Source organism: Aplidium turbinatum, chromosome 11 (assembly GCF_918807975.1).
Source record: "Aplidium turbinatum chromosome 11, kaAplTurb1.1, whole genome shotgun sequence".
Lineage (NCBI taxonomy): Eukaryota > Metazoa > Chordata > Ascidiacea > Aplousobranchia > Polyclinidae > Aplidium > Aplidium turbinatum.
This window is the reverse complement of record NC_137482.1, coordinates 14,215,136-14,359,314: the sequence shown is the minus strand read 5'-3', so window position 1 is coordinate 14,359,314 and position 144,179 is coordinate 14,215,136. Positions and strand designations below refer to the sequence as shown.

The 144,179-nt window shown below is 37.6% G+C and overlaps 7 protein-coding genes and 2 pseudogenes across 9 annotated transcripts; 4 read left to right on the top strand and 5 right to left on the bottom strand.

The window, feature by feature from the left end:
* The first annotated feature begins 18,580 nt into the window (after nt 1–18,580).
* LOC145779468 (UBX domain-containing protein 1-like) lies at nt 18,581–23,121 on the top strand. Of its 2 annotated transcripts, none has more exons than XM_082591066.1 (7): nt 18,581–18,657; nt 19,268–19,406; nt 19,826–19,928; nt 21,384–21,503; nt 21,904–22,138; nt 22,215–22,398; nt 22,739–23,121. In XM_082591066.1, the coding sequence occupies exons 2-7, from the start codon at nt 19,283–19,285 to the stop codon at nt 22,780–22,782; spliced, it is 810 nt and encodes a 269-aa protein (XP_082447192.1). In that variant the 5' UTR covers nt 18,581–18,657; nt 19,268–19,282; the 3' UTR covers nt 22,783–23,121. The 2 variants fall into 2 exon arrangements, with proteins under 2 accessions (XP_082447192.1, XP_082447191.1); XM_082591065.1 differs by having other exon boundaries at nt 18,585–18,653; nt 19,264–19,406.
* A 2,084-nt stretch (nt 23,122–25,205) lies between these two features.
* Nucleotides 25,206–37,636, bottom strand: LOC145780234 (protein Wnt-2b-like). Its single transcript, XM_082591937.1, has 6 exons — nt 37,554–37,636; nt 32,635–32,823; nt 32,429–32,502; nt 28,268–28,389; nt 28,049–28,186; nt 25,206–26,167 (listed from the first exon to the last, which is right to left on the bottom strand). The coding sequence occupies exons 1-6, from the start codon at nt 37,634–37,636 to the stop codon at nt 25,703–25,705; spliced, it is 1,071 nt and encodes a 356-aa protein (XP_082448063.1). The 3' UTR covers nt 25,206–25,702.
* A 10,274-nt stretch (nt 37,637–47,910) lies between these two features.
* On the bottom strand, nt 47,911–59,999 carry LOC145779885 (vesicle transport protein USE1-like). Its single transcript, XM_082591557.1, has 8 exons — nt 59,780–59,999; nt 57,815–57,864; nt 55,868–55,946; nt 51,921–52,008; nt 51,549–51,616; nt 50,827–50,867; nt 49,271–49,418; nt 47,911–49,184 (listed from the first exon to the last, which is right to left on the bottom strand). Exons 1-8 carry the CDS (start codon nt 59,903–59,905, stop codon nt 49,002–49,004), a joined length of 783 nt encoding a protein of 260 aa, XP_082447683.1. The 5' UTR covers nt 59,906–59,999; the 3' UTR covers nt 47,911–49,001.
* A 10,407-nt stretch (nt 60,000–70,406) lies between these two features.
* LOC145779218 (SWI/SNF-related matrix-associated actin-dependent regulator of chromatin subfamily D member 1 pseudogene) lies at nt 70,407–73,654 on the top strand (annotated as a pseudogene).
* A 3-nt stretch (nt 73,655–73,657) lies between these two features.
* On the top strand, nt 73,658–82,274 carry LOC145779217 (chitobiosyldiphosphodolichol beta-mannosyltransferase-like). The gene is made up of 12 exons (XM_082590754.1): nt 73,658–73,912; nt 74,266–74,343; nt 74,695–74,801; nt 75,264–75,412; nt 76,264–76,353; nt 79,044–79,110; nt 79,258–79,405; nt 79,672–79,710; nt 79,969–80,028; nt 80,126–80,236; nt 81,712–81,826; nt 81,937–82,274. Exons 1-12 carry the CDS (start codon nt 73,672–73,674, stop codon nt 82,136–82,138), a joined length of 1,407 nt encoding a protein of 468 aa, XP_082446880.1. The 5' UTR covers nt 73,658–73,671; the 3' UTR covers nt 82,139–82,274.
* A 43-nt stretch (nt 82,275–82,317) lies between these two features.
* LOC145779219 (WW domain-binding protein 2-like) lies at nt 82,318–89,490 on the bottom strand. Its single transcript, XM_082590755.1, has 6 exons — nt 89,358–89,490; nt 88,157–88,265; nt 85,382–85,520; nt 83,627–83,719; nt 83,057–83,251; nt 82,318–82,727 (listed from the first exon to the last, which is right to left on the bottom strand). The coding sequence occupies exons 1-6, from the start codon at nt 89,408–89,410 to the stop codon at nt 82,627–82,629; spliced, it is 690 nt and encodes a 229-aa protein (XP_082446881.1). The 5' UTR covers nt 89,411–89,490; the 3' UTR covers nt 82,318–82,626.
* A 3,736-nt stretch (nt 89,491–93,226) lies between these two features.
* LOC145779252 (L-rhamnose mutarotase-like) lies at nt 93,227–99,781 on the bottom strand. Of its 2 annotated transcripts, none has more exons than XM_082590792.1 (2): nt 95,349–99,781; nt 93,227–94,981 (listed from the first exon to the last, which is right to left on the bottom strand). In XM_082590792.1, the coding sequence occupies exons 1-2, from the start codon at nt 95,604–95,606 to the stop codon at nt 94,850–94,852; spliced, it is 390 nt and encodes a 129-aa protein (XP_082446918.1). In that variant the 5' UTR covers nt 95,607–99,781; the 3' UTR covers nt 93,227–94,849. The 2 variants fall into 2 exon arrangements, with proteins under 2 accessions (XP_082446918.1, XP_082446919.1); XM_082590793.1 differs by having other exon boundaries at nt 93,227–94,963; nt 95,349–95,646.
* On the bottom strand, nt 95,646–122,035 carry LOC145779251 (phosphatidylserine synthase 1-like). The gene is made up of 12 exons (XM_082590791.1): nt 121,859–122,035; nt 121,332–121,426; nt 117,127–117,244; nt 116,823–116,969; nt 116,476–116,634; nt 115,525–115,676; nt 114,982–115,123; nt 114,609–114,721; nt 114,134–114,199; nt 113,580–113,679; nt 100,237–100,299; nt 95,646–100,030 (listed from the first exon to the last, which is right to left on the bottom strand). Exons 1-12 carry the CDS (start codon nt 121,940–121,942, stop codon nt 99,797–99,799), a joined length of 1,473 nt encoding a protein of 490 aa, XP_082446917.1. The 5' UTR covers nt 121,943–122,035; the 3' UTR covers nt 95,646–99,796.
* A 9,847-nt stretch (nt 122,036–131,882) lies between these two features.
* Nucleotides 131,883–131,979, top strand: LOC145780428 (U6 spliceosomal RNA; annotated as a pseudogene).
* The last annotated feature ends 12,200 nt before the right edge of the window (nt 131,980–144,179 follow it).

Below are 144,179 nucleotides of genomic sequence, written 5' to 3'. Positions count from 1 at the left end.
GCTAACTTATTAGTGTCAAGATGTCCAGATTTGAGAATGCTCATGAAAGGCTCAGTTTAACACAGACTCAGCTTCCAATCTATCTCTTTCAAGTTTTGCATTCAGGTGATGCTTTTAAAGCTTCATTTACAAAAGGGTAATGGAAAGAAATAGGTTTCATAGCGTCATGCCCGGATGACTAAGATATTTGGGCGATTTTGTTGAGGATTTCTCATTTGCTTGGCTGTATCTAAAACAGGCTAGCATAGCCTACAGTTGATCAAATACTTAATTCAACTTATCAATCAGCAATTGACTTTGAAAACATGGCTAACATTTTCACTGGGGCAAAACAAATTACCGCTTTCAAAAACATTAAAAAAAACTGCTTGTTTCACCACAACTTCATACTTTAGGCAAATGGCCAAATTTCTTTTTTATTCGGAGTCGGAACCTTTGGTACTAAATCTATGCACCTAGCCGACAAAGCACCGCGCTTACTCAACAGAGAACGGCGAAAGTGATCTCTTTAACAAAGAAAACAAGGTGATAAGAGCACAAAAAACGAAGCAACATGAAAATCGGCTGAGAGGAAATGTTATGTAAATATTTATTTAAATATCGATGTTATCTCAAAACTTTAAACTATTCTTCCTGCCGGCGAATACCACACAGCTCTTACAGACTGTAGTATATATATTTTTTTTTTCTTGAAATAAACTATTCTTATCGCAGCTTTCATGAATACGTTTTTATGCATACCTAAACAAGCAGACTTTGATCGTGAAGAGACGTTAAAAGACCGCAGATAGTCTACCGAAGTTATCCTACTAAATGACGTAATGCTATGCTACTAATCTGACGCTTGGCACACACAATTGCACATTACAAACATCTGCATTGCTAGTCAAATGGTGACTTTGCGTACCACGCTCCAGTAAACGGGCTGAAGGTTTTGTCAGAGCTGTTCAAAACAAACTTTATGACAGAAAAACACAGTTTTGCAGTACCGTATATAAATTTATTTCTAAACGGAACAAGTTGAAAATAAAAGCGAAGAATTTGCGCCGTTTGGGTTTTGTTATTGTTTGTATTGCTTTGTCCCTTTCACTTTGTTTTTGTTTGTATTTCTGGTGAGAGAGCCGTGACACATTCACGGTTTAATTAGCAGCGACGAGCTAAGACTTCAAGCCTATGTTGTAACTTGTTTGTGAACCGCAAGGTATGTGAAGATTTTTACGAGCCTTGATTCAACCAACACTGCTAGGATGGCTGCACACGTCACTCAAACTATGAACAATTGAACATGTACTGTACTGTAGCTCACTTTGTCCACTTACCACTCAGTCATAGCAAATATAGACTGTCGAATGTACAGTATTTTGGTAAAGAAATGGGGTAAAAATATTTAAAGTTTTCAAAAAAAGACTTGATGCAATAGATTGAGTTCTACTTTTAGCAGAATAATCATTGCTTACAAACCGCTATTACGGCAGCGAACTTGCGGCATCAGGCTAAAACAGGTCTACTACATTGTGAAAAAAAAGACTTTTTACGTTTCACCACAATTTGTGGATCGACAAAATCTCTTTGGCGATAAAAACAATTTCTTTCACGAAACTTGTCAGACAAGATTGTGATAACATAACAGTATTTGTAGCTTAACCACAATGCAAAAGTAGAAGCATTGCTCTCTGTGAAAAATTGTCACTTAAAAAGCTATCATCACTGCTTGTAAATCAAGTAGGTTACAGTATAAACTTCTCTGAGATGTACGCCTGTTGGCGGCTCTCAGCGCTTGAAACTTATTCAAACAAAAAATGAAAAATACTCGTGAAATAAACTCATTGGTCTAGAAACCTTCACCACTGCTTCAAACGTAACCGCAGCCTCTGCAACTGAGAATGGCGGAAGTTGTTGATTGTGAGTTGCACATTTCTTTCTGTTTTGTTTGGTCTGCGCAAGCACACGCCGATTCACTGAACAAACCAACAAGCTCAGTGCCCGAGTGGTTATCGCCTTCGGCTCTGGCACTGGTAGATGCAACATCGAAAGTCGAAACCCAAAGACATTGAACGCGGTACCGATTCTATTTTTTCTCGCATAACGCAGTGAGAATAAGTCGGGTAATAACGTGACGACATCGTAAACCGCCTAAACCGACATTATAAATCTGATATAAAATGAAAAAGGAGCTCTGTCCCGAAAAGACTATAGCAGTAGTAGAGCGACAATAAATGAAGAAACATAGCATTATTATTACCGTACTGAATTCGGATTACTAGTTGCACTTCGTAAGAGAGTTGTAAAAACCAAAGCTGGAATGAGATAGGCCTACCTAGTACCTACGTATTTACGATACACACCAACAAAACATAACCTACAGTCAACTCTGCTAAGAGCGCATTCGGATCAAGCCAAATCAGTTCTAATTACTACTCACATGTTAGATGTTACCACTGATATCAAACCGGAAAATTCTACAGAAAAAATGAATTTAAGGTTAATCAAAACGCTCTGATGCAATTATGATCTCAAATTAAAATCCATCTGTCGCAAATAGGCATTGGCTTTGAATACTTGGCGCAACATTTAAAAGCATGAAATTATTTTGTATAAACTCTACAAAATCAGAAAGTGTTTAATGCAACGCAAACTAGGCCTACTTGCTGTGTTAGCTTTTGCAAACTTTATTAAAAACTTGAACAGTATGAACACGCGTGATAGCTGATTCTGTAGGCTACGTGTCACAAATAAAAACAAATTATGAGTTTTTATCCAATGCTTGTCTACATAAAAATAAACCTTCGTCAAGGCTAGCATCAAACGTTTTGACAAACCAATCGGTTAAAAAGTACCATATAGGCTACTGTTCATTTGTTTTATTCTTGTATTTGCATGCCATCTATTTCGGGCTCCAAGGTACACAGCTTTCAAACTTTCTACACTGAAAAACTAAAGTGGCGTATTTTTGATTTTATCCATCAATTTTTATTCCCTTTCATGAGTAATTTTTCTCGGTACTCTTGAGGAATTCTTTGAAGGCCAATGGAGCAAAATAGCAATAAAAACAGCTATTGCGTGCTGTCTGTCGTCATTTACCAATTTAATGACAATGCTTTTTCTAAGATAGGAATTATGACTTGCGTCACAGAAGTTATAGGCTACCTGTCAACTCATTCAAACAAAATACCCTTTTAACGCTCAATTTACCAAGATACGCTCGTGTCTTGAAGCTGCGGTTTGCAGTCGAACAGACTTCGAGTGTTTTGAAAGACTCGGTAACCTGGACTAAAAATAAAACCTACCTTGCATAACTTTCCTACGCGATCTAGTGGTGAGAGCGCCAGTAGAAGCGGATTTGACAGTGTTCAAAAACAGACTGAGCAGGCGGCTGGGTCTTGGCAAGATACTTAATGAATGGTTATACCGTACACGAAGATATGTTTCCTTCCAGTCATGGCTTACAATGGTTCCAGTCTATTTAATTTCAATTCCCAACCAACGAACACAAGGATACGGTAAGCTATAAAAATAAAAGTGGCACGTCAAGAAAGAAATATGACCAAAAAGTTATTTCACACAGCAGCGTAGCTAGAAATAGAGAAGGGACTGAGACCAAAATTTTTGCTCTAACCCCCTCAAAATATGGATGAACATGCAAAAATACCGAAAGTCTTACTTTTAGCACTGAAAAATAGCGTTTACACCATTGAACGTATAAATAACTTTTCAACTTAGATTTCAGAGGATATTAACCAAGCTAAGCCAGTAAACTGTCCATATTTTTTGAGATTAGAAAATAGCCCCTTACCCTTAGTATCTTCTGCTGTTGTCTCTCTAGTTATCGCTGTGTAGGCCTACTCCTTTGAAGGTGTATACATTTCCTGTACACTTTTAATCCAGCGGAACCTTGTGGGGCCGCGTCCCGACGGCTACCCGTCGTCTAAATGTACGTTGGTCCGCCCGCCCGGATGGTGTTTTCGAATTGACGGCGGGGAGTTTTAAAATCACCCCTCCTCTAAGAAAAAAGTGGTACCGACCATCCACCAACACAATGACTTGTGGTGGAGGAGACAGTGGGAATCCAAATCTGACAAAGGCAAGACAGTCAGTGCTCACTGCCTGTCCAGATTCTCAAATTTCTGGACCCGGCGCCTGGAGCTTATTAATCACGTGAACCGTGCATTTGCCTACAAAGCCCATCTAAACCTATACTGCCCTTGAAATCTAAACCAAGCCATGGCTGCCCTTATAAACCTACCCACAGTAGCGTAGCCAGGAATTTTGAAAGGGGGGGGGTTTTGACCACCCAGCGGCGGGGGGTCTGGGGGGTCTCCCCCAGAAAATTTTGAAAAATTACTTTGAATTTGGTGCATTTTGAGAGCATTTTCAACAAAAATGTGGGTACGAATATTCCTGTAAAATGGTGCTGTCTGGTAGCATAGCAAAAGGATAAGATCATGTTTTCTTCGACATTTTTCGAAAATAAAGCTATGTTTCTGTGTTTTCTTGTTGCTAATTTCTGGCTGAGATGGTTGAATGTTTGGTATTGGCAAAACCCGCTCTTTTAATGCAATTTTGTTTAAAATTAGGCAATTTTTTTTTTAGACTGAAAGCATCATTCTCAATATCGTGACGTCACACGCGTGCTAAAGGGGGGGTTGTGACCTCCAAAACCCCCCCCCCCTTGGCTACGCCACTGCCTACCCATATATCGTGCGTGTGGGAAAGCGAAGAGACTTTCTCCCATATATTGAGCAGCTGCCTTACCGTGATAGCCTACCTACCTATTGTCACGGAACGACATCATTCAATATTGTTGGAGGTTGTGTAGAATATAGGCCTACCTGCGGAATGGCAATCCTTGTTTAGGCTACCATAGATAGGCTAGTACTGTTCCACAACACGTGGAAGCGGCGGTACTGATCTGCGCTCTGATATTGTCCCTCTCAATCGAAGGTTCTTTCCATGTCTGGAAAGCTTGGAACGGCCGGGTTCACTCGTGGAGGGGCTACGTCATAGAAAAGACCTTTAGCCTTCAAAAGCTCAATTCTCCAACAGCAGAAGCTTTGCAGTAAGTATCCGAGCGCGCAAGACCGAAAACTTCACTGTCTGCCAGTGGTTGTGTGACGTCATAGTATGCAAAATCCATTGTTCCATTATCTAATCATCTATGAACAATTGTCGTTTCATCGGCAAGCTGCGGTCCAAGAAAGAATTTAATCATCATCAATAAAAAAAACTTGAATGAATAAATTAAGTATTTATTGCATATTGTGAATGGACTCATGTCATCTATAAATTGCGTGATATCATTGACAGCACTGGATCTGTATTTTCATCTTTCAATGTTTTGGAATATCACCCACTGCTTTGTCTTGATGTGCTGTTCTTGCCCATTCGGATCAACTGTAGTTTTTAACAGTATCACGACAATTCAAAGCAGACAATTCAAAGCCGACAATTCAAAGCGGATGATTCAACGACGAGATTTTAAAGCAGGGTCTCTAAAGAAAAAATCTCTGTTCTTCAGAGATCCCTGGGTTAAGGTTAGTGTTATTGTCTTTATCGTAAATAAATGATCGGCTTTGAATTGATCGCTTTGAATTGACCGCTTTGAATTATCGGCTTTAAATTGACGCATAACCGCTTTTAACACATCGATCAACTGGATGCAACCCTTAAAATCGTCGGCTGCGTAGCCGAGTGGTGAGAACGTCTGAGCGACGTTCGAAAGGACGTGAGTTCGACACCGCTCCAGAGCACGTGGCTGTGTCTCGGCAAAGACACTAAATGGCAAGTCAAACTTAGGGGAGTAGCTGACTCGAAGACTATATGTCACTTCGCTGCTTCCTGTCGTCTGTTGTATCGCATCTGTGATGGCAGTGTACTGCATGTTATCGCAATGGGCGCAAATAAATAAAAACACGATTATTATTATTATAAATTTCATCCACTATTCCATACTTTTTCTGGTAACGCAGCTTAGCCATGTCCATACTATGATCGCTAGTCCCCCTCCCCCCGACCCAGCAGGGCGAATCTGCTAAACGTCTGGTCAGTGCACATCCGTGCTGTTTGGTTCAAAGTCTGCACTTCTCAAGTACGGTAGGTAAAGTATAGGCTACAATATATTCCCACCTGCCTTTCGATTTACACCAATTCATTGAGCCTTCGCTCCAGATTTTATTTTATTGTCATCTTCCACAAGAAATTAAATTTTCCTTGCAGCTTAGCTTCTCTTCCTCGTGGGAGACCCCAAAGTTTATCCGCTCTGCCTACGGGCAGACCGGGAATAGAAGTCAAACGTACCTGTGTTACGGTCACGTGACAGAGACACAGGCGTGCCCGGCTATAAAATTACTGTCGGTACCAGTCATCCCACACGACGGGCCGCCCAGCTCGTCGTGGGCCGACCTTTTTTGCGTTTGCGGAAAGTTAAGCTTGTCTTCCTGGCCCGATCCACCATTCTAAATTTTGCGGACGAGTCGCATGAAATTTTGGATCCCCACTTTTTTCCACAGGTAGGCTACCGTACCTAGACTAGGGCTGCCATATGTCCTCTTTTAGGAGGATTTGTTCTCTTTTTTCATAAAAAATAAATTGTCCTCCGAGGACACTTGAAAATGTTCAAATGTCCTCTTTTTTGCATTGCTATCATTTTCAACAAGGCTTTATTTTTATGTGACCTTGGCGAAAGCTAAATAAGGTTAAGCAACGTTACCAAAAAGGAAAAATATGTTTTCTGCCAGCTGTAGCAGAAGTAGGCTATCCTTGTTTAAAAAAAGTGTTTATTGACTTTGAGGTTGACAATACATTGCTTGCTGTGGATATGGTGGATGCATTTATTTCTGTGGCAAACGAAGGCAGTGCTACTCGATGAGGCGATGACCATGTCAGATGTATTTTTATTGTTTGACTCTTGTGTTGCCTATTTGGATGAATAGACCACTACTATAATGTCATTTTCCGGGTTAACATCCTTTGATTGGATGCTTAATGCTTGTTGCTTATGCTGTCTTACACCAAAGAATAAGATAACACTTTTCAGCGGTGTGTGGAAGTATCCATCAAAGAAAAATGTTGGCATTGATGATGTTAAACTGTTCGATCTATACCAAAGCTAGTGCAAAGGCGTCTTAAACCTGATAGCTAGCTTGCATTAGCTTTGTTTAAATGATGGCAGATTAGAAAATGGACAAAATGGTTCAAATATTGCAGAACTATAGATTTTTTTAATGAATTATTAAAAATCGAGCAATTCTTTATCTGCAATAAACTATGGCTCAAAATGCAAATGTAAAATGCATGTTTTCTGTTGAGAAAATCGAATGAACAGCAAAATGTTCATTGACTGCATCTGACAAATAAATATGTTATTTTTTTTATTTATCATTTTTTGCTACATAAGCCTATAATCATCTAAGACAGTGGTTCTTAACCTTTTTGTTTTGGCGGATCCCTTTTGGTGCCCTCGAAGCGGTCGCGGGCCCCTAAAAAATTTATAGCATATTGCGTCTCCTTTTTTATAAGTTTTGAAACGACACACCATGACCTACTAGAACACGGCCAAATCTGTCGCTATTACAGGAAATTTCTAAGAGTCTGAATTTTTACAATCATAGCTATGACAAACTTGATGTCATCCACCCATTTCCAAAAGTAAGTAAAATAAGCAATATTTGCACCTAGACATATTTTCGGCTTGTTTAACCGAAAATTAGGTATGTACGATTGTACGTTAAGCACAGTTTATAGCCTACAATAATACTTAATGTAACATGTAAAACTTTCCAACTGCACCCTGGAGGCAGTATCGTTTGGTGTGTCGCTTTTGGTACAATTGATTGTTCCATTAAAAATATCAACGCTTTTTTGTGGATTCTATGTTGTAAGCTATTCGTTTGATGCAACAATTTAAATTTTAGTTCGTTTTGTTTTTCGCTAAGTTTAATTTTGGAAGTAAAATATGGCTATTGGCGAAAGATCCTGCTATACGAAAAGCCTAACGACTGTATGATTGATGAGACTACCTTCAGGATGCAGTTGGAAAGTCTTACATATTTTACATTATTGTTGTATAAATTGTGCTTAATATACAAATCTAATCTCCGGCAAAACAAGCCAAAAATGTGTCTAGATGGAAATATTGTTCATTTTACATAGGGGAGACCGGGGAGGGTTGTTACAATTTTCAGTAAATGTAAGATTTCTCTTTCAATATTTGCACAAAGTTGCTGAAAATTTTATATAATCTTGCCACATGACCAGTTGTCATAAATACAACTTAAAAATTTAAAAAAGTTGTGTTTACAGGAAAATATTTGCATTAATATATCAATGAGTCAGTTGTCACAAGTCACCCCAGTATCGGGGTGACTTGTTATACAGACAGGGTAAAATGTTACAATTTCAAATAGGCTGTTCTATTAACTAATTTTTCTTATTAACATACCTAAAACTGATGGAATACGTTGACACAGCATTCTTGAATTTATTGAACATCCAAATTTAATTAAAAAAATCATAAACAAACAGATAACATCATCATTGACAATGCATTGTCACCAGGATTGCAAACACATTATCTCCATTCAACCATTCCTGGTATTTGGCCTCAATAAGGCACCCTTTATTAGTTTTTGGCATGTTTAGTTCAGTTCAGTTTATTTTTTGTTTTGTTGGCAAAAAAGAAAGACACAAAAAGCAAAAACACAAAAACACAGTAAACACAAAGCACAAATACAGCAACAACAGATATTAGTAGAACTTAAAAATGTAATCAACTATTCTAAATAATCCAAAATTTGTTATCTGAGTACCAAATTAAGTACTTTTTTCCAGTTGGGATGAGCATTGAGCAAGCATTACACTGTGTAACAACTCACCCCAATAGTAGTTGGCTAAACAAGATCAACATATGTCAAACATGTGACACTTTCAGCTTTAAAATATTTGTAATGAATCAAAGGTATTGCACTTCAAGTTAAATATCACTCATAGTTTTGTAGCAATAACATTTTCTTTGACAAAGCAAAAATTTACTTTTCATACCCTAAACAGTTTTTCATCAATAATTTTCTACTGCAGCCTTCAAAATGGCTGAAGCTTCGTTTGCGCATGGAAACTAAAAACCTGAAAAAAAACTTAAATCCAGCGGTTATGTAAACTAATTTAAAAATTAAAAGGACTGCAATAACCCTCCCTTGTAACCAGGCGCGGATCTAGGAGTTCTTTTTGCGGGGGCCAGAAAATTTGAAAATGAATTAAAAAGTAAGAAAAATATGAAAGAGATATGAACAATCAGTGGCGTAGCCAGGAATTCGAGGGGTTTTGTCGGCTGGCGGCGAAGCCCGACGGCGTGTTCGCCAAAGGCGACACCTAGCGGCGGGTGGTCTGGAGACCTCTCCCAGAAAGTTTTGACAAATTACTTTGAATTTGGTGCATTCTGAGAGCATTTTCAACAAAAATATGGGTATAAATATTCCTGTAAAATGGTGCTTTGTCCGGTGGCATAGCAAAAGGATAAGATCATGTTTTCTTCGGCATTTTTTCGGTAATTAAAGCTAAATCTCTATGTTTTCTTGTTGCCAACTCCTGGCTGAGATGTTTGAATGTTTGGTATTGGCAAAACTCGCTCTTTTAATGCAGTTTCGTTTAAAATTAGGCAAACTTTGTTTTAGAGACATAGAGACTGAAAGCATCATTCTCGATATCGTGACGTCACACTCGTGCCAAAGGGGGGTTGTAACCCCCCCTCCCCTTGGTTACGCCACTGTGAACAATGATACTACGACATATAGGCTACGATATGCTATAAAATAGACATTAAAACAGCCATGTTTATCAATAAATTTTGCTGGAATAAAAATTGCTAAGCATGCAAAGTAAACTTGAAATCTGGTTTAAAACCCTGTATGCTTGGATATTTGTATGTTTGCAGACATATAGCCTACGGTAATTGATTGAAATTGTATGATGAAGACTAAAAACTATAAAACAATTCAGGTTTCAGATTGTTTCAACTGATATCATTTGGCTCAGCGTTGGTTTCAGCTGACCCAGGTCCAACAAATATTGCTATTAAAATGTACAAAAAATAATTCCCCCCCCCCCGGGATAAGTTAAATCCGCATTGGGACTAATATCAGCTGTTTAGAAGCATATCAAAATCAAACCATTCAACAATTTCTCACAAAATTTCGGGGGGTGGGGGGGCGGGCCCCTTGGGCTTCCCCCCATAGATCCACGCCTGCTTGTAACAGATCTCTCCGGTCTCCCTTACTTCTGTAAGTGGGAAACTGACAGACTTGTCATTCATGGCTATAATTGTAACAATTAAGACTCTTAAAAATTTTCCCAAATTGCAACATGTTTGGCCATGTTCTAGTAGGCCGTGGACACACTTAGAAGAATCTGCTGAGCTAGCGACGCACTTATGACGATTGATGACATTGACGAAGTTATGTTATGAGCTATAAGCTATCTTGGCAGTTGGCATACAGGATCAAAAATCTGTATTCTCTATGCTGATTTAATGCTTTTCTGCAAATTTTATTTTAATTAGAAATTAAAATTGTGGAAGCCCTGATAAATGAGCTAATAAGATTTCAGATTGGATTCAATCAGCGCTTCCACTTTGGTGGAAATTACCACAATTGTGGAAATTTCATCATGCTTGTGGTAAAAATGTGGTAATGAAAAATTTGTGGTAATTTAGTAGTAATATGGAAATTTTGTATGAAAAAATTGCCAAAATGTGGAAATTATAAATTTTGAAAATTTGGCATAAAATACTATCAATAAATAAGAGCATTAAACTGTTGTCTTCCGAAATCGAACAGATATGCAAAAAACTACTTAGCCTAAACCGCAATAGCATGCGACTAACATGTTCGGCTGTTTTTCAGTTTGATTTTGGATTGCGTCCTGACTTTTGACTTTGAACGTAGGGTGACCATGTGATCCTAGTCAAGATGTCTTTCAGATTCTAGCTACGATGTCAAATACAGTAGCCTACTTTGCTAGTCAAGACTCAAGATGTCTTTCAGATTCTAGCTACGATGTCAAATACAGTAGCCTACTTTGCTTACTTATTTCGGACGTTTTAATAACTGTTAATAACCAGTACTGTTAATAAACTGGGTACCGGTAGTTGTTTTATTAGACCTACTAGCCTAGGCTATAAAGTTTTTTGCCAGTACTGTCAGTGTCACTATATAGTGTAAATATAGCCAAATAATAGTGTTGCCAGATAAGGAATTCTGCCTTTATTTTAGAAAAGTTTAAAGCTGTTGAAAACAAAAACTTGTATTTTGGAATTTTTTTTTTTAGTTCTGGATAAAGATCAAAACCCCAACCTTATTCCTAAGTGTAACCCTTACCTTAACCCTTCCTAACTTTAATTCTAACTCTGGCAACACCTGATTGTAACCATGGCAACATGTGGGTAAAAATAGCCACTTTGTTAATGTAAAAGTAAGTCAAAATACGGTTGAAATCGGTAAGAAAGTCACAGTAAAAAATGTGGTAATTTGAGGCAAATGTGGTAATACAGGTGGTCTTCTAGCTTTGTAAAAGTGGAAGCACTGGATTCAATGGAAAGCAACACTGCAACAGAGATAATGAAAGAGAAAACTAGGCCCAGTATGGATGCCACTAAAAACAAAATTCCTGCTCACTATATAGGAACCACCAATCTAAGTGAAAAATTTGCTATTCCATAGTCTTCGAAATTTAGGTTTCGAAGCAATTGCTTGGGGTTTTTGGCTTGTATGGTAGGCTACATATCAGTGGTGGACCCAGGAGGAGTCGATGGACCCCTAAAACATAAAAAAGTAACTACATTTACAGTCATTCTGCAAGGTTTGATTAATGTAAACCTACACACCATTGTATTTTTAAATCACCCCAGATAGATCTGCCACATATATTACGTAGAGAGACATGGAAACAAACCAAAAAAACTTATATATCATACTGTATATACCGGTAAGCTACAGCAGGGGTCTGGAACCTATAGCTCGCGAGCCATATATGGCCCATTTGAAGACAGCATCTGGCTCGCAAAAAATCCAATCTACTAAAGTGTAAACCGGAAAAGTTTTGTCTTAACTTTTCATTACAATTTAAAGCTGAAAATACGCTCCAAATGCACCAAATTAATTGTAATTTTTCTTTTATTTTGGTGGGGGAGACCCCCAAACCCCCCGCTGTTTTTCTCCTCTTGCAAAGACGTGTTCCCACTTTCAAAACTTCATCAGTGCCTCCACGTGTTAATTGTATTAAGTGTTAAAGCATTACAGTATAACCTATGGCTCTTACGGAAATATATATTTCCAAAAATGTAGCTTTAATGGCTCTCTTACTCAAAAAGGTTCCTGACCACTGGGCTACAGTATAGCCTACAGTAGCTTAGATTTTTGGAAGTTCGACATTGTACTGCAAACATCAGTCCATCAACTTATTGACTGCAGAATCTTTGGGTTTAAGACCCTGAACTGTTGTGACTTACTGTAAACAACACCAAACAGTCTCCAGCAAAAAATATTAAAAAAAATTTAAAACATTATCTCAAAAAGCAAGGCCTACTATTGTTGGTTTCAATTTTTCATTACATATCCTAAACTTCAAAAAATGTTGTCATATTTACTACCCCTTAATTATGTAAAGGAAAGAACAAATATTAGTGGTAACAAATACCCCTTAATTATGTAGTTTAGGTGCAGACAGTTAGGTGGATGCCAAATAGGTACGTGCACTGTGGTGTCATGTAGGTGCTATTTGGTGTGTCAAACCACACTCATAATCATTTATCAGAAATGCAATTGTTGTATCATATTGTTTGTTTTAAGTATAAAATCTATCCCAGTGAGTAACCTAGTTGTTGCAAGCTAACAAAATATCACCAATGCCAGCTGAGTATGATAGGCTAATCTTATACAATATAACGTTCTAGGTATAGTTAGCAAATGGGTGTTTTTTTAATACTTTTTCGATTTGAAAAGCATTTCAAATGCCCCCCTTTAAGAAAATTTTGCTCACGCCACTGTCTGCAGTACAGTATTACCATCAAGCACCTAATGAAATAGACTTTACTGGGAATAGCACTTCAATGACCAAGCACCGCACCTAAATATCTTGATGCCATAGTGTGCTCTTTTATTTAGCAGGCACTTAACTGTCTCCACAAATTATTAAAGAGGTTTGGTATCAGGATATTGACCAAAATTTGTGCTAAAAGCTCTCCCTGTCTATGCATTCCCAGATCCAAAATGTGATCAAAAACAAGGACTACCACGCTAAATCTTAGTCTTAATTACTCAGTTTGCTACATAATGAAGGTAAATATGACAAAGTTTATTGAAGTTTCTGTGATATAAATTTGAAATTAACAATAATAATCTGCTTTTTGAATTTTTCATTTAGTAAAGTGTTCTACTTGTTAATAGATCGATTTGAGAATGATTGTCCTCAAAGATTTGTTTCATATTGTTCTTTAGATAAAATTTGTTGTTGACTTGTTTCTTTTGAGTGAAAGATTGGTTTGTTTTCAAATGTCACTTTTTTAAGTAAGGTATGATATTTTATTAAATAGGCTACCTCCAAATTGTGATTAATGTGCTGAAAAAATAGAATGTATGTAGCCTACTATTAATTACACCATATAACACAGTTTCACAAAATTTTTAGTTGCAGAAAAAATTTTATGTACTGTATTGTGTTGTGTTACTTCAAACTAATCACCAAAATAGCAAACAAAATCTGAAGTGTCCTTACTTTTGATAAAATGTCACTTTTTCTGATTGTTAGTTTTACTCAAAGATGTTCTGTATTAACCAGCGTAATTTTCTATTAAACGTGTAAGCATGCAAACACAAAGAAATATTATGCACATATAAGCCATATATGCATCATCCAAAGATGAAGACACTTCAAAAGTGATCACATTTGTGTGACTTGTGTCTAAAAGCTGAGAAATCTTCTCGTATTACGGACCACGGACCATACGTGCTCCCTCCCTTCATGTTGCAAATCCAAATCCACCGCCCTTGATATTTTCTTTCCATATAAGATGAAACCTTTCACCATCTTTTCTGCTTCCACCAATCACCCATACAAGGGTCAACACAATCAAGATGGGAGTGCAGGAAATCCATTTTTATGGACATGAAACACACCATTTTTCATATTCTTTTATCACATTGTTTCCAAAAGTTGATAATTATTGCTACGTTTAGCCTATTACCAAAATTCTGAATTTATGTCTGTATTAGGTATGTTGAATTCGTCATGAGAGACTTTTTCTATATCTTGAGACACTACCGTGTCTTATGCAGCTTTTTTGCTCGAGGGTTTGAGAAGTGACAACTCAGCTACTGAGTGCTATGCGAAACAGGTGCAGTAGAACATATAAGTCAACCATATAAGAAACAACGGTCTTCTGTATGGTTTCGGGGTTCTCTCCAAACTCTTGAAATGGCAAATTCTAGTATCAAATGTCGTTTTCCCTTAGTCAGCCATCTAAATTGGACCGATGTGTTCTACAGATCACATAAGGTGCACACTGCACAGCTTTTAACTTGGTCAATTTGGTCACTAATTTCCATACCAAAATACATTTCATAAGTATAAAAGCTTTGCTTCTAGCTTTGTTTCATTGCACATTTCGCTTGTTAGTCTAATATGATTACTGACATAGATAGACAACAAACATAGACGCCTAACCCGTGGGGGCCCGGCCCCCACGCATATTTCTGCGTGGGGGCAACTTTTATGCTGTATTGATACATAAAACAATAGATAAACTAGCGATCGGCAGCAGGAAAACATTTTTTAAATGCAAACCGCAACAGCTTCGCGATAAATCACCACCAGAACGAGCAGCGATGCTACAATCCCACACCAGACAACAAAATCTGTCATTTTACATTGATTTAACGTCTGCAGACGCACCCAAAAACAACACAATTGCTATGTAGACACGGAGCGTGCGTTTAGCTTTATGCACTTGCAAACAGACTGGATGTCGCTTTCGAAAGTCGAAACCTCTGCAGTGAATCGCTCGCTGTGAAAATGAACTTGAAGTCTCGGCCCGAGGTAACCACTAACATTAACCAACGCAACAAGGGCTGGTACAAACCACATTGCGCACACACGGCCGTTGCCATAGAAACCCGATCAAAGGCGGGAGTATGTGCATCTTTTGTTTCATTTACAACACGAAAACCGGCGTTTTACAGCGAATTGAAAGCAGGTTAGTCATAAGTTGCGACATTGTAGTGAAAAGGGAGAAATGTCAAGTGGAAAACTTAATCAAACGTCTCTCTGTAACTATTTTCAAGGGCTGTTTACGGATGTCAGCAACTCCTAAATTTATTCAAGGTGACGTGTTGTTGAATTGATGTAAACATGAATGATTTTACTTTTAACAGGTATATTTTCAAGCGTATGATCAAGTTAGTATTTGCATTCCATTTTCAAAACATTGTCATTCCATTAGTACAGTAGGCTATACCTTTTAGTAAACCTTTTCCTCTCGTGTTTCATGCTAATAAATCTAGTTCGTTGCTGAACTTTATGTTGTGCTTAGCTTAAAAGAGTCGCAGTCCATCAACCCCTAACAGACGAATGGCATGTGTTTGCTTAAACGAAGTGATCGAGTTTTGTTTATAATAATTAACGATAGGGCAAACATAGCGATAACTCCGAGTGTGGCAATAAAAGCAATCCTAGTGTGACGGCATAATCACGTCATCGATCTGCGTGACATTTTGCTGAATTTACGTTGCTGCTGATGAAACACGCTTTCGCCCCCACGGTCAAAAAAATAGTTAGGCGCCTATGACAACAAACATAGAAAAAAGTTTCAAAACAATCAGTAGAAACAGACAAAACAATTCATTATTTTTGCATTTAATTGATAGTGACTGTATCAATTTGATCCATTATAGGGCAATTTTGTGTCACTTTTGTGCGAGGATGGCTTGCCTCCCCAGAATCCCTCCCTGGCGTTGTCACTCCGTTTTACTAATGTATGACTTAATTCCCTTCATAATTTACATAATATTGTAACTACTGCTCGCAGACTAAATTTATTTGTTTCTTAGCAACCGAAAAACACTATTGTTGATTTCTTTCTAAACTTAACTGCTGCATTCTTAAACTGACCTACTGAAGATTTTACTATGCCTGTTATAAAGTTGTGCTGAAGAGAATTTATTATTCGAAATCGCGATACACAACAAGATAACTTGACATCAATTGGACTAGTCGTACATTTGTCTTGAATTTATAATTATTTGGCAGTGCATCCTATGGATCCGTAATTGGGCCTCTCTCTTGCATCAGCTTGCTGGGCGTGCAGTTGTTCTCTTGCGTTATATTGCCTTTTTCATTATTTTTGCATTTAATTGATAGTGACTGTATCAATTTGATCCGTTATAGGGCAATTTTGTGTCACTTTTGTGCGAGGATGGCTTGCCTCCCCAGAATCCCTCTCTGGCGTTGTCACTCCATTTTACTAATGTATGACTTAATTCCCTTCATAATTTACATAATATTGTAACTACTGCTCGCAGACTAAATTTATTTGTTTCTTAGCAACCGAAAAACACTATTGTTGATTTCTTTCTAAACTTAACTGCTGCATTCTTAAACTGACCTACTGAAGATTTTACTATGCCTGTTATAAAGTTGTGCTGAAGAGAATTTATTATTCGAAATCGCGATACACAACAAGATAACTTGACATCAATTGGACTAGTCGTACATTTGTCTTGAATTTATAATTATTTGGCAGTGCATCCTATGGATCCGTAATTGGGCCTCTCTCTTGCATCAGCTTGCTGGGCGTGCAGTTGTTCTCTTGCGTTATATTGCCTTTTTCATTATTTTTGCATTTAATTGATAGTGACTGTATCAATTTGATCCGTTATAGGGCAATTTTGTGTCACTTTTGTGCGAGGATGGCTTGCCTCCCCAGAATCCCTCCCTGGCGTTGTCACTCCATTTTACTAATGTATGACTTAATTCCCTTCATAATTTACATAATATTGTAACTACTGCTCGCAGACTAAATTTATTTGTTTCTTAGCAACCGAAAAACACTATTGTTGATTTCTTTCTAAACTTAACTGCTGCATTCTTAAACTGACCTACTGAAGATTTTACTATGCCTGTTATAAAGTTGTGCTGAAGAGAATTTATTATTCGAAATCGCGATACACAACAAGATAACTTGACATCAATTGGACTAGTCGTACATTTGTCTTGAATTTATAATCAGTAGAAAGTTTGCATTCACGTAATGATCCAATCCCCAACTTATCTGCAATTTAGGCTAGAGCAGTGGTTCTTAACCTATGGGTAATTACCCACATGTGGGTAATTTGAAGATAGCAGGTGGGTAATCAGCGGAACCAGAATATATTTTGAATTCTAGATGTAACAAACAATGTCACAGCTGTAAGTGGTAAAGTTGCTTTATTACTTACACTTTTTTGATGTTTTGAGTCCCTTCAAAACAACCAAACAAGCACAGTGATATTTTATCATTTCTAAAATTGTTTCGTCATAGTAATTTATTTTCTCATCATTTTTGACGCCAGTTTTATGTATTTTATTTTTGTGACATAATAATAATATTTTTCTTGTATAATCAGTTCAGTTACAGTTGTTTTATGAGCAAGCTTGATGGCTGCGTTGCTGTTTGAAGTAGTATAGCTATGTGTACATTTTGAGTTTATAGTGTTGAGACGAGCGAGCTATATTCTTTTGAGGATAAAAGCTTGGGAAAATTCTGGGGAAAGCATATACAAAAGTTGCGCAAAAATCAGTAACATTGTTGACTATGTAGCCTATATATATTCTACTTATCTCTGTGAATCAGCAATTTCAAGTGTTGTTGCTTTGAAATCAAAATCCCGAAACAAGCTGCTAGATCTGGAGTCAGATTTGAGTTGTGCAGTATCCAAAATCGCACCCAATATTGCATCGATTGTACACAAAAAACAAGAACAAATGTCTCACATTAAATGTTATTTTTGTTGAATAACCCTGTTCTATATTTTTAATACGGCAAAATAGATAAAATAGATTTTGGGTAATGGGACTTTGATCTGGACAGAAATGGGTAATAAGGGAAAAAAGGTTAAGAACCCCTGGGCTAGAGCTTTCTACAGAACATAGTAAGAAACAATGAATGATTGAAACATTTTAAGTTCTATATTTTCTGATTACATTGATAGTAAACAAAAACAAATTGAAATTTCTGTACTTCCTCTATTCCGCAACTATGACCAAACAAATATCATTGTAATGATACAAGCTATAATTATGAAACTAAAATGATAGCCACTATGATGTCACACTTCATCGACCTTATAAGGAATTTAGAATAAGAGCTTGGGAAACAGGGTACTGAAAGTTCAAAAACCTTAAATAAATATTTTTTAAACAACACTTGTGGAAAAAAATTGCCAGACATATGTTTTAATCAGCAATATCTTTCAAAAAATACTAAAAACTTAACACAACTAAGTTTTTGTTACATGGTGTTATTGCATGGCATTAAAAACATCGTTATCTTCACTTTCAGGTATTAATCTAGTATTACTCACAATGTCTGGTGTAGATACTTTAGTTGAAATGGGTTTTTTGAAAAACCGAGCGTAAGTCAAAATATCTTAAAGGTTTTACTTTCACTTTAATGCTTGGAATATATGGCTATTGTTTTTGTTAACAGGAGGAGAGAATATAGGTTTAATTGTCGACAGTTTTGGTGTTATATTTCAGTGTAGATTGCCATAATTATTCATGTGTTTTCTAACATTTTAGTACGGTATAATACTTAAATTTAATAATTCTTTTTGAACAGTTTTATAACAGATTTTTACTTGCTTATTCAATTTTGTCATTGTTTATTTTTTGTTTAAAATTACTGCAGATTATGCATAGCCAAATGGGAAACAATGAAAGATTGTTTTGTACAAAGTATGTTAGATTGCAGCATTGTTAGCCAAGCTATTTTCATGTCTTTTTTTAGAAACTCCAACATTAGTTTATAAATCATCATCATATGCTGTCTCCGAGCTAAAAGTTGGCTGTCATTTATTTCCAAACGTCATGTTCTTTTTGCTTTTCGGATGCTTGACAAGTTAGCCCACTGTTTTACATCTCCAAGTCTGTCTTTCCCTGAACCTCTTTCTTTCGACCAATTTATAAATACTGTGGTTTAATCTTATACATTTGTTAAAACTGCATTAATGAAATGTTATTCAGTGAGAAAGCATGGGCTATTATGGGAGATCGTGGTGTTCAAGCAGCTATGGAATGGCTGTTAGAGCATAATGAAGATCCAGACATTGATGAACCTTTCCAACCACCTAAAGGTCATGTACTAGGAGAACAAAATGATACTGCTGGTAAATTTCTGTCATCATTCTGTTTATGTTAAGTGGTGTGTTTTATGACAGGTTCTATGTGCGTAAGACTGTCAGTAATTTCTCCTTCATGTCTTTTTATATGCTTTTCACCGTTTTTCTTGTTTAACTTTTTCAAATATAATCATTCTATTTCTGCTTCTTGATATTTCCTCTTTTAAAAGCTTTTCAGGAATCCTACCAAAGCCTGGTCAGTAGGCTACATCCTTCTAACTTTTTTCTGATGTTTTCATGATTCCACACTTTTTGTTACTCTCTGAACATATTTTCTTAATTCACATCACACAACTTTCCTAAACCTCTGTGACCAATGGTTTATCGTAGACTTTATGTAGACCTATAAATAGAAGTTAGTGTATGAAATGAACACATTAACTTGCCAGGATACGTTTTTTGTAAAGGTTTAGGTGAAGCAAAGGAAACGGCTACTTCGGTTGAAGATCAAGCCAATGTTGAATCTAAAGAGGAAGAGACTCCTGAACAAAAGGCTGAAAAGCTACGATTGTAATTTTGCATGTTTTTTTTTGAAGCAAGGTGCATTAATGTGGTTACGCCACACGACAATGACTTGTATATGTGTGTGCGGAATGGCCCGTTTTGTAGAATACTATTCGAAAAATCCGATTCGGAGAATCCAATTTGGAGAAATCCCGATTCGGAGACAGCCTTTTTCGGAGAAAGCCCTTTTCGGAAATTTTTTGAAAATCCAACGACGCTTTCTGTAAATCCAACGACGCCTTCTGTTTATTTAGAGAATTTTGTATTTTATTTCACAATATTGTTTCTTTTTGCATTCCGACAAAGAAAATTGAATTGAAATTTAGCGAAAAATAAAAAGCGAATTAAGTTTATTTTTGAACTATTGAATTAAAATGTTTGCTCACATAAAATTGACATGTATCCTACATCGCCGGCTGTATGCAAACTTAGAATATATTCGAATCCTCAACTATTAGAAAATTTCAATCCCTAGTTTAACAAGTCAATACAAAAACGCGGAGATGATTCAATTGATATCAAACAACAAAACAAACAAAAAATAACAGTTCAGGCGTCCGTTTGGAAATTATGGCTGATTAATTATTATTATCAGGTAGGCTATAAAAACACCTTAATCTTAATGTTAAGCAAGATTGTTAAAACTTACTTTTAAATTGGGTGATCATACTGATCATTCATTTCTCTATTGTAAACTAATTCCTTTCAATATACATTACATATGCCGCTGTGATTTTACAATTCTCTGAAAAGGGCTTTCTCCGACAAAGGCTGTCTCCGAATAGGGATTTCTCCAAATCGGATTCTTGCAATAGTAGCAGACCCGTCTTGCTATTACACAATATTATATATATTGCCAAAACTTTGAATACTTTTCTTTGCAAAAGGTGAGCAAATTTTCAGAACATGCGCAAAATGGGTCTGCTACTATTCGGTGAGTCCGATTCGGTGAGTTCATAACCTCTAACTCCTAACCCCTAACCCTAAAACGGCAATGATAATTAGGGTACGGTACTCAATAATTTTAAAAAAAAATTGAAAAAATCACCGAATCGGACTCACCGAAACGGGCCATTCCGGCGCAAAATATTAGTGCGTCTGCTACTATGCAAAGAAAATTGCTCAAAGTTTTGGCAATATAAATAATATTGTGTAATAGCAAGACGGTCCACAGCAATTAATATTTTGCCATCTTACTTTGCACAATAGTATGCTTGAACAATAATGCAATTTGTTCACATTACATACGTAAACAAACTTCTGTACTCATCCTCAACAGCATTATTTGTATCAAACTCAAGAGGATTATTTTTATGAAACTTTTAAATTTGGATATATTGGTTCTCAACGTGTTGCAAAACTATTTTTAGCCGAAACATTATAATAATATCTTAATGTGACGAGATTATCACAAGAAAACAATTTATACAAGCTTGACCAATTGATTATATCTTTGCTTAGATTGCAGGAGAAAATCAATCAACGTCGTCGCGAAAAGCAAGAAGAAGAAAGGAAAAGAGAACTTGAAACAGAAAAAAGCAGAAGAAAAGATGGTCAAGACCTTTCTAAAATAAGATCAGAGTGAGTGATTTATTTCTGTGATATTTTCCACCTCTCTTTTACTTAAATTACTGTAGTAGTTGTTTGCGAGTTTCTGACTGTTAATCAACTTTAGTTAGTGTCTTCTTTGTCTTGGTAGTCATATGGATTATGGATACTCATTTGCTCAAGGTTTCTTCTACACTTATTCTTATTCTTTATAATCCACGATGATGTGTTGTGTGTGAGCCATATTTTAATAAACTGGGTTTAGTGAGTCCTAGTGATCACATATCTTTTTATTAGACTAAAAACTCTTTTGCTCCAATCCCGTGGTTTTAAATCCCAGTCATGACGCTCTTCAGTTACAATGCGCTTAACTTTTAAATTTTTTTGAACCCACGGAGACTTGTCAACCTTTGATAACTCATTACAATGACAGAATGCAATGGAAGGAGGCACAAAAGCAGGCTGATATACGAAGAAGAGAAAAACGAGAAGATATGATTGCCAGGCAACGGGTTAAGGAACAAATTGCGAAAGATCGCGCTGATAAAAAGGCTCAACTTGAAAAGGAGAAATTAGAAAAATCCGTCAGTGCTGCTGTAGAACAATCCACTCCTGCGTCCCCTGCAAGCACAGTTTCAAAGACAGAGCATACTCATGCGAGGCTGCAGGTAAGTCTAACGTTGTGACACCACGTGTCATTAATTCAACATTCTTAGCTGGTATCAACTTTCTGCTGTCTTACAGATTCGGTTGCCGAACGGTTCTCAAATGGTGCACAAATTTGGAGCTCAGGAACAGCTTTCCGCCGTTCGTTTGTTCATCGAGTTAAATCGGACGGATAGCAGCACGGAACCCTTCTCATTAATGACAACCTTTCCAAAAAAAGTTTTCACACCTGCCGAGCAAGATATGACATTGCAAGCTTTAGGTAAGCTGCAACAAATTCACTAGTGTCTTGTTTTTACGCATTGAGATTTGTTTCGTTTTTTAGTATATGTTGAGGCTGGAGACATGCGCCACTGAAGGAGTGGTTCTGTTTTAAGGTGGTCAACACTTCCATTTAACATTCACTCCGTACAGTTGCGCGTCCCCTACCTTGCTTCTGAGTTGTTTTGAACCTTTGAGCTTTATCTACGGCACTCGCACTGTCGAAATATGGATAAGGACGCCACAAATAGTTTGGCTAATTTACTTTGCAAAGCGTTTCCATTGCTTTTTGCGATTGATTTTTATCGATGTTTGGATGATTTTTCTTTTCTTTTTTCCAGGCCTCACTCCTTCATCTGTTTTAATTGTAACCAAACTCCATTGATGGCTGCTGCTTTACCATATGGAACGTACCATACGCCAAATGGCGCGCAGCAAAGAGAAAATTTGTCAGAGACTTCTTGTCTGGTGCGTGCTTGACTGTGGCTTGTTAGTTGACTATACAATACAGTATTTGGAATGGTCGATTACATATTTTAAGGCTTAGGCAATCAACAGCAATCCACGTTACCAACTCAAGACCTGAGTTGTATTAATGGCAGATTTGGAACTACTGGTGAATTTGGATTCCACGTCTATGGAGATTCTTATCGTGATGTCAATATGTTTTTGAGTGCCATCAACTTGAATTGTATTTTTATTTATTATTAAAATTTCAAACGTTTGTGCTGCCTATTTCCAGCTTCAATAAGATATTGGTAAAACTGTTATGTTGGCGGATTGTAATGAATGACGTAATTTTGTAATCAGGAGGAGACGCTTCCTTTTTTGTAAACATCTGATGATCAAACAATTAACTGCGTAAATCGTTTGCAATTTCTAGTAGTCTACTGTAACATGAAAGCAAATGCTCTCTTCCAAACAACTTTGCGCTTCACAACAATCAAATCACCAGAGTTTCGCGGCACACAGTTTGGGAAGCTGTGCTCCACACTGTCTACAGAAGTCAATATGGGCCTGCACTGGTTCATTAACAAAACCATGTTGATAAATTCTCAGTCTGCAAATTCAGCTCAAAAGTTGTCGTTTAACCATAATAGCACCTTTGCTAGCTGGGATGTTTCTTAATCGACGAATAAAACCTTTTAATAAGTTTATTATACTTGCAAATTTCCATCTTTGCGTGAGACTTGCATAAGATTGAGGTCGGTCAAATCATTTAGGACTGGATGTCGTCGAAGTTTCGACTGACAGGTTTTGCTGACAAGTTCCTCTATTCTTTTTTTTTGCGCTTTCAACGTTCTTGGAGCAAACTGCACATGGCAAACGTTGTACCACCTTTGCGTCAACCTTGCCATTGTAAACAAAGCTGAAAATTTTGTGTTTAACCTGATCGGGACGGAGTAGATTAGCATATTCTCTGTGGTCGTTTGGTTTGCACATCTCATATGCAGTGTCTTTGACGCTTCAACTATTGTTTAAAAATGTTACCACATGCCTGTATTGCTCCATATCCACCGCTGATTTTGGTTGGCTGGGCAATCCTTGACGAATATGGTCTGTTTGACATGAATAATCACATTTTGAGCAATACTTTTCGTTTATTTATGTAAGTTTATAGCATAATATAAATATTAAGGCAGAATAGCAAGAATGTGATCAAGAACTTTACATAGGTCTACTTGGTAGACCTAACCACGATAACTATCATCAACTAAAAAAAATAAATGCATAAATAGCAAATCAAAATATTTTATACAGATGACCCTACATGTCAAGCAACAAGATAAGAGGCTCTCGGGCTTAAGTAAGGGATTAGGTTAACCTAACCAAGGTTCGACAAAAAAAAAGATTTCTTGGGCATCGTTTTTTAAAAACAACGTTAGATGAAATTTCTCCCCATAGGTAAGCTACGGATGTTTTTGTGGAACCAGCTTATTGATAATTCCTGAACATGTTTTGACGCATATGGTTTAGCATTCTGGTGCAAGATAAGCAAACTTTCAATGTTAACAGAATTACTGGTAAACGATTAAAAAACGGTGTGTTCCAAAATGTTTTAATATAAATTGCGATTTTACAGCATTGTATGCTTTGCGGTGTTTCAGATGGTCTTTTTGTTTAAAACGAAAATACAATATTGTTGCTAGAACAACTTATGCACATATAGACTACTTTGGTTAAAATGAAGTCATCTTTCAGAAAGATTTTGTAGACACACGCCATCGCGATCTACAGAAACTTCATCATAATTTTATAGTTTAAAAGAATTGTAGGTTACTACGAATTCGGTTATAGGTCTAGAACAGAGGTGATGAACCTGCGGGCCGCATGTGGCCCGTCAAAGAATTTTGTGCGGCCCGCAAAAAGACATCTCAAAGCTGTTTTATACCTTCACTGGTACACCTTTCCTTTGCTACAGGTCGAGGCTGACAGATAAAAATCTTAGTGTGCGGTTGAGAGTTGCCACATCGTCTGTTCGACCTAATATTGAACGCTTAGTCAAGCAAAAAACTTCCCAAAAATCCCACTAAGCAGAAAAATTCAATGCTTCAATGTTATTTTTTAATATTATATGCTTCAATGCTGCATTAGATAGATTCAGCTGTATGATTCGGAAGGGCTCTTGTTTGTTGTTTGAAAAGGAAATTTTATTAACTGATTTGTTGTTTCGGAGCATAATAGGCGAAACATTTCGTCAACTTGAGCAAAAAGGATAGAGCCAAAAAAAAAAGAAATCATACTCATATAAAAGCAAACGCTTAAACTGGAAAGTTAAACTGTCTTCAGTGCAAGTACTGTTGCTCTATCCTTTTTACTCAAGTTGGTTTGTTTTTACTGCTGTATGTTTCGATTCTGCTTAAAATAATTTCAACTGTGTGGGTTTTATTACTTTCATTTTCCGTTTGTTACTTTTCATGAATAATATCTTGAGTCGCTTCTAAAACGTTTTATAGTAGGTTACGATTAAAAAGTTGTATGGCCCAATAACTAATGCGTAGTTGATAAAGTGGCCCGCGACCGCAAAAAGGTTCGTCACCCCTGGTATAGAACATGAAGACTCATCAAAAATGTTAATGACATGAAAAGCAAAGCGGTAGCCCACGTAGTAATTTAGGCTTAGTTATTTCACAAAATTGTTTGTGTCGAGATTTGAATAGGATAGGTGATCGTCTTTTGGGCTTGAAAAGGTTTGCTGACGCAGTTTAGACGACTCACTTCTTGAAGAAAACCTAGCATGGTCGCAAACAAAGAGGTGCCAAAGTGGTTCTTCCGCATGCATTCTAGTGCTTGTTTCCCTTCTTTCACGTGCAGCGAGATTCGGTAACTGTCTGCAAGCAGACTTGACAGTTCAATTTACAGCACCACTCGAAAGTACAATTGCAGGCGGTTTCTCTGATAACTTGCTTTGTTTGATATCCTCGGTCACAGCACATTACTCCGCAACCATCGGTTCCACTACTTGTGGAATTGCACACACGATCTTGTGTGCCATATGAACCGTATTTCATGTTTAAATCGCAAAAGTCTGTTCGACTACTTTGAGCGTAAACAAGGTCGTTGGAGTTGGGGTTTTTATGATTCTTCACTTTTGCGCGAAGCTTCTTACTTCTTTTGCCAGCTTTTACTAAGACAGCTCCATCAAATTTGTCCTTCAGCAAACGGCTAACCATACGCAGTGGTGGCATCGTCTTCCAGCATACAGTTTGTGTGCAGGCCCCAGACAAGCCATGGCATTTGCATACAGTTCTATTGTTTATGCGAATTGCCTAAATAAAAGAAAGGGTTATCTCACTTGGACCACGTAAATTGCGATCAATGAATAGCTTATGGTTTTTGGCAACATTGCAGTTTGACAGCCGATTTAAAATATATCCTAGTAAGCTCTATTGAAAACGTAAAGATATAAATATACAACATTTCTTTACAAGAATTGAGAAACGTTAGGCTGTTTTGTTCGGAATGACTGCTTGTGTAGCAGAAATATCAAAAATCAATCTTCTTTTTTCTGTATTTTTGCTTTCAAGCAGACTAATGTAGGCCCAATCACTTTTCCGGCTAAAAGAATAATAAAAAAAAAGGTGATAAATAACTTTAATGAAAAATGTTTTCGAAAAGCCATAGGCGATAAGCCTATTAGAAAACTAGTAAGAATATGCAACTGAATGACTAAACACTCTTAATGTATTTGACCTTTGCTTGACCTGTAATCGTAAATTCAAAAAGCCGTGACATTGACAAGTAATTTTCTCACAAAGTCTGACATGGAAACAGTTTCAGTCACCAGCTGCGCTATGGAGCTATGTAAGACATCACTTTTAAACTCGCTTATGTCGTGATTTTTTTTTGCTGTTGTCTTAACATACAAATTTATCTGTTTTATGCAAAACGTGTAGCCTATAGGCTATGAATTTTTCAATTTTATTTCAGCTCTTTGCCAATACTTGTTCAAAATAATTACAAGTGATTTACAGCATTAAAATATCTATTGCAATATCATAATCAGGTAAAATGAAAAATTTGTAATAAATATCTTTTTGTGTGCATTATTATAACGCCTCATGAACACTCACACCTTCGGATTAATGTAATTTCCGACAATGCTAAACTTTGCTATTAGTTTATTAAAACGCCGAAACGGATTTGCTCTTAACCGAGTAAGTGGATCGGTTTCCGAAGCATTTCAAAAATCGCAAAATCAACTCATGATACCACGCGATTTTATCACGAACAGTAGTGTGGTTGCTCTTCAAACTGCCAAGATCAGTTAAATTCTCAATCTCAACAAGACAATATGACGTGGGGAGAATTGACTTCTCGCGTCAAATTTTTCAGTTAAAATGGATTGCGAAGAATGCTTCAGTTGTAGCCACCTGTTAACCTTAAGTATGCTGTAATTCAATCAACTTGAGTTTGATGCCTGTGATTGACGTTTTGACAGTTTGCTTGCTAAAAATTGCACCTCGTTGGCACATTGTCAATGCTACTATCTTTTGATGAGCCGCCTTTGTTGACGGAGGGTATTTTGTGTTTGTTTTAAAATAAATTGATAAAATTGCAAACTTTGATGGTGTTTTAAAAAAAGCAAAAAAGATAATATCGGAGTTTGCTTTATTTGTTTGTTTTACATATTTTTAAAATTTTCTTTTTTACATGTGCTAGCTGAAGATGCCTACTGTATCGAAATCTTACTAAATTACACTAAGAGGTTAGATTGTTGTGCAAATACCAGCATTTGATGAATGCAAAATAGCAGGAGGACTATCAAAATAACTCGAGCAAATGGATTATTTTGTTCAGTTTTTAACATATTACTTGGAAGGAGGGTAATTTATTAAATTAGTTTCGCAGTCATCAAAAGCAAAATTGTCAGCAATTGAAGAAGACTATAAATTCCTAATCTAGCTTTGTTTACTATACTGCATAAAATAATCTGATAAGTTGAAAATCAATCAAATCCATTTAAGCAGTTCTATTAAATTAGCCTACCATAGCCCATGACGCTTTATAATTTACAAAGCAGCTTGATAAACAAAAATGATGTTCTTTTTGTGTTGCACTCTTTTAGCCTATTGCAAACCATTCTCAGTTGAAGAAAATTAAATACATTTCCAAAATGGAGGAGGTGGAATGAAAAGATGTGAACTTACTTTGCGTCCTGCTTCGTTGTTGTGCAGTTGCAACTTGTTTTTAATCACATTCTTTTGAATACCGCTATCCAAAAAAGTCCTTGAAACAGTATCTCCGAATTTAATATCGTCTGAGCAACCTCCCCAATTAAATGTTTTCTGAAAAACGAGTTGACAGTTAACACTATAGCAAAGCGTGTTAAAGTGACTCACCAATTTTGAAGTAGGTTATTTACTCACCGATTTTTTATTTTTTGCGCATGCGCATTCATCCGGGAGATCCCCTCCACTGCAAGCTCTGGTGATTTCGTATGAGACACTTGCGGCAATTATCGCATGTACAAATGCTGATTCTCGGCTGGCTGAAAGAAAACATATTGTAAGAACGACTGGTCACGGAAGATTACCGAGTCCGTTTCTCACGTAAGTGTCAAAGCGCGACGTTTAAATCAACCTACAGTAGACAATTTTTTTACGTTTTGTTGCGGTTTTTGTCATTCGGTATTTTAGTTTCGCAGAACTTAGAAATAATATGTCGACACAGTATGAAAATTAAACCCAGCATTAGACTTTTTTCCAAGTTTGTATTTCTACTGATACATGAGCACCGAGATTGTAAAGGATTCCATGTTATGCAGATAATTGCTTCGTGGAATGAACAGTCATTCACATTGCTAAGAACAAATCGAACGGTCAAGTGGAAGATGGCAACGATAAACCTAAACTCAAGCACCGGGTCAAGCTTTTTCCATGAACCATTTCACAAATAAAATACGAGAACTTGAAAAAATCTTAACCAGAAAACTGTTTTTTAACGATTTTAAGATAAAAAGAGAGCCGGTTTATCGATTACAAGTAGCCTAAATAATGAGATCAACGCTTTGAACAACTAATATCAACTTATTCTCTAGTTTTGTCTATCTCAGGTTGCGTTGCAAAGTTCCCAGAAGTAGAAAGGTCACACTCACACTAAAATCATCACGATACAATCAAAAGATATGTTTCTTAAGATAAATTGTAATTTATAAATAGCAATAAACAAACGTACTACCATTGTTTTAGCAAAAAAGAATTAAACGCCAAAGAGTCTTTACCAATAAAAAAGTAATAAAAGTGCTAACGTACCCTAGGCTTACGCAATAACAAAATAGCCTAAACTAAAGCTCAAAGTTATTTAATAGGTGGTCGAAATATTTATTAGTTGTCTGTCATCAAATTTTATATACCATGGAACTTTGACTACGTCAGACAAGCAAGATCACAAGCTGTATTTTTTTAAATGATTGTCAAGCAATTTTATTGTTAAACTTCTCCATATATTGAAACTAAAAATTAACTTTTGTGTGGAGAAAGGGTATGATTCGAACACGCTCAAAAACATTGGAATTGCTGCTGTTCTTTTTTTCGTAAAGAGCATATCTTGATGAATTGTCCATTTGAAAATGATTGATTAGGACATTAGGCAATTGATTTTAGTCATCTTTGGTAAAGCAGCAGTCATGCCCATATTTGCTTTTAAAGGCAAAGTCTTTTATGTGGTTTGGTCCCCTTTCCAAACAACAGAAAAATAAGGTTTAAACATGTAGGTTACTTTAAATTTGGGTATTTTGTACAGCACGATAATTTTTTTAATGTGCTTTGTTTGACCACACTTATGTCCAACAAGATGTTTGTATAAACTTCTTAAAATGACACCAAGTAATAATATCAAAGTGATGCATAATATTCCAGATAAGGCTGTTAAGATAATAGTTTGAGCCCGATACCACTGAGATGCCCGACAGGGGCCGCCAAACAAATACACAATACTATATTGTTCCAGGTGGAAAATAATAAAAAAAGCAGACGAAACATATCGTTTTCACGTAAAGAAAGTAAATAAAAATAATAATAAAAGAAATTATAATAAAAGAATAAATAATAATAAAAGATTAAAAAAAATAAAGATTGGTCTCCAAAACAAAAAGAATCGGAAGCAAATGCATGACGGCGAAAGAATTTATAATGTTTTATTCTTATTCCTGTCTTTCTTGAAAAGGTTACTGCTCCATTAATTTGTCCCGGATCCGTATCTAAAAGTACCTTGCGGCCCTCTTTGTCAACGATACTGGCTCCAGATCAACAGACAGCAATCCGGATTTAAAAAGAAAGCTTGAAAGCTGTGACTTGTGGAATGCAGACAAGCATGCGGTAATGCAATCTCTGTCTGCCAACATCCCAGTCTCAATTTTGAGAACATATTTACCGAGTAGTTCAGCGTGTTTGCTTCTAATTCAACAAATTTCAATTCGAATCAAAGAAAGGAGTGTAATTGTCAACAGAAGGCTTATCTTTTGAGTCCAGGCGAAAGTCATGTCAGCCTGACGTGCTTTCCTGAACAACTTATTTTGAATTAGGATGATGGATGGGACTGGGGTGGGCGGAACAGACGCCTCAATGCATTGTACGTAAAAATTGACGTCTTTCTCATCCTTGCGTCAACGAAGTGTCGGTCACGATGGGCAAACTTAGCTTTTGTTTTGCAAGCCTTATATCTACATTGCTTACAAGTTCGTTTCAACTGCTCTTTGTGAAGAAAGTAGCAAACAATTGATGGAACGACAGGAAAGGGAAACAAGAATTTGTGGGAGGAGGTCAAGTGCCGTTGCATAAACCTTAACTTCTGTTACGTCAATAATTAAAGTTGTGAATGAACGTTATCGACGTATTTTTAACTATTGCCATTTCCTGAGATCTTCCCTTGCAAATAACTAAAAATAGCAAACCTAACAGCATAATTTCAATATATTGTAGGCCTCTTTGGGCTAATAGAAAAACCATGTCAGCTATTAAAAATAGAAGGTGTTTCGTAAAACGTAAAGATTACATGCAAATGGACTACCCGTTTATTCGGGTCATTTTTCGATGGTCCGTTTTCCCATACACATTTTTCAGTTGAATTGTACCATTATTCCTTTTGAACGCAACTCCTTCTCTCTAAGAGTAGCCTATGCCTTAGTGGAGTTTTTTTGCTTTTGTGCATGTGTTTTGCAAGATGACGTTTCAAGAGAAGATAGAGGCACCTTGCTATAGTGCCATGCTAGTGCCGTTCAAACTGCTTGGCCTGCCGTTGATAGTATGAGGAAAGAAATTTTGTAAACGTTTGTAGGCGTGAGCAAAGCAGTTGATCGGTATCAATAGGCTACCACAATGAAGATTGCCCCTTTTGAAAAACAAGAGCTCGCAGTGAACCAATTGCAGCATGCCTATTGCCTAAATGCCTATGAGGCCTCGTAAATGAAGTAGGCTTCTGTGCAGTATGTTTCAATGCACACATATAGCAATGATTCTAACGAGATAGTTTATATTTTTGCTATAGCTGTTAGTTATTTTAAACCACAGTTGTTATTTAACATTATAGTTTGCAAATCTTTATTGAAAAAAGTAGAGGAGAGTTTAAAAAGCTCAGTTGTGGTGTAGCATCAGCTGACAGCCTCGAAAACAATTAGCGGTCTGCAAGTTAGATAAATTGTGGCCGTCAGCAACCGATGACGGATAATGGTTATCACATTTCGTTGCAGGTTAGAGAAATTTTACGGTTTTTCCTAGCCAGCAAAATTGGCCCTTTTTTCATCGATTCAACGTCTGCAGACGCTAAACTAATGTAAAAAGGACCTGTTTTGCCGGCTGGGTATAGACATGTGAAAGGCGATAAGTGCAGAAAGAAATCAGTGCCGTGTCAACGACAGACAAATGCTGGTGTTTGAAAATCATACAATGTTCGCATTCCTTTCCGATTAGTGGCTATTTTCTTCGCTCATCTGACACTTCAGTTTTTTTATCTTATAAATAACTTGCATGATTGCAAAAATACATCCGATCTAGATCTACTGATTTACTGCCTTGATATTTTCACTGAAAAATTAGGCGACAGGATTTCTGCACAAAATGCACAGGTTTTGGGTTGACGTCAATTGACACCTGTAGAAGCTGATGACTGAAGGAACAGCTGGACGAAAATACAACTGCTCTGCACTGCACAGCACTCCACCCAATGTTTTCAATTTTCAGCTTCACTCAATTTATTGTTCTTTAAACACTTCAACGCTATTTTGAGGGTTGTTAATCAAGTATGAATTTTAAAATGAGAACTCAAGTAGTCTTTGACGCATTATAGATTGGTGTGATCTGAATTCAAGGACAGACACAAAACCGTTACGTGGAAATATTAATACTAATGTTCAATACAGATACAGGATTGCATTTTAAATTGCTGCTTCCTCGATTTGGCAACTATAGCTTGCCGGTTAGAAGAAAATAAATAGCCTTCCGTTAAACTTTGTTTTGCATAGATATTAAATAGACTGAGTTTGTCGCATTGGAAATTCATGGCCTAATAAAAAAAAATTTGCGAGAGCTCACGTGATTTCACAATGGGCTTGAAGGCGTGGTGTCGTGAAGAGGCGACGTAAGTCGAACAGTTCCATCTACTGTGCCTACCAAAAAATTAGAAAAAATAAAATTAACAACTTATAACTTTTTTACCCATTGTCAAAGTCAGGTAGTGTTATGCGCTGACAATCAATGTTAAAAAATATTAACTTTATTTTTTGCTCACAGCAGATTACCTGAACTGATATTGACATTCACGAACTCCCGACTTTACTCCTTCGCTTATTTTGTGCATAAGAGTGGGGTGGTTGACGCAAAATTCGTGTTGTCCTTCTTTCAGAAACCGTAAAGAATCACAGTAAGTCTTCGCTACTTTGGAATTGCGGTTTTGTTGGCGCTCGTTGGTCGGAGGGACAGTGAGCAGCCTTGAAAAAAGAAGGCAAATTATATATAGTTGATGTACCTTTTATTTTTTGTCAATTAGCGTTCTACTGTAATTTCAAAGATAAACATCATGGGCTCAATGGTGATGTGTACGCAATTGCACAATGTCGGTTTATGCACATGGCTTAGAAAAGCAACGGTTTATTCGATGACAGTTTTACCGTTGTTGATATTAGAAGAAAAAAAAACATTCGCTCAAGTCATTGTAAGCCTAAACAGGATGCTTTTGTTAAGTTAATCTATTGTAATTATTCAAACAAGCAATATCTAATTTATACAAAACAATGAAAATCTTCTTTTGTAATCAACCGCGCAAACAAACTTCAAGAACATTTGCAAAAAAACCACAGCGATAATACCAATGGCGGCCGCGAAGGGTGTCTACTTATTGGTTGAATTTTTTTTTTAATTGATTGAATGTTTTTAACAAATAAAGTTTAATTAATGGTTACGCTACGTTTCAGAAAGATATAAAAACAGATTTTTGGCCTACGTCGATAATGTGTTTTTCCATGGTTTCTCACATTTTTGATACGTTGGCCTATTGTATTCGGCTGAGTGTAAAAGGTGATTGCAACATTGCAATCTTTTTTCGTATTTCAAAGATTCAAAAAAAAATTAAATAAAACTTGTTAGAATGTAAGCAGTCGTTATTTCAGGACGTAAGGCATCAAAATCTACTTCAAATAAATTACGATGAATTTGAAATTGTGCAGGAAATAAACTATGCATTTTTATAAACGAAAATTAATTACCAATCCATACTGCGGAAATAAAATAAACTAGGGTGATGAGAAAGGGCCCTTTGTTTTATTTGCAAGCTTTTTGGTAACTTAATAAATCTAAAATATCTGTCAAAAGGACCAAATATTTTTATGTATCTAATACAGAGTTAAACATGTAACATCTTTCCACATACAACAGCTTGACAACGTAAACAAGTAAAACATAAATTCTATTACGTCATGTTAAAAATATATGGAATATTCAAAGTTCAGTGTGTCTATAATAATACTTTGGATTCTTCGTTTTGTTATATTTGCTTTCCTTCAACAACATTTCGACTTTCATTTTAGCATTCGTGGGAAACCAAAATCTTTGTGCCTTATGAGACATTTACTGTTTAGTTTTACGAAAATTATTACTTTCAGGCGTCGGTAAATTTTATAACAGACATAATTCTTTAAACTATAGATCTATATAAAGATATCTGGATATGTCTGTCAGGCTTCTGAACTTCTCGCCATGAGGACAACGAAACTCAATGGCAAAAAGGGAAATTTTCCCCCAATATTGGCAATGACGGTTGTTCGAAAACGGAACATTATTAAAAATTGCAACTCCTTTCGCAATTTTTATTACAGATTTGTCATTTTTATAGTTTCTTGCTTGCAACCTACGCTCAATACCTACACGTTTCGTCAGGAAATTATTTTGAGTCATTTTTGTCCTGTCGTGCGTCAGTTTGTCGCTTCTGTATTTGACAGATTCTTTGTAGTTTGAGCACTCATTTGTTTGCTTTTCGACAAAAATTTACTGCTAGTTAAATAATCTCTGACAATAAATTCATGTTCTTTCTTTATTTGATCGCTTTTGTCGTCTGTCCATCCTTAGAACAGGCTACTTGAGGTATCAACCTTAAAACTCATATACGTCACACGTTCACAGTTCGAGTCGGCAAAGGTTTCCTTTGCTGAAGTTAAAAAAATCATCAGCATTAAACATTTTTCGATGTAAAATGGAATTGTTTTGTAAATTTTCAAGCATTTTTAACTTCTTTCTAATTCTAGTGGATGCAATAGCCTTATGTTGTTTTCTCCTTATCAAGACTAGTGATAAACTTTGGTGTAGGCTAATCTTTCTCTCCTTCCAAACTATGCAGGCTAATCCTTGTAGTTCTGCTCTGCGGGCTTTTACCAAAAGCGGTAACCTATGTATGTTTTAGCATGTCCAGTGTCCACCCAACCCTCAATTGTGTTTTCATAGCGTAGAACTTTTGTTACTTTAAATGGAAAAAAATATATTGAAAAGTGATATGCTTAGAACGGTGTTTTACATATCTGCTTACGAGCAGTAGCGTTGACATAGAGAACCATAGGGTATTTTTGGACCCTTGCCCGGGCTGATTTTAGGAGCCCGGAGCCATGTCAAGGAGCCCTGGAAGTTGAAAATATCTCCTCGTATTTGTTGGATATAATGTGCTTTTCTTAAAAGTGTCTTTTATTTGGAGCCCGAAGATCTCATTGGTACCGGGCCCAAATTATTCTCTCAACGGCCTTGCTCACGAGCCATAAGAATTAGGCCTACTGTAGCCTACAAAGTCTGTATTAATCTATACATCACAAAAAGTTTTTTTTTGTGATGAAAATTTTTATTTTTAAATTTTAGATAATTTTTTTTATAAAAAGTAAAAATTGTTCGTGTCAAGGGTCAACAGTTGTGGATCATTGTTGTTCCTTTCATATTTCTTGTCACACCTAGACAAAAATATTGACAAACACTAACTATGTTTTTGTTAAGAAATTTGTGTTACACTAATCCAATTCATCATGATAGATAAAGTTCATTGACTCCATATCGTATAGATTCAATGACTCATGTTTAAGGGTCAATGAAAAAATACTTTGATTGATTTTCAACTGAGCAGTCATTTCTGTTGGTTGACCACCTGCAAATTCTTGTGCCAACATTAATCTAACATTCCTTGACATGTCAAGTAAAGAAAGTTGTTTACAAGTGGACAAAGAGTTAACAGCACACAGGTAGGCTACGGTTTAAACAACTTACTCACAATCGCATGAAATCAATATTTTTCTCAACAAACTTCAATCTATAAACAGTGCTACCGAACAATAGTAAAGATTTGTAGTGGCCTGGCAGTAACTGTACTGTTGTTAAAATGACTTACAATTTAGTTTATTTAAGGCAGTAGCGTTGACATAGAGGTCCAGGGCTACTCTTGGACCAGAGCCCGGAATACTTATATAGGCCCGTAACTGTTTTAAGGGGCCCGGGAGCTTGAAGAAGCCATAGCTTATTTTACATGTAGATATATTGCGTTTTTAGGTGCCTTATTTTGGGGCCCATAAATATTATTGGCACCGGGCCCATATTATCACCTCAACGGCCCTGTTTTTGCAGGCAATATAGTAATTTGTAATATTCGAAAGTGGGGCCATTTAATTGTTTTTAAAACACACACATCGTACTTTTGACGACCAGTTGATAAAAACTTTATAAAATTTTAGTGAACGCAAATATTAAGTTCTTATGTTATACTCATTAAGTGCTGTATTGAGACTAGTGTAGTTGTATACATTGTAAATAAATGACGAAATTTCTCATGGTAACTTGCAGGGCCGGATTTAGCTGATGGGGGGCCCGGGGCACTTTAAGATTGGGGGGCCCCCGTGCAAAAAAATTTTTCAAGCCTTCGGCGCGAAAAACTATCTCTACGTCTACAGTAGCATCAGTCCAGTATTGCACAGCATTTTGCAGAAACTTTAAAGGTCAAAAGGAAAAAAATAACACAAAATCACATTTTTTTCCACATAGGGGGGCCCTTCAAAAGTCGGGGGGCCCGGGGCAACTGCCCCCTCTGCCCCCCCCTAAATCCGGGCCTGGTAACTTGCAAATCCTACTGAAAATTGATGTAAAAAGTAGGCCTTGATAAAGGCTATGTCAGTAACTAATAACCATTGCAACTAGAATTCGCTAAATTTCTTTATTTTGGCTGTGGGCACTCCAGTAATGCGGCTAGCCGATAGAGTAGTGTTTTAATTTGAAAGAAAGAGTTGTTCTCGTGTACTTGATGATCAAACGACAGCAAGGTATAGTCACATTTTGACGTTAAAACTTCGGAAAGAAACTTTAAAACCAAAGAAGCGTGTATTGAATGAACAAAACAATGCCTGTGACGAAGAATCACATAACTACGGTTTTGCACTTTTAAAATGTCAGTTGTTTGAATAAACAAATTTACAAAAATAAAAGTTAATATAAACTTTGTAAATTATTATACTTTCAACTTATTGAACTACAAAGATTCGCACCGATATTGGCGTGCGAGCTATAGGCTACAAGATATTGTGATATTGTTACACACAATTGTTTCGTGACTCTTTCAAAAGACGCTTTGTAATTATTATGCAGTTTCATTTGATCCATGACATGATTTATTTTCTTATGACATGTGCTTTGACGTAAATTTCATTTTTGTTCCCGATTTGTTTTCCAAGTGTTTTCAATTTGTAATAGTGATTGTTCAGGTGTTCAAATTTATAAAGTTTTCATCAACTATAGTGACCTACACAGCAGATCGTACAACTACATAACAAAATCACCTCTCACCAACCTTTCGTAAAAAGTAAAACCTACTAACTTACATGTCAGTTGCTAGCGCTAAATGTTCTATATTCATACCTACCCTCAATAAAAAGAAGGAAAATTCTCTAAAGATTTAGTTTTCATTGATCAAAGAGATGAAACAAGATAAAAACCAATTTTTCACTTTCATGTCTTAACAATTTTCGTTCCTGTTAATATTGTATTTCAGGGGTGTTTTAAGATTTCAAATAATTATGCAAACCAATGAAGGTGACAAAAAAAATAGCCTAAGCATGTGGCCGATGCAAAAACAAATAACTGATTTACTCAGAACCATCTACAGCTTAATTTGCATCTTTTGTTGCAACATGTTTCATCGACTTACCACCAAGTTGCGCTGGCAAGAAAAGCACTCCAACTCCATACAAAGTATGCCAAGACGAAAGTGGTGTATTTTCTACGATACATTGCAGATGCTCTATGTGTGGTTTAGAAATTGCAAAAAAGTGGTTTGCAAACAATTAAAGTTTTACAAAGCTTTCCTACACAAGAAGCAGAGTATTACATTTGGTATCTTGCAAAAATTAAAAGTTTAAAAAAACTGAAAAATAAATAAAACAATTATATATAGAACAAAGAAATTAAATTCTTAAGTCTTCACAGCCTTTAGAATATTGTATAACTATGTTGTGATTGTCGTTATACGTTATTTATGAAAACCGGTAGCCACTTTAACAAGACTCAATAGTCAATATTAATGTTTCCAAATAAATCTCACCAAATCAGTAACCTTACGCAAGACGTGTTAATTTTCTATGGACGAAGAAACACTGGCTGATTTTAACAATCGTAGCCTACTTATCAAGCGATATTACTTTTGCTTTACAATATCACCATGTTAATATAAAATAGGTTTAACGCAGTCACAAATTTTATAACTTGATAACGGTACATTTGGGTGAAGCCGCACCGGCACCACAATGCGCTTAGCTATCAGACAGCTATATTTGCCCCTGACGACACGACAAGATGCGCATTGCGCAGCCTATCAAAAATTTTGACAGCGAAAACGAAATCTGTCGCTCATCTTCGCTTCGTTCATGAGTTTTCCAAAAGTACAAAAGCTGTTGTTTAGTCAATTGGCTGTTGATGATGAATCAGCCTCTAGAAGCGTGTAACCGACGTTAAAAATTCACGATGAGCGACAAATAGGTCAGTGCGGGGATACGAAGCTACGTCCTACGTTGCTATGTATCTTTAATTAGTTTTTACATTCAGTTTAGGACTGTGTTTTTATTAGAAGAGATTGATTTGGTAAAAGTCTGAAACAGCTCGGAATCACGCGACACATCAGAGCACAGCGCGAACTGTGTTTGATAAATAAAATGTTTTATAGCTCAGAAGCCGTCATATCAATTGAATTTAAGTGGGTGTTAAATTGTCGTAAAGAAAAATCTTTGGTTTGGAATCTTTTTTAGATTTGGGAAATGTTTGGTTATGATTGTAGGCCACCACATCACAATAAAGAAGAATGGCATTTTTCAGACAAAGTGTTTCAGTCATTGATCTTGAGGCCGTCGATCTCACAAATCCGTCTACAGCTACTCTTAAAACTATTTAAAGTTTGTTGTGTAATATAGACAGCTCCACAAAATTATTTACTTTAATTTTTATACGTTTTATGACTTTGAAAGATTTTACTTTTGCTGAGGAACTGCCAAAACTTTCTTTGCGGCGTCTACCCTTGAAAGCACTCGTTGAACTCGATTAAAATATTTATATACTTGTAAAGCGCTGTCTTCTTTTTCTCACGTTCATTTATCTAATTAATTCAAACCCTTAGTAAATCAATATGGTAATAAACTTATTGAAATCTATCAGTTGTTAGTCCAATTTATTTGTTTATAAAAAATTCTCAATATCTATTTTTTTTAAATAAAGCAAAAATTTTAATACCTTAGTGAAAAAGATAGAATTATAGCCCGTTTTGTAACATAACTTATCGATTAATTTAATCGTATAAACACATATTGTAACAATTATTATTGACCTCCAAAAGTTTAGCAATAGATACAACTGCTTGCGTAATTATTAATGACGTTTTTACTACTCAGTTTTTTATCGTCATCTGGAAACTCTCAGCCTGACGCATAGCCTTCCTTGCTTTTGTTACGTTCCTTCTAACTACTTGGCATAGAAAGACTGACATAACGACCTTTAGTCCCGCCTTATATAGCTCACTGTTTGGCAATGCCGTAACGTAGTGGCATTACAATCGACACTTTTTTTACGGAATACATTTTTTGAAGCACTTAAGGTTAAGCTGTAGGCTAATATAATCAAGCAAAATCAAAATTCTCGAAATTACGCAATGGAAACGTTTTGGTTTAATTGCGCAAATGCTAAGTTCTTATTTTTACTGAATAAATGAAATAATGAAAATGAATAAATGAATGAGAATGGTTTTTGAGAGGTGCCGTCCCTCTGCTGATCGGAATAGGCATATGGAAAGTTTTTTAAGAATCTTCAACTGCTGTTTTCGTATCTGCATTTGACCAAGTTGAAAGATTCTTTTTATTTTTTCTTAGTTTCCTATTGTGGCAATTGCTAGATCATTCAAGAATTTACGTTTAGGCTAATCAAGATTTAGCAAACATTCCAGATAACACAGCTTTTAGCCTGTAGCAAAATAAACAAATTAAAGCAAAATTGTAACTGGCCAGATTAGTATTATTCTGTATTCCTCAATTTAGCCTACAGCTCTTATAGTTGTTGGGCCTACCTTCTAAAATTACGTTTGATAATATGATAATTATGTGATATGACTAGGCCTACTTGAGGCAACTGCAGACGGTAGACCAATGTCTAGCTTGCCCACGCCTTGGGTCGGGCGTGATTGCAACAGCACTGATGCAGGAATTTTTTATTGTGTTAGTTCGTTTTGCGTCAGACCGGTACCTTTCAAAAAAGCTTTGACGACCATTCTAAACTGGGTAATTCCAGAATGTTTTTATTGTTACCAATACCATAGCACCAATGCATAGGCAAGTTGTATGCACACTGCAAAAGTTCCTACACTGACAGGGAGACAACGCAACGACCATACGGTCCACTATTCATGTGCTACTCAAACTTGTGGTACGCGTACCGTTACGCAAGCACTTGACTGCTGTGTTTTTCACTAATGCTCAGGTTGTTTTTTTTTCACGGCATAATTTCCGTACTTCTTATGCTGTCAAAACTTGAGTTTTTCACATGGCAAAACGTGAAAATGTAGGTTACATAAATAAGAGACGATCACTTTTAGACCTAATTGATTCCAATTTTGATAAAAGTTATATTGGAAGTGCGAGTGCGAAAGTGTTAATCAGTAAAAAAATGAGTTCAAATTTGTTCAACAGTGCGATACATCTTATTTCGAACTTGGCTTTATAGCAACAAGCGAAGCTAGTATTCCGAAACCGCAATATGTCATTCGTGGAGTGCTCAGCAACGACTCAATGAAACTTCAGATTTAAACCAAGCGCTTGTATTCAAAACATGAAAGTAAGAATAAAGAATGTGTTGAAGACAAAACGAAGCAAACTAAAAACTGTGCAAAAACAGATGTACAGACACTCTCATATAAATAAAGTATAAAAGTTTTACGAACATCGGGCATCCTATGAAATTTGAAAGATCGCCAAAGGTGGCCATCCGCTAATTTGAAAGTAGCGCGCTACCCGCTACCGCTAGTCGGGCTAAAGTAGCGCGCGCTATCGCTGCGTTTGTCCTAAACTGACTCAGGAAGCCATTTGTGACGTAAAAATGACTTTGACAACGAATTATATCATTCGTTTACACTGCAATTTCAACATCGTAATATAGAAATTTATTGTTATCATTTTTCAAATACATGAGCATTTCAAAATGCCAGCTGCTCTACCCGCTTTGACTTTAGCACATCTTTATCAATGGAAAAAAAATTTTCCACCCCAGCACTGAAAGAAATGGGAGTGTTGTATTTAAGAAGAGACATTTTAAATCGATACCGGGAAAGCTCAAGAACTTGCTTCTATTGTTACTGTCTGAAAAAAGGTCTCCACAACTGACTTGCATTTCCATACCGACGTTTCATGCGATAGCACCTGCACACCAAAAAATCATTCTCGGAGTCGTGACTGGTGTTGGTGTTACTCTTGTCGGTATCAACGTGGCTTGATGTTTCCTGCAACATTCGAATTATTTTTGCCTTTGTTACGCATTGTTTTCATAAAAAGTCCCTAAAAACGAGTCATTTTTTTCACTTTAAATTGGAAAGTAGCACGTAGCGGAAGTGCGCCAGAAAAAAATGGAGCGCCCCACAGCTGCATTAACAAAAAAAACTAGCGCTCCTACTCCAACAAAACTGTAGCGCCGATACCGCCATCAAAAAGTACTGTAGCGAGCCAGTAGCGGCGCTACAAAGAAGCGTGCTACTGCTCATCTCTGAGTAGTGCTTAAGATTGCAAATACTTGAAAACCACACGTCGTTGATGACATGTCAGTGATAGACTTTTTGTGAATTTGTACATTGTACTGTAGACTTGTCAAACGAAGATTGGACAATTATTGTCAGTTTTTTTTTCGTTTGAAAATGTGACGAAAAGACGTTTTCCGGTAGGCTACGCTCAGAGATGGGCAAGATCACCAGTAGCCTATTGGTGATCTTGAAGATCAAGATCACCAAGAATAGGTGATCTTGAAGATCAAGATCACCAAACTATGTGATCTTGAAGATCAAGATCAAGATCGTGATCTTGAAGATCAAGATCACTTTCAAGATCACTTTTTGTGTAGGCTACTTGAAAAAAAATGAAATTTTTGATCAATGATGTTGCAAAAATAATTACTATAAGCAACCTGGGTAAAGGTTAAAGGTGTATAGTTGGTATTGCTAACTTTTACTTTTAACTACTCGATCGCTGGCCTAAGAATTGCAATAAGTTAGTGACTGTTGCTATTAGGCCTATCAATTGTTGACGTAGTTTGCGTAGAATCGCAACGTCAAACTCAAGACCGAGTTAATTACAGTAGTACTAAAAAAGTCGCAAAATTTGCAATTAGTTTTATACTTTTTATTTATAATAAATAAATAAAAATAAACTTTGAATTGCATCATTTTTTACCAAATTTTTGTCTGGCTTATGTGAGAGTTTTTATACGTGTTACTAAGTAGTTTTAACTTTCACTGTAATATGTCAGTGTTTATTGCACCATTTATCCATCTGGCAACCTTCATGCTGTTGTCTGCTATCAAAAAAGTTCAGAGGTTTGCGGTCAGACAAGCCGCTCCATACTCAGACCCTAAACAAGTCTTGCTTTGGTTGATTTGCTGCAATAAGCCACTTTACATGACCAAAGTCGGCTGGAGTCCAGATTTTTTAACACCGCCATTCTAGGCTTTTAAAACATCTAAAATTGGGTCAAAGAAAGCAAACATTTCTTTAAAATTCACACATGGAAATTGTGAACAAAGTTAAATCATTTTTATTATACGTCAATATAAAGTACACGGAAGTTGACTTCTTTATTATGACCAACACAATTTAATTTTTCAATTTTGAAATGGCAACACTGACCAGATTAGATGGAGACTTTAAATCGTCGTTTGTTCGACACATATCATATTAACAGTGGCTTAATGTTAATAGTTGCCACTAACTACTTTGTACAGTACTAGTTCTAAAAAATGCCACTATCTAGTAAGTAAACTTCAATTTTAAAGTGATCTTGATCTTATTGTTCTTCAAGATCAAGATCACACAAAAAAAAGTGATCTTAGATCAAGATCACCAAAAAAAAGTGATCTTCAAGATCAAGATCACGCCCATCTCTGGCTACGCTGCATTAAGAAGTTTGAGTAGTAGGCTACTATTCAATTGGCAACACCATAGGCTACAGAAATGAATAGATGAAGCATTTGTAAATAGATCAATCCTTTTTCTGCTATTCCACAAAAGGAACAAATTTTTCAGTGCTGCTTAAACACCTTTAAATTTTAGTATAGGCTACTGTAGATTTTGTAACTTATTTTGTGCGATGTCGAGTCGTTGTGCCCTTCTGATTAACTTTAATAAAAAATATCTTGCTTAAAAAAAATGTCTACGAATGCCAATTTCATAAAAGTTTCAGTTTCGGGGTTAGGTAAACCTGTGAATCCATTAACAAAATTATAGTTTTGAAATCTTTCAAAGTCTACCATATTTATTACCAGATACATGTGGTATTGTGGTAACATCTTCTGACCTTCACGTACCTTACTGTCCCAACGAACATCCAGCAGGCGGAGTTTTGTCGCGAAGCCAGTTATTTCTTCTTTAGATTTCCTTGATCATTCCCCTTCAATTGATCGCAGACTCAAGAATCTCTTCTATTCTACGCTTTGTTTTGCTTATGCTGTACGCTGTAGGCTACAATTCGGGTAAAATTCTTCAATTGTTATAAACTGTGTATTGTCTCGACATCAGGGTCTGTAGGCTACGATTCATATCATACCTTAAGGGGCTACCAGTCGGAAAACAGTGCAATGATTGGCGATGAGTTGCGTTGTGAAGGTTGGTAAGCTGGTAAGCGCAAGCTGGTAGGCTAAGTCACGCACATACACTGCGTTGCACCCTGCCAAATTAACTTATTTCCTATTTCGGTATCAAGCACGTGATAAATTTCGCGTTTGATCGCTTCTACATTTCTCTAGAGTTGGACTTTTGCTGTGGTTGGCATGTAATTATTTGTTCTGATGGTCAGGAATAAAAACAAACTGAACCCCAATGATTAACACGTTGCGTTAAAGCAAACTCTTTTACGCAACACTGTAATTTACAAATCAGGATCAAATTCTTCAATTTTTGCAGTGTTAGACGAAAACAGCACATATGCTACACTCAGTGGCTCCGAGAGAGGGGGGAAGTCGGGCCAGTTTCCCCCCTTAGCAAAACATTGTAAAGGAAAAACGAGTAGTTTTTGTTTTTTCACTTTTGAGGGGGGCCCATTTTTAGTACTAAAGTAAAGATGTACCAACTAAATAATCAACAAATTCTTAAATGAAGTACGTAGTTCCAAGTATTTCTCAATCATTGTAAATGATGCTTCTCATCAAGAACAAATCATTTTCGTGTTAAGGTAGGCGATGTTGAACTGCTTCAAGACGAAAATCTGAAGCTTGAAATGATTTCTGTATCACTGAACGGTTTCGATTGTATTGATAGTTTCAACTTGAAAACTGGTGCTGTTTTAGCTAAGCGGGAACTATTTTTGCTTGACAACTGAACCTTAACTTCAAAATCTACGTTGGCCAGGCATAGAAAGTTGTTGTTTGTTTGTTTGTTTGTTTTGTCAAGTTGTATTCAACATAAGTTATCTGGGAAAGTTAAAGGTATCATGCAGTCCAAGCACGATTAAAGAAAGTAAATCCTGTATATTTTTTGTTTATGGATCATCATCAGTCATCATCTCCGCCTGCAGCAGATTGTGCATCAACATGAGTTATTTGCTTCCAAGAGTTGCGATTTTGAGCCAGCTCGCCCAGTGTCGCCAAGTTGAGTCCGGTCCATGATTGGATGTTGTCTTGCCACCGTTTTAGTTGTCTGCCACGTTTTCTTTTTTCTTCTACTTTTCCTTCTGTGCAAACTTTGCTGAATCTGAATTGTGATCTTTTAGTGTGGCCGAACAGTTTTAAAACTTTTGATTTTATTAATGCTGCAATTGGGTGTATTTTGTCATAGTTAAAAGATCTTCTGTTTTCGTGTGGTCAAGTCGCCTTTTGGTGGTCATGCTTCTCATGATGTGATTTTGGAAGGTAGTGAGTTTTTTGTTTATGGATGTACGTTGCTTAGGCTAAATCTAGTTGGAATTCATAATGTTGCCTACAGACAGAGTTGTTCAAATGTCTTATCATTTTTGGAGTAATTGATTATCTGTAAGCTAGTAACATCTTTAAAGTTATAGCCCAGTCAGAGGAAAAATTCTGAAAAATCTAAAGAAAGCTGTCCCATCATCTTGCAAAGAAAATTGACTTCGAGAGGGTAATCAAGGCGTGGTGCAGTCAAACCCAATGCTTTACAATAGGCTACCCTTTTGCAATTGAAGCTCTAAAGACGTTTCTTAAATGCATCAAGTTGGAACCAACAAAAGCTTGATCGGAAGCTGAGTCAATGCTAAAGTAGCCTACAACTAGCAGTTTTAAATTTGTGACTGCTTTGCATTATGTGGATTACGGTCCTAAACAAGATTCACTGATGAATTTAATGAAATTAAAGGAAGATGTAATCTAAGTAGCCTAAGAGAAAGCTGAGAAGAGTAGGCTAGGCTACTACTCGCAAGCTAAAGTTGCAGTGGCAATTATAAATTAAAAAAAAAATGATTTTCTTTTCCTGAGGACAGAACGCTTTTATAACTCCACTTAACTAGCTGAATCATTCGAAGGAAATGTATTCTACCTACCGTACATTGCAAAGGGGATTCGATAGTTGTTGGAATTGACAAATGTATCAACAAACTCAAACATATCGTCGATGAGTTTGAAGTTCCATGAAAATTTCATCGTATGTCTGTTGTGCAGTTGCGGGCATGTGGGATAAATTTAAACCATTTGTAGGCTACACAACAATGACATTTTTCAAAACATTTTGGATGAGGTGGTACTTTTGACAGAAAGCCACACAGCAAAATTCAGCTGCAAACCACAACGAACCACCCCATGTTTCGAAAGGTTTTTCCAAATAGTTTTGTTATGATTTTTTTTGTGTTCCGGTAGCTACCTCCAGCGGTTGCGCTTTGAGAACGTGGTTTTAGCAATTACTGCAATTTGTAAAGAATTGTTTGCGCTCCAGTAGGCCTATGACTCAAAACCGATTGAAAAGCCTAACTATACATGTTGTGCATCAATTCAGACGTCGCAAAATTTTATCATTTGATGCTGTGATCCGTAACTTTGCATTGCAAAAAGTCCAGAAAGGGTTGAAATAAATCAGGGATGTCCAAAGTCCGGCCCGCGGGCCAACTCTGGCCCACGAGACGTTTTTGTATGGCCCGCGTCTGTTGTTGTACAATGTGTTATTTTTGGCCTGCAGACACACAAAAATCATATAAATTCAACTTGCAGTTTTCAGAAAAATTATTGTGGCTGTTGGCCCGCGAACACTTATTATCAAATCTGGCTCGCGTGGAAAAAAGTTTGGACACTCCTGAATTAAATGCTTGGTTGAACTATTTTCGTTGCTTGTAGGCCTATTGTGTGTTTACAAAGCTTTCTAGACAAAATAGTTTGCTTCAATGGCATTTTTGCTGCAAGTGAAATCCAGTGATTATTGATGATTTTTACATTGAACGAAGTTCTTTTCATGCTGAGGAAAGTAGGCTAATATCAGCTTAACACGAACATGCAACGCAAGATACAAATTAGTTGTAGGCTTATATTTGCTAAAAAATATTATGGGGCCCATTTTTCGTATTGTTTCCCGACCAGTGCTGATTTCTCTCGGAGGCCCTGGCTACACTACACTAGAATACAAATGTATCATAAATGAGATAGTGCATAATCTGCTGGTAACTTACTAGAATACCAGCAAAACCGTAAAACTTAAAGGTCAGCAAAGTCAGAAGCATCATCAAACAAATAAGACGAACGACACAACATATTCTATAAGTGAGCGAACCGGACACTCATCTGATCAGGCTGCATGAAAAGCTTCGAAGATCAATTGTCAGTGAGACTAACTGAACAGACCTATCGTGAAGTAAGCTTCTTATTGCCAAACTGAAAATAAAACTCTAAACTTTCAGTTCCGATGTAGTGTTTTTCCACTGAGTAGGCTACTCCATAAACCATAACTTTGTTTAGTTAACCCTACTGGGTGTTGACCTCACCACACCTGAATGACGATGGTAAGGAAGACTTAAATGTCACTGAATCGCCTCAGCACGGAGAGCCCGCTGCCTAGTAAATCATGGGGATGAGAAACTAAAGACGCTTTTGGCTTATCTGCAACTCTAGAAGGGTTACGTTTTTTTCTGATTTACAAAATAGCCTACTAGGCCTATACTTTTTATAGGTTATATAAGGGAACGTTCAAATATTACGTAACGCCTTCGAGGGGGAGGGGGGGGTTTATGCAAAGCGTTACGTTAGCGTCACATCGGGAGGGAGGGGGTTCAAGCAAAACGTTACGTAACGCTTTCGAGTACGGAATGGTAGTTTTTTGTGCTGAATTCGTAGTAAAAAAGCGTTACATGGGGGAGGGGGGGATTGAAAAAAGCGTTACGTTGGCGTTACATGGGGTAGGGGGGGGTCAAAAATTCGGAAAAAAAGCGTTACGTAATATTTGAACGTTCCCTAAGAGTAAAGTTGGTTTTAAAGTAATTTAAGGTGTTCAGCTGAAAGCGAGTAGCAAAGCGTAAAAAATGTCAAAAATTGGCAACTGACACTTCTAGAACTGTAGGAACAGCGGAGTTTTGCGTCCGCATTGTGCTGTTCCCACTATAGGCAGTCTGCCTCGTACGAAAGCTGGGAAACGGTAGTAGCCTATTGTAGCAACGAATTTAGAATGAAACTTTTGCCCAAACAAAATCATCGATGCCATATATGCCGGTTTGATCTTAACTATTCTTGAAACAATATCACACAAAGTACGGTTAGAAGAGCGCAAGATTCAGTAATATCAAAAATAAGAGCTGGATGAAACAAATTCAAGAAAGGGTCTGAGATTCTGTGTGGAACAGGGTTTTCCCAGAAAATGGATGGGATTGTTTATTAAACATGCATAAAAGAAGAATGTGATACGAAGCTTAAGGATGGGCTATGAGGATTGAAGATACATAGGCTACACTACAGGAAACAACAGAAATAATGATGCTCTGAACGATGTGTCGAAAAACCTTGAAGGATAAAATTAGAAATGAAAGCATCCGAGAGATGGCACTAGTGAGTTTCTTAGAAGCCACTGGTTGCGATGGTATGTCCATCTGGAACGAAAGTCTAATGACAAGACTCCAGTAATGACAAAGATTTCTGCCTTGAGGAATGAACGTCGAGGACCACAAAAAGATGGCTAAAGAAAACATCGGTGTAAAGATTCAACATCAACAAGCGGGAAATATGGCAAAGGGGATGTATAAACTGACGCACCCCCGCTAGCTGGGACAAACAACAGGTCCTATCTAATAAAGACGAAACAAATAGAGGACGATGATGATGATATGTAGCCTAGCTACATACGGAGTATATAAAGGCCAAACAAACCCCTTGCCGAGTTTATAGTGAACACTGAACTTCAAGCAGGGCTTGAACTGTAGACCTGATCAAATCAAAGGACTTGGTTCATTAGAATAGTGTATTATGAATTTCAGCAAAAAAAACAACAGCTAATCAACTTATGACAGTTTCAAACGCAGCACAAAGCCATATTGAACTGAAAAATTGCTACGTCACGTTACAATGATATTTGATCGTGACATTGGTTTTTACAGCTTCATATTGCACAATGTTTTATAATCTATAGCTTCAAAAAATACACATTACAAAGCTAAACAAGCAAAACCATCAGCAAGCTAAGTTGCGATCAACATAGCGAAAATAACCGACATTTTTAATTGGTCAAAACAACTTCTACAGTAAATCGAAGAAAGCACGATAGCAGAGAAACGTCAAAATTTAAACTCTTTGACATCTCCCCAACTTACAGTGCTTGGCTTTGAATCAAATAGCAACATTAAAGAAATAATCCAACACCGCTTTTAACACCACAATCGTGTAACGTTCTGCCACGAAGTACAGCTTTCTCACCCATTGGTTGTTCAGTGTTCACGCATAAATAAGCTATCTCGGTTTAGGAAAAAATCTTATGAAAAATATCATAAACATGAATGTTGCACAAACAACAGCCAATGCAATCCATAATGACCAATTGGTGCCTTTGCGCAAATGAGTTTCAAGGCGAGAGGATTCGTGTTTCAAATGAGTTACGTTCTCTTCCGCCTTCTTTGATGCTTGTTGCAAGATCTGGTGAGAGTTACAACATGGTTAAAGTCAATCGTTAGCGACATTATACCTCTTCAAAATGCTGTGGAAATTTCAATTCAACCTACCTTTGTGTCCTCTCTTATAATTTTTCCGGATACTGAGATGTTGTGTTTGAGATTTCGAGCCAAAGATATCATGTCCTCAGCTACGCGTTCGTGCTGCTCTTGCTGATGACGCAGCATTTCGTCGACATCACGTGACTGAGATACGACACTGTTGAATAAACAGTTAGCAGCCAGGGGCACCGAAACGATTTTTCACTGGGGGGCAGGATTATGAAAAAAGGGCACTTTTGTTACTGAAAGGCCAATTTTTTTAAAGTTTTAAGATAAGATAACTTATAGCGATAGTGCTCTTCTATCAGGTCATTATCGAGTAATGATATAAGTGTCCGGTATACAAAGAACAATCGCACGGAAGAGCATCATGCTACGTTATAATGATATAAGCTAACCTACTGTGATGCACAGAATTTTGTGTCGTAAATATTATTTTGAGGCTGAAATAAAAAATTATAATTAAGCTAAAAGCAAATACTGTAGCTGAAATTGATATATCGTATTGTAAAATGCGCAGTAGCTTACATGACCTTAAAAGGGCACTATTGCCCCCCCGCTTCCGGCGCCCCTGTTAGCAGCACAGTGACCGCCGAGATTCCAGTATTTGAGCATTAATGTAACAACGTCTTTGTCAGGAGGAAGCGTGGGTCAAGTCGTATTTTTTATGCAAATGGAACATTTTTAAAACAAAAAATTCCAGTTTTTACACAGTCCACAAAAAAGAGGTCTAGTTTTTACACTAGTTAACGACTAGTTAAGTTGTCCCATAAACCAGAGTCCAACCTAGCTTTGATTTTTTTCTATTAAGATGATAAGCTACCAAATTGTGTCAAATTGACGTGGCATGTACTCTTTACTGTATACAGTCAAATCTCGTTACTACGCCACCTGCCGAGATCAAGAGAAAGTGGCCTAGTAGCAAGAGTGGCATCGTAACGAATGAAATGATAAACGTCCATGGCCTCAAGCTCTATGACTCCCCGATCTATTGGTTGAAAATTGGCTGACGTTTTGGGTGGGAAAAACAGTTGGAGGTTGTTAAGAAGGGATTGAGAATCCACCGCTCCACCTTCACCCTGCACTGTCTTCAACGTGATGACGTGCTTTTCTTGAAATTGTCGTTTTTACAACGTCGCTCGCCATGAAGTCTGGGATGTGCATCAGCTCGGTCAGTTTCAACGCCTTCTCCTTGATCAGATCGCCGTCGACAGGCAGATTCAGTCCTTTTGCTTGCTTCAACGTACGACTGCACGCCACTTCACGTGGCAGTAAAAGTATTTTCTGTTAAATTTTGCCTGGGACGATCGAAAGTGGTATTGTAACGAGGTGGCATAGCAACGAGATTTGACTGCAGGCTATAACAACGAGTTTAGACCAGAGCAAAGAGGACAAGAATATGAATATAGCCACAACATTGACATAAAATTGAAAAAGTAAATTCCACCAGTTGGTTGAACATTGTTAGGCAAGAAAAAATAGCACACTACGTCATCAGCATTTTTTTTTAAATCAAGAGATATAAAGAGAAAATAGGCTACATAAAAACGACAAGTATCACAAACCCTCTTTGTCTTAAACCATTTGTTTCTTCTGCGCTTGTGCTCTGAAAATATACAAAATCATTGCAAATACGTTAAAACTACTCAAAAAAGAAGATTAAAAAAACAAAATACTAAGATCTTGCGAGAGTGTACGGATGTTGAAGATATCATCGAGCATTTGCATCAACACAGTCTGCAGTAGTTGGATCATATTGAACAAATGGGTAAAAAATCAACAAAACTAATGTGGAAAGAGCAGCAAGGGAAAAGGATTAAAGGAAGCATAAAAGAGACTGTAAAAAATAACCAGAGAAGAATAAATTTGAAAACAGAAGGTGGCATAGATAGAGAGTAATGAAGAAATCACTACAGACAACTGACCGACACTGATGTGTCCGGATGAATACCAAGGTTCCTTGAAGCGAAATGGAGAAATCGAATGCATACTTCACATTCAACACAAACAAAAGTGTGATTAAATTCAGTTTAAGACTCTTCATAAAACACATTTCGCAGACCCCTTGATTACCGGGTCTGCTACTATTCGGTGAGTCCGATTCGGTGAGTTCCTAACCTCTAACCCCTAACCCTAAAACGGCAATGATAATTAGGCTACGGTACCCGATAATTTAAAAAAAAAAATTGCAAAAATCCCCCCTTAAGGGATCGGACTCACCGAATCGGACTCCCCGAAACGGGCCATTGCGTGATTAACAAGCAAACAAGTTAGATATTGGAATTACTTTTGCAAACAAGTCTTTTTTCATTTGATTGTTGTATTGGGAGGCAGCAACTTGTTTGATCTGTCTTCCTAGAAAACATTATTGCAATTGAAATAATGGGATTATTCAACATGCAGTCCTGCAATTCCATTGAGTTTTTTTTTATAGCACGACAATAAAAACATATGAGCTACTTGAGCACGGTCACAATACTGTAAATACATGATGGTTGATGGATGATATGCCGTACGAACCGTCGCACTTCTTGCAAAAAGGCATAGCCAATCATTCACAATACCGGTAATAATTCTTGTAGAAAAGCAAAAATCCTGTTATTGTAGAATAAAATCAACAAAAAAGTGTATGGTAAAATGAAAATGTTATTTATCCTACCTGTGGGGGAAACAAACTGATTGGGAATAGTTTGTGTTCTTGATGGATTCAAAAGTTGATTGGCCAAAGCTTTGTCAGTAACAGATGGCTGGAAATAAAATACCGTAAGCAGAAATTAATTAAAGCCAGGACATAGGACAACTTATTATTTTTCATAACAGCTAACTGTAAGGCTGCAAACTTAAATTACCGTACCATGGCCTACTAGAACATAGCCAAACATGTTGCTATTTGGGAAAATTTCTAAGAGTCTTAATTGTTACAATCATAGCCATGACAAACCTGTCATTTTCCCAAGTACAGAAGTATGTAAAATAAGCAGTATTTGCATCTAGACATCTTTCTGGCTTGTTTTGCGGGAGATTAGATATGTATGTTAAGCACAATTTATGCAATAATTATGTAAAATGTGTAAGATTTTCCAACTGCATCCTGGAGGTCGGAATGGCCCGTTTCGGCGAGTCTGATTCGGCGAGTCCGATTCGACTAGTCCGATTCGGCGAGTTCCCTATTCGGCGAGAGCCTTTTTCGGCGAGTGCCCTATTTGGCGAGTTTTTGAAATTTTTAAAAGGAAATTATCGGGTACCGTAGCCTAATTACAATTGCCGTTTTCACATCGTTTTAACGTCGCTAAACGTTGAAATCGTGCAGAAAGGAATAAAAAGAAAATGTTTGAACTATTAAATTAAAATTCGTCATGTCAGTTCAGTTATTTTTGACCATCATATCAAAAACAATACACGTCAACATAGCAAAGGTAGAAGCGACAAAACGCGAACGTTAAAACGTGCTTGAATTTGTCATGTCAGTTCAGTTGTTTTTATTTCTGATCATGATATCAAAAACAATTCACGTCAACATAGCAAAGGTGTAGAAAAAGGTAGAAGCGACAAAACGCGAACGTTAAAACGTGCTTGTGACCGAAGTAAGTTATTGAGTTGAAAGAAATTTGGCAAGGTTGCATCACCTTCAGAAAAATTTAAGATATGAAGGAAAAATAAAACAAAGAAAATGTTACAAAAAAAATAATGTTTATGTCTATAAGTTAGTACTTTTGAATAGTTAAAATCATAGGCGCCTAACTATTTTTTTGGCCGTGGGGCGAAAGCGTGTTTCATCAGCAGCAACGTAAATTCAGCGAAATGTCACGCAGATGGATGACGTAATTATGTTGTCACACTAGGATTGCTTTTATTGCCATACTCGGAGTTATCGCTACGTTCGACCTGCCGTTAATTATTATAAACAAAGCTCGACCAAAACACATGCTATGCGTCTGCGTTGGCTAGCGGTTGATGGACTGCGACTCTTTAAGCTAAGCACAACATAAAGTTTAGCAACGAACAAGAGACGAAAAGGTTTACTAAAAGGTATACTGTAAATGGAATGAAAATACTAACTTGATCATATGCTTGAAAATATACCTGTTAAAAGCAAAATCATTCATGTTTACATCAAGTCAACAGCACGTCACCTTTAATAAATTTAAAAGTTGCTGACATCCGTAAACAGCCCTTGAAAAATATTTATAGAGAGACGTTTGATTAAGTTTTCGACTTGACATTGCTCCCTTTTCACTACAATATCGCAACTTATGGCTGACCAGCTTTCAAGTTCCAATTCGCTGTAATACGCCCGTTTTCGTGTTGCAGATGAAACAAAAGATGCGCATATTCCCCGCCTTTGATCGGGTTTCTATGGCAACGGACGTGTGTGCGCCATGCAGTTTGCGCGAGTCCGTTGTTGTGTTGATTATGCCGCTTGTGCGACTGTGCGCAATGCGGTTTGTACCAGCCCTTGTTACGTTGGTTAGTGGTAACCTCGGGCCGAGACTTCAAGTTCATTTTCACAGCAACCGATTCACTGCCGCAACAATTCTCTGCAGAGGTTTCGACTTTCGAAAGCGACAGCGAGACTGTTTGCAAGCGTCTGCAGACGTTAAATCAACGTAAATATGACAGATTTTTTTGTCTGGGGTGGGATTGTAGCATCGCTACTCGTTCTAGTGATTATTTACTGCAAAGCTGTTGCGGTTTGCATTTAAAAATGTTTTCCTGCTGCTGATCGCTAGTTCATCTATTGTTTTATGGATCAATGCCGCATAAAAAGTTGCTCCCACGCGGAAATATGCGTGGGGGCCTGGTCCCCAGGCCCACGGCTTAGGCGCCTATGGTTAAAATGATTAGTTTGGATCAACAAATGTGTGACCTACACTCCTACAGCTTAGATTGAAAGGAAATTATCGGGTAGGCTACCGTAGCCTAGTTATCCCGACCAGCAAAAATTTGTTCCAAGAACCCAGTTAGCCTAACAGTTCATTTTTAATAAAAGTAATTTGCGTTCTTCTGGTGACTATTTACTAGGTTACCTCCTGATGTTAAAGATGATAACTAGCTTTTGTATTTCCGACGTTTCGTCAGTCAGCACGACTGACTTTATCAAGGTGGCTAAAACAGGTTAACACAACCTGTTCAGCAACGCTGATGTCTTTTCAATGTTTCTTGACGCTGGCCCAATAGATAGATAAATTTACGCTGTTGGAAAGTAGCCTACTGGTTTTAGGCATTCACTGCTTTCAGTTTAACCTCTAGGTATCTTGTTGCGTGTTTTAATTCTGATTCTTGCTGCTTACTTTATTCATTTTATCAGTATGTTTTTGTGTTGTGCCATCGTTGCTGAACAGGTTGTGTTAACCTGTTTTAGCCACCTTGATAAAGTCAGTCGTGCTGACTGACGAAACGTCGGAAATACAAAAGCTAGTTATCATCTTTAACATCAGGAGGTAACCTAGTAAATAGTCACCAGAAGAACGCAAATTACTTTTATTATCAAATGCCTGGTGAACAGTCTCTCTCTGTTTTTAGTTCATTTTTACATTGTAGTAACAGAATGAAAAGGCTAACCAAGTGTGTGGCCTATCGTTTTAACGTCGCTAAACGTTGAAATCGTGTAGAAAAGGGTGCTTTTGCTGACTAGGATACGTTGAAACTGAGAAACATCCAAGCACGTTTTAACGTTCGCGTTTTGTCGCTTCTACCTTTGCTATGTGGACGTGTATTGTTTTTCATATGATGGTCAGAAATAAAAACAACTGAACTGACATGACGAATTTTAATTTAATAGTTCAAACATTTTCTTTTTATTCCTTTCTGCACGATTTCAACGTTTAGCGACGTTAAAACAATGTAAAAACGGCAATTATAATTAGGCTACGGTACCCGATAATTTCCTTTCAAAAACTCGTCGAATAGGGCACTCGCCGAAAAGGGCTCTCGCCGAATAGGGAACTCGCCGAATCGGACTAGTCGAATCGGACTCGCCGAATAGTAGCAGACCCCCTGGAGGTAGTCTCCTTATACAGTCGTTAGGTTTTTTGTTTTGCAGGATCTTTGGCCAAAAGCCATTATTATTTTACTTGCAAACTTAAACTTGGCGAAAAACAAAAAAAACTAGAATTTAAATTGGCACATCAAATGAACACCTTACAACATAGAATCCACAAAAAATCCTTGATATTTAAATGGAACATGCAATTGCACCAAGAGATACTACCTCCGTCCTCCAGAGTGCTGTTGGAAAGTCTTACATATTATTGTGTAAACTGTGCTCAACGTACATACCCACTCTCCGGTTAAACAAGCCAAACATTATGTCTAGGTGCAAATATTGCTTATTTTACTTGCTTCTGGAAATGGGAAGATGACATGTTTGTCATAGCTATCATTGTAAAAATTCAGACTCTTTGAAATTGTCCCAAATAGGCCGTGTTCTAGTAGGCCATGACCGTACCTTAAACTGCATTAGTGTTTAAGGCTTTATGACAGTCTTGATTCATGACCAGTAATAATGATACAAACACCCTCTGTGACTCTCAATAGAAATACCTTGGAACCAATTCATAGCTATGCTGTTTATCATCAAACAAATATCACAGCTTTGAAAAATACCAGATCCTTGGTTGCAATGAAGTCTTTCACAAATCCAATCTTTTTTTTGTACTCCTTTAACTTATCTTCGTCGGGCTTCCTATGATAAATGTATTCTTGAACTATATTGTGGCAATGCATACAAACAAAGGCATCCGAGAGCGAGTTATCAAATATATTATAACTGACCCAAGAAAGGGAAGTTAAACAAAGTAGTTACACGCAATGTTGTAAAATGATTTAGCAATTCTTTGTACATTTGTACAACTCTTGTTCATGTAAAATTGGGATAACTTAAATAAAATTAATTAAAACTAGGACTTACAATAACCATAGCAACACACATACGCGCCGACTTCCAGGGGAGCCGGGGGGCGGCGCCCCCCGTAAATTTATGGTTGAGGGGCAACAAAAATGGTTATTACAAGTGGTGTTTCAAAGATAAAACACTTCGCAAAAGAGATTTAGATCATTTAAACAGACTTAAAGAATGCCGAAAGCGAAATATAGCCTACGTTGCTCCTGCCCGCAAAACAGCAGCTGATCGCATGGCTTTCTCATCAGGATTGTCGGTATTTTACCCGACCCAAAAAAACCCGGGTGGGTTTTTTTGAAAAAACCCACTTAAAAAAACCCAAAAAAACCCATAAAAAAACCCAGAACATCATATTTGTCTAGTTTTTATTAGAAAATTAAAAAAATGAACAAAAACACTACAAAGGCACTTAAACAAACTTTAAATTAGGACTTAAGGATGTGATTGTGAAGTAAATTGTGAATTGAAAACCGATAAAAGAAAAGGTGTTTAACTTGGTCGCAGATATTGCTTGCATTAACAACGTCTCTTACCGCTATTATCACCTAACTAACCTGACATCATTGTTTTATGCAGCCGCTAAGGTTTAACATCGACTTCCACGATCATGGAATGTTACGTAATTAGAACGATTATATCCTACACGCAAAAATAAAAAAAATTGATTTCTTAAAGCAGCTCTTTCTGTTTTGTCTTTTGAGCTTTGCATATTGTTCAACAAGTGCATAAAGTTTAAAATTGATAGAAATCATTACATTTGAAAATTAAGTTTGAGTCACTGCAAATAATCGTATTCAAAACTTTTAATTCCACCGATGCCATTGCACACTCCGTAATCTACGTTGGCAATGATTTTTCCACAGCAAAAATGTGTTCATTTTGAAAACTGCCGAGCTTGTCCCGTGTATAAGTTGAACCTGTCTTTTTGAGATGAAAATCACTTGTGAACATCTCGACCTATAGGCTACTCGAGTATATACGGGATTTGATAAAAGACTATAAAAACTTTAGATAAAAAACATAAGAGAAAACACTTCTCCATAGTTAACGCTTTGAAGGTAAGTAATTAGCAAAACGAAGCTAATAAAACTCATAGCGGGTTTCCACTCTGCTTGAGATCATGATTTTTTTGCGTTTTATTTCGTAATATATAACTTCACTGTCTTGATTGTTGTTATTCACTCCCACGAAAAAGAAATAAATCGGCTTGTTTTCCAACTGTTCCAATTATGAGCTAACATAATCAAAATTTTTACTAGACGTAGGCTACTGCATGCGTAAAACTAATCGTTTCAACAAGCAGCAGTTCTAATAAATTCGGTTTGCGACCTAGGTGTCAATATAAACAAGACAGTAAGCTTAATCAAAGACTATTTTCATTGAGCAAAATAGCGTTATGGTTATGACGTCATCACCTTTCTCGCCCCCCAAGGTTTTTTGAAAAGTCGGCGCCTATGGCAACACAGACAACCAATTGATTGGTGATTGATTAATTACTGTACCGTAGTGTAAATATGTAGATAAAATAACTATAATCCCTTTAAAATTATTGTAGAAATTTAAAAATAATTGCGCTTTTATAGTCACAAGATATTTGTCATTCCTTTAAACATTGATTGAAAGATTGAAGCTACTATATAACTGTATTATACCTATCGCTTTGTGAAGTTTCAGACAGGAGATTTTCCAACTTGTCAACATACTGTAAAAAAATAAGTCATATAAATTCACCACAAGTTTGTTAAAATCTGAGAAGTGAAATTGGTCAAAAACTAATTGAAAACTGCACAAACAAAAAGATCAACAACTGATGACTGGAAACAGAAAAAGGACATTGTTAATATCATAAAAAGCTAAAATGTAAGAAAAAAATTATGGAGAGGCTATGATTACCATAAATGGTAGTCATAGCCTTTGTGCTCCATTTTTAGCCATAGAATTTGTATACAATGACTGCTGATACAAGCACAGTCACCAAGATTGACAGAGTAAAGTTTCTGATTGTTGTTGAAGTATTGTCTGTGAATTATTCCATCTACCACAGGCCTCGAAACAACTTTTTTTCTCCGCGGCCAAACGTGTCCGATTGAAGCAAGCTGTTTGGCGGCCAATCACAAGCACATGGCGGCCATCGGAACTTCGACACGCATCAACATACAATCTTCGAAATTAGCACATTTTTACTTCGGCAGAAACGTTGCCGAGGTTAAGGTTGATTGCAGTTTCCGCAAACATTTTAAAAGGGCAGTGGCTATTTGACCGGCGCCGGTCTTTGAATCTGAAACACTATTTGACCGGTTATGACGTCACTATACAAGGCACTTTTTTTCTTTTTCTCTTTCAAAGCAAAAGACGAGAGCACGTATATAAGCTCTAAATCCGACTATTGTATTCAACTCGTTACGTGGCGAGTGCGATACGCCGCCGCCTCCTATTCTAGAGGGACTGAGTTCGATACTATCCGGAAGCGTTCTTCTTTTTTATTTATTTTTTTTTAACTAAATTTTGACACGAAGTGCATTTTTGTAGTCAATTTTTAATTTGAGTTGTCTACAGCCCAATTTTTTATGTCTTTTCAAATGTGAGTAATAAAGTTAAGAGTTTTTTTAATTTGCTGGAACTTGAGAATTTCTCTGGGTAATTTTCCGTTTGTGGCCGTGCTAACTATAGCCTACTACATAATTTTTCATTCAGGCACGTTTTAAACCTTCAAGGTTTTGCCACTTTTTCCCGTTCATTAACGTGCTGGGAGGTCCATATCGATTTTTGTAGTTAGTATCTTTTTCGTCCCTGACGCGTTAATGACGAAAAATAAAATGATTAATGGTATGTAAATGTAATGCAACTCAAATTAAAAATTGACTACAAAAATGCACTTCGGGTGAAAATTTAGTTAAAAAAAAAAAAAAATGCTTGCGCGTGGTATCGAACTCAGTCCCTCTAGAATAGGAGGCGGCGACGTATCGCACTCGCCACGTGACGAGTTGAACCAAATAGTCGGATTTAGAAGTTAGAAACAGCGCGCTTCTCGTCTTTTGCTTGGAAAGAGAAAAAGAAAAAAAGTGATGGTATAATGACGTAATGACGGTCAAATAGTGTTTCAGATTCAAAGACCGGCGCCGGTCAAATAGCCACTGCCTTTTAAAAGGGTTAGGGTGTTTCCGCAAACAAACAAACTGAAAAGATCAAGAGAAAAAAAAAAAAAAGCCGAAGTCGCTGATTGCAGTTTCCGATTTTCCGCAGTTTCCGCAAACATTTTAAAATTTCCGGTAATGATTTTAAGAGTTTGCCGAAGTGGCTGATCGCATCGCAGTTTCCGCAAACATTATAAAAGGGTTAGGGTTGATCGAAGTTTCCGCAAACATTTTAAAATTTCTGGTAATGATTTTAAGAGTTTTTGTTTTTTTGGGGAAAATTTTAAAATGTTTGCGGAAACTGCGATCAGCAACTTCGGCTTTTTTATTTTTTTTTCTCTCAATCTTTTCAAGGTACGAACTGACGGTACGAATTGTTCATGGTACGAATTAAATTGCATCCCAATAAACATTTCCACAAATTAAAATATATTAGTACAACGTCTTTAGATTAATCTAGTAACATTGGATGCTTTAGCCTACTTGTTTAATCCGCCAATTTTCCAGTTGTCCTTGAATTGAAATCATTTCTTCACAACGAGAAAGCAGTCGAATCAGATTAATTTCACTTCTGCTTAAGGTTACACGTCCCAAATTTACTCGATTCATCTTCACATACACTCTAGTAAGATAACATTACCTATATTTCAAGATATCATATATGGAGAGCCTGTAGGTCTGATAAACTTTATCAAAACACCAACTTGCTGAAATAAAAATCAGTACACTGACAAGCAAGCATTAAACTGTTGAAACTTTGCTTTGAAAAATCGAGACTTCAGCCGAGTCTGTACATCTTAAAATCAAGCTTGTTTAAGACCGGTAAGCTATAGGCCTATAATTACTTGACTTTTTTGTTTCACATTATATCGTAATCAATGAACGTATGTTTGACTCTTGGAGTGGTAAAGAAGATTCAAATGAAGAACAGTATTTTTAATTAAACTATCCTTATGTAGCCTAGCAATTTTAAGCTGATCACAATTTTAGGGGCAACCTAGTAAAAATGTTGTGAAGCGCCGTGCAGATTTCAGAAACCAGAATGTTGTGACGATCAACGTAGAAACTATCTTTTTGTCTTGTTTTTTTTTTACTCATATAAATTGTTAAAAAAAAATCACTAGCCTTTTTTGTCTCATTTTTCTTTCTACATTTGTAAAAACCTTATTAAGGTGTTGCGACCAAGCCATAACTGATTGTCCTGCTTTGGCATCATGCACGTTATAGCGTCCCTTTTTTGTCGCTTCTACCTTTTTCTAGACCCTTGCTATGTTTGACACAGATATTGTTTTTCGTTACGATGGTCAGAAATAAAAACAAACTGAACTGATGTCCACTGCATTTTCAAGAAAACATGGATCACTAAGTAGTCAAGATTGCCAGATATTAAAGCCTAAACTTGCACATTTTTGAAAATTGGCATCTTTATACCAAATTGGTAACCTTGCCTGACCGAAGCCTCCAAAAACGCTGCTCCTCAATGAAATAACTACGAATTAGGTAAAAATCTTAAACATAATACAATTTTTACATAAAAGTTATATTATATTTAAAAAAAAAGTAGCCCAATTGGGCGCTAGCCAAAAAAGCACGCGTGACGCCTAACGCGAATTTTTGGCGCTTGAGAAATCAAAAGTAGCCCAATTGGGCGTAAAAGCGCCCAATCTGGCAACCCTACTGGTCTTTCCTCAATCCTCTTTCGCATTTCGCGGTAGGCAATTTAACGTAGTACACTGTCCGAATTCCATAACGCAATCATGCGTGACGTATATGACATTCCTGATACTCAGTGTTGCCACTCCTAGTGTTTTTCCACTAGATCTAATGTTTTTGGGTTGCATCTAGTATTCTAGTGTTTTTTTCTGCTATCTAATGTTTTTTTTAGCGATTTTGCCGCTATGTTGGTGTGCATAAGTTTGGACAGTGTTCAAAGTAGCCCTCACCTATTGTTGTTTGGCTGCATCAATGTATTTGTAGTGCTTTTCAAAGTGGACTCGAGTCTTTTGTTTAGTTACACCCAATGATGACCAAATTTGAGATATTTAGCATAAATACTTTAAAAAATACAAACAAATGACTGTGAAAAGTGTTCAAAGTAGACTAAAGTAGGTAGCGTAGCCTACCTTATAGTAGGCTTGCATTTCGTCAGCTTACATTTGATGAGTGTGGAGTTCTTAGACTACACTACCACAGAGATGATTGTGAGTAATACTGCGTTTTTGACAATATATTTGCAAAGGCCAAATTTTGGAAAATTTTGTTTGCCCCCCCAAAATGTTTTACTCCCCTACGGCTATGACTTCAGGGCTCTCACTTTCAAGGAAATTCAGTTCTATCTTGAAATTTTAAGGACTTTTAGCACTCACTAACGCCACTGGCTGTCATTTTTGTACATTGTGCATGTAAATGATCGTGTATTTATGATTCTAGTGTTTTTTTTGTGAATAGAGTGGCAACAGTGCTGGTATTTCAGTCACAATTTTCCTTATTAACTCCATTGATTGCAGTCATTAAGATTCTTCTTGCACTCAGTTCAGTTACCGCAGAAAAAATAGTATTAGCAGAAGGTGGGAATCGAATCCACGCAATCGAAATTACTACTCCTTTGCCCTAAGCCATTCGGCCACGCAGGTTGTGGGGATGCAGTTAAATTTCTTTGTATCAAAATTTTTCGATAAAGACGACCACATAATCACGTGTTGAGTCACATGACTGAAGTCAGCTGATTTGCGTGCTACTACGTTAAAGTACCTACCGCATTTCGCGGTAGACACTTTTACGTATTGCACTGCCCGAAAAGGTAACCGCAACCATGCGTGACATACGACATCGTTGACGTTGGTAGCGCTATCATGCGTGACATGACTCAACACGTGATTAACTGGTCGTCTTTATCGAAAGATTTTGATACAAAGAAATTTAACTGCATGCATCGCCACAACCAACGTTGCCTAATGGTTAGGGCAGAGGAGTAATAATTTCGATTGCATGGGTTCGATTCCCACCCTCTGCTAATACTATTTTTTCTTCTTCAACTGAACTGAGTGCAAGAAGAATCGTAGTGACTGCAAACAATGAAGTTTATGAGAAAAGTTGTGACTAAAACACCAGTAATGTCATATACGATACGCATGGTTGCGGTTGCCTCTTCGGGCAGTGCAATACGTAAAAGTGCCTACCGCATTTCGCTGCTTCATATCTATTTGTGGTACCGAGATTGCCATTTTATTCGTATTATTTACAATTGTATCTTCAATTCAATTTATTTTTTGCTGCTGGCGCAAACATGTACAAAACGGCAAAGTAAACATACGAATTTAGGGTGGCAATTGACTAGTAGACCGTATGGTCGTCTCGTTGTCTCCCTGTCGGTATGGGAACTTGTGTAACTTTTGTATTGTGTATATTGCATATTTCAAACATGTACCTATGTTCCTGTTACTGACAAATAAAACATTGATTAATTGATAGATTGAATTTGACACCAACAAAAGGGAAAAATGGCAAAACCCAAAAGTTTAAAATATGCATCGATAAAACAGTGTTACCACTATCTTAAAATTGCACAGCCACCAAACTTAGAAGCGAAATAGAAAAAAAAACTTTATTTTTTGGGAAGATAGTCCTACAATAGTCCTATCTTGTATCTACCACAGTATCTACTACACTATTCTCGCGATAGTGTGAACTCATGGTATGATTTCGTTACAGGGTGACCGGTAGAGATATTGAATAATTGTTACTTCACAGCAACTTGACACTAACGCAATTTTTACGAGTTGTGGCTAGTGAATTCACGATATGATATGCTTTGCTGAGTTATTTCTATCAATCACTATTAACATTGAAGAAGTAGTTGAATGAGTTTCGCTTTTAGCAGCATGATCGTTGCTTACTTCACAGTGTAGATTCAAACGATCTGTTATAGCCTGATGCTGCGGGTTCTTTTTGGCAATATCAAATTACACTAGCTTTTGGAACACAGTTCCCTAGTCATGTGCTATGACGAATGGTGTTGAAGTCAGTAAGTGGTTTTTTGATTAGGTAGGGTAGGTATATTAGGTATGGTATAGTAGGGTAGGTAGATTAGGTATGATTAGATTTGGTAGGGTGGCAATTGACTAGTAGACCGTATGGTTGTCTCGTTGTCTCCCTGTCGGTATGGGAACTTGTGTAACTTTGGTACTGTGTATATTGCACATTTCAAACATGTACCTATGTTCCTGTTACTGACAAATAAAACATTGATTGATTGATTGATTGAAGAAATCTACCATACTTTGAATTGAGCTACGGTAAAGAAATGATTTATTAACAAACGGTCAATTCCGTTCTAAAACAAGCAAGCTTTAAAACGCAAATCTCAAACAGGCAAACTTCAAAACGTAGTCTACACCGATAGCTCAATCCTCAGTTGGTTAGCGTGTGACTTCATGAGCGAAGAAGCTCAAGCGCCGTTAGTTCGACTTTCGGAGTGTGCGCTTGAGCTACGCATTCTCAGGACTGCTCTCCATTTAGCGGCACCTAATGGATGAAGTAATTCCCCGGCAACAATACTTCAACAATACTGTCAATCTCAGTGACCGGCCTTGAGTCAAAAGCCTCTACTACAAGTATGCAAAACTACCAGAAACCTATCAAGGCTTTGTCAGTCCGAGGATAAAGATTCAAACACAAACCAAATATCATAGGAAAAATATTTTATGAAAAGTTGTGAACAACGATAGTTCATCAGAGGTCTCTGCAATTATAAAAATTAAGGTGAAGTCACTTTCAATCGATATTTAACATATGCCCAAACTATTGAAACTTCAATGCAAATTGAATGTAAACTAGCCAGTTGCTGTGTTGCAAGAATGCTAGAGAAATCAACAAAACAAAAATCAAGAAGGTAAATAAATGAAAAGCGATATAACTCAATAAAAGCAATGCAAAATGAAAGTCCTTCCGACGTAAATTATTTTGGAGACTGAGGACATCGCCTTATAATCTGATCCTGATGAACAAGAGATACAAATAAGTTGATAGCATTTTAAAAGCTTTCCTTTTGTCAACCGTTCTCAAAATTTAATGTGGCAACGCAGTTTTTGACATGCCGCAGCCGCATAAACACTAAACAAAAAGCAAGAGCCACAAAGCACAATGCTGGCTCTTGAGTGGTTCAGGACCGGTGGTGCCACTCCTAGTGTTTTTCCACTAGATCTAGTGTTTTTTTTTGCTATCTAGTGTTTTTTTTTAGCGATTTAGCCTTATTTTGCTGTGCATAAGTTGGACAGTGTTCAAAGTAGCCCACCTATTTTTTGTTTGGCTGCATCAATGTGTTTGTAGTGCTTTTCAAAGTGGACAGCGAGTTTTTTGTCTAGTTACACCCAGTGATGACCAAATTTGAGATATTTAGCATAAATACTTTAAAAAATACACACAAATAACTGTGAAAAGTGTTCAAAGTAGGTAGCGTAACGTACGTAGGTAGGCCTACCTTATGATAGGCTTACATTTCGTCGGCTTACATTATGTAAGGCTTACATGCTAGGCTTACATTAGTCGCTTACGTTTCGGCTGTGGATTATAATGGTAGAAGACGAGGCACCAGTTTACCCTTGTTTATTACAGTATAGCCTAATCAAAGAGCAGTGATGTACCCACATACAAAAAATATTGACGCCGTAAGCGTTAACGCAAACGTTCGAAAAACCATACGCTGTATGCGTCAACGTAACTTGTAAAAAAAGTTGGCGGCGTCAGCGCATACACTAGCTTAAACTCATTTTATTTGCTAGGTGCCAAACATTCACACTGTATAAACCACTCGAAACAAACAAGTTTTATTTTGAATTTCCACGAAGAAACAAGCATCTGAAAGTGTTCATCTGACATTTTGTTGCGTTTTGGTTTCAATATGTCTTTGCCCATTAAAAACATTCTTCCAACTTAATCAAAAGTTGGAAAGTTTGATAAAAAAAAATGCAAACAACAGTTAAGACATTAAAAAGTATGCTATTAAAAAGTATGACGCTATGCGCTAAAAAACCGCGAAAACTTTACGGCGTAGCCTCAAGCGACAACTATCCAAAAAAATGTGGCCGCATGCGTAAGCGTAAACAAAAAGTCTACGCCGCAAGTCTACGGCATAGAATTTGCGGTGTATACGTACATCTCTGTCAAAGAGTGTACTCTTAATGTCATGCACTGCCAAGTTGATGAGTGTAGAGTTCTTAGACTACACTACCTCAAAGATTGTGAGTAATGTTGCGTTTTTGACAATATATTAATTTGCAAAGGTCAAATTTGGAGAAAATTTAAAAATTTTGGGCAAATTTTGTTTGCCCCCCCAAAATGTTTTACTCTCCTACGGCTATGACTTCAGGGCTTTCAAGGAAATTCAGTTATATTTTGAAATTTTAAGTATTTTTAACACTCACTGACGTCAATGGCTGTCATTTTTGTACATTATCCATGTAAATGATCGAGTATTTATGATACTAGTGTTTTTTTAGTAAATCTAGTGTTTTTTTCAGTCAAATCTAGTACTTTTCCTTGACAAGAGAGTGGCAACATTGTTCAGGACCCCAGGTAGAAGTGATGAGTGCTGCTGACGCCAGAAAGAGCTCTCCTTCTCAACAGTGCATATTAGGGTGATTCATAAATTGAAATTTTTTTTAATTCAATGGGGCACCCTCTTGTATCGTGTCAATACCTGAAAAAATAATTCTGTCAAATTTTTAGGGCACTCGAAAGCATTTAAAGGTTGCTACAGACTTTGAAAGCTGCACATAATACACAAATGGGTCATTACATGTCAACTCAACAGGGTGTGCAAGCTCGACCCTCTTAGATTTTCTTGAAATTTACACTAAAGTTTCATATTGATGTATAATGAACACAAAAAAAATTTCAGCTCATTATCTCAAGACGTTTAGAAATTACAGCCCTTCAAAGTCACCAAGATCCCTCAAAATGTGTTCGCATGTAAATTTTCCTCGATGTTTGGGTCTTTATAACTTGTAATTTAAAGCATTTACAAAGCTGAAATTTGGTATTCTGATTAAGAAGCAGCCCTAGTTTTTATATCTACCACCAAAATTGCTAATTTCCAATTACTTTTAGATATAGAACCTTTCAAAAATTGAAATTTTTTACATTTGAAAATTTTTTATCAATTTTTGATGTCCGCTATCTCCCAAACCAATAATCACAGAACTACCATTTTGCATATCATTAATCTATACTAGTTGATATAATTAACCCCCATGAGACTGACACCAAACAAATGTGAAATTATTGAAGTTTGGTGAGTGCAAAGATGAAGCCCGAACCATCTTTACACCCTCCAAACTTCAATAATTTCACATTTGTTTGGTGTCAGTCTCATGGTGGTTATATATCAACTAGTATAGATTAATGATATGCAAAATGGTAGTTCTGTGACTATTGGTTTGGGAGATAACGGACATCAAAAATTGATAAAAAACTTTCAAATGTAAAAAATTTCAATTTTTGAAAGGTTCTATATCTAACTCTACCAATTCGACAAACACTGGACACAAACATGCAAAGACAGACAAAATTATAAAGATATGGGGAAGGCCTTCATCCTGCAGTGGAATAAAAATGGCTGACAATGATGATGATATCTAAAACTAATTTGAAATTAGCAATTTTGGTGGTAGATATAAAAACTAGGGCTGCTTCTTAATCAGAATACCAAATTTCAGCTTTGTGAATGCTTTAGGTTAAAAGTTATGAAGACCCAAACATGGAGGAAAATCTACATGCGAACACATTTTGAAGGACCTTGGTGACTTTGAAGGGCTGTAATTTCTAAACGTCTTGAGATAATGAGCTGAAATTTTTTTTTTGTTCATTATACATCAATATGAAACTTTAGTGTAAATTTCAAGAAAATCTAAGACGATCGAGCTTGCACACCCTGTTGAGTTGACAGGAAATGACCCATGTGTGTATTATGTGGCAGTTAGTTTAGTAGTTTTCTTTCCACAAAGGTAAGGATTCAATTGACAATTCAAAGCAGCAGTTGAAAACTGTGTGGCATGAATTAGTAATGATGCTGATGAGCCCAGCCTCATGGGCAAAACATGTGTCTATCTCTGTCAATTATTGCTACACTCGACTGCTGAGAAACACATATCAGAAAAGTGAAGAAATTTGGTCCTTTCAACTACCGTATGTCATTGTTTCATGCGACCCCTAAGGCTAAAGTTTAAGATGGATTGCAACGATCATGGAATATTTTGTTATAGGAATAATTATGTACGCAAAAATGGGTGCAACCTAGTTCGTACCCTGAACAGTTCATACCCTGAAAAGATCAAGAGAAAAAATTAAAAAAGTCGAAGTTGCTGATCGCAGTTTAATAGCACAAAGTCGAAGTCGCTGATCGGAGTTTCCGCAAACAAACGTTAGGGTTAGCAGAAACTGCGGAAAAATATGTGCGGAAACTGCGATCATCGAGAGTTAGGGTTAGAGAGCATAAATTACTCGATGGTTAGAGTTAGGGTAAGCGGAAACTGCGGTTAACGGAAACTGTGAAAAAATGTTTGGGAAACTGTCATCAGCAAGGGTTAGGGTTAGAGCATGGATTACTCTATAGTTAGAGTTAGGGTAAAGGTTAGCGGAAACTGCGGAAAAATGTTTGCGGAAACTGCGATCAGCGACTTTCGCTTTTTTTAATTTATTCTCAATTGATCTTTTAGGGTACGAATTGAGGGTACGAACTAGGTTGCATCCCGCAAAAATCGTTTGTATGTACGTTTGATACAGCTGAGCTCTTTGCTGCCTGTGGATCTCAAAAATTAGAAAAAATACAAAATTACATAAACTAAGTGCGATAAAATTGCTGAACAAAGAAATTCCAGGTCATATAGCCCCCAAATACTCGTCTCCTAAACAAGATTATCACAGTTCTGTGTGCAAAACTGGTAACTACGATGTCAATCAGCGTGTTGGTTGTGTAACATATTTGTTGCGCTGCTCCGGCGCACTCCATTAGAGATAAATAACATAAATGTGACATGAAAAAAGATATATACCGAATGACTGCTCTTGTCCAATGTCCATTGCATTTTACCGTCTAACTTGTAACAAGTAGGCTTGGTGGCCAGGTAAATTAAAAATATTAATTTTCAAACACTGCTTTATCACCGCATACTTTAACAGAAGCGGCTATAGTTATGGTGATATAAGTATAACAGTTCCATGCAAAAATCAAAATTCACACTCTGCTCAACACTGGTGTGCAGTTATCATGAAATATCTCACCAGACAATAACTATAAAGGTGGAGATTTTTGGGAGATTTTTTCCAAGCGATTTTTCCTAGGAGGTACTTACCAAGTAAAACGTGAACTTCCTGCGTTTGCCTACAGAATCTAAGCCATAGTTAAAAGTAATCTCTAAAAATGTTTATGAAAACATCCACCCTGGTAGTCAAGATCGTCATCCTGGGGAATTTTTTGCTAATTACCTCTTAAATATGGCTAAGATTTCAGAGGCAAGCACTGGAAATTTTGTTTTACTGTCAAAAAAAGAACCTCCTGTAATCATATGGTTTGTTGAACTGTTTGCTTCTCAGAATTTTCTCAGCATCACAGGAAAAGGATACTGTATCCCAGGCCTCGAAATTTGTACTTTTTTCCGGCGGTCAAGCATGTCCTACCGGACTGGCCCTTTCAGCGGACATTTAATATCTCAACCGGACATATTTTTTGCATGTAGGTTTTGCACAAAATCACACTATCAGTATTGTTTAGTCGTGTTTGTAGAAGAAGATTTTCTGCAACAGAATAACTCTGTAATGGTTGATGGCTTAATTAACCGACCCTGAAGTGTACTGGAGCAGATTGCTTGCAAATAAATCAGTGCGTTAATGACAGTCGTGTAATGACGCAATAGACACAATTGAAAACAACAATCCAAATTTCCTTATTATAAAAGCAACTACGATCACTTATTCCGTGGTTTTCGCGTTATAGAATCGTTGTGCCAAGCGATCACTGCTGGCGCAGTGCAGAAATTCTATTTCTATCAGTATCAGCGTGAATAAGGTCGCCACATTCGCCTAAGCACGTGCGGAACCCAGCTGAGACTTGCTTCTCTGTGACGTTTCTTTTTAAAAAACGATCAATGTAACGCAATAATCCTCATTGTTAAAATTAGAATACATATTCTGCCGAAAAGTTCAGACAACTTTATTTCAAGGTAACATTGCAAGGCATTGAAATGATGTAAAAATGGCTACTTTTGCCATCCGCTCGTTAACCACGCCACTCTAATGTGATGTTTAAAGCAATTGCCTATACTATTATTGTTTCAGCTCCGTATTTGTTCGCGTTAAACAAACAATTGTAACAATTCAAATTTAAAATATATTTTGCTGCATTAGCTCTATTTTTGTCAAGAATTTTGCGGCGGTCATTTATGACCGACCAATGAGTCGGCTTCGGCAGACATTCGAGGTCATTCCGAAGGTCATGACCGCCGGATATTTCAAGGCCTGGTATCCCCTAGTGGTTTGCAGTTAAGTAAAAAAAGTTTGCTTCCAGTGAGGTTGGTTAAAACACATCTAAGGGAACGTTCAAATATTACGTAACGCTTTTTTTCCGAATTTTTGACCCCCCCCTCCCCCATGTAACGCCAACGTAACGCTTTTTTCAATCCCCCCCTCCCCCATGTAACGTTTTTTCACTACAAACTCAGCACTAAAAACTACCATTCCGTACTCGAAAGCGTTACGTAACGTTTTGCTTAAACCCCCTCCCCCCGATGTGACGCTAACGTAACGCTTTGCATAAACCCCCCCCCCTCCCCCTCGAAGGCGTTACGTAATATTTGAACGTTCCCTAAACGTATGTCAGAAGGCAGGTGTTAGTATCATTCACAAAGGAACAGGGTCTGATGATGATTAGTGTCCATTATGATGTTTATTTATGGTTCCCACAATCAAAGATCATTAATAATATGACCAATTGGCCACATTGGGCTTTTCAGATGCCATCAAGCCTGCACATGATTGTTGCTAAACTTTAAATCTTCATAATTAATGCATCCCACACACTAACCTACATTTACATATTTTTTGTTACTTAGGCATTTATAGTGGCTTGCTTCATAAACAGTGGTTTAACATTCAACTGAAATTATGAATTCAAATCAAAGAACACACTATCAAGGACAGCAGCTACCATTTTATGGACATCAAGCAAGTCGATCTGGTGTTCCACCATCTAGAACAGATGTTATTGCATCTCGAAAGCGTGCTGCTCACTCAGGATCGCTTGCAGGACAAATGGCAAATGGAACTATTGATGCTAGAAATAAACAGATAATGCTCAAGAAAAAGAAGTTGTCAGACAAGGTGCTTCCACATTCTCTTCAAGATCTGGTTCCAGAGTCGCAGGCATATATGGACCTTCTTTCATTTGAAAGAAAATTAGATTCCACTATAACGAGGAAGCGGTTAGATATTCAGGAAGCGTTAAAACGGCCACTCAAAGTTAAATGCAAACTTCGAATTTTCATTTCAAATCAATGTTTTCCTGCCAAGTCAGATGCCGAAGTAAAGGATGACAATTCAAAAGCATCTTGGGAACTCAGAGTGGAAGGAAGACTGCTGGATGACCCTGTCCATTTCAATCGATCTGAGGGATTGAAACCAAAACGTAAATTTTCTTCCTTCTTTAAAAGTCTTGTCATTGAATTAGACAAAGACTTATATGGACCTGACAATCATTTGGTTGAGTGGCATCGTACACCCAGCACTCAAGAAACAGATGGCTTTCAAGTAAAACGTCATGGTGAGAAAAATGTCCGTTGTACCATGTTGTTTATGTTAAACCATTTGCCACCGCAATTTAAAGTGGATAGTCGCCTTGGAAAACTATTAGGCATTTACACTCTTTCAAGGCCTAAAATCATGGAATCTTTGTGGCAATACATAAAGTTATTCAATCTTCAAGACAGTCATGAAAGAGAGTTTATTAATTGTGATAGCTTTCTTGAACAAATATTTGGAAAGTCTCGAGTTAGATTTGCAGAAATTCCTCAATTATTACAACCTCTGCTTCACCCACCTGATCCAATCGTCATTCATCATGTGATCAGTGTGAACCCGGCTGATGCAAAGAAGCAATCGTTGTATGACATTGATGTTGAAATAGATGATAGCTTAAAAACCCAAATGAGCTCATTTCTATTGTCAACAACCAACCAACAAGAAATTTCAGAGTTGGATAAAAGGATCCATGATACGGTTGCCACAGTCAAGCAACACCGTATTCAAAGAGAGTTTTATATGGGCTTTTCTGAAAATCCCCAAGAGTTTGTCACAGACTGGACGTCATCACAGACTCGTGACCTGAAGACTATGACAGATGCTACAGGAAGCAAAACAGAGGAGAGAGATTCAGATTTCTATTATTCTCCCTGGTCGCAGGAAGCTGTAACAAGATACTTTTACTCAAAGGTTCAGCAACGTCGCCTTGAACTTGAACAAGCCTTGAAGAGTTCCAATATTTGAACTTTTTCTCACGGTCGTGTAGAATATTTTCAATTGCTGGTTTGCTTATAAGAAGTCTCTCTATTTAACCTTGCTATAAAAAGTCAGCAATTTGTCAGAGTGATTACAGAACTGCTTTTGCAAAGAGTTACTCATGTCCTCTGTTTTGGCGACGTTTATGTTACTCAACTATCTTTTTGCTGGTCCACTTTTTTGCAATAAACAAGTGTCATACCATTCATCAATTAAATGTGTAGTGTCACATAAGGCTACCTCATAATAGAAACTCAGTTTAGTTATGACTGAACTGTTTTTTCAATACTGCATCTTACCACATGTAGACATAGTCTTAGTAGTAATCAGATTTCTAATCTTTTTTTTTTAGTTTAAAAATGCATTTTTAAACTTTTTCAGTGTAAAATAAAAAAAACAGAATACTTTTCAGAGCACATATTTGCTTAAACTGTTTTCACGGTACGTACTCATTAGATGATTGCAATTTGCTAAATAATATTATTTGAGAATTTCATAATCATATCATCGCATTTTGTTTTGTTACTGTGCAGGATTCGTATAAAAATTACAGCTGTTTTGAGGTTTTGTAGCATGTGACTTGACAAAATATGTCAAACAATTTCTCTTTTCCACAAATCTGTGTTTAAGTTATGGTAAAGGTTTTATTTTGTACTAATGGCAATGATGCCAGTATGATTGTGTCTGCAAAAAACTTTGATAACCTTTTTTTAAAAGAGTATTTGGGTTATAATGTGGCTGCACTTGTAATCTGATCATCATTAATTGTGGTGTATCAAGTGTCTTGCCAATTGCCCTCATCCAACTGAGGTGAGATCAGAACGTTGTCAACAAGCGAGAATTTATTCCATGAGAGACTTGAAAAAGTGTAATATTTATAATGAAATGACACGAAAAGATGTAATTTTAAACGCATTTTTAAATTAAGTGTCCACTTACGATCTTTCACAACATTGCAGTTCTTCAAGGTTAAACAAAATTTGAACAAAAATGAAACAAGAACATTTAGAGACGGAATGGCCCGTTTCGGTGAGTCCGATTCGGTGAGTACGATCCCTTAACGGGGGATTTTTTCAATTTTTTTTTTTTAATTATCGGGTACCGTAGCCTAATTATCATTGCCGTTTTAGGGTTAGGGTTTAGGGCTTAAGGTTAGGGGTTAGAAGTTAGAAACTCACCGAATCGGACTCACCGAATCGGACTCACCGAATCAGACTCACCAAATCGGACTCTCCGAATAGTAGCAGACCCTTTAGAGAAACTGATAAGGTGGACAATTGGTGTTATATGAAGGAGAACCTAACCAATGTTTGTTTTGGGGGTTTGGTAAAGCAAATTAATGACTTCTAATTTGCAGATGCTGTACTTTGTATCAGAATTATTTCGCTTTTACGTTTATGATCGAATATAATCTTGCTGGTGTATGTCGCACCATGGGTCTCGCGTTGACGAAAAGTGCGTTGTTTTTGCTCAGTACGCATTGTTGTTAAAGTGCTAAAATGCAAATATTCTTATGTTGTGCTGTGGGTCTAGGAATTTTGAATTTGAACTGATGTGGCAGCAATAGAAGCAAAATTTAATCACTTGTAGTCTAGTACATTATTTGTTTCTGTGAGTGGCAATGTATTTATTTCCCAATATTGACATGATAAGCCGTTTGAAAAAACTAATGTGTTTTTGCAGTTGTATTGCCTGTTTGGTGGTGATTTTTTGTGTTGACATTTTCACCATGTTTGAAACTTCGAATATGTACAACTGTACAGCATTTGTGTTAACAACTTGGTTAAAACTTATGTATGTTTGACATGCAGATTTTCCTAAATTTTGAAATGAATGAAATCGTGCTACAGTTAATCAATTATTGGGTCTTGACACCCATATTCATTTGTTTTCGCCTGCTGGTAGTGTTCCTGGTGCTGACCTTTTTTCGACGAGTTTGGGTCAGAAAGCGTAAAATTGGCAAAGTTTGTGTAGTTGTTCTGGGAGATGTTGGGAGAAGCCCCCGTATGCAATATCATTCCCTATCTCTTGCAAGTAATGGATTTCTTGTGAGCCTCGTGGGTTATTCAGGTAAGTTGATGAGGTAATACACGACTGAAACAGTTGTGATCTGCACGTTTCATTATGTTAGATGTGTGATAAAATGCTATGTGAAACACCAATTTATGAGCTATTGAGCTTGGGTTTATAAAATCTCCAATCTTATAAACTACAACAAATCTGTAACTAAATTCTCCTAAAAGTTTGTTTTACTGCATGAGTTCATTGTACAACCTTATTGTAGCTTTTAATGCAGACTTTAGGAAATATTGATATGCTGATCGTTCAATAGACCTTCCTCCACTTTGTTTATTGCCAATGTGAAAAATATTTCTAAAATATGAGGTATTGCACACTCACTAACCTAACTATTCTCTTTGCAGGATCTGTGCCTCACCACAATATTCTCGATTCTGATAAGATTCATCTGCATTTTACAAAGGAAGCACATTCACTTCACTGTAAGGATGGCATTTGGTGAAACATGGAATGTTTCTCGAAGTGGAATCTTTCTTAAAATGGAATCTTATGGAATCTTTCTCGAAGCTGTGCTGTGTTCAACGATTTCTTAACATATCTTTCAATTCAAAATGAAATAAACACCCTTTCATAGATCGCAGGGTTTAAGCCGCAAAAAGAATAAATCGTTTTGATTATATAATACCTGAGTTAACACATGTTTTTATTTGGACACTTGAGAACACTGGCGACCAGAGATGGTGGTTACTACTTACAAGTGCAGGCAGCAGGCAACAATAACAACATAGATTATCTTGATATTGATCCAATGACACTACCCTGTTATTTTACAGGGGGTCCAAAAATACTTTCGTACATGCTAAAGGTTGTGTTGCAAACTTTGTATTTATTGTGGACTTTGCTTTTTAAAGTGAATGCCAGTCAATACATTTTGTTGCAGGTAAGAACTGACTTTGTAAAAATCATCATGTATATAATACATCACAGAAGTATATGTACCATTTTAAATTTTGTATTGAATTTTTAATTCATGCTTAGGGTACACGTTTGCCTGTTACTTCGGGAGTAGAGTTTTTAATCATATATATATTATACTGTACTTTAATACTTTTAGTTCTATATATATAATATGTCTTTAATTATTTTAATGATCAATACTTTAATGACTTAATCATTAACAGCAATTTGTGGAGTGTGCCAAGATTTTGAATTTAGAAACGTTTGGTATTAATCATCTCAAATAAATATTGCATCAAGTTTTGTTTTTGCCAAAAGGTTTTGCGTTATTAATGTTTAAATAAATAGTTATATACCGTACTGTACAATGTTAATATAGTTCTATAAACCTTTTTCAGAGGGTATAATGAGTTTATCATGTCTTCCTAATTTGACGATATTTTAGAATCCTCCCTGTATTCCAAGTATGGCTGTTTGTTGGATGATGGCGAATTGGAATGGCAGTAAACTGATTGTGGATTGGCATAACTATGGTTTTTCCATACTTGCTTTGTCATTGGGAAAGGTGCATCCACTTGTTAAAATTGCTCGATGGTTGGTTATTATTTATAATTTTGTGAAGTTTGGTAGATAGTCGCTGTATCATTAATGCTTGTCTGCACTCATGTATCAGTTAGCACAATTATGACAACGCTCAATGCTCATTAGCAATGTCTCGCCAGACGTTTCTGACAATGTCTATCAACCTTGAATTGTCGCAATTCATCACTTACAATCACATAGTTACAAATGGTAGACATCTACTCGATTGTGGATAAAATTATTGGCGTCGGCCATTGCAAGGTGTAAACGAACAACTTGTCAAGATACCTGCCGAAATCCCACGTGTTTCCTTGTCAAAGATACCTGCCGAAACCCCACGCTCTTTTTCAATTTAGTTGAATTAGAAGTACCTGGTCTTGTTCTGATTGGGTCTGCTACTATTCGGTGAGTCTGATTCGGTGAGTTTCTAACCTCTAACTCCTAACCCCTAACCCTAAAACGGCAATGATAATTAGGCTACGGTACCCGATAATTTAAAAAAGGAATTAAAAAAATCCCCCGTTAAGAGATCGGACTCACCGAAACGGGCCATTCCGTTCTGATTGAACAATTGTTTTGCTCACCTATTTCTCCAAGTTTGGTTTAAATAATTGTATCATATATATTTTTCGGTTCAGTGGGCCATAGCCCCAGAGGGCTGTAGGCATGTCTCTTCAGAACAAGTTTCCTCGCTCGGTGGAGTCCACATTCGAAAACAATTTACTATGTTCTTCTTTTTCCACAAATCTCTTTTTGATGGTAGCCAAAATCAAGCTATCTTCCCTTCCTAAATTGGCCATGTTTGCGCTACTTTTTCTTTGTGCTTTTTTGCGAGTATTATAACAGATTTATGTTTTCTGAAGGTATGAGGAATTCTTTGGTCAGTTATCATTTGGCCATTTCTGTGTCACAAAAGCATTGGAAAACGATTTGATGGAAAAATGGAATATAAGGTTAGTTTAATATTGGTTTAATGTTGGTTACGAAAAAAGGTGGTTAGTTAAATATTGGTTTAATGTTGGTTACGAAAAAAGGTGGGATGGCGCAGCGAGTAAGGCGACGCTTTTCAATCATGCAATCCTAGTTTGACTCCCGGCTAATGCTGGTTGTTGAAAAATACGGCTCACCTCTACCCAGGGTGTAATAAATTGGGTGGGCGTAGTTGCTGAAGTAAAGGCGGTTGAGAAAAAGGAACAGGCCATCCTACTCTCGTTAGTGCCGAAGGTTAAGTACAGGGCTGCGATTTTTGCCTTTTTCGGTGACGAGGTCACTCGACACGCGCCATCACTATTCGACAAACGCCGTGCCTTACGGAAAATAATAAAAAGGAAAAAACTGAGAGAGGACTAAACGTCGTCAGCACTCAGCAGGGCTATGATTTTTGCCTTTTTCGGCGACGACGTCGCTCGACACGCGCCGTCACTATTCGACAAACACCGTGCCTTACGGAAAAAAAAATGAGAGAGGACTGAACGTCGTCAGGTCGAGGAACAATCGGGGGGGGGGGGGCATCACGTGATGCAATCATAAGAGTGCCGACTGACATAAATTTTCTTGCGCCAGGTAATTCAAGGCAAAGCCTAAAAGCGACGCTTCATGCGAAAAACTCCCAAGGCGTCCGCGCCGCCATTTTGAACACTGCGGGAGAATGCTTTGATCGAAGTTCTAACGCCTGGCATCAAACATTTCGCCACACACGTTTCATGCTATTCGACACAACGTTTCGTGCACACACAACGTTTCGTGCTATTCGACACAAAAGAAACCTTTTATAGATGGCTACTTTTAGATATAACTTAGGCTACTTTTAGTTGTGAACGTCCATGCCAGTTTGTATTTCGTCGTATAAGCCAATTAACAATATTGCTCTGTTAAAATGAATCTGTTGGATAGGCCTACTTGTTACGAAAGTTTTTCACATCTAGAAAACAGCCTAATTTCCAACCAGATGTTCAGAAATACAGATGAAAAAGCCGCTATTTTTATGGAAAGAAGTTCTCTACCAGAACAATTTGAACACTACTGGAAAATGCTTCGATCGAATTTCTAACGCCTGGCATCAAACATTTCGCCACATACGTTCTGTGCTTTTCGACTCAACGGGTTTCTTTTATAGATAAAATAACCAACGTAGGCAACTTTTAGTTGTGAACGTCTATGCCAGTTTGCATTTCGCCGTGTGAGCCAATTAACAAAATTGGCTCTGTGAGAGACTACTTATTGCAACAGTAGCACGTCGGCACGCTCTTCAACACCTACCAGTGATGAGCTCTCTGGTTTTCGCCATCTTCTAGAGTCCGCGGGTGCAGATTTTAACCAGGAACGCCTCATTTCGCTTTACCGCACGCTTCATCAGCGCCTAGTATCGGAAGAGCCGTTTCCTTCGATTGAAAGTTTGTGGTACAACGTCTTCACAAAGAAAATTTTTACCAGGATTTAAGTGAGCTCATGCACTTCTGCTTGAAGTACCTGTTGTGCTGTTGTAACGAATGTATCGTCGAGTCTTTCTGCTCCAGCTACGCACTGCACGACTCGCGATTAAGGCCGCTGTCTGACAAAGCTTACCAAAATCGTTGGCATGTGCGGCCCACCAAATTCACTGGCGAAACCATTGTTGCGAAAAGCACTTGACTGCCTGTTTGGATACGATTGGCATTTAACGCAAATCTTCGGTCTAAAGTCATGCAGAGGCAGCAAAATTAAGCTCTAGTGGCAAGCATGCCCTGGCATTAATGCTTGTCTTGTTACTAATGTTCGTTCCTTTCACTGTTATTAATTAATTCGTTCTTGTGTGCATTTAATTTCGTGATTCGTACGTGATTGCATTTAGTTTGTTGCATTGTTGTACGAAGAGGCTTGTCCGCCCTCTCGGCACACCTTAAATGCTGTACTAACATTACGGCGTTGTTTCTTATTATCGTAGTATTGTTCTGTTATCTTTTATCTGTAGTTCATTTTTCGCTTTATCTTCACTGTGTTTCTTGGTAACTTGCATATTTTGCTCCTAAGTGTGCTTGCGTGCGGGACTGGGTACGTACATAACTATTTACGTACTAAGCGAGACTGCGAGACTAAAAAGATGCCAAGGAAAAATCTCTATCACGCAGTAGGTTACGCTAGGGGTATAGCCTAAGGGCTTTTTTCTTTAGCAATCCTCAGTTTCGCGTTTAAAACAGTTCTCTTTCCGGAGCAAAACAAATAATATACACGTCCGGTAGGCAAACAACTTAGCGCTTGATACTCCTTTGCAATCACTCAATCAGCATGTGATTAAAAACTTACGTGACTCTGACGTACATCCACACAACTTGTGCGATAATTTGTGGCCAAACGCTTATCTGACTCTTAATTGTGACGTCATCTTACTATTCGACAAACAAACGCAGAATTTTTGGTCGTTCGACAAGAAAGAAAAAATCGCAGCCCTGGTTAAGTATTATGAGAACCTTATCCATCGATGCTTCGATTCAAGTGTGGGACTCACCTTTACCTTACCGAAAAAAAGTGCGCATTGCTGTACTGTTTTGAGTTTTAGTGATGGATAAGATCCTATTTTAGCAATTGTGTTGGTACGTGTAAGTGGTGCATTGGTGGTAAGATTTTGTGACGGTGCAAGAATAATAAATAGTGTTGTTTCGTTTAGTGCCGAAGTTCTGCACGACAAGCCAGCAAAGATTTTTAAACCTTTGGATGACAAAGAAAAACATAATGTAAGTGAAATATGTGCTATTGAATTGGTGTAGTGGTTTTCATGCGACAATACTGCTGTCTTCATCACCAAAATCTGAAATGAAGTATGAGGATATGTATTTGCATTATGCTTTAGATGAAATCACTGCACAGCACCTTGTTTTCAGCTGTACTTAAAGCTTTCTTCCCAATATCCCGAATTCAAATGCAGTAATTTATCGCCAAATGCGACCAGATTTACAAAAAATTCGGATGGGAAAGTCACACTGGTTGAAAAGCGGCCAGCCTTGGTTGTCAGTAGCACAAGTTGGACAGGCGAGTATAAAAACATAGCGCAAGTTAGATACAACATTTTAAAGCTCATGCAACGACTTATTTCACTACATTGTTTCACACTATTACCATTTACAAGTTTTATATTCCTTCAATTAATTAACGTATAAGTAAATCCCATGACCTGATTGTATTTTATCGGTTCAATCAGGAAATATGTGAGTTAATTATTATAATTAGTAATTTACTGATTGTACGGTTCGCCGTTGTAGGCTATTAGAGATTTACAGTAATTCATACTTTTTCAGAGGACGAAGACTTTTCTATCTTGTTGGAAGCCTTACAGGGTTTGTACATTATATTACTGTACAGTACAGTGTACAGCAAGTACACTGTACAAACCTGCATTCAATTGTGGGTGTGTTGGTAGAAAAAAAAGTTAACTACTTGCTGCTGATTGCGAAAAATTATAATCAGTGAAAAGATGTAATTAAGAGGAGATAATGAAAAAGTGATTCTAAGCTGCATAACTTTCAGTTGTTCAAAATATAATATCTACTTGTTCAATTTTTACCATTTTTTGCACATGTTCCCGTTATATGCAGACTACGACGGCATGGTGTCCAATGAGTCAACGCTCCCAGACATATTGTGTGCCATTACAGGTTGGTTGGTGTAAATATAAACACTTGTACTGCGTATCTTGTTTATGCACGTACTGTTATATCTTTGCAACAATTATTTGGATTGTGTGTTAAACAGGTAAAGGCCCACAAAAGTCGTACTATCAAAGTATTATTTCCGCAAGGGAATGGAAGCATGTCAGCATTGTCACTCCTTGGTTGGAGGCTGAAGACTATCCCAAACTTTTAGGTAATCTACCGTCGTTAAATATTGCTGTAAATAAATTTAGCTACACCAGATGTTATGTATCCAGGGCCATGTTAACCGCCCCGGCCGCGATTTTTTTTCCCACAAACTTTCTGTCTCATTTGCATATTTCTGTAAGTACAGTAGAACTCGGTTAATCCGGATTCGATTTGACCGGCGATTCCATCCGGATTAGGCAAAGATCCGGATTAACCGATGACGGTTCTATCAAACCTGACTCATTTGTACTTCCAGTTTCATCCGGATTAGGCGAAGATCCGGATTAACCGAGTTCTACTTTTATAGCCATTACTGGTTACCGCGCGTAACTGTTTTTACCGATTTTCGCCGTCCAGCAGGTGCAAATGTGAACATTGAACTTGAAAAAACACGTAGCCTGGAGACACACCTAGTCTAGTCAAGTTTAAAAAAGAAATTGATTCTGGTCACTCCAAAAGTAAGATTTTCCGAGTTGATTAAGAATTAACCTTAACCCATTAGCCCTAACCTTACTTTTTTTGAAAAGCTTTTGTGCACCGCAAAAATTAATGTAGGTCTAAAGAAAAAAAAATTGACTTCGATGGGCATCGAACCGATGTCCTCACGGTACCACTGAACCAAACGCGCCAACGAAAAATGTTTGCATTCACACGGTATAAATACAAACTCTATGCGAAGTAGCAAAAAGTTCGTGGGAAAAAAATTTCGCGCATAATTATATAATTGAAGTGATAAATTCCAATGTTAATCGAGATGGGTTATGAAGTAAAACTAGCTAGCCTACTGAAAAGTTACACAACACTAGGCTATACAAACTTTTAAAAAGTAAATGATTGAAATCCTTCTGTGGTCGTAAATGCAATTTTTTGGAATGGTAGGCTAACTTAAATTTTAAACCAAAACTTCTTCCCCAATCCAATTTGTATTTGATTGCATGCAACGTGTGCGTCTTGATAAAAAAATTATTGAGTCCTAAAAATCAAAATGCATAAAAAGTGATCAGACCAAGATTATGTTTATCAAATTTTTCTGGGGGCAAGTAACCCACACCCCAATTCCGTTTTACTTTTTCGGACATTAAGATTTGCATTGTTCATTTATGTTTATAAATTTTACTTTGAACTCTGGTCCTTCCCAACTTTGTTCTAGATATGCTACCGCATTGTCGGCATGGCTTATTCACTATTTTTTTCAGTAAAATCTTTAAAGTTTACTTTTTGCTAAAATGATGAATGTAAATTGTTTTCCCATATTGAAAGAGTTTGCGCCCCTAAACGCTTTCTGGTGCTATTTTTAAGAGCGATCACTAAACATAGGGGTCCACTAGTGGATTTCGGGGGCGATGGTGCTCACACGGCCCTGTATGAAATCCCTCAATCTGAAACTTGAAGCATAGTACTGCAATTCCACCGCCGTTTGTTCCGACGTGCATATTTTCAGAAAACATGAGATTTTACAGGAATGCTTCTTTTTTGCAGCTTGTGCAGATCTTGGTGTTAGCCTGCATACGTCATCAAGTGGCTTAGATCTGCCAATGAAGATTGTGGATATGTTTGGATGCGGTCTCCCCGTTGCTGCTGTTAATTTTAAATGGCAAGTAGAATGACAAAATTAGCTACATATCTTAATGTATGTTGGTTACATATCCATGAAAATGTTAAGCGTTATAAAAAATAATGAAGTTTACCGTACTGTTGTTTCAGTTTGAATGAGCTTGTTCGGCATGAAGATAACGGAATGGTCTTCAGTGACTCGAAGGAGCTCGCCCAACAGTTTGTCACGTTGTTTCAAGAATTTCCAAACGTAACTTTGCTAAATCGGCTAAGAACTAATGTACGAAAGTTTAGAAGTGTATCGTGGGATGATTCATGGAATAAAATTGCTCTTCCACTTTTTCAAATGTAACGCAGTGGGCTATTCCTGTTTAATTTTGTTCCATTGAGACTGTTATTAATCTATTCTACAAGCTCCTGTAGTCCGTGAAGATTTTCTTTCATACTTCTTCAATAAAGTATGGTACGGTACCGTACTGTATATCGAATTCTGAGTGTTGTCTGCTTTGTATGGGATACAATAACACAAAGTGAAGCAAAAGATTTTCAATGCAATAAAAAAAACTAGCCAACATTTTTCGATAATGTGAAAGAAAAGCAAATTCTGTTAGTTAGTAACAGGCGTGCGCAGAAGGAACCACTGCACAGAAGAATCAAAATACTGCTATCGTGGGACGTTCAGAAGTATTCAGTACGGCACTCCTTTATTAGAACAACCACATTGCACAATTACGTTTAACTTTATACACAACATAGTGTAGAAAAATATCAAGAGTCACCAGCATGAAAAGGATAGCGAATGAAATTACAGCTTATGTACAAACGACACACAATACAGTTTCAGAGATTCTTCTTGTTTATGTCATCGTATCTTGGAGGTGGTTGTTCAGCACTGTACTGTGGCGGAAGGCTGGTCTGAGCTGCTTCAGCAGCTTTCGGATCTACAAAAAGAACGCCACAAATCGTAAAGTCGTTCCAAAACTTTGTCTTCCCAGACCTGTCATTTGTTGAATCGCAGTAGTATCCCAATGCTATGCTATTTTTCCGTCGGAACAAAATTCGATCATGTAAGTATTGATGACATTGTGATTATATAAGGTGGCTGTTCAAATATCATCTGGCACCCTCGTGGAAGGTTTATCAGAACTATCGTAAGTCGGCAAAAACCTCAAGTAGGGGGACATATCATATTAACAGACGATAGGCTTGATAACGCCGTCAACATTCAATTACTCAGTAGTTCAAAGTCACAATATGATTGAAGTAGTACCTGTGAAACCTGGACCGTTGTTGTACATGGGTTGCTGTGGATAAGCAGGTGGGTTTGTAGGTCCTGGGTAAACAGGCGGTGCAGACGCAGCAGGAAAACAGTAAGCGTTGGAAGAGCCGGGCATGGCATAACCTTGCACATGATCGGTTGGATAAACAATCACTGTCGCCGTTTGTTGATACATCATTTGAGGAGCTGTGAATATTTTTATTTAATTTATCCAAACCTCGAAATACGCGGAACAAGAGAAGTTAAATCGTCTAGATTCTTAGAATATGAATATATAAACAGCAATAGAATGATAGTACCTTTCCTAGCAAATCAAAGAATGCTTGATTGCACAATGCAGCTTACTTTCTCTTCCACCGTGTTGTAGAGTTTAAAATTATCAGCATTACAAACCTCACAGCGAATCAACTGGCTAAATTCAGTACGGTACATCAGAAAAAACCACGGCACCGTACGCGGAAAAGCCTGAGGTAGTAGCGTCATGGAAAAGAGTGACTGGGTAAACAACTCTTCGTTGTCATGTTTTGCTTAGTGATGGAATTTAACGGTGTTCCCACTTACGTTTGGTTGCCAAGTCGACTAGTTTTTGACCAATCTCAATTGCGCCGCCGCTACTGAAGGTCATTTCAAATGAAGCGGAGCCTTCCCAACCACCTGGCAGATGACGAAATCATTAAATCTATGCTCGTCAATAAGGACTACCGAGTACCGGTACCATTTTTACAAGAATCATTAGACAATCATCTACGAAAAGTAGAGAGTAGGCTACCACACTAAATTGACAAATTCAAGTCCTTTCATATTGTTGGGCGATATTGAAAAAAACGATACGATATTTGAAAAAATACTCGATATTTCGATACTTTTTGATATTTTTGTACTAATTAAGAAGAGTTTCTCAGTCTTCGAAATTAGTGTCGGCAATTGCCGACGCAGATGCATGAATGGCGCATTAGCGTCGGCAATAAAAATGCCGAAGCCACACGAGCGCTTGTAAGGTTAGGGTTAGACATTTCTCCCAGTCGGTATGCCACAGCCATAGATTTGCTCCTTAGTCAACAACCTGATGGAGCTCAGCGAAAGAGGCGTGTGGATGGGTATCAAAGCGGCAAAACGTGGACGCTTCATTGCGAACGGCGAAGACAGTGTAGATTTACAGCCAAGCGATGAGCCTCTTGATGTGTCCGATTCCAGTGATGACACGACAACCTCATCCTCCGATACAGCATCTGATGATTCCGATTCTGACATCTATTTCTTCATCAAACAGACTTTGTGTTGCTCGCAGTATCCCAACTGTGCCGAAATTATGTTAGTGCATACCTAAATCGAGGCAATCTTCTCGCAGGGAGCGATTAATTTATTACCGGTATTTGGTTGAGCAATTTACGTTATTTTATGATAATTCAACGTCGCTAGATGTCGAATTAATGTAAAACAAACGTAAATTTCTTATTGGGCATTGTTATTACGCAATATAACCACTATAACCAGCCGGGAAAATTAAATCGATTTGTGCTGACTCGAACGTTGAATCAACCTAAAATTAACTTACTTTTCCTCCACGTGAGTTATTCAACGTGAATTACCGTAACAGCGTGCGTATTACGTTGTTCGCTTTATCGCTACTTTTGGTATTATTTCATCACAACAAATCAAACAGTGCGGTCGGGATAGACTACTCTAGCATATTTTTCGCTTCTCGTTTTCCATGTTTGGTACAATTTTCGTAATAAACGTTCACAGCAATTGCCGAGGCAATTTCTACTTTTGCCGTTTGGCTTCGGCAACGTTTTTGTAGGGGTTTGTAGTTACGAGTTATCGAACGATATTGAAATAACTATCGATATTGAAAAGATATCGTATCGAAAATTCGATATATCGCCCAACACTATTCTTTCATATCAAAATTAATAGACTTGAATTTGCCAGTTTAGTGTGGCATTTTCTTTTTTTTATTGTTTAATCACACTACGCATCTTTTTGGATCATTGGTGAAGTCAAAAGATTTTAATAAACATTTTAGAGACAAAGTTTTATTTTGGTGACATTTCGACGTCCTGACTATTTACGAACAGATATTTCAGAGAAGCAATAGCGCAAATTTTGCGCCAGCATTTAAATATTAGACAGTTTGTTAGCACAAAAACACTTGTTTTTTTATTTATTTTTTTTTTTTAAATTGGTCACATCCCCATGCAAGATTTATTTTAATATCCAATTCCACAAGTATTGCGGTCATGTGCAACTGTATTTTAAAGAGCAGGTGATTCTGCAGTTCATACGGCCATGTTATTCTTTAGTTTTATATCTCACCATTGGCTTCAGCTATTAGTTTTCCTTGAAGATAGTTAGCACCAAACATTGGTTGCTTGATCTCAAAGTCTTTGATTTGAGGGAATGGCATGCTTAGCTCATGCAGCATGTCATTCTTGTCTCCATTGACGAAAATCAACTAAATATGATACGCAATTATACCATTAAAATGATTAAATATCTCATTAGCCTTTCAATGTAGCTAGAAGAAACAATTACACACTGCTAAATGGTAAAAAATTACCGTCCACGCCCAGCATCTGATGCTCAAAGCAGAGCTTTGGAGCCGGAACCCCAGAGTTTTGCATTTAAAAAAAAAAGTCGGAACCGTCATGTAAAATTCAGGGAGCAAGTCTTTTAGGCGCTGACAGTTAGGCGTTGGTCTAATAGGCGCGCACACTGTGGCGTCTGGATATTTAAGTGCGGAGCGCTGTGGCGCCCGGTCATTTAGGTGCTATTCCTAGTAAAGTCTGTAGATTGTATTAGCTTGGCAGCTTGCCAGAAAATTATATCATGGCTTCAGTGAGTGAAGCTGCTAAAACCGGCAATGCTTTTCACACAAAATGTTACATTGAACAGAAAAATACATTGTTGTTTTATTGATTTATTATTGTTTTATTTGTTGTTAGTCCAGGTTTGCTTTGGTGAAAGCTTTATCAATAAATTATTATTGAAGCTTCCGAACATTATTGAGTTCATTTTTAGTTAACTCTTTCGCGACCACGGACGTATACACACGTCTTGGGATTTTTGCCATGATGACCAAGGAAGTATCCCTACGTCCAAGGTTAAAAGGTAGCCTATTTCAAGCAAAAAAATAATGTAAATGATGGCAGATCCATAGTCTTTGCCTGTCCTTTTTTGGCTAATTAAAAAAAAATATTTTGGCGGTGCAGTTATCAGATGAGGACTTCTTAAAGATGAGGACACAGTGGATTTTTTTTCTTTCACTCATTGGAATTGGCAGTCAAAACTGGCTAGGCAACCCCTTACTTTGGAATTTCTCGATCAAAAAGACTGTAGGCTAAATTACGTAAACTTTTTGCTTAAAATTTTCCAAATTTCTCCATAATCATTCTGCTGTACTTCCTAAAGCATTGCGCGCAGAAACGAAGTAATTTTTTTCTCATGTGCAGAATTGTTTTGGCATTCGATTAAACTACATATATTTTCATATTATTGTATCATGCTTGGGCAGTAAAAATTATAATGAAGTACACTTTTCTGCCAATTTTTAATTTTTTAAAAAATTAGAAAAAATACCTTTTGGAAAATTGCTAGTTGTACATAGAATGTTTTAAATTTTATTGCAAAGCTTTGCATCTTCGGATAGCTGAAGATGTATGCTTTCATTTGATGTCAAGATTGTGCGTCTACGTCGATCACATGACATGTTTTTACCGCGTAAATACAACAGATTTGTGTGAAAAATGTCTGGTAATTTAGATTAAATATAAATTACTTCTGTTCGGGATGGATTGGCCATGTGACGAGAACGCGTAAGACGCTCTACTAGTGTTCACACGAATACATTTCTACAGGGCATATAGGCTACACCTTGGCTACAAGTTGCAAGCATAATGGTGAGACTTCGCTCGTTATTAAACCTAGTCCGGGTTTTGACGGAAAACTAAGTTACTCTTCACTCAAGCCTACCGCCCGCTTGAGTACAGCCTACAGTACATTTTTTACTGATGTTTAGTTATTATTTGACCTAACTAAAAGTGAACTCAATCTCATACATTTTCGAAAACTTGAATAATTTCTTGATAAAGCTTTCGCCGGCGCAAACCTGGACTAACAACAAATAAATGCTGAACACGCGCATTAAAAAAAACAACATATTTTTCTGTTCAATATATATAACATTTTATGTGAAAATCATTGCCGGTTTAAGCAGCTTCACTCACGGAAGCCATAACATATTTTTCTGTTCAATATAACATTTTGTGTGAAAAGCATTTCCGGTTCAAGCAGCTTCACCCATATATTTTTCTGTGTAATATAACATTTTGTGTGAAAAGGCATTGCCAGTTTAGGCAACTTCACTCACTGAAGCCATCTACAGAGTTTACTAGGAATAGCACCTAAATGAACGGGCGCCACAGTGCTCCGCACCTAAATATCCAGACGCCACAGTGTGCGCGCCTATTAGACCAGCGCCTAAAAGACGTGGACCCAAAATTCAGCCGTAGCCAGTTGTTTGGTAGGCAGCTCCAATTAATTTCATGAGATGCTATTGGCTAATTTAACAGCAACCTATCACAAAATTGATTACAAAGTTGATTACAACCTATCACAAAGTCAATATTATTTGAAAAAATGCGTTAATGTTGCTGGAACAGTTTTATTTTTATGCCAGCTCCAAAACCCTAGCTCAAAGATAAAAGATTTTACAAATTTATTATTTGCAGACAAAGTTTCAAAGCTAGATAAAACATGAAACATATTTCTATTTTAAGTACATATCTGTCATTCATTAATTCTTTACATGATGATGATTTATTAATATGAAACAAAGTTGTCTTTTCATTTTAACACTAATTCGTTAAGAATATTTTGAACTAAACTAAAACGTTTAAAACAAATACATATATATACAGTAGAACTCGGTTAATCCGGATGCGATTTGACCGGCGATTCCATCCGGATTAGGCAAAGATCCGGATTAACCGATGACGGTTCTATCAAGACTTGTTTATTTGTACTTCCAGTTTTATCCGGTTTAGGCGAAGATCCGGATTAACCGAGTTCTACTGTATAACTGATATCTACCCTGAAGTTGGTGAGGTACACATGCCCATGCTTGGTTCCTTTCAAGTGCTCTGAAGAATGGGAAAACTTTTTGAAAGTTAAACCAACCCCTCCATTGTCTAATAGAACCCTGAAATATTTTATAATACAATCTGGTAAGCTATATATTAACTTTGAAATATTAAATTGAAAAAAATGCTTACATATTTCATCAACTAAGTGGTTTAGGATTGTGTCTGACAGGCACTTTGCAGGTTGTTGCTTCAAGCCTCCATTAAGACTATGCAACTACGATTTGCCAGAGGTGAGCATCTGTTACTTTAAAAACAGAGCAACGGAAGTATGACTGAAGGAAATGTAGCACCTATCTGCTACACTGGGGAAAAAGTAGTGTCGCTACTGAAGTTGCTACACTAACAAAAATGCAGTGCCGCTCCTGTTATTGCTATGACAATAGTAGCTACTGCGCACTGTGCAGTTATGGTTTTGCAAGACACTTAATTGTGGCTTTGGAGGAAAATATATTAGGAGCAGCTAGCTGTTTGCTGCATAGTCTATTGCTGTTTTTATGTGTAGGACGTGGGTGATGGTAAAAACTGAATACAATGGTAAAAACTGAATACGGTATCTTTTCCTTGACTTTAATAGCATAACCTATATACTTTTTACAAAAGTCATCATGCTGTATTAATCACTTTCAGAGTTGAACTGTTATAGATTACTCACAACATTCAGTTCAGTTTGTTTTTATTTCTGACCATCACATTGAAAAACAATAGCTTATATGCCAAACATAGCAAAGATCTAGAAAAGGGTAGAAGCGACAAAACGTAAACATTATGGTGCGCATGAGACCGAAACCAGATAATCCGTTTAAAATTTAGTATGGTTGCAACACAGGGATTGAAAACACCTAAGAATTGTATTGCTGTTCATTAAACTTTGTAGGGGATATACAACCTAGCTAACACAGTGGAAAGCAAAACTACAAAATCTTGTTGAAATTATTGTTGGTTCTCATATACCGGTACATATTCTTGTTGGCTGATCTACTTAGATGACATGTCAAAAAAACTATTTAACTGACAAAATAAATTAATAGGAACTAATTAAATAGGATATATAACTTATTATTAGTAAAGGCATTGCAGTTAAAACAAAATCATTGGCTATGCAACATATAATTTCTAAGAAAATTCTATCAAATGTAAGCCTACAGTACCTCTCTCCCTGATACAATGCTAATCCTGGACCAATATGTTTGTTCAAAGACATCTTAACCAAGTTTAAATGAAAAAATGTAGCAGTATAGTTTTCTGAATAGTTTGTCTTACACAATAAACCCGAAATTAATCTATCCTGTTTGAAACAGTATACTGTACTATCCATTATTATGAAAGGTACGTAGGTCTAAAGACAATGATTAAAACAACAAACAAGCTTGGTAAGGTACCTAAACCTGCCTTGCCAACGTGCAAGCATATACTAATGACTGGATGATGGTGTTAGTGTAATTACAAAATTTTCACTCAATGTTTCCTTTTCTGTTTGAAATGATATAAGAAATGACATATCCACAATGTAAAAAGATCACTAAATCTGACCAAATGGTCTTTTGCTGCTCCTGGCTAATCAGATTGAATTATTCAACACTGAGCGTACTTATTTGTTCCTCTATGTTTATGAATTATATGTATTGTGATGAAAGCTTATTGTGGACCGTACAATAATAGACTCTGATTGAAAAATCAAGTCATTTCTCTCTCTAAAATCAGACATCACAACAAAATTCAGTTCCCCTTGAAAAAGCTTTTCACTTATACTAGTGCTGCCAGATTGCATGGTAAAATAACCATAAAAGTATAAGCAATAAGCATGAATAACCATACAAATACATTGATCCAGGCGCGGATCTAGGAGTTTTTTCGGGGGGGGCCAGAAAATTTGAAAAGCAATTAAACAGAAAGAAAAAGATAAAGCAGATATGAACAATGATACTACGACAGTAGCGTAGCCAGGAATTTTGAAAGGGGGGGTTTTGACGGCCGGCGGGGGGTCTGGGGGGCAGCCCCCAGAAAATTTTGAAAAATTACTTTGAATTTGGTGCATTCTGAGAGCATTTTCAACAAAAATGTGGGTATAAATATTCTTATAAAATGGTGCTGTCTGGTGGCATAGCAAAAGGATAAGATCATGTTTTCTTCGGATTTTTCGGTAATAAACCTAAATCTCTATGTTTTCTTGTTGCTAATTCCTGGCTGAGATATTTGAATGTTTGGTATTGGCAAAACTCGCTCTTTTAATGCAGTTTCGTTTAAAATTAGGAAAACTTTGTTTAAGAGACATAGATACTGAAAGCTTCATTCTCAATATCGTGATGTCACACGCGTGCCAAGGGGGGGGGGGGGTTGTAACCCCCCCCCCTTGGCTAAGCCACTATACCACTATACTACGACATATACGATATGCCATAAAATAAAATAGACATTAAAAGAAACAGCCATTTCATCAATTGTGAATGTTTGAAAAATACATTTTGCTTGAATAAAAACTGCTAAGCATGCAAAGTAAACTTGAAATCTGGTTTAAAACCCTGTATGTAGTGTCCATGACCAATTGGATGTTTGTATGTTTGCAAGCATAGACGGCAATTGATTGAAATTATAATGAAGGCTAAAAACTATAAAACAGCCATTCAAGGTTTCAGATTGTTTCAACTGACGTCATTTGGTTCAGCATTGGTTTCAGCTGAATCAGCACCAACAAATGTTGCTATTAAAATGCATTTACAGTTGTATAACGGAATAAAGGAGTCTGATCGATGCATGATTTTAACCATAATAATAACAAAAAATTACCCCCCCCCCCCCCCCCCCCAGATAAGTTAAGTCCGCCTTGGGACTAATATCAGCTGTTTAGACGTACATCAAACGATTTGATGCGGATACATAGAATTTCAACAATAATTCCTCACAACATTTCGGGGGGGGCCCGGGCCCCCTGGGCCCCCCCCATAAATCCGCGCCTGCATTGATCAAACTATTTTTCCTTCCCACCCCGTTCATTCCTACTGTAATCATTGTGCCATGGCACAGACAAACAATAAAACACGCTAAATTTTGACTCTTAGGCTTCATCTTCAAAACTAGAATGGTTCGAAGCAAATCTATCTTGTCTTGGTTGGAAACGAAAAGATATTTCGTTTCGTAACCTATATCATCGGTACGAGTGTTTAGCACACAATATTTTATTTCAAGACAAGAGTAGCCTAATTGCTTGTTTTCGTCTCGAATTAAATTATTATCAGCCCTATTCAGAACTGACAATTGATGAACTGACTCAACAGTAGATTTATCAACAATCAATTCGTTTTTAATCCAGAAATGAAAAAACAACTTTAAAAATTAATTCTACACATAGAAAAACATCCATTAAATCCCCTGACGCAAATTGCACCGATCCGAAGTGGCAACCTTAGCAAAGCTATTTTTGGGTAACGCCTAAAACATCACATAACTAAGGCAAAAGAGAAAATTGAATTGAGTCCTGTCTTTGTCATGAGTTACCAAGGGGGGTGGGGGACTTGTATACCTGGGATTGGTATATCAGTCCCCCCCCCCCCCACCCCTCTTGGTAACTCATGACAGAGACAGGACTCAATTCAATTTTTTCTTTTGCCTTAGTTATGTGATGTTCTAGGTTTTTCCCTATTTTTGGGTTGACTTCCTCATGAACACAGAAAGATAGCCTACAACTATCCATAAGATACTTATCTTGACACTCTTCATTATTTATACTCCATTTTGTTTTCAAGTAGCTGGTCTTGCAAACTAGGCCGAGAATGGCAAGCCAAATGTAGACTACAGCAACAGGGTAGTGATCACACTAGATATAAGCATACAAACTTGTCTTCCTAAAGAGAATTGCTCACATTAGTTCCAAGCAGATTGTTGATGAAACAATTTTTAAAGATTCTTTAGGTTGGGAAAACTATGGCAAATTTTATTTCAATGAATCGAAATGTGTGGTAGCTCGTCTCCAAGAATGGCAAAACAGATTGCAATTGTCGGCAGCAGTGGCCGAGTGGTTAGCGCGTTGGGCTCGCAGTCGAGAGCCTGCATGTTCGATTCCAGCCACCCGCACAGGCTGTTGTTTCTCTGGGCAAGAAACTTTACGATAATTGCCTCTACCCAGTGATCGATTTCGAGTAATAGGTAGTACCAAATTTAAGTCATAAGTAGAGTAGACAACCGGAAACGTACATTGCCGTCGGCTGCAGCGTGGGTCAGGTGTACGTCGGAAGGCGTACACCGATGCATAGCGCTCAAGTCCGCTTTCCCGCAATGCAGGATAAAGATATGAAACACAAACAAACAATTGCTTTAAGGCTTAGCCTATGTCATCAACAAAAAAGACTGTCCAGTGTCCACCGTTCAATTTGCCATTATGAAATTGACGAGAAAAGGTGACTGACTGGCGCAAGAGAAAGAAAGATGGAGTTTGCTAGCTTGGATATTGCAAGCACGTCCAAACGGTTGTTCAAGAAAAACTTACAGCGTTTTTTTTTTTTAAAGTCCTTCGCGGTCCCAGAATATTGCTTCGCGAACCCCACTTGAGAACCACTGGTCTAAACTAAAGCGTCCTCTCTGCTGGATCATGATGCCTATAAACTATTCAACTTGCCAGAGTTCGAGAAGACTTTGTGCAGTTGACGGAGATTGCAACAACGTAAATGTACACTGTACAGTAGCCTAATAGCCTGAAAGGATGACCAAATTGCTTCTCCCACCACTGACTTTCACGTTCTTAATCTACCGCTGTGTGTTACTCGGGGACATAGTGAGAGCTCACTATATCCCCGGTGTTACTCAATGGATGATCTCTTATTCAGAAATATGTTGTCGACGACAGCACGTAACAACCACAAACAAAATTAACAAGTCCGGGTGAAACCTTAAAAAAGGGGATACATATTCTGCAATCAATCGAGTTAGTAGCCTACCTACTGATCTAAAACATCCATACTAGATTTCAAAGGCTGCAACAGATACAACTGCAAAAGTATCTGAAACAGAAAAATCATATTAACACTAGCATAAATGTTGAATGTATTGTTAGATGTCTGTCAGATGAGAGATACAAAATTGCACTCATTTGTCAAAAAAAAAACAAGATTTCAACGAGATGAACTAGTTACGAAAAATCTCATATTGCACAAGTAAAATTGGCTAATTTACAAATTCGTTCCAGCAGGAACCAGCCGGAATAAATGAAGTTGTTGGCATAAACGCAAGTCATTGTTAAAAAATTCACAAATAAATTTCGGTGATTGATGTAAATCATAGGTTTTCAAACTGTGCATCGCGAGGCCTGGATGGATTGTTTCAATTTTCCAAAGACATCGGACAATGATTCTGTTATGTATCTAAACTCAGTTGCGTTAAAGAGATGCTTGCAAATATTATTATCCCCCTACATGTGCATTCAAACTCATTATTACGAACCTGTAGCAATGATTATGATTTAACAATCACATAGCATTCTAATTCACTTCGCTGCGAGACAAATGAAGACTGGACTGGAGACACAAACAAACAAATAAAAATCACTGAAATTCAAATCGCCAGGTGCGTCGCAAGTCCAGAGAACTTTTTAAAAAGCGTTGCAACGAAAAGTTTGAGAACAAGCGAGGTAAAGAGACGAAGTTTTGCATAAATTTGAAGGGAGTAGTTTTTCTGCACCATAAACACACGATTGATACTTGAATAATAATTTGCAATCCAAATGATTGATACATTGATATAAATGATACAATCAGCCCAAGTACTTCATTGTCTATTTATGGTGGCCTCAGAACAAAAATTACTGCAATGCAGGCAGGTACAAACAATGGCTTCAAACTCAGTTGTTTCTTGGTTTAAGCATAATAACTTATGAAAACATTACACCATAAGAATAAATAATCATCCAAACAAAGATCTCTCGCTTGGTACATTTCATACATAAGTTCAGCATAATCACCAGTGGGTCAACAGTTGATGCTCATTGCTGTGTTGAAAATTTTACTTGGGATATATAACTATCTCTGAGGTTAAGGCTCTATTACGATTAATTACGTCTATCACCAGTTACTGATGGTCTAGCACTTGGTAGGTAGCTCTCTAGCGATGTTTGTTCTATAGAACACCACCCACAAACCAACTATATAAGCCATGTCACAGGTCAAAATCAAATACAGCCAATAAACACTCTACACAGCATTGGAATATGATATTAGGTCACAAATATGATCTTAAAAAAAATGTTATAAAATGTTAGTGTATTAGATTTGTTGCACTTTCGCAAAATAGTTGAGTAATGTACAGGGCAAAAATTTAGAGCATGAAATGCAAGCATCTCAAATGAATGGTCACGAAAGTACACGAGTTATATTGCGCATGATACAAAAGCGTCAAAAATATTCAAGCAAGGTGAGAAATGTTGATCAGTATGATTTTAAGCAGATTTCGTAAGACTTCATTTCGTTACTTATATATACATTTTGCATAAAGCACAAACAATCAACGGCCCATTGAACAATCACATATGTTCATCAACGTGCAATTGCATAACTGAACACCGCTACACCAATTAAGTACGAATGTAAACTCATTAAACGGCAATTGATGCAAACTTGAATAGAATGAACTTTCTGGAGAAAAAAAATTGCGTGGATTATTTATATGAAGTTGCCGCACAACCGTCGTGGAATACTTCTTCCAATGGCTCCCACCAGTTGCCACCGCTGCCGCCTTCAGAAGGAGGTGGTCCACTCCAATTTAGTGGTTTCTGACAAGGTTCGCATACCTTCGTAACAACCACTGTTAATCTGCTAGTGCAGCAAACAAAATCACAGAGAAAAGAGAAGTAAGACACTATCAAGAAAAATCATTTCGCAAAGCAACTTAACCGACTTCAAAAAATTGCAAATTGAAGATGCAGAGGATACAGAAAAAATGACCGAGTCGCTACAGGCAACCGGTCAAGGTCAACCCTGATGTTTCCTGATGAAAATTGGGAGTCTTAAGCAAATGTATTAAATTTAACGAAATTTGACAGAAATGCTAATGCACATGTAATCAATATATTATATAAGCAGCCTAGAACTCGCTTATAGTGACAGCTGAGGAAACCTTCTAAAAACTGTCACCATAGCCGAAATCTACTGCATTACCTTCCACCATCTTTTGGTTTCTTCGTCTTCAGAAATGGCTTTCATATCTTTGTCATAATCCGTTCCAATATATTCGTAATGTGAGAACAATACACCAAGGTCCTTACAGTAGTAGATAGTAAAGTTGCGTATATTACTTTGCTCAAGTCGTGAGAGCACACCGGGCCACACGCTGGCATGCAACTTCTTGTATTCCTCCAATTTTTCTTCGTTGAGGTAGATCACCCCCCCATAACGTTTAGCCTCTTGAGAAGTCATTTTATCGATAAAATTTCTAGTTTTAAACTATTCGAGAGACTGCAACAGCAAAAGTAAGTGATCAACACCCATGCAAAGTTAAGTTTACAAAAGGTGATGATATTAACATTTTAAAATGTAATGGTACTTAACTAGCAGCACACGTTTCAAAACTTCAAATGTTCTCAAAATTGTGCACAGTAATGCAAACCTTATAACCCCAACACTTACGTCCATCATCTCAAGCCGACTCTGACCGTACGCATCATTTTGACCCAGTCAATGCGCTTCTACCACATACGTGATATACTGCTAAACACATGCAAAGTAATGCAATAGAAGCTACACGTGTCCGATCCGATGTCACGTCAAGTAACAATTACTTTACGGTACTGAAGAGGAAATAAGCCGATTTCAATTGCGAATCAGGTGTAGCCACGCAAGGGTTGTAGTAACCACAACACATGACAGATGATAAAAAAATAACCGAGCAATTTAAAACAGCTACATGGCTTTATCACGGTCGTGCAAACACGAACACCGGGTCACTTTACAATAAAATCCGGCTTTGTTCAGAAATGATTTCTAACGTAAACACAATACACATGAAGGGTCAGTTGGCAGCTCGACAAGCATTGCAGATGCGATGCTTGTTTGGATGGATAGAAGCATTTGAGAGAAAAGGTAAACTAATAATTGATCAGTAAACAAATTAAATTTTGTGCTATCAAACAGACATTACCGAACTGAGAATCCGACGAATATTCTAAGCACCCTAAGAATCGTTGATTGAAAGCCACAGTTAGCAACATTGTTGCAATTAACTTCTCGATATCGGCATTATAATTCTTTTTGCAACATGAGCTTGAAACCATGAAACACCACTTATCTCGTCATTATTGACACTGATATTTATGTTGTTTGTAAGTCTCAACAAAACAAACTAAAATGAATACAGTTTGTTGACTACACTAGTAACAATACTCACTTTGTACTGTGAACAGTCAGCGATGAAACACCGAAGGGGTCAAATAAATAAAAAGAAAATACGAAATGGCTGATACAAGTCATCACAAATAATGAAGTTGTTCACGTTTCACTTCGAGAGAATATTGGCACGGATGCAAATACTGAAGAAATGTTGAAATTGTTGAGCGTGGGTGACATGTAAAAAAGTTTACACTGTGACAACTTTAAAATACAGTAACTGTATAATCAGAAAAAGAGAGAGAATCAAGTACGATAAGAATGCTGTTGCTTCGAGAACGCTGCAAGATTAAATTGGGGATTATTAGATTTTGTATCTTTTTTAATCTACGAATCCTATTGCTGGTATATACTTGCTTCACGAAACACAAATCAACATGCTCCAGAATAAGAATTTTCAGTGATCGCTGAGGCCGAAATCCTTCGATAATGTTTGCCATTTTTTACGCTGAAATAAACCTTTTTCACTATCCTGCTAAAATGGCTACACATCAATATTTACAAGAAAGGGCAACAAACATTGAACATTACAACACACAAGAAATTATAAATCACACTTAAAAATACAAAAAAAACATGCAAGGTCACAATGGCAAAGTAAAACAATACAGATTTTGAACAGTGATAAACAAACATTCATCCAATGCCATGAAAGGAATCGCTTTTAGACCCCAAAATTTCATTTTAGGTTAGTGGACAATGTCAGCAGCATGTATTGATATGAAAGTACAAAACCCTCCAGTGAGAAAAATCAACGGAAATCACATGGTGCGAACTATCAAAATGGAATTCATAACTAATGTGCATAAACCACTAGTGATAAGTAAAAAATTGAGTGGAAATTTCTGGAATTTTTCCTGTCCTGTATTTTAGGAAAGCAACTTGGCAAACAGACTGAAATATTTTCACTCTTTGCACATTGAAAGTAATTTAAAATAAAAACCAGAACAATTCAAAATTAACCGTCACTTATTCACACATCAAAAGCTATAAAAACATTGGCAAACATCACTAGACATCACAACTCTACAGCAATCGAATGGATTGTAGCACATTGAAGACCAAATCATAAAAGCAGCATGTTATGAAGTTGGGCACAGCTTATCACTCTGTGTCGCATTCTCTCTCGGTTCCCTATTTTGGGTGGAATGGGTGCGGACAATGTGCACTGTGCAGGCCTCGAAATTCACGGTGGACATGTCCGCTGTTACAGCATGTGATGTAAGCGGGAAGTACCATCTTGATCGGTCATATTTGAAATAACACGGGAACTAACCATAAAAATCGTCATTGCTTAGCACGAACAATTGTTGCGAGAATATAATTTTCCGCGCATTCTAAAAAATGTGAATACTGTATCCCTTAGCTTCCATTCAAGCAGAAAAACTTTCGATTTTTACGTTGCTTCAACGATTGACATTGAATCAGCGCAACAAAGGTGAATTCTTTGCTAAGAATCGATGGGAGTACAGGTGCTTTTACACTAATCACGCGCAACTTAGTTCAAGTCTTAGGTCACAATGCCTGGCTTTGATCTCCGAGTAAACCTAATATTGATAAATCAAGGTTGGTTACTATTACAGCAAGATGCGGCAAAATTTGTTAAAGGCATACTAAATGAAAATTTCAAACCGGAATTAAGCATTAAAATGAGTAAACTGAATATTCAAGAATACATTTCAAAAAAAATTACAGAAAAAAATTTGTTTTCAATGCGCTGGCGGTGCACGGTCGTTTGGTCGACAGACATTTGGTCGACAGGACGTTTGGTCGACAGGACGTTAGGTCGACAGAACGATTCATTTTTGGGTTGGGGTTAGGGTTAGAGTCAGGGTTATGGTTAGTTAACTAACCTTAACCCTAAAATAAATCGTTCTGTCGACCTAACGTCCTGTCGACCAAACGTCCTGTCGACCAAATGTCTGTCGACCAAACGTCCTGTCGACCAAATGACCGGGTACCGCGCTGGCAAGGCCCTAAGTCCAATGTTTCATTTATTGTCATTTTTTTCAAAATGACCAAAAAGTGCAAACACTGCTCGAGAATACGTCACTAAAGACAGCAATAAACAAAAGCCATGTTACCACATCTGATGTTTTGAGCAAACTGTCTGATGTTTTGATGTCGAAATGTGTTGTTTTGATGTACATATACATACATACATAGCCTACAGTCAAATCGCCCGCAGTAACAATTATTGCGTGATTAGCTGATTACTATAGTCTTTAGTGACGTAACTGTACAGTCGCACGCTTCGCTGCTCAGGCCAATTTCGTTTTGAAAGCTCTGACAAAAGCACGCGCGCAATGGTGGTCAGACCGCAATGGGGCAAAATTTTATTGAAAATCGTTTTATGGTAGCATGTTAAACACAAAGAACGTGGAAAATCGCCAAGTCAGGTTTTTTCTTTAGTATCCCTTTAAGTTTTGGTATTACAGTAAGAAAGCAAAGGCCCAGCGAAAACTCACTTTCGCTCATATGATACGCAAAAATAAACCCAGAGAAAAAAGCCTAGTGCAACTTTGCACAGTAGAAAATAGAAGCGTTACGGTAGTGTGGAAGTTTTTCCGACTCGTGCCCAGAGCATTGTGACGCAAGAAGCCACACGGCCTCGTTCGGTGGAAGTTAATCAGTTACGCCGCGTATTCAGCAGCTACACGACGCTTTGACTTCTCAAGCGCACGTCGTTGGTCTATTGAAAGCCTTTTAGAGTGACTTCGCTGAAATTTTAAAAAGCCTTTTAAACCGGAACTATAGTTTTCAAATGGCGAAGAATTATCAAGATAAAGTGATTAAGCATGACGATCGACGCTAAAACTGGTGTGTCCGCCGTAAGACTTAATTTCTACGCCGAGATAGCTGCTCAGACCGGACACGTTTGTCCGCCGTCAGCAAAAACGAATTTCGAGGCCTGATGCGGATATCCCATTAAATTTACTAACTACTGCTAGTCTAGTCTTAGTTATGGTTTCGTTTCACATGGCACGTTAAATTATACTGTTTAATCCAAAAGTTATACTTTATTTACTTTCGTTCAACAGAGCTGTTGTTGTTTTTTTTTCTCAATAGTCAACACCACTCATTTGATAAAGAATGTCGGAATTTTCGCCAACTTAAATACCAAAAAACAAAAAATAAAGTAGTCCGTAGCTGAAAGCACGTTGTTACAAAATTAACGTTTGGAATTTTCTCTTGATACAGTAATTTAACAAAATCGCTGCAACTTATTCGGTCACACCGTTTGGCACTCTTCGTTCGACAGTGGTTAAACTTCGCCTGGTCAAATGACTTTTATTAAACCTGTCATTATCATCATCGCCACTCTCCTCATCTCCATCACAGCTTGAGGCTCTATCCGACTCGCTTCCATTGCAAGAGGCTCTTCCGTACTTCGACAAAGGTCGAAGAGCAGCAGGAAATTCAGGGCCAGATAGCTCGCCGTCATAAACTTCAACTTCCTGCAATGACAAAATATGGACGAACACAGATCGGTAAAAGTTAATACATTCGAATGCATCACGAACCCTGAAACGCAGTGTTTCAAAAATGCGGTTTGAAATAAGTTTAGTGACATCTTTATCAACAAAAATGTCAGCGCTTAATTAATAAACTCTAGCTACAGTAGCCTACATATCTGCATATTTTTGAGGACTTTGTTACTCACTTTGTTATAACCCCATTTGTTCATCAAAATCATTATGTAAAGGGAAAGTAAGGCCATCCCAAGCTGAAATACATAATTATACACACAGTAAACTTCCATGAAAATAAACGATGACATTATTAAGATCACAAAAACGTTTTTAAGGGGACACCTCTAATGAAAAAAATATTTTGAAGAAAATTATATTTTGGACTGAAAAGATAGAGAATTTCATCAGGATTCTGAATATATGGCAGTTTTTCCACAATTCCAATTCATTTCCTGTTAAATTTTAGAACTAGTGGAGCTACCACGCGACCCAAAAGTCTAAAATATGCCAGAACGATGATATGATATGCTGAAAATATACTATAGGGTCATTCCATTATATTTCAGGTCATGAAAAAACCAATACTCTTGGAAATGTTTCATACTTTGGCAGTTAGTTCACAATCATTAACTGAGCACACCAAAAAAAAAAATTTTGAAATTGACCAAGTGGTTTAGAAGTTGTGGGGGTTTGAAATTAACCACTCGACCGGGGCATCGTGCCCCCCCAAAATTCAAATTTTGCTAATATCTCCTAATTTATAGCTAAAAAAACAACCAAAATATCTAGAATACCATTTTTGGGGGCAAGGAATCTGAATTTCCAGTCAAAATTGGTGAAAAAATGTCATTTATAGATGAAAACAACGTTTCAAAAATTTTGGGGGGGATAACTTTGGGGGGTGCTTTGGCCATGTAGCCATGACCAAACTCAAAATTTTTTTCCTGAAATTATTTACCTGTTCATGTTATGTCTTTATGATGAGTTATTTTAGTTGTTCCATGTGTTTTTTGAGAGGGACTGCAGTTTCAAACTGATACCCAGTAGGGTGGAGTGAAAAAAATTTTTTTTTTCAAATCAAAAAATCAGATTAACCAAAAGTGGCGTATGGACCTAAAATCAACTTCTAAAAAGGTTTTGGGTTTGTACCACCTACACCCAGGTGGCCCATAATTTTTAAAGGTCATCCGAGGGTTAAATTTCATGAAAATCCCATAACTTGGAAACCGGTTAAGCTAGAATGTTAGTTTTTGGCTTAAAATTTCCAGAAGGTCCATGTTTATATATGCTCTAATGCAACTTTTGTCTCTATTTTAACTACATAAGCTAATAATAATAAAAAATGACATTTTAGTTTTAGTTTAAACTAAAATGTCAATTTATTAGAGACAAAGGACATTTTAGTTTTTAAACTAAAATGTCATTTATTATTATTATCAGCTTATGTAGTTAAAATAGAGACAAAAGTTGCATTAGAGCATATATAAACATGGACCTTCTGGAAATTTTAAGCCAAAAACTAACATTCTAGCTTAACCGGTTTCCAAGTTATGGGATTTTTATGAAATTTGACCCTCGGATGACCTTTAAAAATTATGGGCCACCTGGGTGTAGGTGGCACAAACCCAAAACCTTTTCAGAAGTTGATTTTAGGTCCATACGCCACTTTGGGTTAATCTGATTTTTTGATTTGAAAAAAAAAATTTTTTTCACTCCACCCTAATACCCAGTTTGGCAAAATTCCAATTTATTTGACATGAAGTTTTGGCACTTTTGAAACAGCAAATTGCAATGTCTGTCATCTGACAGTGATTTGTTTCAATCCATATGATCAAAAAAGTTAAAAGTATTATTAAATCCCATAGGTACAGTTTAGAAATTATTGAGTGAGCATCAAGTTATAAAAAATACACCAAATTGCACATCAGTCTAGTTAAAAAGTTTTTCAAGTTTGTTCAGTTCTGAGCTAAAAGTGTAAATTCTACCATTGGATGTAGAAGGTGGAGTTAGTTTCAAAAGTGCAGAAGTGGGTGGCATCCAGCATATACGGTCTTTTCCAAACCAAACTGTTTAACAACTTCTTTCCTGCTGAATAATAAAAACATCATAGCCAGGCAGTTTTCTACTTCAATGAAAAGTTAGTTCAGAAATGATAAGGGTGCATGTGCTGGTTTGATAAGAAACGGTAGCAAAATCTTGATCAGACTAGCTGTGTGATATCAGCTGAATAATAAAACATTGGTAGTTTGACACATAAAAACAATTCTTCAAGAAATGGACCATAATATGGCTGAACCCTGCAAATATTGTGACAAAGCATCAGTTATGTTTCAATTATTTTCATTTTTTTGATATGTATGGGTTGATATTTTCTAAGTTGAATATTTTGGTTTATGCAAAACTTACATCAATCAAATTTCGTGAAAATATTATACTTAATTGCTTTGTTTGAAAAAGAAATTTGTTTTGCGATCTTTTTCTCAACGCTCCGAAATATTCCCCCAAACTTAGCGTATCAAAAATAAATTAAGAAAAACTTTAAACCTAAATAACTAAATTATCATTTGAAATGTTCATCTTGGCATATTTTTAATTGCAATTTAAATGAATTCCTTGGATCTTAAATTGGTAAAATGCATGTTTTCAGTGCGAAAATCGTTCAAGGTAAAGAGTTATTGTCAAAAAATCAAGGCGCAAAATGAAAAAAATGGCTGTGCTCAGCTTCAAAAATCCTACTAGTGGCCGAAAATTCAAAGTGCTCTATCTCAGCCCCAATTAAGATACTTCAAAAATTTTTTTTGCTATTGTCATCATTTTTTAGTATGTATGTACAAAATATGTCAAAATACGCAAAATTTGTGACTAGTGGTTACAAAATTTGAAAAAATCTGATGATTATAAATGGAATGCCCCACTGTACAATGTTAAAAAGGTATTTAGAATTTGCAAAATTTTATAAAGAATTTTGACCACCAGTCCAGGCAAGGAACAATATGGAACAACAAAATTGGAGTGTGTTTATCAAAATATAAGTCCAAATTAACATCACCCCCAAAAAAAATGTTTTTTTTTTCTTCGGCTACATGGGCAAATTTTTCCCCAAAATATATACCTCAAAAAATATTTATAATCAAATTACTCCAAAACTAGATGTTTTTCTTATATTCTGTTTGCAAATTTGGATTCCTCATCCCCCAAAATGGTATTCTACATATTTTCATCAACTTCCTAGCTTCAGTATAACAGATATTGGGGCATTTTTACTCTTTGGAGCTGAAATACTGCCACCATGCGGTTAAAATTGAAAATAGTGTAACTTTAAAACCCCTTGACCAATTTTGAAAAATTTTTTTTCGTTGAGCTCAGTGGGTTGCCATCTCTCACATATGTCAAAATCAACCAAATCGGAGAGGGTGGGTGGCATTTCCTCTAATTTTGACCTGAAATATAATGGAATGACCCAGTAGTAAAGATGTACCGATACCAATATTTTGGCCGATACCGATACCGATATTTTGGCCGATACTTTAGTTTAGTGTTACAAATAGAAGCAATTTTGGTATTTGCAAGGAATTGTATCAAATGCTAAGTTTGACCTTTTTTTTAAAGGTCCCATACTCAGATACTGAGCTTTGGGGAATGAGAAGATATAAGGTTCTCATTATACTAAGCCTTCGACACTAAGGAGAGTAGGGTGGCCAGTTCCTCTCTCTCGGCCGCCTTTACTTCAGCAACTATGCCCATCCAATTTATTACACCCTGGGTATAGGTGAGCGGTGTTTATCAACAACCAGCTGAAGCCGGGAGTCGAACCAGGTTTGCATAATTGGAAAGCCAACGCCTTATCCGTTGCACCATCCCACCGCCAAGTTTGACCTTATTTGCATATAGAACTATTAAAAAAAGCTTTGAATTGGCATAGTTTATTAAAGATTCAAAAATTCAATCTCAACCGCATTGTTGTGTCATAATAGTAGGTTTTGGTAATGAAAGGCCACCGTAATTGAGGACTGGGGTATAAGGGAAGAAACATTACATCATAATTGGGGTTTTTGAAAAATTAATATTTTAGGGTTTGCGTAAACTCTCCAAATAGGCTATCATAATTTATAATAAGATGTAAACCAAGTCATTTGTGTAGTCCAACAAAAACTATTAGACAAGTAATGTGCAATGTTGTTTGGTTGAGAAGCTTTTGCCGGGCCAAGGCTACCCAGATAGCAAAAACGTATAATTTTGCAACTTTTTTATGTTACTAAACGTTTAAAAAACCCATGTAACTTGGTTGTTTTTATAGTAAGCTGTTTCAGCAAAATGGAAATTTTCCGAAGCTGTGAGGGAGCTGAAGGAATAGTTTAAAACTTTAAATGACTCCAATTTTTTTTCTTAGGTTAATTAGCTATATCTAAAGTCTAAACAATATTGTGTCTACCCAAACTAAAAACATTTTTGGAAAAATTGCGTTTTTGACCTCATTTTTTGATTTTTGAGCCCCAGGAGGAGGCTGAAGACAATTTGTTACGAATCTCAAATTTTGTCATGAGTTTTTTTTCACTCATTGGCACCATTTCCCCACTACACCGAGAGATTTAAAAGAAAAGTTCAAAAACGAGCCACCCTACTAGCCAACCTGACATCATTGTTTTATGCGGCCGCTAATCGACTTTAACGATCATGGAATGTTACGTAATAAGAACGATTATATCCTACACGCAAAAATAAAAAATATCGATTGCTTAAATCAGCTCTTTTTGCTGTTTTGTCTCGTGAGCTTTGCGTATTGTTCAACAAGTGTATAAAGTTTAGAATTGACAAAAACTCATTACATTTGAAAATGAAGTTTGAATCACGGCAAATAAACGTATTCAAAACTTTTACTTCGGCCGACGCTGTTTCACACTCAGTTTTCTAGGTCAGCAACAGTTTTGTCACAGCAAAAATGCGTTAATTTTGAAGGCTGCCGAGCTGGAAACAGCTTGTCCAATGTATAAGTCGAACCTGGCTTTTTGCGGTGAAAATCACTTGTGAAAATCTCGAACTATACTCGAGTAGGCTATAATAAATAGCGTAATAAGTAAAATTTTGAATGTTAGGCTACAGAACAAAAATCGCCCGAGGCTAAATTTTCATGTCAAGTTAAATATTTTTGCTTCTGGAGTGCCCCATAATTAAATAAGTCACGCCATAGTTACGCTACACCACTGTCTGTACAGTATAACTCCTGTTGCAAGCAGGCTAACCACAGTTGATCTAAACTGCTTAGTGGATGAACAACGGAGAATGACTGGTATTTAAAGCGCAGATGAACAAGAAAAAAAAACAGTTCCCGAACTTTATTGAAATGCTGCATGTTGCGCCATAACATTGTTCTTTGTAATACCGCTTTGAAAGAGGATTACGACTATGAATAAACTTCATTTTGAATTGAAAAGACATGACGTAATGTCTTCCATTTTTAGTTATCACATATTTTTTCATTACGTAATGTCTTGTAGGAAGAAATTGAAAATCAGTATAATCATTCAAAATGAAAGCAATGGGACTACGAATCCTCACTAAACCAATCAATCAATAGTCTTGTTGCATCTAAGAGGACAACCTTATATGTTACTGATCTCCGGAGCTGACGTAAGCCTTAAAAGTCATGTCGACTTATTCTTGATGCCCCCCTTAACGAAAATTGTTCTTTGTAATACCGCTTTGAAGGTGGATTGCGACTGTGAACAAAAGAATAATTTTTAAACTTCATTTTGAATTGAAAAGACATGACGTAATGTCTTCCATTCTTAGTTATCAGTTATCACATATTTTTTCATTACGTAATGTCTTGTAGGAAGAAATTGAAAATCAGTATAATAATTCAAAATGAAAGCAATGGGACTACGAATCCTCACTAAACCAATCAATCAATAGTCTTGTTGCGTCTAAGAGGACAACCTTATATGTTACTGATCTCCGGAGCTGACGTAAGCCTTAAAAGTCATGTCGACTTATTCTTGATGCCCCCCTTAACGAAAATTGTTCTTTGTAATACCGCTTTGAAGGTGGATTGCGACTATGAACAAAAGAATAATTTTTAAACTTCATTTTGATTTGAAAAGACATGACGTAATGTCTTCCATTCTTAGTTATCACATATTTTTTCATTACGTAATGTCTTGTAGGAATAAATTGAAAATCAGTATAATCATTCAAAATGAAAGCAATGGAACTACGAATCTTCACTAAACCAATCAATCAATGGTGTTGTTGCATCAAAGAGAACAACCTTAGGCCTATTTTATGTTACTGATCTCCGGAGCTGACGTAAACTTTAAAAGTCATGTCGACATATTCTTGATGCCCCCCATAACGAAAATTGTTCTTTGTAATACCGCTTTGAAGGTGGACGACTATGAACAAAAGAATAAATGTTAAACTTCAATTTGTATTGAAAAGACATGACGTAATGTCTTCCAACCTTATCACATATTTTTTCATTACGTAATGTCTTATAAGAATGAATTGAAAACGAGTCTATTCACTAAAAAGGAGAGCAATGGGACCACGAATCCTCACTGAACCAATCAGTAAAAGGTCTTGTTGTGCCTACTGATCTCTGGAGCTGACGTAAACCTTAAAAATATGGACTTATTCTTGATATGGAATTTGACTACCGTACATAGCCTATATTACATATCGATTACCGGTAATGGATATTTTGTTTCAATGCACTTCAAAGTTAAGACAAGCACCTTCACGTGGTCCCCCCCGTCAGTAACATACGAAATTATACAAAATACGTATGCGAAACGAAGCTTGTCAAACAAGAGCTAATGAGACTGTTCAGCGCAGGGTGGGTAGGAAAATGCCCTTTTCAGGGCACGGCAGTGCTCGCACTGTCGAAAAGTACCGACGACCCACCGTACTGCAGCTGAACACCGAGGGCATCACGGCCAGCAAGCTCAACATCATCGAGCACCTGGCCACCAAGCATCAAGCCCTCATCATCCTCCTCCAGGAGACTCACTGTACATCTGTGGATAAGTTGGTAATAACCAACTTCACACTCGCAGGCGCAACCTGCAGCAGGAAACACGGCCTCGCCACGTTTGTCCATGACCGGCTGAGCTGGTCCTTGGTTGACCAATCCCAAGCTCAATCGGAGATCGAGTGGCTTTGTGTAGATGTAGCAGGCTACAACATCGTCAATGTCTACAAGCCCCCACCTTCGCGGATAACATCAACAGCCATCCCAGTGTTCCCCCACCCCAGCCTCTATGCTGGCGATTTTAACTGCCACCACACTGACTGGGGATACAACTCCATCAACAACGACGGAGATAGTCTGGCCGCTTGGGCAACCAACAACAACCTCGCCCTCTTACACGATCCTAAGGGCGCACCGAGCTTCCACTCCGGTCGTTGGAACACTGGCACGAACCCAGACCTGGCTTTCGCAAGTGATGACCCCGATGATCGCCAGCCGGACAGACGTGTGTTAGAGAAGTTCCCAAGGTCTCAACACCGACCCTCGCTAATCACGGCCCCCTTGCTTGCCACACCTATTCCGAGCAAGCCTGTCAAGCGATGGAACTTCAGAAAGGCCGACTGGGAATACTACAGCTTCCTTACAAACGAAGCTACGCAGTACCTCCCATCCCCACACACCATCAAAGTGGATGAAGCCTACCAGGACTTCTGTGATGCAATCATATCTGCGGCAAAAGACTCCATCCCGCGAGGTCGACGGAAAAACTACATACCTTGCTGGGATGTGGAGTGCGACAGGCTTTACCGCGACTTCCTCCGTTCCCCCCAGGGTACCGCCACCACCAACTCAGCAACAGCCCTGCTGGCAAGATTGGATTCAAAGAGGAAGAAGCGCTGGACAGAAGCCATAGACTCAATCGACTTCACGCACTCCAGCCGCACAGCTTGGAGTACACTCAACAACCTCACTGGCAGATCACGTGCCTCTCGTCGCCAATGCCCCACTTCAGCAAATGCCATCGCCTCACAACTTGTGAAAAATGGAGTGCACAGAACGAGAGACCGTGAATCAGACAAGTCCGTCCTCAAGGAAATGACGGACCTCTGGAAGGTCCCAACACCTGTCGAGGGCAACATCTCTGGTGAGTTTACCCCAGAAGAATTTGCCTCCGCCCTCCAGCACCTAAAGCCAGGCAAATCCCCGGGCCTTGACCACCTATGCCCGGAACTAATACTCCAAGCTGCCCCCTCTATGAGGTCCTGGTTAAAAGAATTCCTTTCCTGCTGCTTGCGTCACCTGCGCATCCCAAGAATCTGGAGAAGAGCCCTAGTGGTTGCAGTCCCAAAGCCGAAGAAGCCCCCAGGGGATCCGAAGAGCTACCGCCCCATCTCTCTGCTCTGTATCCCCTTCAAGATACTCGAAAGACTTATCTACGCCCGTGTCGAACCGATAATAGACCCTCAGCTCCCTCGGGAACAAGCCGGCTTTCGCCACGGAAGATCAACTGTAGACCAGGTCACCCTGATGACCCAAGACATCGAGGACAGCTTCTCGGCAAAAAAGAAGGCTGGCGCCGTGTTTGTCGATCTCACGGCTGCCTACGACACTGTATGGCACAGCGGCCTTACCTGCAAACTACTCCGTCTCCTTCCTGACAGGCACATGGTCCATATGATTATGGAACTTGTGCAAAACCGCAGCTTTACCCTTTCCACCGGTAGCGGCCGACGAAGTAGACTACGTCGACTCAGGAACGGCGTCCCACAGGGCTCTGTCCTGGCTCCCCTCCTCTTTAACACTTACATCTATGACCTGCCTGACACCATCTCCAGGAAGTATGCTTATGCAGACGATCTGGCTCTCCTGCATCCAGCCGGAGATTGGCAGTCAATGGAGAGGAACCTAAGCCAGGACATGTCAACTATATCAACATATCTCCAGAAATGGAAGCTACAGCTCAGCAAGGCAAAGACAGTGTCGGCGGCCTTCCACCTAAACAACAAGCAAAACGTGAGATCAACATTACCACCGATGACGAACACCTCCCCTACTGCGCCGAACCCACCTACCTCGGCGTAACCCTGGACAGGTCACTCACGTACCGACGACACCTGGAGTCACTGCGCAAAAAACTATCTGCGCGCGTTGCACTTTTGAGGCGGCTGGCGGGTTCCGGCTGGGGAGCTGATGCGAAAACCCTTCGCACAGCTACCTTGGCCCTTGTCCATTCTACCGCTGAGTACTGCGCACCAGTGTGGTGCCGCAGCTCTCACACCCGCCACATTGACACCGCCATCAATGACGCACTACGCACTGTGACTGGATGCCTGCGTCCCACTCCAACGGACTGCCTTCCCATCCTTGCAGGCATCCAACCTGCTGAGCTTCGCTGTAAAGGAGCCATGATTTCCCTTGCTCGTCGCGCACTGGACCCCGACCACCTCCTCCACAGTACATTCCAGCGCCTACCTGGAGGACAGCAGCGACTGAAATCAAGACACCCATTTGTGCCCGCCGCACGACAGCTTCTGAACAACGTTGAAGATCTTGGAATAAGTGCGGCACACTGGACGAACTACACATGGAACATGGGGTGGCAAAACAACACCTCCCGAATCCGTGATTTCCTACCCGACGTCGATCCCCACCCTCCGGGAATGTCCCTCGCAAGACTTGCGTGGGTCCGGCTTAACCGCCTACGAACCGGCGTCGGTCGCTTTCGTTCAGACATGTGCAAATGGGGCCTGGCTCCCTCACCGGGATGCGAGTGTGGCGCCACAGACCAGACAGTAGATCATGTCGTCCATGACTGCCCAATCCATCAACCACCACATGGAGCGCTTGGACTGAAGGCCCTGGATGACGAAACTGTCGAGTGGCTGATGACATCATGCCCAAACATATAGTCCAGAAGAACAGCTCATACGACGAAGAAGAAGAAAGTTAAAACGTATTTGTTTACCACAACCAAACCACTTGTGACAATCGAATTTGTTAATTTATTATTCGATAAAATATTTAGATGATGTCACGTCATTACGCCGATTTGAGATATAATTTCATTCATGACGTCGTGTGGATGAAAAACTTTTACAAGTTTTACACTTTGCTGAGAGTAAAAAAGAAACACATATTGGAGAAATTGAGTCTCTTTCACAACTTAAGAATCGAACAACGCAAAACTGCTGAAACAAAACGTTTTGTTTGAGTGAAAAAATCACTGCAAGCAACCAATGCCAAAAGGCACGCGCAAGAAGTCATGGGAGTGTGAGATATCAGCAATTTGAACAGGTTGTTATTTTTCTATATCAATGTGACGTTAGTTACAACTTTAAAAAATCTGTATCTTTACTCTGTGGAAAATCCGCAGCAAGCGCCTTTTTTACATGTTTAGTATCGGCCACAGTATCGGCCAAATTTTGCCGATACCGATACTCAAAAAGTGGCCGATATCACCGATACCGATATATCGGTACATCTCTACCCAGTAGCAACAGAAAAGCCCTTTCTGGTTTTATATATTTGTGGTATTTGTAGCTGTTGTTTTGGTCATGCTTCAGCAGTTACAAATTTTCTGTATCCTAGCATTTCAAAGCCAGTAGTGACAGTAAGAATAGCCTAGCTGAAAATGCACGATTTGCTTTGTATTTGCAAACCATAACTTTAAACGCGTTTTACTCAAAATGACATTTTTTTGCAGTAAATGTTTATTTAAACAAACTCATTTGTTTATTTCTTGTCCGAATTGGCTAAAAATTGGAATGCATGCTGCTACTTGCGTATTGCATCAACCTATGAGAGCTTTTTTTACATTTTTATTTCTTGACCATTTTATTGAAAAAAATGTGTATAAATATTTTCGCACACAAGTAACTTTCAAAAAAAATTTTTTTTTTTTTTAGGAAAGTGACATTTTAGAGAAAAAAGCTCTCATAGGTATTTGCATATAAGGTAGATTTAGCATTTCATAACATTTCTTGTTGCTATATGGTGCTGGTAGTGAGAAACAGTGTTTTCTATTAGCATGTCAAAAAATAATTATTCAAATATTGTCTGTGTTAGAAGGAAGCTCATTGCATCAAATTAAACTTTTATTTCATGAGACTTGCATATTCAGATGTGTCTTTTTATGCCCTTTTCAGAAATATATGGTATGTGGGGGTTCCCACAATAGTTAGCTTATCTGAGGCAAGCTTCTCAGCCATCAGCGAATATTGGGATTTCATTAGAGGTGTCCCCTTAATTGGAATTGGAATACTCAAAATCGCAAACGTATACGCAAAAACCTGTTTATATTGATTCAATGGCTACAGTAAACTACGTATAAGGAGCGGCAATGTTTATCTCACTGGCATTGTCTGTTAAACACCTGATGGAGTTAAGTCATAAAGAATTAAAGATGTAAAATATTTTTGCTAATATCGGCTGAGTTAAGATAGCATCCACACCAGACTAAGCGGTGCAGGAATGCCCCGTGGGTGAGGAATTGATTCTTGCTGTAGATAATATCAGGTAGGCCTATACAATATTAAACTCATGTTACATAACTTTACTAGTTTGTCCAGAAACTATGTACTGATGACAGTCAAAATCGCACATAACAGGTTTAAGACTGCGCAGCGTAATGAAGAGCATAGGCTGCAATACAAGATGGAATTGAAGTAATGCTACAACTTAGCCAAAGGGTATTAGATGGAGAGGGAATGCCGGAGGAGTGGAAGCATAGTACTGTTGTTCCACTGTTCAAGAGAAAAGGAGATGTGAGAAGTTGCAGTGCATATAGAGGTGTAAAACTACTAGAGCATGGAATGAAAATTGTGGAGCGAATACTAGAAAAGAGGTTGAGAACATTGGTGAAATTAAATGATATGCAGTTTGGATTTATGCCAGGAAAAGGTACAGTGGATGCTCTGTTTATATTGAGAAGAATGCAGGAGGAATACCGAGAGAAGCAGAGAAAACTATATATATGTTTCGTCGACTTAGAAAAGGCATTTGACAGAGTAGCCTACCAAGGAAAGTGATGGAGTGGGCAATGAGGAAAAGAAGTATAACGGAGGTATTAGTGAGAGCTGTGGTGTCTATGTATGAGGATGCAAGAACAAAAGTGAGAGTTGGATCAAATTATTCAAACGAGTTTTTTGTGAAGGTTGGTGTACACCAAGGATCAGTTTTGTCACCTCTGATATTTGCTATTGTGGTTGACGTTGTACCTGAAGGAGTGAGGAAGGGCTTATTGAGTGAAATTTTGTATGCAGACGACCTGGTCTTGACAAGTAATAGTATGGAGGGACTGGAGAGAAAGTTTGAGAAATGGAAAGAAGCATTTGAAACCAAGGGTATGAAGGTGAATCTTGAAAAAACAAAAGTGATGGTGAGTGGAGCAGAAGGAACAGTTGTTGAGAGCAAAGTAGATCCCTGTGGAATATGTGGCAAGAGAGTGATGAGAAATTCAATGCAATGCAAGGATTGTGGAAAGTGGGTACATGCAAGATGTGCAAATGTCAAGAGAGCCGCAACAAGATTGGCGAAGTGTTTTGTTTGTGGGAAATGCAGTAAAGGAAGGAATGAAGTGGAAAGCCATGATGATGAGTTCTGCCATGGCATCGAAACAGTGACAGACTTCTGTTATCTGAGTGATCAGATAAATGGAAGTGGTGGATGTGAAGCAGCGGTGACAACAAGGGCAAGATTGGGCTGGGCAAAGTTCAGGGAATGTGGGGAAATGTTGTATGGCAGAAAATTTTCACTAAGGATGAAAGGGAAAGTATATCGGAGCTGTGTGTGGCCTGCAATGCTATATGGTAGCGAGACATGGATATTGAGAGAGAGTGAACTGGCAATCCTGAGAAGAACGGAAAGGTCAATGGTGAGAGCAATGTGTGGGGTGAAAACGAGAAGGGAAAAAAGGACTGCAAAGAATTGTTGGATATGCTAGAGATGAGAGAGACCATAGACCAACTGGCAAGGGAAAATGGAGTAAGATGGTATGGACATGTGATAAGGAGGGAGGAAGGAAGCTTTCTTAGAAAGGCACTAGATCTAAAGGTGGATGGGAAGAGGAAACGCGGCCGTCCAAGAAGAACGTGGAAACAACAAGTGAAGGATGAATTTAAAAAAGTCGGACTGAAGGAGGAAGATGCAAGGGACAGAGTGAAATGGAGAAAAGGGATTAAAACAACTGCTGCGCGGAAACAATCGGCCACCCCCACTAGTGGGGAACAAACCGACAATGGATTATGATGAAAACATGCACATCAATCTATATTAGAAAAATTGCAAATAAAACCAAGAACATGTCTCGTCGTCGTCGTTCGTATGAAGAAAGAATATGTCTCATGCGTTATATCGCAATTCATCAGCTTGCACCACCACACTACCAGGTCTGTCAGTTCCGGTTCCAATTTATCAACACAATCCTCATTACACGTATGCGAGACTCGAGATAATAGCTTTTCTATTTTTATCTTCAACACTCACAATTTAAGCTCCTTCTTTTATCACTGTTTCAAAGAGCGAGACTAAAAAGGAGGATACTCAATATAAAAATCTACTACTTACCGTGACCACAAGCCATCCAATTACGTTGATGAACTGAGTTCTAGTAAATTCTTCAGCTCCAAACTTCAAAGAGATTATAGTCTCAACGCATGTAACAGCACTGTCAAAATTAAAAGAAAACGTGGTCCATATTGTTAACAGTTGGTTGCTCCGATTACAAACTTAAATTGGTGACATGATCTTCCAGATGTACAATTGTACATAATCAAAACTCTTAGAGCTTTCTGTGTTTCATATAGTTCAATCAGCTAGCAAGCGGTAATTCATAAAGGTAATTTTTTTATTGCTTTAAGTTTAAGGGTAGCATGTCTTTGCCATGGTTAGCTGTGGCAAAACAAAAAAGATGCCAATTGCCAAACAATCTGTGAAGTTGTTGGAGTTTTTCTGTAAGAATACAAGCAAGCAGTCCATCGACATTACACCAAAACAAATCATTCTTCAAAAATATCGCGATTACGACTGAAACGTCTGTACAGAAATACACAAATTATGTTGATTGGCTATGGTAACAATCTAAATCACTTCCCAGAATTTCGAACAATGAGAGAACTTACATGTAAACCCATGTCTGCGTGCCCACTCTCTTGCATCTTGTATCGGTGATGTAAACATAATATTGTCTATAAAAACAATGTACACTGTACAGAAAAGTTGTTACATTAAAATAAGTGCAACATTTTAATAAAATATGCGTTGATTTTGTGGCTACCCGTTTCAAAAGTACTTACAAGAGATCACAATTTTGACTAAATTTACACAAACTTTATTGCTATAGTCATAGTGCAAGGACAAGAGCAAAAGAACAAGTCCATGGAGTACTACAGTAGAATTCGCCTATAGTGACACCTGAAGGGACCGCGGAAAAAGTGTCACCATAACCGAAGTGTCACTATAGCCGAATTCTACTCAACTGTTGCGAATGCAAATGGGACTTTGCAACAGGTGTCACTATAGGCGAAGTGTCACTATAGCCAAAGTCACTATAGGCGAATTCTACTGTATGAGATTATCAAATGTCAATTACAATACCTCAGGGCTGGTGCAGAAATAGCTCCGATCAGTAGAATTCTACCCCAACAGAAAACATGCTTCGCAGGATGTCTTAAAAAGTGCTTCAAAAAGAAGGTGTTCAATTCGGACAACTAAAAAAATGATGTTGTTAGGAGAAAAAAGTGGCACTTTTCTTAACGTACAGTTTGTCGCCAGACAGTAAACCACAGCCAACTTGATGACACTACTTTCTATCACAGAACACTTGGGTGCTTGACTGCAACATTCAGGTCTTGCGTTATTCCTGTCTGGCGAGATAGGAATCGCGTCGTGTACCGCTGAATAACTAGGCTAACTTATAATGTTTACGGTATATAATTTGTGATATTATATTACAAATATAATGCTTTACCATGAAGACAACAAGAAGAATGTAAACCCCCACAACTCGCATTATGTTTGAATTAGGATCCAGCCATTTTACAGTTGACCAACGTTCAGGAGTAAATTGCATGGCTGCTCTCCGTAGTTTTCCAGATGTGGAATGTATGTCTCTGCAAATAAAGTTAAGATCGATATCATACAGTAAATACCAGGAAAAGTCTGGCTTACTGAATTGTTGTAATCTTCCACAAAAACATCTCTTGCTTTGTAAGGATTGCGAGCTGATAAATTTGACACTCATCTTCACATCGTTGTTAAAACAGTGAGAACAGTGATTTCCTTGACTCTTTCCATTCATAGTGGGAAACTTTTTTTCTCAGACTAAAAAAGGTCTGTTTGGAGGTTTACTCTTGGTAGTTTCACATGACTTTGGATGACTGTATTTTAGTGATCCAAAGCAATAAGATTTCAGACTTAAATTAGTGGGGTAACCAAATTATCCCGCCATCGCAACTCAAGTCATTAACTTATAAACTATCAAAACCAATGAATAGAAGTATGGTGTACTTACTTTATAGACTCCCATCTATACTCTCTCATTTCAAGAAAGCGACACGTTTGAATGCCCACCCAAATGCCCATACCATTACAGAGCATAACATCAAGAAATATTTGATCCCACCAACACTCTTGAAAGTTAGGAAGAAGATGCATAAAAAACAGCTGAAAACGTTGTTGTATTAAGTAGTAAAATAATTTGACATAAGCAAGTAAATCTAAAAGAACCTGGTTTCATGTGATCAAAAGTGAGAAAAACTAACTGGAAAAGGTGATCTGGTACTATGACACATCCTAAAATGGGCGATCTACCTAACACAGAAAGCAATCATTAAGAAAACAAATCAATAGTTTTTTTTTCAAGTCTAAACCTTAAACCATTTGACCAGGTTAACACTCACAATAGCATTTCAAAAAAAAATTTTTTAATATAATTTATGTTGTTGAACCGTATTTGATTGTTGCAATACAGTATATATTTTCTGTATTTGGCCTATTTAGCAATACTATGAAGAAAAAAAAGAAATGAAAAAGAATAAAGCAAAGAAATGAAGGTTTTGAACATTCAGTGACTTTTATTTATTTAATATGTAAAAAAAAATATTTTTTTTTGGCTAGTTGTGCTGATATTTCCCTGATACTGTAATATTTTTGTTTTGATTCAGTTGTACTTCTTGTGCTGATGACTCCTAGTGGAAGAAAACCGGTTCCACAACATAAATTATATATGATATATTAAAAAAAATTTTTGAAATGCTATTGTGAGTGTTAACCTGGTCAAATGGTTTAAGGTTTAGACTTGAAAAAAAAAACTATTGATTTGGTTTCATGTGTGTTTTAAGCTATCTTTAAAATAATTACGAGTTACGACTTTAAATTAAGTAGCCTAACAAGTCCAGAAACAAAAAATCACATATCACAAACACCAGTTCGATTGGATTTCTAAAGAACTTCTCATACACACCTCAGTCATCTCCCACAGTATGCTCAGCGTCCAAGCCATGGCATAGCTTCTTAACAGCAAAGCCTTCAGTCCCCATCCCATAAAATGTGCAAATGCGAATATGTCCAGACTTGCATACAACCGTTCCAAAGATACATCAGAACAATTAACTGCATATTCCTGAAAACAATGCAACACTCTTTCAAAAATCTTGTGTTATATGACACCATGAACAAGTCCAAATTGTAAAAAAAATGATAAAAAATACACAATTCATTTGCTGATAAAATCAATCTAAATTCTTACTGGCATATATAATATGGTACCTATTGGACACAAAGTGTTGCAAAATACTAGCACTCTGATACCTCGACAACATCCACTTCTCGTTTTGCATCTTTAATATCAGCATCAATCCATACCATAATTTTCCGTACTTGTTCAATATTTAAAAAAGCCAAAAATACAAGAAATAGAAAATATAGGACACTAAATCCAAAGATTATTCTCCACACCTGAAAAAAACAGACAACATCATTTATTATGATAAAAATTACTCTGCAAAAATTAAAAACGTTAATATGATTTACTTCCAAAATCATATCACATGTTTCAGCTATATAAATATTGTTTAATGCACTTTAAACAGTTAAATTAAAAAAGAAAACTTACCGCAGGGTGGGGTCTTGTGAAAGGGCCATTTGGAAAAGCTAATATGCTGATCACAGAAAAAAAGAACACAACGGCACAGCATCCATACCAAACATTTTTCTCATTTGCACTTTCATCTCTACAAAAGTGATAATATCTTCATATATTATATATACAGTATTCACAAGATCAAACAGTCAACTTTAATATCGTACATCTGTACTAGACTGCACAATGCACATATACTGTACCATTGAGTTACATTAAAGTAACACTTAAGAGCAATACAATCTAAAGTTACGCTTCTTAAAAAAAACATTGAGGTTTGCAGGCCTCGAAATTCGTTTTTGTTGACGGCGGACAAACGTGTCCGGTCTGAGCAGCTATCTTGGCAGACAAATTAAGTCTCACGGTGGACACACCAGTTTTAACATCGATCGTCATGTTTAATCGCTTTGTTTCGATAATTTTTCCCCATTTGAGTACTATAGCTACGGTTTGGAAGGCTTTTTAAAATTTCAAAGAAGTCACTCTGAAAGGCTTTCCTCAGACCAACGACATGCGCTTGAAGAGTCAAAGCGCCGTGTAGCTGCTTAATACGCCGCATAACCTGGGGTTTTTTTTCGGCCATTTATCGGTCATTGACCGATTTTTTAGCAAAATGTCCGAAAAAAATATAGTCAATTCGGTCAAAATGTCAGAAAAATATGTACACGCTCAAATCGATTTCAGTGATTGCAAAGAAGCTTCTTGCGCCACTGTACGATTTTTTGTCAATCGGAAATACAAGACGTAGACTTAGTGTTTAAACGTTGATCCAATGTCTTGTTATATGTGATAACGCAAATACAGAAGTCATTCTTCGAAATTAGCGTGGGCAATCGGCACTTGCCGACGCAGATGCGTGAATGGCATATCACCCTATTTGCATTGATTCAACGATAGTAGACGTCAAATTAGTGTAAGCATCTACTCCTTATCAAGTCTCGCGACTTTGTGTTGCTCGCAGTATCCCAATTGTGCCGAAATTATGTTAGTGTAAACGTAAATCAAGGCAATCTTTTCGCGGGGAGCTATTAATTTGTTACCAGTACCTGGTTGAGCAATTAACGTTATTTTATGATAATTCAACGTCACTAGATGTCGAATTAATGTAAAACAAACGTAAATTTCTTATTGGGTACTGTTGCTACGCAATATAACCCGCCGGGAAAATCAAATCGATTTGTGTTGCCTCGAACATTGAATCAACCCAAAATTAACTTACTTTTCCCCCGTGAGTTATATAACGTGAATTACTGTAAGTTCAGCGTGCGTATCGCGTTGCTCGCTTTATCGCTAGTTTTAGTATTATTACATCACAAGAAATCAAACAGTGCGGTCGTGATAGACTACTTAACTAGCGATACTAATCGTCATCGCATAGCACGAACAATTACTGCAAGAATATAATTTCTCGCGCATTATAGCGCGCATCTAGAAAATGTTAATATTGTATCCTTTAGCTTCCGTTCAAGCAGGAAAGCTTTCGATTTTTACTTTGCTTCAACGATGGATGACATTGAATCAGCGTAACAAAAGTGAATTCTTCGCTAAGAATCGATTTGAGTACCGTACTTTTACACTAATCACGCGCAACTTAGTTCACGTCTTACGTCACAATGTCTGGCTTTGATCAAGTAATATTGATGGCAAGGTTGGTTACAAAATTAGATTACACGAGTACGCTATTACAGCAAGATGCAAAAAAAATTGTTAACTTTTGGTATTACTGTAAGAAAGAAAAAAACCCTGGAAAATTCTAAAAGTGAGAATGAGGGCGATGAACCTACTCGCTCTTTGAGACTTTCACTCACATGACACGCAAAAATAAACCTAAAGAAACCTAGTGAAACTTTGCACAGCAGAAAATAGTAGATTTAGTGTGGGAGTCTTCCGACTCGTGTCCAGAGCATTGTGACGCAAGAAGCCACACGACCTCGTTCGGTGAAAGTTAATCAGTTATGCCCTGGGTTTTTTTTTTCGCTGAGACTTTTCGGTCATTTGTTCGAAATGACTTGAAAAAATTCGGTCATTTTTTATTTATTTCGGTCATTTTTTCTGATGAAAATATTTCCTTTGAAGTAGCTGATACAAACGAAAATTTGCACTTCATGACTAGCTACAACATTAAGTTTCGCTGAGAAACGTTGTCGTGTTTTATCTGAGAAAAGTTAGAACAGACAAACGTTACTTCCAGTCTTCGAAATTAGCATATTTTTACTTTTGCAAAAACATTGTCGAGGCCAAATGGCAAAAGTTGAAATTGCCTCGGCAATTGCATGTGAACGTTTATTACGAAAAAATTGTACCAAAACATGTAAAACGAGAAGCGAAAAATATACTATATAATGCCTACAAAACAATAACGCAGACTTTAGAGTTATTTGCATACATTATATGTAATAAAACTACATCCAATCCTTGACAAATAAACAAGCTTTGACAGACCCAACGCATACTACATAATATATATATAGTATGCGTTGGGTCTGTCTAAGCTTGTTTATCTGTCAAACCATTTTGAATAAAAAGATTCATTGTAACAGAAGAACTGTATATATATTTTTTGTATATTTATATCATATACTAACAATATACAGCCAAAATAATGGGAACAGCTGACTCGAAGACTATATGTCCCTTCGCTGCTTCCTGTCGTCTGTTGTATCGCATCTGTGATCGCAGTGTACTGTATGATATCGCAATAGGCACAAATAAAAACACGAGCATTATTATTATTATAGTTCTTCTGTTACAAGGAATCTTTTTGTCCAAAATGGTTTGAAATGCAAGGAAAAAATTGGTAGGTCTTCATGCATAATGTTGTTATTTTTAAGTTAAGAAGAGTAAAACTTTCTACCAGTTTTAGAAGTTGAATACTCAATAAGCCATTAATTTTATTTCTGATTCTAAATCTCCTTGAAAAGACCTTTCCAATGATATATCACTTGTCTATGTCGGTGGTACCCGCATCGAGCTATGCAAGATCAAAAATTGTGTTCCGCATCACTGAACACAAAGACTACTCCTAATCAACTGAGGGTTAAAGGTCAAAGGTCACAATTGATGTGGTTGGTGATTGTTGCAATGATGTAGTTATTGTATGAACAACAATGTCTGAAAACAACATTGGTTGCAGATGCATACAAGCAAAGATACGTTAACTCAAAGTTTCACATTTGAATCAGAAGCTGATTGTTCCGCTTGAATGATCACAAAAGTGGCCATGTTCAAATGGCTGCAACTTATGTTCTGGTTGACCGATTTTCAAAATATTTATTTTTTTGTGATCAGGAAAGAAAGTTCTACAAATATGGTAAGCATGAACAAAATCTGAGAGGGTGGGTGACAGGTCCTGGATCAGTTGACATGGAATGACCCTACTGTGTTATTTTTCGGCGGACAAATATGACCGATTTAGATGGTACTTTCCGCGGACATCACATGCTGTGACGGCGGACATGTCCGTGGTGTCCGCCGTGAATTTCAAGGCCTGGGTTTGGTATTTCCTGCAGTTAAATCAAGTAAACTTGATTTTCCAGTGAACCGGTATGTAATTTATAAGAGTGTTTGACATTATTGCATCAGAGCTGTCATCACAACTGTTCGTTACATGTGATCATTACCCATGCCAATACCCAATCCCATTACCCAATACCAATATGTTAATAAAATATAGCGTGCTGTCACAAAAAGCTACACTTCACCCACTCAAAACAGTCAAGTTAAGGCCTGACAGGCACTAAAATACAACACTGCTAAAATACAGTAGTAGGCCACAGTAGGCTAGTAAGTTTAAAATGATTGAAACCTAAGTACAACAAATGTTGACACAAATTTGGGGAGCAAGTCTTTCAGGCACAGACAGTTAGGTGCCAGTCAAATAGGTGCGCACACTGTGGCGTCAGGATATTTAGGTGCGGAGCACCGGAATGGCCCGTTTCGGTGAGTTCGATTCGGTGAGTCCGATCCCTATTCGATGATTTTTTTAATTTTGTTTTAATTATCGGGTTCCATTGCCTAATTATCATTGCCGTTTTAGGGTTAGGGGGTAGGATTAGGGGTTAGAGGTTAGGAACTCACCGAATAGTAGCAGACCCGCGGAGCACTGTGGCACCCATTCATTTAAGTGCTATTCCTAGTAAAGTCTGCAGATTTAGTTTTTGCCATCTAGTCAAACTCACCTTGTCATTACAGTGTAAAGCAAGATCACAATAATGACTAAAAGCAATGTTACTGTGTGTGGTTTATAGAAAAACTCCAATGTAATGTCCTCAACCTGCAAAAATAACATTGTACAAAAACATGAATATAACAGGACAAGCTTCTTAAATCAAGTAGCAGTAGCATCATTCTTAAACAAGCAAGCATAATAACATGACAGCAATAGTAAATATCAGGACTGCAAGCGTATACATAAATATAGTTTCTTAACTTGGCCTGGTATAAAAATAGTTTCTTAACTAAGGACGGTGGCCATGGAAGTCAGAAACCACCAAGGAGTGTGTAGTTTCTTAACTTTGTATTATTTTCGATTATCATGACAAAGTTTCACATCAACACAATGCTGTATTTAAATACCTGATATGTTTGTTCAATGTTTCTTTTACTATGCTATAAGCTCGATGAAAAGGAAAAAAGAGCAATAACCATAAAAACTAAAGAACAAACAATATTACAACACCTCATCATTTACTAACAAACATTATACCTGTTGTTCGTTGATGGCACGAAAGTCATAACGATAGTTGTATCTTCTATTCATGTGCCTTTTGCTATTTCTGCGAGTCTTCATACTTGTCCAAAGGGCAATGGTATGCTTAACATCAAAAGTAAAAATTTACTATATATAAAGATGTAAACAGATTAACGTCAACAAATCTGTGAACAAAATCTGCAGCAAATGTAGGTACGGTAGTTTCTATATAAGGGTTTAGGGAACCATAGCCTCTTGAGGCCTGCTGTCACTCAAGCTAAAAAAAATTGCATTTTTTTAAAACTCTCTGAGTAGCCCATCAACAACCAACAAAAGCAGAACACTATAATAATACATAAAAGCATCATACTTGTTTATCTGTTTTGAACACGTGTTTCAATAGCTGAGTGGCACTGTATTTGTGCAAACCTCTAAAAGACATTCAATTCAGATAGAGAGGTAACATTTTGAAACCATAAGCAGACATAACTCAGTAACACTACATTTAACATTACCGGTATATATAAAAACAAAAAGCAACAAACGAACGTTTTCGGCTAGTCATGCGGCCTTTTTAAGCCAATAAGGGACACGTTTTTTTTTAAAAAATACTAAAGAATCATATATACTGTACAGCACTGGCGCCGACTTACGGGGTTACGGGGTGGCCACGCCAATTGATTACCGTAACCGCTATGGCGGGGTGGCAGCCACCTCATTTAGGTTACATTACTTACTGCAAATAAATGTAATTTGAACGGAAGTTTAAATCTTTTTTTGATCATTGGTTTTCGCTTCAAGTCAACGTGAAGCAAGAGGTGAACCAATACAGTATTGCGAACAAAATGATTGTTTTGCCACAAGCATGATACTCGCGTAACATCAAGCAAGCTACGTGAAGATTACGCAACACGTGGCTACAAGTTTTTTCCTTATTGTTGTTGCGATCGTTTTATTTGTTACTTGTCATAAGTCATTGTTACATTTGTTAGGTTTACAATGGGATTTATTAATCAATATAATACGATCTTTCCATTGCCTCCCTCAAAAATCTTTTTTGAAAATTTTTAAACTGCTCATAATATCGCTATAAATCATGACAGCTATAAAATACTTGGAAATAAACTTATCTGGATGATTGATAGCTCCACTCCCTAAATGAATATCTATTTTAAAATTTCATTAAAAAAATGCAATTTTCGAAACTTTTTGAGTTTTATTTAAATAGTGCACTTAGTAAAGTAGCAGTTTTAACGTTCTGCAAATTTACACGAAGATTTTGCATTTTGAATTATTTTTCGATTTCAATTGGAGTGTACTGTCATCTACTTCATGCTTTAATTTCTACTTTGTTATCTACTTCATGCAATAATATTGCGTGTCAATGCGTGACAAACTGTGAGGCGGGAATTTATTGGTCTGACATACTGTAGGAGTTGCTTGTTACATCATAGAAAAAATTACGAAAAGTCGTCCTGTAAAAGTCTGAGGCGAGAATTTATTGGTCTGACATAGGAGTTGCTTATTACATCATAGAAAATAAAGAAGACATAAACCCAACGCTTCTGCGTCTGAAATTGCCACAGCTGGAAAGTTTTCAACAGCAAACAGATTTTTGTTTCAACTATGTCGCAACTGCTTGATCTATTTGCAAGCAATGAAACAATTTCATTAATGCTTCCAAACGTGGTCTGCGTTGTGAAAATATACTTATCGTTGCCTTCCACCACCTGCGACGCGTAATGATCATTTAGTGCACTGAGGCACATAAAAACCTACTTGCGATCTACCATGATGCAACAGCGATTGAACCACGTCCTAATTTTAAATGTTTATAAAGCTGAAGCTTCACGGTTACAACTTGACCAGTTGATTAGCAGTTGGATTGACAGAGCTGCTGTTCGCAAAAATACTTTTGCCAAATGTTAAGTGTCAGAGCAGCAACGTAACAATAAAATTCACGACATACCTCCTGTGCTTTGTTTTAAAGTTGCTTTGTAAATTGTCGAGCTACAAATCAGGTGTGAAAAGACAATTGCATCTACGAAACACGCTTAGTAAAAATCAAACAAAAACATGCAGTTTGATAGTTTTTAGGTTGCCATATTGTGCTACCGCCACCCCGTGCAAAAATAAAAGTCGGCGCCTATGCTGTACAGTATCGCAGCAAAAATATGGTCAAATCTAAACAATTGAGAAACTGCTTAACTAGCTCACACAAAATGATAACTGAAAAATTACGCAGCACAACGTGGGTGCTCCTACTGAATCCGCCTTCTGGTCATAATGACGTCACCAAACGGACGTAACTATTATTGGGAGGGTGAAAAAAAGGAAAGTGAAAAGCGGCGGAATGGAGGTGATAAGGCGGAATGAATTTGGATTTTTTGACAATTTTACTACGTTTTTACAATAAAAACATTACACCAACGTCGAATGTTCGATATAAGGCCCTAGGATGACTTAAAACTCATCAGTTTGCATCAATTCAACTAAAAATTTATCTAATTAAAGTTTAACATTAAAAATATGAAACCTTTGCCACGATGCGCTGTAGTGTTCTCATACTGCTCGGATTTTAACAATTTTTCCATCGTTGGGTAGCACGATCATACATCTACACGAATCAATTGGCTATAAATCTAAAACAAGTACTTTCTTTATCTTGTGATAACTTAAACTTCACCAACTTGTACCGATTCTCAGCAATTTAATTTTTACAATAAAATCATTAAATCTTTGCTAACTGAAAGAGCATGTCTTGCTTTATGCACCTGAAAAGTTTCAGGTCTATATCTCATCTACAAAACAAGCAATCGCCGTTCAAACTAAATTGCCCGGCAAAGCTTTTTTCCAATGCATTGTAAAGGCAAATCGATCATTATTCAGTATAAACCCCCCCCCCTGTTTGCTGTGATCGGTAAATAGTCCTTCCACTGAAAGTGCTGTAGCTTTCTCATTTCTGCTCGGATTTTAACAATTTTGCTATCGTTGGAAAGTACAATTATATCTCTGCACGAATCAATTAAACACAAGCACAAATTAAATATAAACAGACATAACTAAGCAACAACACTACATTTAACATTATAAAAACAAAAAACAACAAGCGAACGTTTTCGGCTAGTCATATAGCCCTTTTCAAGCCTATAAGAAAAATACATTATTGAAAGAAATGCTAAAGAATCATATATAGTATCACAGCAAAAATATGGTCAAATCTAAACATTTGAGAAACTGCCTCGCTCACACAAAATGATAACTGAAAATTACACAGCGCAACGGGTCAAGTATTTCAGAGGTAAAAATAATTGATTGTTCAGACAAGGACTCAGGCAGATTACGCAAGAAAGACAGAAGCACAAGAGATAGTGGCACAAAACAAAGTAATGCGAAAAGCACAAGACGAGATAATTTAATCAAAAAACTGTTAAAAGGTAAGAAGCTCAATTCAAGGTAAGGTAAGAAGCAAGGCAAGAAGATAAATTCTTAGACAATATTATTAAACCTTACATGCCAAAAAAGTACATGCTCGACTCAACCAACGATTTTCTGGACAAGCTGAAAGATTTTCAATGTGCTCCAAATCAAGTAATGGTCAGTTTTGATGTACAATCGCTATTCACTAACGTTCCTTTAAAAGAAACGATCGACATTATCGCGAATTACATATATGCAGAAGACCAGCCAAACCACCCGCTCATCAAAAAAGACATTTTTATCAAATTGATGCATTTAGCCACAGAGGGCATGTTTCTATACAAAGGTAAATTGTACAAGCAAATTGACGGAGTGGCTATGGGTTCGCCTCTGGGTCCCACTCTTGCCAATTTCTTTCTAGCCCACCTTGAAAATAAGATTTTTTCTGAAAATACTTCCCAATTCTTTCCCAAGCTTTACTTACGTTATATTGACGACATTTTTGCCATATTTGATGACGATAATTCTTGTTCACAGTTTCTTGAAGTACTCAATACGCAACATCAAAACATAAAAATTTTACTGTAGAAAAAGCCACGGAGACTATACCTTTTTTGGATGTAGAAATCAAAATAAATGGTAATGGATTTGATACTTGGGTCTGGCGTAAACCGACAAACACTAATCTTTTCCTTAATTTCAGCGCTGTTTGCCCGTCTAATTACAAATCTGCTTTGATCAAGTGCCTTATCTCGCGAGCTCGAGACATTTGCTCGAACAATGACTGTTTCAATAATGAAATTAATAAATTACGCTCATACTTTGGTGCTAATCATTATCCGACTTGGTTTTTTAATAAGGTTCTTAGAGGGTTTTTGAATTCGGTTTCCACTACGTCTCCAGTTGAGGAGCCTGATTTCAAAAACTTTCTAACAATCCCGTTTGTTGGCAAGAAATCCAAACGTTTTGCCACAAGTTTGTCCAGATTTATTGCATTGAAGTTTAACGTTAAGATTTTTCCCGTTTATAAAACATTTAAAGCTGGTTATTATTTTCAGTTAAAGTCCAAAACTCCTTTCCGCTTATGTTCTAACGTCGTGTATAAGTTCACTTGCTCGCATGATGCGAGATCGTCATACATTGGTATGACCACGCGACATTTGGTGACGAGAGTGGGAGAGCATTTAAATTTGGCTAATTTTAATAAAAACAGTGCAATTAAAGACCATATTAGAAACTGCCAATCGTGCTCAAATAATAAACCGTCATTGCAGTCTTTCAAAATTGTACGTAAGTGTTTGTCCGAATTCGAAACCAAAATTGATGAGGCATTGATCATCAAATCTTTAAACCCAGGGCTCAACAGGCAATTATTTGCTTGCGGAGCTTCTTACCTTTTAACAGTTTTTTGATTAAATTATCTCGTCTTGTGCTTTTCGCATTACTTTGTTTTGTGCCACTATCTCTTGTGCTTCTGTCTTTCTTGCGTAATCTGCCTGAGTCCTTGTCTGAACAATCAATTATTTTTACCTCTGAAATACTTGACCCGTTCAGTTCAGTTCAGTTGTTTTTTTTATTTCTGACCATCATATCAAAACAATACACGTCAACATAGCAAAGGTCAAGAAAAAGGTAGAAGCGACAAAACGCGAACGTTAAAACGTGCTTGTGATCGAAGTAAGTTATTGAGTTGAAAAAAATTTGGCACGGTCGCAACACCTTCAGAAAAATTTAAGGTAGGCCTATAAAGGAAAAAAATAAAAAATAAAAAATGTTACAAAACAAATAAACATATATAGGCCTAGGCTATAACTTTATTAGCCTAGGCCTACATAACTTTAGCTGATATATTGAAGATTTGTATGGACAGTTGCTATGAAGATCGGCCATGGTGCGTTATCAAGAGTGCTGATGGTCGTAAGGGGAACACGTCTTGATGCGTTTAGCTCATAGCAAAGAGCAAGGCAGGCAAAGAAAACCCCACAAAGAAATTCTACCACGGGCAAAGCCATTTCAAGCGCAACGCACCAGGCCTTGCACGACTCACAAAATAGATAGGCTATAACTTGACGACATGAAACAATGACAAAAAACAAATAAATCAAACTAGCAAAAAACAACATCATCATCTTGCGGAAATTCAATTATACCCAGGGAAGTTATGTCTTAAAGATATCAAGCGTGCTTTGATAAAAGTTGCGTTGATAAAGCGATAATTTTAGACCCCTGTCAGCTAAACTCGCCACTTCCACACCGATCCAACGTTGGCTAACGTTGAATTAATGCAAAAATGACAGTCATCGCCAGCTGGGATGTAGTAGTGGTATGTCCCAGTAATATGATAAATTTGGGTTACCGTATGTTTTACACGTTAAGCCATAATAAAGTGACAAAAAATATCCAATTTGGCATATTACGTTAAAAAAATAGATAAACAATCAGACAATAGCATGACGATCCAGTCCAAGATATTGAAATAAACAACTGGTTGGAGCACATGGCCACCGCTTCACCGAAAGATGGAAACTTCTGCAGACTCTGTAGAACTTCTGTGGACAAAAAACACAAGAACCAGAAGGCCAGTAGGAGTACTTACAATCTTACTATTTTGCTAATAAATCTACACACATTGGCTAATCATTGCTGGGCAATAAAAAAAATAAATAAATAAAAATTTTAGTATGTTTGGTGCATGATGTAATACTTAGATGGGATTATTTCAAGGAAGATTTAGCTTGTTTATTTTTGATTTAAAGCCTTTTACAGTTTTACATTCATTTCTTATAGTAGTTGGAAGCTTGTTCCAAACTGTTGCGCTGTGTAATTTTCAGTTATCATTTTGTGTGAGCGAGGCAGTTTCTCAAATGTTTAGATTTGACCATATTTTTGCTGTGATACTATATGATTCTTTAGCATTTCTTTCAATAATGTATTTTTCTTATAGGCTTGAAAAGGGCTAGGCTATATGACTAGCCGAAAACGTTCGCTTGTTGTTTTTTGTTTTTATAATGTTAAATGTAGTGTTGTTGCTTAGTTATGTCTGTTTATGGTTTAAAAGAGTTACCTCTCTACCCAAATTGTATTACAAATTAAATAGCCTACTTAGGCTATTAGCTTTATCTTGTGATAACTTAAACTTCACGAACTGGTACTGTGTCTCAGCAATGTAATTTTTACAATAAAATCATTAAAACTTTGCTCATTGAAAGAGTAGGCTATGTCTTGCTTTTTTAGGCACTGAAAAGTTTCAGGTTTATATCTCATCTACAAAACGAGCAATCGTCGTTCAAACTTAATCGCCCGGCGAAGCGTTTTTCCAATGCATTGTACTGGGATATTTATAACTACGGGATTGGAAGCTCTATGGAACTGAAAACACTTTTATACACCAGTAGAGTCACTGTTCTTTGCGTCGCTGTGATAAAGGTTTACATAGGTTGACCTTAAAAAATAGCAAGTAGTAAACATACAAGGAAAAGTGTAGCAATCAATGGACCGTCCGTAAATTGTAAAGTATACACTTGCCTTATCGTTTGTTTAATGTGTTTGCATTCCATTTGTGCAAGTGCAATAATGTCGTATTTCGTTTGCTGCTAAATAATTTCAAAACCGCTTATTAGTTTTAGTTCTTATGACATCTTAAATGTATTGATTTCGTAATTACTGGCTTGGTCTGTGAATAAAGTTTATCATAAAGCCTACGACAACACATTTCACTGATTGTTGAACACTCCTTGTTTACTTCTGATCCGGTTTGCAATATGCAAAATGCTAAAGAACAACAAAAAAATTTTGGATTCTTTGCATTCATTTATTTTTTATTTTTTGGATTCGTGGTTTTAAACTTTTATAAGTAGCCTAGCCTACATCAAATAAGTTAAGTTTTGATGTGAGTGTACATTTTATATTGTTATTGCGAAATTGAATTTTATAAATTCTTTAGTTGATACAAACAGTTGACCCTACTGATGTATACAGGCCCGCAACCAGCAAATATTTTCAAGGGGACATTTAATTTTTATCAAAGAACAAGCATTAAAATAAACACATCAGTGCTGTGCCCTGTGATTCATAACTGCTTACTCGTTTAAAATCAGATTTAAAAATGCCTAAGCGCAACTGAGTAGCTTATTCACCACGTGATCGCAGCTGCTTTTGATCTCCAATTATTTTATTTGTTTTTAAACGCTTTTTATAGTGATGATGGATGCTGACATTGTGTATACGCTAACGAAACAGATAATGAGGATGCCAGCCTAATTTATCGAACAAAATCGTTAGCATGGCTTCCAACCAGCGTAGCCTACTTTCGGTTTCGATAGTCTACACTCTACAGCAGGGGTCACCAACCTTTTTTGCATGCGGGCCACTTTGGAACTAAGGAGAGCTGTGGCGGGCCGCACCAATAAAATTTTAGGTATAGGTTGACTCTCATGCTAGAGAAGAACGCATTTCATACCCAGTATCCAGCATTATATGTTGTTCATATTTATGTTAGAATATCGCAGCAACAAAATTAATCGAACAACGCTACTGCCAGGCCAAGCTCCTTTTACAACACTTTTGACTTTTTTAACAATGCCTAATAAACGAGGCCACTTGTTTTGCGCACTTATAACGAGGCGAGCGGTTTCATCAGAATATTCATCGCAAGAGTGGTATTGTCACTTTGCTTCACAAAAGATATCTTGCAATTAACAATTTCAGTAAATAAGGAAATGTTTGACACATCGCAATACAGGCAACAATAGTGACCTGCAAACATATCAGTGAAAAATATGCTCCAATAACAGAAAAAAGAAACCAGGCACCATGAAACAAACCAGGCCCGTAGCCAAGGGGGGTTCTCAGGGTTCCCGAGAACCCCCCCTTGAACCGAAAAGATCCACATTTTGGAGAAGGTGTAGTGTACATATGATCACAGGATCAGCTAAAACCTTCCAGATAGTTCTAAGTAAAAGGTTTCTGGAAGATAAATGGAAGATTGAAAACATTTCGTCCCGGACGCGTTAATGACGAAAAATAAAATGATTGATTGTACAATAGCAAGGTTATAAAATTTGATCATTGCTGCGTCATAATGCCTTGTGTTGCGCTAGCGAATGTGACGTAAGTTGTTTAACTCGTATTTTCTCGGTTACAGAGTTTACGTAATAGTTAATCTTTCTTGCATTCTACCTTCTGGATAATTCTCTTGATAAAATCTTACAAATATGAATACAGTTCTCGTGATAAAAGGTAAGTTAGTTGACGTGAGAACAGGCAACGGAATTGTGGACGTGTGTTTGTTTAGTGCAGAGGTGACAAACCTGCAACCCGCGGGCCGCATGCGGCCCGTTAAAAAATTTTGTGCGGCCCGCAAAACAATTTAAACAAAAATCCCACTAAGCAAAAAAATTCAATGCTTCAATGTTGTTTTTTAATATTTTATGCTTCAATGCTGCATTAGATAGCTTCAGCTGTATGATTCGCATGGGCTTTTGTTTGTTGTTTGAAAAAGAAATTTCATTAACTAATTTGTTGTTTCGAAGCATACTGGTCGAAACATTTAGTCAACTTGAGCAAAAAAGATAGGGCCAAGAAAAGAAGAAATCATAGCCTACTCATATGAAAGCAAACGCTTCGGAAACGAAACTGTCGTCATCAGTGCAAGTACTGTTGCTCTATCCTTTTTGCTCAAGTTGATTTGTTTTTATTGTAATTTCAACTGTGTGGGTTTTATTACTTTCATCTGCCGTTTGTTACTTTTCATGAATAATATCTTGAGTCGCTTCTAAAACATTTCATAGTAAGTTATCATTAAAAAGTTGTGTGGCCCGATAGGCCTAACTCTTGTGTAATTGACAAAGTGGCCCGTAACCGCAAAAAGGCTCGTCACCCCTGGTTTAGTGGATAGTGTGGGATATACTTTATGCTGAATTACAGTGAAATTCGCTGAAGCTTACATGTATTTGTCCCATTGTCCCGTTTTTTTAAGAAAGAAATTCTATAGACCACTGCAACTGATGTTCATTACTTGAACCAACAAAAATCTTTTTGGACCACTAAACATTCCAGGTGGACCACCAGTGGCGCAAACTGTTATATTGCAAATTGTGTAGTAGCTTACATAACCTTAAAAAGGCATCTGCTCCCCTCCCACTTCCGGCACTCTTGTCAGTTCCACTGTGGATGTGCTATTGTTAATGTGAAAATTGTTTGTACCGGTATTTACTTCGTTTTTGTGATGTTGACAATTTAAAGTTTGTTTTGTTTGTTGGCATATATATTATGTACTTCCGCTTCTTATGTTTTGATTGCTTGCTTGTGGACACACCAAGAAGAAAGTGTTTTCAAAAGGTCCATATATTTGGATTTGGGAACCCCCCCTTGAAAATGTCTGGCTACGGGCCTGAACAAACTCTTGTGGAAATCATCGAAAAATCGCAACTCTGTCGTAATTCATGAAGAGTCTTCCCTCTAAAAAAGCAATGAGTTGATTTTTCATCCTTTTTGTGAGAGTCTATAAAACCTTCTTTCTTTTATTATAAACAACTGTCGCTGGCGGTGCTTATCAGCGTGGCAAGAATTTGTTAATTGATTAACAACATTTTGCAGTAGGCTACTTGCTTTATTTGCAGTAGCCTACATATGCTAAAATTGGAGCGATACAGAAATGATTAGTACGGCCCCTGCGCAAGGATGACACGCAAAATCGTGAAGCGTTCCATGTGTCTTTAAACACAAAAAACATTTTGCAGTAGGCTACTAAGCTAAATATTTTCATTATACAATCAGAAAAAGTCTTTAAATTTATATATAATATTTTGCCAATTGATTATAAATTGAGTTGGTAGGCTACACCGACCTATTTTGCCAACAAAAACTTGCATAAAGAGAACACTGCTCGAGAAACACAATAACGGTGAAACGCACACTAGTGTTTACATGACATTTGCAAACTTAAAATAAGCAACCCTATATTATGCTCACAGACAATTTTGAAAACAGACCTTTTTAATCAACCACTGGGACAGTGTGGCTAGACATCGCATTGGAATAACTTAACTGTAAGCAACCTCCACCTAGAACTATAATCTGCTTGGTCGGTCGGTGGAATCGTATGCAAAGCGAAAATATGCTTCCCGGAAAGTATTTTTTGCCTTCGTGCTCTTTAACTCCTCAAGAAAAGTATTTTTGGTTATACTTGTACGCTGATACCTTCCGTGGGCCGCAGCGATACAACGTGACGGGCCGCATGCGGCCCGCGGGCCGCCAGTTGGTGACCCCTGCTCTACAGTATGGCTGTACGTGTATAGTCCATTAGTACATTTCATACTGCATAGAACGCTTAAAAATTTTTCAAAAATTTTCGGGGGGGGGCAAATGCCCCCAATGCCCCCCCTGGTTGCGGGCTTGGATCATGTATAGCACTGAAAAGAGTTTCCAATCCCTTAGTTATAGATATACCTGGCATTGTAAAGGCGAATCGATCATTATTCACAATATTCAGTATAAGCCACCCCCTGTTTGCTGTGATTGGTAAATAGTGCTTCGACTAACCTTGCTGTAGCTTTCTCATTTCTGCTCGGATTTTAAAAATGTTGCCATCGTTGGATTTCGACCCCTGTTACGGCCAATCTCTGTACAAATCAAACGTCATATAAAACCGTTCAAGTCTACTGAATATTACGTCATGGAAATTCCTAAAGCATGTGCCAAAATTGCACCATCGTTCATAAGACCTGTTTGGGCCTGTTTAAACAGGAAATATTACATCAGCTTAAACACCTGTTAGAATGACTTCATAATTGTCTTTCATTTATTGCGTCACAGTTACTTTCTACGTGAATTTGAGATATTGATATCTATTCTGGTCATTCGTAAAATGATTGTTTGAAAGTTGGCCGCACATTTAACTGATGGCTTAGTGCTTGCTAGCTGGACAAAAGTTCCGTCTTTTATCCAATTAATCTGTATTGTAGTGACAGTTTTTTTAGAGGTGTAGGCGTTACACCTATTTTTGATAGCCTCGGGCTAATTTTACTGGAATACACTGTTTGAATAGACGTTTCGAAAGTGTGTTTATTTTTGGGTCATTGCATGCAGACGAACGGATTTGGGAATCTTACGTTACAATTTTCCCACGAAGAGATTATGGTTTACCGCTGTGACCATAAAAAATAAAAGACGAGTTCTTGTTAGCTGGTGGGCCAAGAAATTAAAGCATAAAAAATAAAAGACGAAGTTTGTAGTTGGTAGGCTAAGAAGCACTTAGAAGCAAAGAAATAATAAAAGAAGATCTTATTGGTTGGTAGTCTAAAGAAGCAAAGAAAATTAAAAACATTTCTTCTCGGTAGGCAACTGAAGAACTTTAAGCTAAAAAGTAAAGACATTTCTTCTCAGTTTGGTACAGAAGAAAAATAACTTTGACATTTATTGGCAAGAAAGAAGATTAAAGGCAATCCATCTGTGCTTGAAGATTCAAGTGGAAGAATCCAAGCAAGTTTTGTGGACGTTTGGACTTCACATACTCGTACAGCTACGGTATCGTGCATTTAAATTCTTTTTGTATTTTTACGGTCTTTGCAGTTAAGTTTTTTATAACTACTGTAATTTTGTGTGTTTGTGTAACTTAATTTTTTAATTGTTAAATTTAGCCCTAACATTTAATATGTCTACACTCGGTGGTGACAGGGACTCGACCGCCGTCGACTCGACTGAGTTTAAGCCTGATGATGTTCTTTGCGGTCGGGCAGGCCATTCTGGGGAGGGGCCCATTAACGATGAGGCTAAATCAGTTCGAGAAGCCCGGCATCTTAGACGGGATATTTTGACTCAAATTGGGAAACTTTCTGTAGCCCTAGGTTCTTTGAGTGATAAGCAGGAACTGTTAATTTTTAGATCTAAGTTATCTACTTTAGAAGAGGAATTACGGCATTTCCATGCTCTCTTGAGTAAAATTTTTAACTCTGCAATCTTAGCAGAACTTCATGATAGGGTAGATCCCGAATTTAACTCGTTAAAAAATAACTTCGAACAAAAAGAAAGTGAGTTCTCAGATAGGTTGGATGCTGACATACATCCTGAGGATAGCGCCTCAAATGTAAGCACTAGGATGTCTGAGAGCTCGTCACGGATAGTTGCACAAATTAACCTACAGCTAAGACGAGAGGAGCTCCAGATACAAGCCGAGGCCGAAGCAAGAGCTGCTGAGGCCGCCGTGAGAGCTGAGGCCGAAGCGAGAGCTGCTGAGGCCGAAGCGAGAGCTGCTGAGGCCGCCGCGAGAACTGAAGCCATACGAGTTGAGGCCGCCGCGAGAGCTGAGGCCGTACGAGCTGAGGCTGCCGCGAGAGCTCAGGCCGAAGCCAGAGCTGCTGAGTTCGCACTCAAAGACGCTCAGTTGAGGGCTGAACAACGTAAAGAGGTAGTTTTAGCTGAATATCGTTCTGAGTTGGGCTCCCGTCGTAGCTCTAGGAAGGGCTCTTCTAGGCATTCCAGAAGTGAACATCAATCGCAGTTTAATTTACCTAACCTTTTCCAGACGCCTGTTCAATCCGTAAGTGGACCTGTACAATCCACATGTTTTCCAGCTGTTTCAGGAGGTCTCGGGGCCGCGGCTAAGGATCTTCCGAAGGCTGTAGAGCCAAGGTCTGCAAATTACAACCGAACTCCTCCCCCAGAGCGTACAGGTCACGGGGCCGCCATTAGCAGTAATGCTTTGCCCCCTTCACAGTTTTCTGCGCCGCTAGTTTTTGATCGCCCAGCTACACGTAATTTGGGTGGTTGTGAGAGGCGTATCGTGTCTCCTGATTTTAACGTATGTGAGGATCGTGATCAGGCTGTGCATGTGACTGAGCCCACTCAGCCCATTAAGGGATATAGCTTGTCTTCTCCCGCTAAATCGAGTTCTCAACAGCAGGATTGCTTTTTTGAATACCAAAATAGTAGGACGTTCTTCGATAAGGCGGCCTTGATTGGTTACGATGGTAATAATATGCCATTTGTCTTCTTTAAAAATCGTGTTATGGCCTTGATGGCAGCTTCGCCCTTTAAGGGAACTCGTTTGACTTTGTTGCAAGCAGCTTGTGTTAGAACAGCTGCACAAACGATTGCTAATTTGGTTTCTGACACTCCTGGCTTGTCAGAGGAAGACAGGATAGAAATGTCGTTAGCTCGCTTGTCCCAACGTTTTGGAGTTCGTGGAGGTCTTTTCGCAGAACCAGAAATTAGAAAGTATCGCTATGGTAGCAAATTGACTTCTATCTCTTCCAGTGATTTGAAAGAGTTTAAAGATGAATTGTCGCAGTGTTTGCTTTACGCGAAAGCTTATGGTCAGCGTGATAAATTAGAAGGACGTTTTGTTTTGGATTTGGCTAAGCGACTCCCGTTTGACGCTAAGCAGCGTTATCTTGACTTTTTAGGTGATCAGTATGGTAGCACTGAGGAACCTACCTTTCAGAGTTTGTTTGATTTTGTAGTACGGGAGGAAACGCGCAAGTCGACTGATTTTAGCATTATGCTAATGGGCGATTCTGGTGAGTCGCAGCAATTTAAAAAGTTTGGCAAAGGAAAATTGCCTTCATGTCCGGTTAGGCAGACGTCGGTAAAGCCCCATGATAATGTGATTTCAGGGAGTTCGCAGTACTCGACTGCTGTTGGCGCACCGCGCGGCGGTGTGGCCAGACATAGTGACATACCGGCGTGTTTTTGTTGTTCGTCACGTGGTCAAGTTGAATATCATTTTTTGTCTAATTGTAAAGAATTTTTGCGCTTGACACCTAAAGATCGGAGAGATGTCATTGTGAAAGCTGGCAAATGCTTGAATTGTTTGCGCCAGCATATGGTTAGAGACTGTAATCATGCAAATAACTGTCGTAAGTGTGGACCTACCAACGATAGGAAACACTATTTTCTTCTGCATGATTTTTATGTGACGTCACGTGATTCTCTGGATTCGGTCGGTAAAGATGATGCTGGTGCCAGAGTTCCTGTGCGTAATGTTAAGATTGGAAATGTTAAAGCAGCCTTTAACCGCGTTACTGCTGCTCGTGTTTTGAATCCAATGACTGGCAAATCGAAGTTGGTGTATTGTCAGCATGATCCTGGTTCGCAGTTGACCTTTGTTTCGAGTGACTTGGTGTGCGAACTTGGTCTTAAACCGTATGATAAAGCGTCGTTTAAAATAGATACTCTGGCTGGTCAGAAACCTACTTGTGCTGACCTTGTTAAACTCAACATCCAGTCGTTAGAGACTGATGAACTGTTTTGTGATATAACCTCGGTGGTTAACCCAGCTTGGGCTGACGATGTTAAAACTTTACCTCATAAACAAGATTTAAGTGGTTTCCGTCATTTTCATGACGTGAATATGTTTCATTTGAATGATTGTAGTACTGTAGATGTACTGATTGGCAATGACAACGCTTATTTGATGTGGGCAAAAGAAGAACGTGTTGGTGAAAATCGCAGTGAACCGCATGCTTTACTCACTCCTCTCGGTTGGTTGGCTTGTGGTGGTAAGTCACCCTTAGTTGAAAGCGTTGCTAAAGTGTGCAGAGTGCAGACGTCTTCAGAGTCGGATGTCATCTCTGGCTTTCAGCGTAAAATTGAGTCTCGCGATATGGAAATAGCAGACCTGAATAAAGTCATTCAGGATTTGACTTTGCAAAATGAAACCTGTGAATTGTCTCGCAATGATATTTTGGCTAGAGAACTTGTCGAACCGAATATTGAGTTGAAAGATGGTCGATTTGAGATACCTGTTCCGTTGAAGGAAGATATTGATTTACCTAACAAATTTGTGTTGGCGTCAGATAGAGCTGCTGCTTTAAGGAAGAAGGCTTTAAAACAATCTGAATTTCGAGGAACTTGTGTAAATGATGTAATGTCTTCTTGCCCTGACTTGTCTGACTTGTTAAACCCTCTGGCAGATGTCTTGGCTAGATTTCGGCTTGAAAGATTTGGTTTCATGGCTGATGTGACCAAATACTTTTTTCACATTTTGGACTCTTCGATACGTAAGCCCAATTTTATTGAACTGCTTACGTACACCAGTAGTGCCGTTCGGATCGTGAACGAACGCCCTTTGGTACCTTTGAGTGACGACCCTAGGGATTTTACTGTCATCACCCCTGCCTCACTTTTGACCCCATACTTAGACCCATACTGTGCTGTTGGGCAACCACATGATCGTGACCAATTAAGAAGGGATTATCGGTTCAATTTGTCACTTTCTCATCAGTTTTGGAGTAAATGGATCGATTTTTACTTGCCAGGTCTTCAGGGCCGGAAAAAATGGCTAAAAATGGCCGAGAATTTGGAGCCTGGTCAACTTGTAGTGGTAGGTTCTCTCCAAGACATTGGTAAACGTGGGAAGTATCAACTTGGGAGGGTGCATGAGGTAGTTCCACAAATTAGGAAAGGGAAGCCTGTGGTTCGTAGAGCCAAAGTTGCCGTCTGCAACTATGATGAGAGTACGGGGAAAGTGAAAGTAGACTACGTGTTGAGGGATATTTCGTGCCTCGCCCCCGTAAAGAACACCTAAGTGTTAGGGTTTGAGCCTGGTTTTGTCTGCGGTGGCCGATACTTGTCTGAGCCCGGAACAGTCGGTTATTATCGCAACTATTGTATATAGCGTCATTTAGCGTGTACCTATGGTACCAATTTCATGTATCGTCGTGTTTATTCTTATTGCTGTTCATTCTTTGCATGCCCTTTGTATTTGCGTATTAGCTTAAACGTGAGTGATTCAAAAAATTTGTGTATCGTGTGTTTTATTCATTGGCTCACGATTGTCCTTCAATTCTTTTTTAGTTATGCCATGTTAGACTGTCATAACTAGGGGCCGCTATGTTACGGCCAATCTCTGTACAAATCAAACGTCATATAAAACCGTTCAAGTCTACTGAATATTACGTCATGGAAATTCCTAAAGCATGTGCCAAAATTGCACCATCGTTCATAAGACCTGTTTGGGCCTGTTTAAACAGGAAATATTACATCAGCTTAAACACCTGTTGGAATGACTTCATAATTGTCTTTCATTTATTGCGTCACAGTTACTTTCTACGTGAATTTGAGATATTGATATCTATTCTGGTCATTCGTAAAATGATTGTTTGAAAGTTGGCCGCACATTTAACTGATGGCTTAGTGCTTGCTAGCTGGACAAAAGTTCCGTCTTTTATCCAATTAATCTGTATTGTAGTGACAGTTTTTTTAGAGGTGTAGGCGTTACACCTATTTTTGATAGCCTCGGGCTAATTTTACTGGAATACACTGTTTGAATAGACGTTTCGAAAGTGTGTTTATTTTTGGGTCATTGCATGCAGACGAACGGATTTGGGAATCTTACGTTACAATTTTCCCACGAAGAGATTATGGTTTACCGCTGTGACCAACCCCCAAATTGTCAGTCTGTATCTTAGGCAAGGATGCACGAGAGAATAGCCTACGATAGTAGCCTACAGCTGAAGCATAGCTTTGGTTGATAAACAATTTTTCAATTTAGAGAGTATACCAACAGATTTGGAGAGTTAAAGTATCAATCTGAGGATGAAAAAAAATATTCTTGTCGATGAAAAACCAAGGTATTCGGCAGTGTCAACGTTTTTTAGTTGGGCGTTGCTAAAAAAATGTTTCAACATTAATTGATATTTGGTTGGGGTTGGGTGCAATTATTAAAAAGTTAGGCTATGCTTAGAAGCATTCATAGTAGCTAGGCTACACCAGGGACATTGCAATTAGTGATGTTTATATCATCATCAATCTTAGTTAAGCAGATGAAAAAAGAAAATGAAGATGTCACGGGTGAGAAATGGAAAAAGGATGATGACGGTAACCTCTCTCTCGATGACCAGAGTAAGAAGTTAGCTTGAAAGCAACATTACGAAAAGCTGCTCAATGAAGGATTCTCCTGGAACCGCAACAACCTAACCTCGAAACCTTCTGTCCAAGGTCCGCCCATATACATTACCAAAGACATGATCATTAAGGCACTCAAACAGATGAAAACTGGAAAGGCAGCTGGCCCACCTGGCATCACAGCTGAAATGCTCAAAGCATCCGGCAACACTGGAATCCAACTCACCAAGGATCTGGCCAATGATATCATCAGAGAGGGTGCAGTACCGGAAGATTGGGAGGAGAGCATCATCATCAACTGTTATAAAGGCAAAGGAGATGCTCTACAAAGAGGGAACTACAGAGGTTTGAAGCTATTAGACCAGGTGATGAAGGCGATTGAAAGGGCTGCTGACAACATCATCAGAGACACAATCTCCATTGACGAGATGCAGTTCGGTTTCATGCCAGGACGAGGTACCACCGACGCCACCTTCATTGTCCGACAACTACAGGAGAAATTTCTCGATGCAAACAAGAAAGTTTAATTTGCTTTTATCGATCTGGAGAAAGCTTTCGACCGGGTCCCAAGGGAAGTTCTCTGGTGGTCCATGAGGAAGCTTGGAGTGAATTAGTGGATTGTTAGACTCGTTCAGAGTATGTACAAGCGAACTAAATGCAAAGTAGCCTACGTGTAGGAGACAGTCACAGTGACGACTTCGAAGTCAAAGTCGGTTTGCATCAGGGATCTGTCCTCAGCCCTGTCATCTGTCCTCAGCCCTACTATTCATTATAGTAATTACTTACTCTAGACACCGTCATGTGACTTCCGCACGGGTTGTCCTTGGGAACTCCTCTAACTTATGCTGACGACCTGATCATCATCTCTGAATGCCTATAGACGAGCTCGTGGAAAGGTTGAAGATATGGAAGGACGGCTTGGCTGCCAAAGGCCTAAAGGTCAACATGGCCAAAACCAAGATCATGATCAGTGGAAAGGAGTTGCATCGACTTAAAGACTCAGGACGCTACCCTTGTGCTGTGTGTATGGCCAGGGCCGGATTTAGCTGATGGGGGGCCCGGGGCACTTTCAGATCGGGGGGCCCCCGTGCAAAAAAAATTTTCGCGCCTACGGCGCGAAAAACCATCTCTACGTCTGCAGTAGCATCAGTCCAGTACTGCACAGCATTTTGCAGAAACTTTAAAGGCCAAAAGGAAAAAAATAACGCAAAATCACATTTTTTTCCACATAGGGGGGCCCTTCAAAAGTCGGGGGGCCCGGGGCAACTGCCCCCTCTGCCCCCCCCCTTAATCCGGGCCTGTGTATGGCCGGTGTGGGCACTAACTCCATCCAATGCAACACTTGCCTCCTCTGGGTTTACAAAAAGTGCAGTGGGCTAAGAGGAGGTCTGAAACTCGACCCATTCTTCAAGTGTAAAAGATGTGCAGGAGAAGCCCGGCCCATAAAGGGTAGAACTATCACTGACATCCAAATAGATGATGGAAAGTTAGAAGTGGTAGACGTTTTCTGTTACTTAGGTGACATGCTCAGTGCAGGTGGTGGTACCGTCCTCAGCTCCACTACCAGAGTGAAGACAGCCTGGGCTAAATTCAAACAACTACTGCCCATACTCACCAACAAAGATATCCCTCTTTCCAGTAAAGGCAGGGTCTACAACAGCTGTGTCAGGAGTGTGATGTTATTTTCGAGTGAATGCTGGGCAGTGACAAAAGAGGTAACTTACTGGGAAGAATCAAACGAAATGACAACGCAATGATACAGTGGATCTGCAACATCAGACCGTAAGAGAACCAGTACACCAGCTCAGACACTCTACTCGCCAGGCTGGGCTTGCGAAAGATTGAAGATGACCTCCGATTCAACCGTCTCCGCTGGTTTGGACATGTTGAAAGGAGCAGCGGATGGATAAATCAATGCCGAGATGTACCAGTAGCTAGTACAAAGAAGCCTGGACGTCCCAGGAAGACATGGAGTGACACCGTAAACGATGACAGGAAGCGGTGGCAGATGACCAACACTAGCCCCCTAGATCGTGATGAATGGAGACTGAGGATGTGCCTTGCCAGACCCCGTCCTACCATGATTCTAGGAAATGAGACGTAAAACAGAAAGAAGATCAACCAATTTTGATAATACAGGTCATAAATTAATCCTCATGTCGACAGTGTGGTCTGTCTGTCTGTCGAGAACGAAGTCTTCCTTCCACACCTCGCGATTTATTGGGTTGGCAGAGTTCAGGGCTACAAGGTCACGTTTTACAAGTTCTTCCCAAGAAAGTTTTAGTCTACCTTGACCACGCTGTGCTGCGATGTTGACACATCTTGACCTGTGAGATCCAGCTTGAGCTGCGCTCAACGTGATGTAAGTCACCAAACTTATTTAGTATTATTAAGTCACCAAACAATTATAATTATGTAAGTCCCCAAACTTATTTAGAGCTTAAACAAAATTATTTACTACTTTAGAGCTTCAACACAGTCTCTGCCAACAGTGACATCCAGCAAAGCTGGAAAATGAGCCTCAGATATCATCAAATATGCATGTTTCGTTTCATAGCGCCTTTTTGAATACTCGTTACATACTGCCAGTCTGGTGGCAAAGTGGGCATACTCAGTTGTTGCTGTTTTCAGTGAAGAACTATTGTAACTTTTACCTTCTCTAGAAGCAATGTCCTTCCTTATCTATTTTATTTTTTGTTACCTACTTGCTGTAGACATGACAGTTTTACTTTCATATTTAGCAAAATTAGATTCTCTTCTTTTCAACAATATCACTCATAACTGTACTCTTCAGGACAATAATGGTTGATTTTGCAATTAATTATTATTCTAACTTATCTCGTCGGGCATTTTTCTTGTCTGGGAAAAATGATTTCTGTGTCTGCTGGTCAAAAATAGCACATTGTGCAACAACAGGTGCGGGCCCTACAAAAACGACACAGGCCGGGCTTTGGACACCCCTGGCATTCGCTTTTAAACGAAATTACACCACAAAGTAAAGCACTGATCTTTTGTAAAACACAGCATTTTGTTTTTGTCTAAAGAAAACTAGATGACACACCACAGCAATATCTTCGAGTTTTAAATTTATTTGCTTTCAAAACTCTACAACTATGGCTACAGCTAGTCACACGCTAATAAGATACTTCATTGGCAATGGATAGTTGATAGGTTATGATCACGATAGACAACTTAATGGGTCGTTGACACAAACCAATTACTTATGATTGCTACAAAGATTTCCTGATATTCTGTATGGCAATAATTAAATCAAACAGTGTTATTTTAATCACATAACAAATCATTACAGTTTCATGAAATTTGAAGAACAAGAAAAACAAAACTTCAAAATAGTTGTGAATACTCATTGGCAAAAAATAGCAAGTTTTACGATAGAGCTTTATATGTGTTTGACTAACAATGCGCAACTGAATTATACATAAAACTACTAATTGTAAAATAACAGTAATGAAAATTCCAATGATCACCACGTATTGCAAACATTGCTTCCGTATTAGCATTATGCAACAAACTTTAAAAAAATAACATAAACTTTTCTTTTCGTGTATAACAACCAGGAATATTGATTTTGTTTGTTAGTGTTTGGTTAGCATAATTTCAAACTTATGGTGTTATTCCATATGATGTTTTCGTGATACAACAAAGAGAGTTTCTAGAAAGCCTTTGTATTTATGCTTAGCTCATGTTACATACACTCTTCAGATACGTACTGATTGTAAATGTTTAGTGGAATAACATATCAATGACATTTAATTCACAAAGATAAATGAAGTTTTCGTAAAATATTTTAAAAAGCATTTGATAAGAGGTTTGACGTTAAAAATCTTGAACTTTTAAAACAGATTGCGATTGTTATAATGTATCTAAGATACGGTAGTTTTTCAGGCAATCAAAACGTTCTCTGGTAAATTACTTAAGGTATAGTTACAATTATTTACAACAGATTTCATTTGCAAAAATGCAACAGCAAACTTCAAAGTTTATAACCACTTCGGCAGATAAGCATCACAGCATCCACACTGACGAACAGCAACAAAGATTAGACCGAGTAACAAACTCAAAATACCAGCAATTCCATACTCTCCATTGCGTCGATTTTTGGGTTCTCCAGTGTAGTACCCCCATGCATAAGAAAACCTTGAAGTGACAAACAATGCACCACAGATAGCAGCAAATTTTGGATAAGCAAATCCAACCAATATCATGGAGACAAGAAACATCGGCAGTTGCTCGAGAGTGTTTTGATGGGCTCTTTGAATACAGTTGAAGATTGGTGCTTTGTCACTGTACATATTTGGGTAGTTCACACCAAATAGTTTTCGTGCTTTTCCAACTTTCAATGCAAGGTAGATATTCATGAATGCTGTGTAAACAACACAGAGAATGACATATGAAAAATCTTCAGGCAAAAATTTAATGATTGCCATTTTTAATATTTCTTAAGTAGTCAACACTCTCAACAATTTTCTGAAATGAAAAATAATGTTAGTAAATAAGAAGCACTGAACTCAAAATTTAAAAACTAAATTCATTGATCTAAAACTACATTGAACACAAAACTGTTGTCATCTTCACTCTTCAGTACTAAAGACGAATAGCAGAAACCCACAGCATTCACAGATACTTTAGTTTAGTAAACAAAGGGTAATAATTGCAGCTTTGTTCAGTATAGTACTGCTACACCAACTATATCATTTGATATCAAGGAAATACAGCACGGTGCAATCAGAAGTTTGTTCCTCTGAAGCAGGTTGGAGAATTTAAAGCGCTGTGGTAACACCCTACATGTCATTACAAAGAAAACTTGTACAGTAATTACAAAACTAACATGTTAATTGTTAATCACATAAAACTTTGCACACAAGATATTCTAAATGAGTGACTTGATATATTTTAAAGAGGATTGGACACAATCTTTGACATTAAAACATCATTAGTAAACTGTGCCAACAAACCAAAAATTGCCCAAAAACAAACAATATATATCTTGCTTTTATGACATTTTCACTGATGCATCATAAGGTTTCGCTGGTATCATCGCTATTACGAT

Coding starts and splice junctions, on each gene's coding strand:
- LOC145779468 (XM_082591065.1), top strand. CDS start 18,604: ATGTCTGGTGTAGATACTTTAGTTGAAATGGGTTTTTTGAAAAACCGA. Junction 21,504..21,903: donor CTTTCTAAAATAAGATCAGA/GTGAGTGATTTA, acceptor TTACAATGACAG/AATGCAATGGAAGGAGGCAC. Junction 22,139..22,214: donor ATACTCATGCGAGGCTGCAG/GTAAGTCTAACG, acceptor GCTGTCTTACAG/ATTCGGTTGCCGAACGGTTC.
- LOC145780234 (XM_082591937.1), bottom strand. CDS start 37,636: ATGTATCGTAGAAAATACACCACTTTCGTCTTGGCATACTTTGTATGG. Junction 32,824..37,553: donor CTTGCCAGCGCAACTTGGTG/GTAAGTCGATGA, acceptor TCTTTTTTCAAG/GCTGCTCACTGTCCCTCCGA. Junction 26,168..28,048: donor ACAACGAAGCAGGACGCAAA/GTAAGTTCACAT, acceptor TCTTTTATTTAG/GCAATTCGCATAAACAATAG.
- LOC145779885 (XM_082591557.1), bottom strand. CDS start 59,905: ATGAATCGAGTAAATTTGGGACGTGTAACCTTAAGCAGAAGTGAAATT. Junction 55,947..57,814: donor GAAACTTCACAAAGCGATAG/GTATAATACAGT, acceptor CATTTATCATAG/GAAGCCCGACGAAGATAAGT. Junction 50,868..51,548: donor AAAAAGACTTGTTTGCAAAA/GTAATTCCAATA, acceptor GTATATTTTCAG/AGCACAAGCGCAGAAGAAAC.
- LOC145779217 (XM_082590754.1), top strand. CDS start 73,672: ATGAATGAAATCGTGCTACAGTTAATCAATTATTGGGTCTTGACACCC. Junction 73,913..74,265: donor GAGCCTCGTGGGTTATTCAG/GTAAGTTGATGA, acceptor TTCTCTTTGCAG/GATCTGTGCCTCACCACAAT. Junction 79,711..79,968: donor CTTGTTGGAAGCCTTACAGG/GTTTGTACATTA, acceptor CGTTATATGCAG/ACTACGACGGCATGGTGTCC.
- LOC145779219 (XM_082590755.1), bottom strand. CDS start 89,410: ATGTCTTTGAACAAACATATTGGTCCAGGATTAGCATTGTATCAGGGA. Junction 88,266..89,357: donor GCATTGTATCAGGGAGAGAG/GTACTGTAGGCT, acceptor AAAATATTTCAG/GGTTCTATTAGACAATGGAG. Junction 83,252..83,626: donor AGTCGACTTGGCAACCAAAC/GTAAGTGGGAAC, acceptor AAATATTCACAG/CTCCTCAAATGATGTATCAA.
- LOC145779252 (XM_082590792.1), bottom strand. CDS start 95,606: ATGACTTCTCAAGAGGCTAAACGTTATGGGGGGGTGATCTACCTCAAC. Junction 94,982..95,348: donor AAACCAAAAGATGGTGGAAG/GTAATGCAGTAG, acceptor GTTGTTACGAAG/GTATGCGAACCTTGTCAGAA.
- LOC145779251 (XM_082590791.1), bottom strand. CDS start 121,942: ATGAAGACTCGCAGAAATAGCAAAAGGCACATGAATAGAAGATACAAC. Junction 117,245..121,331: donor CTTTACACTGTAATGACAAG/GTGAGTTTGACT, acceptor TCACTTTTGTAG/AGATGAAAGTGCAAATGAGA. Junction 115,677..116,475: donor TACTGTGGGAGATGACTGAG/GTGTGTATGAGA, acceptor CAACGTTTTCAG/CTGTTTTTTATGCATCTTCT.